Source organism: Hibiscus syriacus, unplaced genomic scaffold, assembly GCF_006381635.1.
Source record: "Hibiscus syriacus cultivar Baekdansim isolate YM2019G1 unplaced genomic scaffold, ASM638163v2 tig00111847_pilon, whole genome shotgun sequence".
NCBI classification, from domain to species: domain Eukaryota; kingdom Viridiplantae; phylum Streptophyta; class Magnoliopsida; order Malvales; family Malvaceae; genus Hibiscus; species Hibiscus syriacus.
This window is the reverse complement of record NW_024063200.1, coordinates 73,316-184,756: the sequence shown is the minus strand read 5'-3', so window position 1 is coordinate 184,756 and position 111,441 is coordinate 73,316. Positions and strand designations below refer to the sequence as shown.

The 111,441-nt window shown below is 34.4% G+C and overlaps 1 protein-coding gene and 2 pseudogenes across 2 annotated transcripts; all 3 read left to right on the top strand.

The window, feature by feature from the left end:
* The first annotated feature begins 3,172 nt into the window (after positions 1-3,172).
* On the top strand, positions 3,173-4,594 carry LOC120172200 (annotated as a pseudogene).
* Positions 4,595-65,295: 60,701 nt separating this feature from the next.
* LOC120172199 lies at positions 65,296-102,145 on the top strand (annotated as a pseudogene).
* On the top strand, positions 89,998-105,719 carry LOC120172194 (polyadenylate-binding protein 1-like). Of its 2 annotated transcripts, XM_039179725.1 has the most exons (8): positions 89,998-90,002; positions 91,051-91,059; positions 103,076-103,232; positions 103,323-103,425; positions 103,629-103,699; positions 104,681-104,872; positions 104,958-105,082; positions 105,463-105,719. In XM_039179725.1, the coding sequence occupies exons 3-8, from the start codon at positions 103,077-103,079 to the stop codon at positions 105,506-105,508; spliced, it is 693 nt and encodes a 230-aa protein (XP_039035656.1). In that variant the 5' UTR covers positions 89,998-90,002; positions 91,051-91,059; position 103,076; the 3' UTR covers positions 105,509-105,719. The 2 variants fall into 2 exon arrangements, with proteins under 2 accessions (XP_039035656.1, XP_039035657.1); XM_039179726.1 differs by lacking the exons at positions 89,998-90,002; positions 91,051-91,059 and having other exon boundaries at positions 102,975-103,232.
* Positions 105,720-111,441: the final 5,722 nt, after the last annotated feature.

The window sequence follows — 111,441 nt, the reverse complement described above, 5'->3', positions numbered from 1 at the left end:
GTCATATTCTCTTTTGACATCAACCTTAAACACTATTCCTTCAAGGCGTTTCCTTCTCCAACAGTCAATCCCCTCTTTTGCAATAAAGGAGCAATCTATAATTTACCATCCCGGGATGAAAGCAAATTAGGAAGAACCAACAACCGCATCTATACATTGTCATAATCTCTTAGATAACACCTTTGACAAAATCTTATAGAGTCCACGCACAAGGCGAATCGGTCTAAAGTCCTCGACATTTTTTAACTCAACTTTTTCGGGATAAGGGTAATGAAAGAATGATTTACCCCTTTATCCCAACTTTTCTCCTCGTAGAAATCACAAAAAAACCTCAAGATGTCATCTTTTAGGTTTGGCCAAAACTTTTTGAAAAATCACATTGCCAATCCATCTGATCCCAGAGCCTTACTGCTATCCCAAGACGATATTGCTTCCTAGACTTCTTCCACTGAGAAGGGTTTCTCCAAAAACGAATTTTGTTCCTCTAAAATCTTGGAGAAATTAAAATCCAAAGCCTCCACCTCAACTGTAGGATTCTTATTATAAGCTTCTTTGAAAAAGTAAATCACGTTTGATTTAATATCGTTAGGATCCATCGTTAGCTGACCACTCACTTTCAGCGCTTTAATAACATTCACCCTTCCTCTATTTTTAGCATACATATAAAAAATCGAGTGTTGCAATCGCCCTCCAAAAACCATTTCACTCGTGATTTCTGTAGCCACACCGTCTCTTATTTTTTTGTATAGATCCCAAAGCTTCCTTCTAGCCGTACCCAAAGATTCCATAGAAACAGAAGAGGAACCTTGTTGCATGTCAAGTTCCAAATCATGTATATATTTTTCTAGCTTTGAGATGTATCCTTGTATTTTACTAAAACTGACTTTAGACCACTCCTTGATTGTCACTTTAGAACTTTTTTATATACTGTAAACCCCTTTTCTTCTAATGACCATCCTTACCTTCTGAAATTCCTCCACCATTCTTTCCTTGAAATCCTCATCCTCCAGCACGTAATTGAACAATTTAAATGTTTTTGGCCCCAATCCAAACCTTTGCTTTCCAGACTAATTGCATTGTGGTCCGATAAGGATCTCATGAACAAACTATGATTTAGTGATGGAAACACTGACAAGAAGTTCAAATCTACCAGAAATCTGTCCAATCGGAAAAATGTAGCAATTTCCCTATTGTTACTCTAAGTGAAGTTACCACCCGACAAAGGGAGATCATTCAGGCTAGCCTTCTGCAAAAAATCATTAAAGATTCTCATCGAGAAACTTTTTTGACCTCTTCCCATTTTCTCTTCTTGTGACAGATATGCATTGAAGTCACCTCCCAAACAAATGGGACCTTCCAGTTGCAACAAAAAGGACAACAACGCCTCAAAGAAGGATTATTTTTCAGAGTCCACTGATGGCCCATACACATTAATAAACCAACATGTAACAAACAATTCTTTAAGATTACCTTTAACTGCAATAAACCTCTCCTGAACTTGTTCAGCCTTCACCTCCATTTTGTATACGTCCCATACATTATCAATCATCCTGTTGACTCAACCGCCAGAGATACCACATACTCGCTCAAAATATTCCCTCCTAACCTCATTCATAAGGAAGGATTGATATTCACCACCTTCGTTTCTTGAATAAACATCAGTGTTGGCTTATTCCATAAAATAATGTTTCTCACAACCTTATATTTTTTTCTTCTGCCCAATCCACTCACATTCCATGATAGAATACTTATACTTGACATAGAAAAAGAGGAAAAAAAAAACCCAATTCACACAAAAAATTAGATTCCACCCCTTCCTCATTTCCTCAATCACAACATGCACATTTTCCATAAAAACTTTCTTGTCTCCTCGAAAAGTTACACCTATCAAGTTGCTTACTTCCCAGCCTGTCCGAGCTTCTTTCTCCTCGTCCGAACAATGGTTTAAGGACTTTGATTGATCCTTCTTTTTCTCTCTCTAATTTCCCCTTCCCCTGCTTCTGCTATAAACTCTATTGTAGAATTTGCTCCCGGTTCTGCTGCTAGATGCACTCCTCTCTAGAGTATGACTACAGTTTGGAGGACATGTTCTCTGGGAAAAGAACCTTGACGGGGAATCTGATTCTTTGCCCCTTCTATTATATCGAGAATCCACTAAACCCCTTGTGCGATTTTCATTACTGTTTGGAGAAACCCTGGACCTGAACCTCTTGTGAAATCCAAACTAGACCGATCCTTCTTTGCTGGACCCTGAATCAACCCGCATGTTAACCTTATTTTTTCTTAGCAGAATTGGGCCTATCTGGCCCTAAATTAATTCATCCAATCCTCCCGTTATTCTCTTCATTTAATCCCGACAGATTCTGGTGCATTAGGATTGCACATTTTTCCTGCTTCTCAATATCTATCTCCACAGATTTAATGTGCTTCGAATCCATTGCCTCATTAACTCCATGAACAAAAGCCTCACGCCACCTGTCATGAGCTCTGGAATCGACGTATCCGTTCTCTCCTAGGTCATCTCTCCGACCTTTTGGACTTTCTCCTCCCTCAAGGTCCCCTCAACGTCGTACTGGTTCTCCGGTGATTCTTCCACCCATTCATCAGAAAATTCTCCATTGCTATCTCCATTCAATACCTCAAAATATCCATCACCCGACAGCTCTACTTTGACCGTTATCACATACAATCTACCATTGGTGTTTATGGAAATAGAATCCGAGAAATCAAACGGACTACCCACCCTGATAACTATATGCGCTACTCTGCAATCTAAGTTCAGCAGAGTTTCCTTCTTTATCTCCACTAACTCCCCCCACCGTGAGGCCAGGCTAGAGAAGAAGACTTCATTCCAGCAATTTAGAGGTATTCCAATTAAAGACACTTCGCAGAAAGCCAAAGGAACACCCCCTTCTGAGGAAACTGGCCTCAACCAGTCGAACCAGTAGTTAAACTCCAAAGCTTTTTCTTTCAGGACTTTCGTTTTCTCCTCTTCCGACTGAAAAGTAACTAAGCATGCGTTACTTGCATACCCCCATCTCACAACATTTGCATTTATACCTTTATTGTGCAGCGCTATCTGAATTAGTTCCACATCATACGATTGCGTATGTATACCAGTCAGCAACCTCTTTAACCAGTACATCTCCTCCACCGAGATGAAGACAATTTGATGATTGATGGTAGAAGAGTTTCGGTTAGGGTGGCGAAGTATCAGAAATCAGCAAGTGGGAAGAATCAGTTTGGTTCAGACGAGGATGAGGCTAAGAGGAAGGTGGTGATTCAAACAAAGAGCTCTGAAGAAAAAGGCATGGTGTTTAACAAGTTTCATGATGGTAGTTCTTTTCGGGATAAATTGATGGGAAAATTGAGATTACCATCACGGGCATTGAACAGGCAGACGAGTGGTGGAGGAGCTTTGAAGGACCCCTACTGACTCTTCTACTCGGATTGTCTACAAAAGCAGACCAAGAGCTCTATTAGGGAGAGAACCTTGAACTGACTTTTCGCATTCCATTTTTGAAGGAATATTTACAAAGTGCTTCTTGATATCTGCAATGACTTGGCTCACTAAAACAGGTACACTCCTCTTACTGTTTCAGGAATATTATCAATTTCAACACTCATTTAAGTGGTCGAATTATAGTCAAATATGCCAAATTTGGGGAAATCAACAGTGCTTGCGCAGTGTTCGATAGTATCTGTGGTGATAAACCCAAATCTTTTCTTTGGAATACAATGATTCGGGCAAATGCGAATGGTGGCTGCCATGTTGCAACATTGGCTTTATATTCTCTTATGCGTAAAACTCGTATTCCCCCCAATAACTACACTTTCCCATTCGTTCTCAAAGCACGCGCTTCTAAATCCATGATTATTGAAGAGAAAGTAGTTCATAGGGATGCTATAAGAACTGGGTTTGATTTGGATTTGTTTGTTGAGGCATCTTTGGTAACCATGTATGCAAAATGTGAAACTGAAGAGGGTCTTAAGGTGTTCAATAAAATGCCAATGAGGGATCTTGTTAGCTGGACTGCCATCATCACCGCCTATGAAAAGGCTGGGTAGCCCAATAAGGCACTTCTGTTGTTTGGGAAAATGCAACTTCACGGTGTTTCGGCATACATGGTGGCTACTGTGAGTGTTGGCTCTGCTATTGGTCAGTTGGGGCATACCATGGGAGCTAAAGTAGCTCATGCTTATGCCACTTGTAATGGTTTTCTAAAGGATCTCTCTCTTGGGAATGCAATTATTTCCATGTACACAAAATGTGGGAATGTGAGCTCCGCTCGTCTGGTTTTTGATTTGATGGAGGAAAGAGATGGAATTTCATGGAACTCTATGCTTTCGGGATACAGCCAAAATGATCGAGCTAGTACAGCCTTGTTACTTTTCGAGGAGATTCGGGTTGTATGCCTAATCCAGTGACTATTGTGCTTATTTGGGCTCTCAACATCTAGGAACGAAGCTCCACGAACGTGTAATCAATAAAAGGATTAAAATCAATGCAGCTCCCCGTTGTGCATTAGTGGATATGTACGGCAAATGTGGGGATTTAGACACTGCTCGATTCTGTTTCATACGTAAAATTTAAAAATTCTCGATTAATTACATAATGTTTTTTGTCGTTAACGGATTCATCCATTTCGGATGACGTGAAACCCTATAACCATGACATGTAACCCATTAAAAACATGTTTTTTTAATTTTTTTTATAAATTACACTATTCATCACTCAACTATCTTTTCACTCTTATTTAAGTAGCTAAAGTTTAAATTTTTTTAATTTAATTATTAAACTATATAATTACTCTTATTTTAATAATTCAAATTTATTTTATTAATTTTTTATGACATGACATCTATTAATAACTTAAATTTATTTTATTAATATTTTAATAACTCAAATGTATTTTATTAATATTTTAATAACTCCCCTTGGAAACGAGCATTATTCTTCGTTAAAACGCCATCGACTCTCCATCCGACTCCCCCTGGAACCTATACCTCAAATATTCAAGCCCGAATCCTCATCATTAACTTCTGGCCCTACACTGCTGAAGACCACAAACGTTTATTCTTCGTTAAAACGCCATTGACTCTCCATCCGACCCTTCCAGCATAGCATGTTCAAGCACTACTTCGTTTTCGGATCCTCGGAAGTGTAACCCCAATGCTTTGCCTAGCTCCAAAGATTTTTTTGCTTCCCTTAACAAGATCGATCTTCTAGCTAAAATGTCATAATCCAATTTCGATCTTCCTTCTAGCTCTAAGGGCTCCTCCACAATCACTTGTTTCTTCTTCTTTCTACTTACGCGAGGTATTCTTTTCCTTTGGAAAGTTGACAAATATCTTTCATGGATCACTGCCAAGGATCCATACATTTTCTGTTTTTGTAGCAGTGGTCTTGCAATTCTCGAAAACTGAAACAACTTTTGCAACCTCCTCTAGAACTGGGCTATTATTTTATTCAAATTGTTGATCAGAATAGCGCTCCGATTTGACTCCGATGAAGCTACTGTAGAGCTATTTGCTTATTGAGCCTCTGTTGCTGGTGAAGATACTTTTTTCTGGCGAGACACCATCAAACTCCCCCACCGTGGCTAGCAGGGAGGTCATTGACTCTTTGTCCTCCAATGAAGACGATTCTTCGCAAACAGAAGTTGGACTGAAACAAGGTTCAAATTCAGAAACATTTATTGTTATTATATTTATATTATAATTATTATTATTTAACAAACCACCCAATACATATATTACATGTCCAGAAAAAAATTGGACCCATTTACAAAATAAAACCAAACCCTATTACAAAGTAAGAAAACGATTTCCATAGTTTTTTATTGAGTAAGTCATTCGGGCCATAAGTAAGTCTTTCAAGCGTGATGTTTAAATCCTTCGGGTCATCTATAAGTCTTTCGGTTAAGAAGATAAGCTATTCGGGCCATCCATAAGACCTTCGGGCAGGATGTTTTCACATGATTTTCGAAAAAGAGAAAGTGTTTTCCAAATTTCTCATTTAAATCTTTCCTGAAAATTGATTTTTCATGAAAAGTAAGAAAGCAATTTCCATAGTTTTTTACTGAGTAAGTCATTCGGGCCATCAGTAAGTCTTTTGAGCATGATGTTTAAATCCTTTGGGTCATCTATAAGTCTTTTGAGAAAGATGATAAGTCCTTAGGGCCATCCATAAGACCTTCGGGCAGGATATTTTCACTTGATTTTTGAAAAATGAGAAAGCGATTTCCAAAGTTTCTTAATTAAATCTTTCCTGAAAACTTATTTTTCTGAAAAGTTTGTCCTTTTTAAGGATAGAGCGAGCCAGATGAGAAGATCTTCAAACACTCATAGAGGTGATCCAGTAAATTATAAGATGAGAGGATGATTCGATGGGAGGTCAAGGAAGAACGCTGGTGTGAGATCAAGCTTAAAGATTTGGAGATGAAGACTTAACCAAGAGAATGAAGCAAGATGAATCATTTGCAGCAAGGACTCGATGATTCCACATAAAGAGTTAGATCAACATCACCTTGGGTCAACCATCGTGTTGAGTTAATCGATTGACGGAATCGGCCAAGAGGGGGTGAATTGGCAATTAAAAATTTGGTGGAAACCTTTGCACAAAATTGAAAGTAATTGCACAGCGATTTAGAGTGGTTCGACTTTCTCAACCAAAGTCTACGTCCACTAACTTAGCTATTCACACTAAGGATTTTCAACAAATTCACTAATTTATCTTTCTTTTGAGGACAAAGAGTAACCTTACAAACCCTCAAGAATTATACCTCAAATTCTTGAGAACACTCTCTCTCAAATTGAACAATACAAATTTGCAAACTTATAAGGAAATCCTCACAAGGTAGATTGTTTGCACAATTCTAGAACAAAGAAAAGAACACTCAAGAATGAATACAATTGAGTACAAGTAGTGTTCTTGAAATCAAAATGAATATTGAATGAAAAATAGGCTTGAAATGCTCAAACTTGAGGTTTGATGCTTTCTCTTTGATTCTCTCTTGATTCTAGTTGCTTGTTGTTTCTTGTTGTTGATCAATGGCTTCTAAGCTTATTTAAATACACCTTCAAATGATTCTAAATGTTGGGGATGATTAGTGGAGTCAATAGAGCCGTTTAAGTGTGAAAACAATTAATGAAAGTGGATAGGAGCGTCTGTGCATCGATGCACACCCTAGGTGCATGGTGCATCAGTGTAAAATTCAAATATTTTGACCGTTGGACTCTCAGTGCATCGGTGCACTAAGAGTGCATCGATGCATAAAATGCATTCGATGTTTTGAAAAAGCCTGAGTGCATCATGCATGGTCTTGTGCATCGATGCATCAAATGAACTGAGTGCTTCGATGCATGGTATGTGTATCGATGCATAAAATGCATTCGATGTTCAAGAAATTAATTGATGCATCGATGCATGGATTGGTGCATCGGTGCATGCCCTTGAAAAATTAATTTTAGGCTTGATTTTGGTTCAAAATACTTTGTGAAAATTTGTTTAAAAATAGTTTAAGTATAAAACAAAAATTTGCACATTTAGTAAGGTTTAAAATTGATCTTGAAATACTTGGAGTAATAGCTTGATATTCGAGTAATTAAATCGAATATACTTTTAGAAAATTATTTGCAAAATCTTAAAATTCATTTAACTTAATTTGTTATATCGAAACATCAAAATGTATTTAACAGTCTCCCCCTTTTTGATATAACAAAACACTTGAGTAATTTTAAGATTTTATTTGAAAAACTATTTTGAAAATCAAGTTTAAAATTGCTCCCCCTTACTATAACATTTCTCCCCCTTTAAAACATTTTACACTTCTCCCCCTTTTTGTTAAATCAAAAAGATTCTAAAATAACTTTACACAAGGTTTTGAAAAACTTAGCCAATTTATATTTAGAAACTTAAAGATTAAGCTGCTAAGATCAAAGATCAAAAGAGAGATTAGCCATTAGTTTCATAATCAATATTCATAATAAAATGTGAAATGACATAATTGGTCATAATGAAACTAATATGTAAATGATGCAAGAATTAAACCAAACCAAATATTTATAATAAGTTCAAGCAACCAATCATTCAACTCCAAAAACAACAAAATGTTTAATCAATCCAAGTTTTAAGTTTAATCCCAAATACAATCAAACTAAAATAAGTCTAATCATCCATAGAAGGATCGGGAGGCGGATGAGGAAATCGAGCTTGCATCTCAAGAGAGAGAGCATCCATACGTGCAAGCATCTCCCTTTGAAACTCCATCTGATGAGCTTCCAAAGTTTCTTAGCGTTGATTTACTGCTTCATGAGTAGCAATCAAGTGGGATTTGATGGAAGCATACCGTAAATCAAATGTCTCCAAAAGCGAACGAAAATATGGAGGCATTTAATCTTCTTGTGGAGCTGGTTCCGGTGCAGGCTCGTCATCGGGTACGAGATCATCGATATCTTGCATAAGCTGTTGAAATTCAGGATCATCGTCAGAAGCCAGAGCCGGAGGAGGAGGAGGAGCACGAGAGGAGCTAGGAGCAGCTCTTGAGGAACTAGCACCCGGAGTTTGCTTACCGGGTCTAAAAACCCATTGACCGATTACCTCGTCTTGTTTCCAATCCGCTTTCTTCAAGGATGTGAGATTGATTGGGTTTTGGAGAGGAATAAGACTGTCAAGAGAGACATCCAAACCAAGTTTGATAAAGAGATTGCTAAGAAGATAACCATAAACTAATGTTTCAACATGTTTGAATGGGATAATGTTTACGGTATCGACTAGCACATTAAAGATAATCTATGGAAGATTATTTTGATCTTATTATTAATACAATACATCCACCATAAATCCCTAACACGAAGAGTGGAGTACCTACCCGCTGATGGTCGAAACCACCATGAGATCATTAAATAAAGAAAACGACCGTGATGAGATCGAAGGGTACTAACACTAGCGTTTGGGAGATATGCATAATCCACAATTTCTTTTTCTTCATAAACACCATCGTCATCTAACCCAAATTTTGAAGATATAGTTGCAGAATCAATAAGAATATATTGTCCTAAAAGATAGGACCTAATTCCTATAGTTCCACATTGAGTTTCGTTTTGAATACAGACCGCATTAGAATAGAAAATGCAGACTAATTGATGAAAGACGACAGGTCTAAGAGAGAACAATTTATCAAACTTCCATGTTCTAAGAATCAGGAGGTATTGAAATTTAAAGTCTATCATGGCTTGTAGAGATGGAATACGTTCTTCCCTAATTCTATAAGATTGGAAAGAATCCATGTACCTATGGTACAATTCTTCTCTCCGACGTTCAGGCATATTAAAGCAAGATCCTAATAGGCTATTAGGAGGTTGAGGAACGGGATTAGGAGGTTGGTTTGAACGAGAACGACTTGACGAAGTTCTAGGGCATTTGGGATTAGACATGGTTTAGGAACCAGAATAAAAAATATAACCTGCAAATTGAAACATATGTATGCAATTTAATCAACCCCAAAACTCAATTGAGTCCGCAATAATCAAGGTTCTCTAAAACAATCCTAATAGGCAAAGTTTTGAAAACTATTTGAAAATATCATTGGAAATATGGCAATACATATAGTTTTCATAAAGACAATATAATGAAGTCAAAAACATCAATGATTTTTGAAAATAATTTTTTTAATTTCGAATTTCAAAGAAAATTTTGAAAAATTATGTGTTTTTTTTGATGAAATTTATTGTAAAATCTAGTTTAGAATCATCATATAACCAATGCCCGATATAATGTTCATCCTAGAACTAATCAAAACTATCCTTAAGATCAAAATTGATAAAATAGAGTTTTTAGAAAAGTTTACCTTGAAATTTCGGATTGAGAGGGATGTAATGATGTTTTGCACGAATTAATGATTGAAGCAGGATTTGAAGTTAAAAGCTTGAAGATTCCGACCAAAAACGATGATTTTAGATCAAGAAAGGAGCTTTTTAGAGAGAGAGATATGAACAGCGGGTGTATATTTAGTTTTAGGGTTTTGAAAATAAAGGAAAAATAGGCATATAAACCCACAAACCCGACAGATGCATCGATGCATGACCCTGTGCATCGATGCACATTCAAGGCGTGCATCAGTGCATCAACATGATAAATCGATGCACATTCAAAAGGATGCATCGATGCACTGTTAAGTGCATCGATGCATGAAGCACAGAAATGTCAAAAATCCGTTTTAAACACTTAAAATGCTAAATTAATTAGATTTAGTGGTATTGGCAACTCATATATTGAAGATTAATCATGCTCAATCAATCAAATTAATCCTTTAAATTTCATTTGAACATAAAATTAATTTTCATCAAGCAACATAAACTCCCCCTAACTAATATCAATTAATGTAATAAAAAATTACTATTATATGCATTTTTCATTTATTCTTAAAAGTGCTAAAATTATTTTAAATACTAAGTGAAGATAGGTCAGTTAAACCTAATTCTCTCCTAAGTGTCCAAAATCTTTCTTTGTCTAAAGGTTTTGTAAAGATATCCACTAATTGGTGCAAAGTATCAACAAATTCTAGAACTACATCTTCCTTAGCGACATGGTCTCTAATGAAGTGATGTCTAATTTCAATATGCTTAGTTCTAGAGTGTTGGACGGGATTTTTAATGAGACAAATAACACTAGTATTGTCACACTTGATAGGAATGGTACCTACTTCAATTCCATAATCAAAAAGTTGTTGCTTCATTCATAAAACTTGTGCACAACAACTACCGGCTGAAATATATTCCGCTTCAGTGGTAGATAATGCGACACAATTTTGTTTCTTTGAAAACCAAGAAATTAGCATATTTCCAAGGAATTGGCAAGTACCGGAGGTACTTTTCCTATCTAATTTGCATCCTCCATAATCCGCATCAGAAAAGGCATGAAAGCTAAAGCTAGAGTCTTTAGGATACCAAAGTCCTAAACTAAGAGTGTTCTTAAGGTATCTAAAGATTATCTTAACAGCTAGTAAATGTGATTCCTTAGGGCATGATTGAAATCTAGAACATAAGCAAACACTAAACAGAATGTCCGGTCTACTTACAGTTAGATAAAGTAAAGATCCAATTATTGACCTATATAATTTAGCATCTACACATTTACCTCCTTCATCTAAGTCAAGCTTTGTTGAAGAGCTCATTGGAGTGTCATGAGGTTTTCCATTTTCTAGTCCAAACTTCTTGAGCATATCTTTGACGTACTTAGCTTGATTGATGAAGATGTCATCATTTCTTTTCTTGATTTGAGTCCCAAGAAAAATGAAAGTTCCCCCATCATGCTCATCTCAAACTCACTTTGCATTAGCTTAGAAAATTCTTGGCAAAGAACATTATTAGTAGAACCAAATATTATATTATCAACATAAATTTGAACTACTAATAAATCTTTACCTTTATTCTTTAAAAACAATGTAGTGTCAACCTTCCCTTTTGAAAAACCTTTTTCAATTAAAAAGTTTGACAATCTTTCATACCAAGCTCTAGGAGCTTGTTTTAAACCATAAAGCGCTTTTGTCAATTTAAGAACATGATCCGGAAATTTTGAATCTTCAAAACCTGGAGGTTGTTCCACATACACTTCTTCTTTTATAAAACCATTTAAAAATGTACTTTTAACATCCATTTGATATAATTTAAATTCATGAAAACATGCAAATGCTAATAACATTCTAATTGCTTCCATCCTAGCTACGGGAGCGTATGTTTCATCAAAGTCTATGCCCTCTTCTTGAGTATACCCTTGAGCAACAAGTCTAGCCTTGTTTCTCACTATATTACCACTCTCATCAAGCTTATTCCTAAATACCCATCTAGTACCTACAATAGATTTATTACTAGGCCTTTCAACTAATGTCCATACTTTACTTCTCTCAATTTGATTTAACTCTTCTTGCATAGCCATAATCCAATGTTCATCATTTAATGCTTCTTTAATATTCTTAGGCTCTATGCATGAGATAAATACAACATAATTACAAATATTTCTAAGAGAAGATCGAGTTGTTACCCCTTTGGATGGATCACCTATAATCTCACCATCCTTGACATAGTTGTATTCCCTTGGGTAAGAGACTTCCCTTTCTTCAATGGTTGGATTCTCGAGAGGATCGCGAGTTTCCTCATTTTTCTGTTTCTTCCTTTGATGATGGTTCTCCAACGTCATGTCTAACGTCATTTGTATTTATAACACCTACATCATCATTCACACAAGAATCCTTCCTTGGAAGGAGGTTATCATCGAAAACAACATGTATAGACTCTTCTACAACCAAAGTTCTTTTATTAAATACTCGATAAGCTTTAGAATTTAAGGAATAACCCAGAAAAATTCCTTCATCACTTTTAGCATCAAATTTGCCAAGATTGTCTTTACCGTTGTTTAAAACAAAACACTTACATCCAAAAGGATGAAAATAACTAATGTTAGGCTTTTTATTTTTGAAAAGTTCATATGGAGTTTTCTTTAAAATAAGCCTAATCATTACTCGATTAATAACATAACAAGCGGTATTTGTGGCTTCTGCCCAAAAAAATATTTTGGCAAATTGTTTTCACAAAGCATAGTTCTAGCCATTTCTTCTAAAGTTCGATTTTTCCTCTCAACAACTCCATTTTGTTGAGGGGTTCTAGGTGCTGAAAAATTATGGCTAATACCATTAGAATTACAAAAATCAGTAAATCCAAGATTTTCAAATTCAGTTCCATGTTCACTCCTCACACTAGTTATAGAGTAACCTTTTTCATTTTGGATTACTTTTGAAAATGTGATGAATTTTTCTAATGCTTCATCTTTAGTAATTAAGAATATAACCCATGTGTATCTAGAATAGTCATCTACCAAGACAAATGCATATTGTTTTCCACCTAAGCTAGTAGTCCTAGTTGGTCCAAAAAGATCTATATGGATCAATTGTAATACTCTACTAGTTGATACATCATTAATGGATTTAAAAGAAACTCGCTTTTATTTTCCTTTAGCACAAGCATCACATATTTTATCATTATCAAATTTTAGTTTAGGCAACCCTCGAACTAAATCACCTTGAATTAGCCGTTGTAAAACACTCATACTAGCATGTCCTAGTCTCCTATGCCATAACCAACTATCATGCTCATCCTTAGCAACTAGGCATAAATTAGTCACATTAATAGAATCTAAATGCACCATGTAAATGTTTCCTATTCTATGACCAACAAGCATAATCCGATTAGATGCAATGTCAATAACTTTACAACCATTAGTTTCAAACATGATATTGAATCCTTTATCACAAAATTGACTAATACTCAAAAGATTATGCTTTAATCCATTCACATATAAAACATTTTTAATTTTTATGGAAGAGGTATTACCTATTGTACCTATACCTTCAATGTGACCTTTTGAATTATCACCAAAAGTCACTTTTCCTCCATTTTTGGCGTTAAGCTCTATGAACCGATTTTTGTCCCCGGTCATGTGTCTCGAGCATCCACTATCAAGGTACCATGAATTTGAATTTGTTTCACGTGCCTTGTAGCAATGCTCCTTTCCCTACAAACATAGATTAATATTTGATTATTGGTACCCAAATTCTTTTGGGTCCATATTCACTAGTTTCCAAAATCCTAGTCCCCTTAGGTATCCATTTGTGTAGGATATATTTATCTTTAGTAGTAATGAGTTCTTTAGGAACCCACATACTTCTAACGATTTTTCCATTAGAGGTTCTTTTGGGACCTCTATGATTGTAGTTTTTAAAACTTTTTCTAACAAAGTTGGATTTTGAATTTTCTTCTTTTTCAAAACATTTTGTTCCAACTTTATCAAAGAAGTTTTAAGATAATTAATTTTCTTTTGATGATCATCATTCACCTTTGAAAGTAAAATTTTCAAATCCAAATTTTTCTTTTCAAACTCTTCTAATTTGATTTGCAAATCTTTGATTTTACTTTCAAGATCGTTCTTGGTTTTGGATATGAGTTTATTTTCATTTTTCAATTTTAAAACATCATTTTTATATTTTAAAAACAATTTCTCATAATCCGAAGCCAACCCATTATATTCCTCTAATAGCTCATCATAGGATAAATCATCAAAATCATATGAGTTAGAGGTTACCTTAGAATCTTCCCCAAATACCATTAAGCACAAGTTTGCTACTTCTTGTTCCTCTTCATCAGAACCTTCTTCATCGCTCCATGTAGCCACATGAGCCTTGTGCTTATTCTTTGATTGACCTTTTCTCTTCAATTGTGGGCAATCATATTTGACATGCCCCGACTTTTTGCATTCATAGCAAATGATCGGGTCATTCTCTTTTGGTTCATTTTTGAGACCTTCATTTCGTTTGAATTTTCTTCCTCGGTAAGGTCTCATCATTTTTCTGATCCGTTTGGCAAACAATGTCATTTCCTCGTCATCGTCATCTTTATTCGAATCACTCTCATCTTTTGTGGATTTGAGAGCAACTCCAATGTTTTTCTTCTTCTCCTTTGATGTCTCGTCAATCTTATCGAGGTCTACGTCATCTTCAAGCATCATTTCATGAGTGAGGAGGGAACCGATTAGTTCTTCAAGAGTTAAGGACGTTAGGTCCTTAGACTCGATCATTGTCGTCTTCTTTGACTGCCATGATTTTGGAAGGGAGTAAACTAACTTCCTCACAAGCTTTTCATTTGAAATGATCTCTCCATATGATTTTAGACCATTGACAATCGTTGAGAATCTATCCGTCATAGCTTTGATATCTTCATTTGGTTTCATCCTGAAATTTTCATAGTTATGCGTTAGAATACTAATTTTAGATTTTTTTACCTCATCGGTACCTTCATGAGTGACTTGAAACTTGTCCCATATTTCTTTGGCGGTTGTACAAGATGAAACTCTTCCGTATTCATCTGGTCCAAGAGCACAAAATATGATATGAATGGCTTTAGAGTTGAGCTGGAATAATCTTATCTCTCCTTCACTCTACATTCTTGGATGAGTAAGAGGCTTGATATATCCGTCTTCTACAACATTCCATGCTCCCATGTAACTTGCTTGAATAAAGTATATCATCCTATTTTTCCAATAGGCATAGTTATCCCCATTAAAGAAAGGAGGCTTGTTGACGGGCATCGAATCGAGACCGGAGTCGAAGTTTGAAGTGGAGGCCATTGATGACTTTGATTATCGATGTAACTCTTCCCGAATCGAATCAAGAGGTGATTAAACCTTCAAATGAGTTAGGCTCTGATACCAATTGTTGAGTTAATCGATTGACGGAATCGGCCAAGAGGGGGTGAATTGGCAATTAAAAATTTGGTGGAAGCTTTTGCAGAAAATTGGTAATTGCGCAGTGATTTAGAGTGGTTTGACTTTCTCAACCAAAGTCTACGTCCACTACCTTAGCTATTCACACTAAGGATTTTCCACAAATTCACTAATTTATCTTTCTTTTGAGGACAAAGAGTAACCTTACAAACCCTCAAGAATTATACCTCAAATTCTTGAGAACACTCTCTCTCAAAGAGAACAATACAAATTTGCAAACTTATAAGAAAATCCTCACAAGGTAGATTGTTTGCACAATTCTAGAACAAAGAAAAGAACACTCAAGAATGAATACAATTGAATACAAGTAGTGTTCTTGAAATCATAATGAATATTGAATGAAAAATAGGCTTGAAATGCTCAAACTTGAGGTTTGATGCTTTCTCTTTGATTTTCTCTTGATTCTAGTTGCTTGTTGTTGATCAATGGCTTCTAAGCTTGTTTAAATACACCTTCAAATGATTCTAAACATTGGGGATGATTAGTGGAGTCAATAGAGCCGTTTAAGCGTGAAAACAATTAATGAAAGTGGATGGGAGCGTCTGTGCATCGATGCATACCCTAGGTGCATCAGTGTAAAATTCAAATATTTTGACCATTGGACTCTCAGTGCATCGGTGCACTAAGAGTGCATCGATGCATAAAATGCATTCGATGTTTTGAAAAAGCCTGAGTGCATCGATGCATGGTCTTGTGCATCGATGCATCAAATGCACTGAGTGCATCGATGCATGGTATGTGCATCGATGCATAAAATGCATTCGATGTTCAAGAAATTAATAGATGCATTGATGCATGGATTGGTGCATCGGTGCATCTCCTTGAAAAATTGATTTTAGGCTTGATTTTGGTTCAAAATACTTTGTGAAAATTTGTTTAAAAATAGTTTAAGTATAAAACACAAATTTACACATTTAGTAAAGTTTAAAATTGATCTTGAAAGACTTGGAGTAATAGCTTGATATTCGAGTAATTAAATCGAATATACTTTTAGAAAATCATTTGTAAAATCTTAAAATTCATTTAACTTAATTTGTTATATCGAAACATCAAAATGTATTTAACACATCGTGTATGAGGTCAGATCAACATTATCACTCTGCTCGATTCCATCACAGAAATAGGTGAATTGACATTCCCAACGAAGAGTTCGCACCTGGACAAGAAAAGACCAATATGAAAAATGGTGCTTTGTGTGTCTTTGCTCTATTTTCGTTTCACAGCAATGGCCAAAGAGGGGTAGTTGTAATCACCATTTTTCAAATCTACGCCAATATTATTATTGTTATTATATTTATATTATAAATATTATTATTTAACAAACCACCCAATACATATATTACAAGCCCAAAAAAAGAGAAAAACTGGGCTCATTTATAAAATAAAACCAAACCTGTTATAAACCAAACCAGACCCGGATTGAACCCTAGCTCCAGTGTAGCTGCCCCAGCCACTGCCACCCAGTTGTTGCTGCTTTCTGCCCCAATGAGAACTGCTGCTCCACGCCACCGTCATATTCTGCGACCACCAAGATCAACACTCCACGCAACACAGCAAAACAACAAACAAACAAACAAAATTTGAATGATTTCTTTCCTTTTTAATGGGTATAAAACCCGAATGATATAATGTATGAGGGTCTTTTTTTAAAAAACCATGTAACAGAGGGGTTCTTCATCCCCCTTTCCTTTAGCATTCGAAGAGTAATGTAAAAGGGGACTTATCCCTTTAATCATTCGAAGCAATAAAAAGCGAAGCATTACAAAGAATTTTTTCTTCTTACTTTTTCTACCAAGCATTTTCTTTTATATTCCCATAAATATCAAATTTCATATTTTTCTGGTATAAATTTTATTTAATTTGAAAAATGTGAAAAGGAAAATGAAGGGTTTTACCTCTAGACTAAAACGGAAACCGACGTTGGGGGCCTCCATCGCTCAATTCGAATGGTGGGAACATTCAGAACACCCTCGAGAATTTCATACCTCAGATCTAGCTTGATCCAACGGCTGCCGGATTAGATCAGGACACCAAAAGTTGAAAGGTCTCAGCCTAGTTTCGTGGCGTTGGAGGTCGTTTCACGTAAAACAAGGCCTAGATCTGTGACCACCGCGACGAGATGAACGAGGCCTAAAAATTTGGTGGCCAATGGCCACCAACGACGAAGGCGGCGATTGGGCCGGTAGTCGGCGGTGGCGAAGATGGCTGACGGACCGTCGTGTTTAGAGAGAAGAGAGGGCTTCTCTCTCTACAAAAAAAAATAAAATCTGAAAAAAAGGGTGATAAGAAAGTATTTATAACCAAAGAAAACGACGTCGTTTTACCTTGATGCTACGCGTTTTGGTCCCGGTAGGATAATCACGGGCGCAGTCCCTTAATTTTACTCCCGTGTTTATTTTGGTCACGAATCCCAATATGTTTCATTTGAATATTTTTATTTTTATCATAATTTGGCTATTTTCCATTTTTATGTTTTAATACTAATTTTTGGTTTATCTCTTTTCAGGTACTTCAACATTAGCCATGTTTTTACATTTTGGTCCCTATTTTAATTCTTCGATTGCATATTTAATTTTGCATTTATTTCAATTCAGTCATTTGTTTAATTCACATAGTTATTTAATATTTAGTCTCTAAACATTCCTATAAATTTCAATTTAGTCCCTAATTCTAATTTATTGCAATTTAGTTCCTATTTTTATTTTATTTCAATTTTGTCTTTACTTTAAATCATTTTACTAACTTCTCAATTTTATTTTATTTTCAGGATGTTCAAATCAAAACCTCCGATATTATTTATTTACTTTAATTTGCTTTGCTTTTTTTATTTCCCAAGTCTTGTTTATTTTATTTATTCTTTTCCTTTAAATTATTTATTTTAATTGTTTTGATAAATATTATAATTTCTCATTTTTCTTTTTTAAGTACAGTCAGTAAGTTATATTCTTTAAATTCAATTTATTTTATTAGATTTCAAGTTCAATCCTTTACGCTTAGATTCTTCACATTTAGACTTTAAAATAGGGAAATTACAATTTGGTCCTTGACTTCTTGCTCAAGGATTCAAATTGATTTTCTGATTAAAATAATTAATTAGATTAATAACTAGAACATTATTGATTTAGGTCCTTAGACTTCTAGTCTCTTAGAACACGGTATTTTAGATCTTTGACCTTTTTAGTCCCCGAACTTTAATTAGACTTTTAAGATTGTCATAATTAAATAGGTTAAATAGAGCCTCCACTTTTATCTAGATTTCAATATAGTCCTCTTAATTTAGGGAATAATTCGAGTCAGCCATCGCTTAAATGCCAAGGGACCATCTCGGTTATTCGATTCAATAATTGGTTTAAAAATCAAATAGGGTTAATATTAGAACCTACATTTCTAGGTTTGTGCCTTTAGGTTCTTTAATTTTAATAATTCGACACTTTAAGCTAGGAAAGGCCTTAACTTACCCTTAGTTTAATTATGACGAATAAAATTTGTCTGATTGCATTTTATTTTTAAACCTAAGGCAATGTTCACTTATTAGGGAATTAATGGTATATCTCTCACAAGTATACATAGGGGGTTACTATTGGTGATTCTTGAAATAGGTCGACATCCTTTTCAAAACCGCATCATGATTTATGAAATTAAGGCAATGTCCAATTATTAGGCACAATAGCTGATCTCCCGTATTTATGCTAGGGGGAATGCTATCGGCCTTAATAAACGAATACCCTTTTCAACATTGCATCCGTAGTGATTTTTAAATTAAATAAAGTTCAAACTCAAATTTTTGACTCTAAATATAGGGTAATCAACTAGATACTAATTTTTGGGTACTTGGGGGTACTAATCCTTCCCCACTCATAAATGACTCTCAAACATGATTTTTGGATTTGTGTAGACATTAAAACCTTGTATTTTGATGTCCTAATTGCACTTCAAATGATTGGTGGTGACTCCTCACATTTCAAAATTCTTTTGAAAGAAAACCCCCCAAGTCAAATATCTATTTTTCTCTCTGCCCGTGCGAATAATGGTATCGGAAGTTTGGCAATTCCGCTAGGGATGTTTTGTTTTTAAAACAACTTGAGAGTCGAGCCAAGAGTTGGTTACCCTATATTTTGGTTATGGAAGTTATGAGTTCGATCTTATTTTAATCTACGGTTCATTATGTTATTTCAAAAGAAAAATGAGATTTTCTCTCTGGTCAATGCTTACACTTCCGTGAAATTATTTAGGACCGTTGCATATCATAGGTCTAAACCCTAGCTCAATTCAGGTTCACCTAAGTAGGGGGAAACGTCACACCTCATGAGGAGCATTGGGCTTCCTTGTGTGGGTTTGACAAAGTACCTCTGGAAAGCATCCTACGTTGCATGTCCGTATATTAGTTCAGAGGCACGCTTTTAGCGATGTGGTCCCCTAAGCTGAACCCGATTCGTAAGTCTGTAATTGACCAGAATCAGAGTCATCCTTAGTAGGATGTAAAGATGACTTGGGAACCCTTTTCTAGAACCCAACCTCATGTAGAGAATTTAGTAAACCTACCCCGCTAGAGCCTTGTGGATAACCTAGGAGAACTATAATGCAAGAAGTTAGGACTATTAATTTCCTTTGTATGATTTATTTTTCAGTATCAACTTTGAGTTGTATTTAATTATTTTTTCTAAGATTAAATTTTTTTAAATAATCATTTTAACTAACTTCAATTCTTTTTGTCTTGTTTCTACTAACATTGATTTCTTTTTGTCTAGTCTTATTTCATTTTTGCGTGAACATGACATATCTTTCAAAGGTATTGATCTCTTAAATAACTGATCTTTTAGAAAGTTCTTGAAGAACAATGCCATAGCAATGCCTTTCATTGGATTAGGTAAAATTTCGGAGATGCTATACATAGATTGAGTAGCATCAAGAGAGAGTTTACCTACTAAGGAGACGAGCCAGACATCTACCTGCTGAGGTAACAAGTTTGACTCAGGAGGATTTGACGTTGAAGCCAACATTTAAAGGTCACGAACCAGCTCGAAAAATTTTTGAAAGTAAGAAATGAAGTAAAGGATTTGAAGATGATGCAATACCCATGCGCTCGCAGGAGCTAGACAACTTGAAGATGAACCAAATTTTCACTTCCCCAGTGTATCGAGATATTGTCGGTTTCTCAAGAATTGTTCAAGGAACAATTATTTTTTGGATCAATTCCTTGTTGCATTTTCATCTCGCATTTTGTACTCTCATTTTTGCATCTTTGCATTTGCATGTACATCTTTGCATTAGCATATATATATTGTACATTACATGGTATACATTGCATCTCAACATGCGTTAATCACGAATCCTGGGAGTAACTTACGGAGAATCTTGTGATAAAAGCTTTAAGGTAAAATGAAGCCACTCAATTCGTACCTAGAAAAGAATTAAGAGCTATGGATGTGATGTTAGCACTGTCTGAAGTTCGAGGCACATCATTGATATTTGTGGGGCACTGAAGAGCAATGTCCTAAATTTAATTAACCTATGAGCATAAACCTTTAATAATGAGACATCTTGGTGCGAACCAGGAAAAATTCTTTCATCCACCGTGAAACCTTATTGCACTGGCTTTGTCCTATTTGAACGTGTTTTTGATCTTTCCTCATTTTCTCAATAAATATTTTGTTGATTGAACTTATGTCGTTTTCCAAGGTTATGATCAATAAATCAAGTTTAATATTGTAGTTATCTTAATATCAAATGAATTAAAGGTTCTTTTACTACTTCATTAATTATATATCTTTGACAAGTGGCAAGATTAAACCTTCCATACCATATCCAAAGCCGAAAGAACCATTGCTTGGTTCCTTACCTGAAATAACACATGTTTACTACCCAAGGACCGAACTCTGACATCACTTCCTCCTGAAACCATAAAGTCATGCCCTTATTCTCCATGAGGCACCAAAATCCATACGTCTACCTTCCCATACAGAAATAACCTTTCCGTAACATTACCTTTCCAGAATTATGACTTTAAAGTCATACATTTCCCTTCCTGGAAACAAGACTAGCATTCATTTCCCAACCTCAATAAAATCAGGAGGCTTAAAGTATAAGATGGTCGTGTGTATGAGAAACATTCCTGCAAGAAAGACAATATGGAGTGTTACGAATCAAGTTTTTGCAAGAGAATTCGAATAATTGGGGCATACTAGGAGCAAAGTGAAGTAGAAATAAAGGGAATCATTGAAATAATTAAATTATGCATTAATTACATTGATTTCATGTAAGTAGGTTTAATCCTGAATACTCGTCCCCTTGGGGATACCTCTTTTACAAAGACTTCCGTGTATGAGATGATGAACATTTTTGTTTCATTTATCATTTAAAATAATATATATATATATATCGCTTGTTGTGCCCATTTGAGCCAGAATTATTTCTTCTGATTAAACCTTAACCAAGGATCACCCTCCACACTGGGGGGCAAGGTGAAGGAAATCTACTCACATAAGTGAAAGCCATCAATCCAGATTTTGTTACAGAAGCAAGTCATGATGAAATAAAGTAAGAAATAACAAGATGCCACAAGGTAAACCAAATACGAAGCATTCGAAGATCAAATAAAGTTGATGACACAGAGAGAAAAAAGAGAAGATTATCAAAAAGAAGAAAAAAGAAACACAAAAAAGAGAGAAAAGAAAATAAAGCAAAAGAAAAGCACAAAAAAAGAAGAAGATGAAAGAAAAAGAAGACGAAATAAAATAGATCAAACACTTCAAGACTACTGACTCAGATCAATTCGCCAAAAAATCATGTAACACCAAAGGAAAAATATAAGAAAATAAAAGACGCACAAGCATATTCAAATAGAGTAAGACAAGATTGAAGATAGTAGAACAAATCGATCCTTGGTTGAATAACCCTTAAACACTTGTTTGGTCCTATTTATTTGTTTCTTTCATAACCGTGAACCCTAGCCTACGTTACGTTCCTAAAAACTCCATTATAATCATACATGAATTTCTAAGAGGAGAGACTATCTTTAGATTTCATTCCGCCCCTCAGGGTTAATTTTATTTGCAAAAATTAGTTTTCTAAAATCTTTAATGCATGATAGGGAAAAATAAAAAAATGAGGGTCCAAGATGTAAAATTTTAGATAACGTCTTGAAACCAAAGGATAATTCAAGTTGAAAACCTAAAAAGGCTGCTCGAATACAAAGATTATCAACCACTGCACAAAAGGCGATCTTATACATCTTGATAAAGCACTACGCAACCCAAAGACACTCATAAGGGTGGGGAACCGGTGAACATTTACGGAGGATAACCGTAACGACTGCTTCATCAGATCAATGAACACCAAAATCAAGGATGCAATAAGCCAACCCGAAACACATTACCTCTTCAAATCAAGCTGGAACACTTTACTTTCCCAAGTTAACCTAAGCCTTATATCACCCTTAATCTTTGTACTTTTCAAATATATATAATATTTAAAGGATTAAAAGAAAAATTAACTTATTTTATATTCAATGAACTCTTGTTTTATAAATTGTTTTGATTGTGAGCGGGAAGAAAATAACAATATTTTTAAAATTTATTTAACAAATATTTTCACATTTCTAAAATAAAAGAAAAAAAACATTTTCAAACAGGATAATCTCAAGTGAAAAAGGTTCATTATGCCTCTATTGGAGAAAAAAAGCAAACAATGCCAGAATAATGAAGCATTTCTTAAAAGCAAATAGTCTGGGAGATCAGAAAGACTGGATGATAGAACTTATAATATTTCCTTGTGACGTCGTCGGTAATCCATCAAGAAGCAGATGACCGCCTTAGTTGAAAGTAGCACACATCTCAGCTCACGGAAAAGATTCAAAACATTTCTGTTAGAAGAATTGATCACTTATTAAGTGTCCATCTAATTGTGGCATCATGAAGATAAGCCCTCAAGCTATTTGATAACATTGATAAGTAGTGGCACGAGAGTGAAACCATTAGATATTAAGATTTTGGCACGAAGAGAGCCATGAATGCCCACATTGAAAGCATTACTCAAAACCAGATCTCGCAGAGACAACAAGATTCAAATCAAATAGACATGGTGAATGAACATCACCACTTGGAGTGCCAAGGGAAAAGGATGAAGATAAAAAGAGCTTACCTAGAGAAACAAATCATTCATGCTTCAGTGATGGGTTTTGAGAAATAAATTCGATTGAGCGGCCGAGTCAGGGATAGAAATGGCATCAAGGACATATACTTGGTCATAACAAGAATTCGAGAGAGAAAATATTTCCTCTGAAATGAAGACAGAAAACAAAGACCACAAGATGATCAAGCTGATCCCCAGAAGATTACAAACATGAACTGGCAAGTTGTCACCTCGTTATTGAGGTAGAATCCATTCAAAGATATCAAGTGAGGGAAGACTGAGGTCTCTACTCTGATCCAGAAGAAGAATTGATAATCAACATTACATTTAGATACATATCCATTGTATTCATATTTCACGTATCAAAGCATAGTTTTACATATTGTTCAAAGAAAAGAAGAGAGCGATGAAAGAGCATAATTCAAGCCTCGAATAGAGGGGGTTTTTTTCAAGGTGGCTAAGCCTCAAGGATCGAGGAGTCCAATAAAGAAAAATCATTACCTTGATGTGGGGGCACGTTACCCAAGCGATATGATGTATTCAAATGAATTTTTAAGAAGCTAAGCCTAATTTTTAGGAGTTTCTTGATGTTTTCAAATGAGTTTTTTAGAAACTACGCATGATTTTTAGGGGTTTCTTGATTATGATTTCTAAAGAATTTTTTGAAAGAAGCTAAGCTTATTTTTTTAAGGGTTTCTTGATGTTTTCAAATGATTTTTTAAAGAAACTAAGCCTGATTTTTAGGGGTTCTTGATGATTACTTCCAATGGATTTTTAAAAAGAAGTTAAGCCTAATTTTTGGGGTTTCTTGATGATAACTGTAAATGAAACTTTCTTTTAAAGAAACTAAGCTTGATTTTCTAGGGTTTATTTATGAGTAAGTCCCTTGAGCCATTAGTAAGTCTTTCGAGCATGATGTTTAAATCCTTCGGGTTATCTATAAGTCTTTCGAGCAAGATGACAAGTACTTCGGGCCATCCATAAGACTTTTGGGTAGGATGTTTTCGCATGATTTTAAAAAATGAGAAAGTGATTTCAAAAGTTACTCATTTAAATCTTTGCTGAAAATTGATTTTTCTTCAAAAGTAGAAAAGTGATTTCCAAAGTTTCTTACTGAGTAAGTCCTTCGGGCCATTAGTAAGTCTTTCGAGCATGATGTTTAAATCATTCGGGTCATCTATAAGTCTTTCGAACAAGATGATAAGTCATTCGGGCCATCCATAAGACCTTCAGGCAGGATGTTTTCACATGATTTTCAAAAATGAGAAAGTGATTTCTAAAGTTTCTCATTTAAATCTTTTCTGAAAATTGTTTTTTCTTGAAAAGTAAGAAAGCGATTTCCAAAGTTTCTTACTAAGTAAGTCATTCGGGCCATCAATAAGTTTTTCAAGCATGATGTTTAAATCATTCGGGTCATCTATAAGTCTTTCGATCAAGGTGATAAGTCCTTCAGGCCATCCATTAGACCTTCGGGCACGATATTTTCACATGATTTTCTAAAATGAGAAAGTGTTTTCCAAAGTTTCTCATTTAAAAATTGATTTTTCTTGAAAGGTAAGAAAACAATTTCCAAAGTTTCTTACTGAGTAAGCCCTTCGGGCCATTAGTAAGTCTTTCGAGCATGATGTTTAAATCTTTCGGGTCATCTATAAGTCTTTCGAGCAAGATGATAAGTCCTTAGGGCCATCCATAAAACCTTCGGGCAAGATGTTTTCACTTAATTTTTGAAAAATGAGAAAGCGAATTCCAAAGTTTCTCATTTAAATCTTTCCTAAAAACTGATTTTTCTGAAAAGTTTATCATTTATGAGGCTAGAGAGAGCCAGATGAGAAGATCTTTAAACATTCATAAAGGCGATCCAGTAAATTATAAGATGAGAGGACGATTCGGTGGTAGGTTAACGAAGAACGTTGGTGTGAGATCAAGCTTGAAGAACTGGAGATGAAGACTCAGCCAAGAGAACGAAGCAAGATGACATCATTTACAGCAAGGACTCGATGATTCCACATAAAGAGTTAGATCAACATCACCTTAGGAAAACCATCGCGTATGAGGTCAGATCAATATTATCACTCTGCTCGATTCCATTGCAGAAATATGTGAATTGACATTCCTAGCGAAGAGTTCGCAGCTGGACAAGAAGAGACGAATATGAAAAATGGGGCTTTGTGTGTCTTTGTTTTATTCTCGTTTCACAACAATGATCAAAGAGGGGTAGTTGTAATCATCATTTTTCAAATCTACCCTTATATTATTATTTTTATTATATTTATAATATAAATATTATTATTTAACAAACCACCCAATACATATATTACAAGCCTAGAAAAAAGAAAAACCTGACCTATTTATAAAATAAAACCAAACCCTATTACAAAATAAACCAGACCCGAATTGAACCCTAGCTCTAGTGTAGCTGCCCTAGCCACTTCCACCCAACTGCTGCCATTTTCTAACCCAATGAGAACTACTGCTTCAGGCCACCGTCATATCCTGCCACCACCAAGATTAGCACTCCACGCAACACATCAAAACAACAAACAAACAAACAAAATTTGAATGATTCTTTCCTCTGTAATGGGTATTAAACCACAAACGATACAATATATGAGGGTTATTTTTGTGTGTGAAAAACCATGTAACAGAGGGGTTCTTCATCCCCCTTTCCTTTAGCATATGAAGAGCAATGTAAAAGGGGACTTATCCCCTTAATCATTCGAAGCAATAAAAAGCGAAGCATTACAAAGCATTTTTTCTTCTTTCTTTTGCTACCAAACATTTCCTTTTATATTCCCATAAATATCAAATTTCATATTTTTATGGTATAAACTTTATTTCATTTGAAAAAAGGTGAAAAGGACGATGAGGGGTTTTATCTCTTGACTAAAATGGAAACCGGCGTTAGGGGCCTCAATTGCTCAAATCAAATGGTGGGAACGTTCAGAACACCCCCGTGAATGTCATACCTCGGAGTAACTTGATCCAACGGCTGCCGGATTAGATCGGGGCACCGAAAGCTGAAAGGTCTCAGTTGGTTTCGTAGCGTTGAAGACCGTTTTGTGCAAAACATAGCCTAGATCCGTGACCATCACGACGAGACGAACGAGGTCCGAAACTTTTATGGCCAACGACCATCGAAGACGATAGAGGTTCGACGGTTGGCGACGATTGGAACTGCGATGGCGAAGATGGCCGATGGGTAGTCGTGTTTATAGAGATGATATAGCTTCTCTCTCTACATAAAACAAAAAAAAAATGAAATCTAGAAAAAAAGATGATAAGGGGGTATTTATAACCAAAGAAAATGACATCGTTTTACTTTGATGCTGCACGTTTTGGTTCCGGTGGGATAATCATTTGCGCAGTCCCTTAATTTTACTCCCGTCTTTATTTTGGTTACTGATCCCAATATGTTTCATTTGAATATTTTTAGTTTCGTCCTAATTTGGCTATTTTCCATATTTATGTTTTAATACTAATTTTTGGTTTATCTCTTTTCATATCCCTCAATATTAGTCGTGTTTTTACATTTTGGTCTCTGTTTTAATTCTTTGGTTGCATATTTAATTTTACATTCAATTCAATCATTTGTTTAATTCAAATAGTTATTTAATATTTAGTCTCTAAACATTCCTATAAATTTCAATTTGGTCCCTAATTCTAATTTATTGCAAATTTAGTTCCTGTTTTTATTTTATTTCAATTTAGTCTTTACTTTAAATCATTTACTAACTTCTCAATTTTATTTTCTTTTCAGGCCGATCAAATCAAAACCTCTAAGTTATTTATTTACTTTAATTTGCTTTGCTTTTTTTTATTTCCCAAGTCTTGTTTATTTTATTTATTCTTTTCCTTTAGATTATTTATTTTAATTGTTTTAATAAACATTCTAATTTCCCATTTTTCTTTTTTAGTTATGGACACTAAGTTATATTCTTCAAATTCAATTTATTTTATTAGATTTCAAGTTCAATCCTTTAGGCTTAGATTCTTCACATTTAGACTTTAAAATAGGGGAATTTACAATTTGGTCATTGCCTTCATGCTCAAGGATTCAAATTTATTTTATGATTAAAATAATTAATTAGATTAATAACTAGAGCATTATTGATTTAGGTCCTTAGACTTCTAGTCTCTTAGAATTCAGTATTTTAGATCTTTGACCATTTTAGTCCCCGAACTTAAATTAGACCTTAAGATCGACATAGTTAAATAGGTTAAATAGAGCCTCCACTTTTAGATAGATTTCAATATAGTCCTCTTAATTTAGGGAATAATTCGAGTCGACCCTCGCTTAAATGTTCAAAGGGACGTCTCAGTTATTCGATTTAATAATTGGTTTAAAAATCAAATAGGGTTAATATTAGAACCAACATTTATAGGTTTGTGCCTTTAGGTTCTTTAATTTTCATAATTCAACACTTTAAAATAGAAAAGGCCTTAACTTACATTTAGCTTAATTAGGACGAATAAAATTTGTCTAATTGCATTTTATTTTCAAACCTAAGGCAATGTTCACTTATTAGGGAATTAATGGTATATCTCTCGCAAGTATGCACAGGGGGTGACTACTGGTGATTCCCGAAATAGGTCGACATCTTTATAAAAACCGCATCATGATTTCTGAAATTAGGGCAATGTCCGGTTATTAGACACAATAGCTGATCTCCCACATTTATGCTAGGAGGCGAATGCTATCGTCCTTAATAAACGAATATCCTTTTCAACTTTGCATCCGTAATGATTTTTAAATTAAATAAGGTTCAAACTCAAAATTATCAATTCTAAATATAGGGTAATCAAATAGGTACCAATTTTTGGGCGCTTGTGGGGGTGCTAATCCTTCCCCACGCGTAACTGACTCCCGAACCAGATTTTTGGATTTTCTCAGACCTTAAAACTTGGTATTTTTATAAAATAAAAATGTTTTATTAAAATCACTCGTTTTCATGGTGTTCCAATCGCACCTTAAATAATTGGTGGCGACTCTCATTTCAAAATTCTTTTCAAAGAAAAACCTCCAAGTCGGTATCGGTCTTTTCCCGCCCGGGTGAAAAACGGTGTCAACAGAAATCAGTTCAAATATTTTGTGATCGAATAAAATTAAGGTTATTTGCTTGATTTACTGCAACCGGTGAGTTTGTCCATAACCAAAGGGTTTTACCAAAAAGGTAAGACTTTTGTGATATTTAGTTTCAAAAATCCATTTTGGTGACAACAGAAGAAAGAGAAATGTTCTTCGATGGGCATGGCATGGCCCTTCAATTTCGATTGGACATCATCTCTCACTTCACCTATATTTTCTCCGCTCTTCTCCTGACCGCCAAAACCTACCCGCAAAATTTCATCTGAACCAAACAAACATGGAAGTTCTATCTTCTTCTTCTTGACTACCCGTTCGTTTCGCATCCACTTTTCCCTCTTCGTTTCCATCGGAATTCATTTAGCAATGACAATTCGGTTTCTGCTTCAACTTCCTCTTGTTTTAGCCTCTCAACCTCTAGCCACGACAACTCTTTTCATGTCGAACATCCCCATTCTCGTAAAAGAAGAAAACCCATTGGAATTTCTGCAGTTCTCGAGCGTACCTTTCTCAGAGAGAAGCCAAATCTCTGGGCAAAGACATGGTTTTTACCCAACATCTTTTGCTTGGTTTGATTGGTGAGGATTGTGACCCCAATGTAAGTATCGTCGTGATCTTGCAATATCGTCATGAATTTAAATTGCGCTTTCGACCGTATTTTCAGTTATATTGAATTTGTTATGGTAATGGACAGAGTAAATATTGTTACATTCTTTACAAATATTACAGTCAATGATGCTACAGTCATATAATAATGAATTTGGATGTCATTATCATTATATAAAAACGCTATTTCAATAATGATCATTATTTAAATCATTGAATAACAGTTTCGGACGACACTATTATTATTATATAACATCATTATTTCGACTCATAATTTAAATATGTTGTCAAAGATTAAATTGCATTTCAAGTAAGGTTTTTAGTTGTGTTAGACATGACGAACATAACAAACTTTATTACAGTGATTATGGATATCATAGTCATGTAATAACAATTTCGAATATCTGTTACCGTTATATAAGGAGCGTTATTAGAGGCTCTGTTTTGAAAATCGGACCGGACCGGCCGGTTCAACCGAAAACCGTTGCTTAGTCTGGTTCAATCTAAATCGGTTGAACCGCTATTAGTGAACCGGCCAGAACCGTTGAACCGTTCGAACCGGACCGACTAAAAACCAGAAAAAACCGGGATTTTTGTTTTGTTTTTTTTAAAAATTAAACCAAACAACGTCGTTTGTTAAACGAGCCAAGTCGAACTTTAAAAGTAAGCTCAACTCAAACTCACAAGCTAAAAATTATCAAGTTCAACTCAAACTCGAAATATAATATTGAAACTTGAACTCAAAAAGGCTTGAACTGAAAAAAAAAAATAGAAGCTCGATTGAAGCCTAAAATTCGAGCTTGATTGAAGTGAAAGAATAATTATATAATTATAGTTATATAATTTTGTTATGATTTTTTTAACCCCAAATTTATTTTTTAATTATAGTTATATAATTATATTTATTATTTAATATGTTTTACCTTAAATATTATGTTGTAGTTAATTTGAATCATTTTGTTTCACTTGATTTTATGGTTTTTAACTTATATATGTTATGACTTGTGATATAAAAAATTATTTTTTATTAAATATTTTTGGTATTTTTATTTAATTTTTTAAATAATTATAACGTCGTCCGGTTCTTCCGACCGATTAGACCAATTCGACCGGTTGAACCAGTAAACAGGTAGCATGACCGGTTCGCTAACCGATCCGATTCTGAAAACTATGATTAGAGGCGAAAGTATATGGAGACTAGAGGGGGCCATGACCCCTCAAAATTTGAAAAAATATTATAAAAATCTTCAAAGTTTTAATTTTATTTATTTATTTCTTCTAAAATATTTGGAAAAAAACTATTCTCTTAAAATTGTTAAAATTTCATAATATGTATAACGGACTTGTATGCAATTATGTATAAATGAAATTAAATTAATATTCTCAAAATATAAAATTTATATATACAATTTAAATTGTCATAAATAAGAATCATATATATATATAAATTTAAATTTATTTATTAAAATACTAATTTTTATACTTCTAATAGCATAGAACTAAAACATATTGATAATATATAATTAGTATACTTATAAATTTAATATTTTTGAGTTTTTATTTTGATATTATTTCTTTATTTCTCAAATCATAGTTTTCTTCTTTTCTCTTATTTTTATATAGTATTTTAAAATAAATAAATAAGAAATATTACATTAGAGGATATCAAATTTTGACTTTTCTTATAAATTTCAATGGATAAAAATTAAAAAATTTCAATAATCTCACATGATATTTTAAACACTTTTAGGATCTTACTTTATTCTATAAATAAAAGTAAATTCTTAATAATTTTCTGAATATTTTAGATGTTCTATCTATAATTTGAATGTTAAAATTTGCTACTATAACTTCATTTTATTTTCTTTCCAAGATCTTAGTGGAGAATTTTATTAACATGGTATTTATGTTAATTAGTTAGTTATTTGGTTTAATGTTCCTGATCAATGGTTTTAAAACCGGTCCGGATCTTGAACCGGTAAAGGTACTGATTCACTGGTTCAACCAAGTTCAACCAGATTTTATATAAAATAATATTTTTGTTTAAAATTTTACATAATATTCAAAGCAATATTAATATACATATAACACTTTTTTAAAATTTACAATATTAAAAGGTATAAAAATATCACAAGTCATAACATATATAAGTTAAAAAAACATAAAATCAAGTGAAACAAAATGATTCAAATCAACTACAACATAATATTTAACGTAAAACATATTAAATAATAAATATAATTATATAACTATAATCAAAAAATAAATTTGGGGCTGAAAAAATCATAACAAACGATGTCGTTTGGTTTAATTTTTTTTAAAAACAATCTCACATGGCTAAGAAACATAGAAGAGCATCCCAAAAGTCTAAAGAGTAAAAATATGAGAACAAAACAATCTCACATGGCTAAGAAACATAGAAGAGCATCCCAACTGACTTCTATAAATACTAGAGGTAATTTGACATTCAAAATCATTGAGCCTTTTGGTGAGCACAGAGCGAACTATTCTTTCGCTTCAATTGAGCTCGAATTTCAGGCTTCAATCGAGCTTCTAAATTTTTTTTGAGTTCGAGCCTTTTCGAGTTCAAGTTTCAATATTATATTTCGAGTTCGAGTTGAACTTGATAATTTTTAGCTCGTGAGTTTTGAGTCGAGTTGAGCTTACTTTTAAAGTTTTCGAGTTCGAGTCGAGCTCAACAGTACTCGAGTTCGACTCGGCTCGTTTAACAAATGACGTCGTTTGGTTTAATTTTTTTAAAGAAAAAAAGAGAACCGACGGTTCACACCGGTTTTATCGGTTTTCAGCCGGTTCACCCCGGTTTTACCGGTTCTCAACCGGGTTATGTGCTCATCCGGTTTTGGAAGTTAATCGGACCGGACAGGCCACCGGTTCACGGTTCAACTGGTTGAACCGGTCGGTCCGGTCTGGTTTTAATAACATTGTTCTTGATAGCGTTCTTGTAACCATAACAGTTAGAATCAATGTAATCCAATATTCATTGTTCATTGTTCATTTTCTACTTTTGTTTCAATCGTTATATGGTTTCAGCTGTTTTCTTTTATCACGCTTTGTCATGACCAATACTTTGAGCGATTGTTTTGATAATGGAAGCAACCCCTACTATTTGCATCACTATGATAATCCAGGTATGGTATTGGTTACCCAGCCTTTGTCCACTGATAATTTTCATAGTTGGAAAAGGTCCATGGTGCTTGCGCTTTCTGCCAAGAACAAGTTAGGATTTGTGGATGGATCGATTATTGCTCCTGACCCTTCTTCAACGAGATGTTTCATGCTTGGACCAGGGCCAACAATCTTATGAATTATTGGATTTTGAATTCAGTTTTCAAAGTATAGCTGCCAGTTTGTGTTGGGACCCTCGGCGCAACCTATGGAGTAGCGGAAACAAAATGCGACAGTCCACTAGTGATCCAAGTACATTAAATCTGAAACCGGGAGGAAAGGATACAATTACTTACATTGGGTTTCTTGTAAATCAGTAAAGACAACATCGACTATTGATGATCACGAACGGTTCGAATCCTGGCCTCCATGAAAAATGTCTCGGCCTCTACTTAGTTCAGCGATTGAGAACAAAATTTAACTTTTCCCAAAAACGGTTTTGAGAAAACGACTGAAGATTAAGTGAGGCTGCTAGACCTCACTTATCTTTAAATATCCGAGTTAACCTAACATATTAGGGTTTTGTTATTTCGAATTAATTAAACTCTTATTTAATTAATTCAAATTATATATCCAATAAAGACTTATAATCTGAATTACACTCTTTAATGTTCATTTAAACCTTTATTTAGTTATTTCGAATTAAATATCCATTAAAAGAGTTGTAATCATAATTACATTCTTTTAATGTTTACTTACTATATTTGGTATAATTAAAATCACATGTATATCAAATATACATATATTAACTCCATATATATATTTTAGTAACCTACAACAAATTGTGCATCTTTGCTCATTTCAACCTTAGGGTGTGACCCTGTAGGATCTTGTAACGTTAGTAGTAATTTATTAGAACAATTCTAATATTACAAACAATGAGTGACATTTAGCAATATATCATTGTCACCTAAGTTACAATAAATTATGATTCGACATATCATCTTCGTGATTAACTCTTTTATGTATTATATCTTTTTGTCTTTTATATCTAGAATAGACACAAGTTTTGGAATAGTCACACTTGTATAACCCATCTATTGTTTCTTGATATTTAGAGTAGACTATAATTAACTAATAATTTGTGATATCTCATATCAACTTATTCGAGCTTAGCCATGCATTTATAGTCTCACTCAATCAAGTGACAATGTGATATATTTCCTATTATGTAGGAAGGACAAATCCTATCTTAATCATATACACCCCACTACATATATAGAGATCTATTTAATAACAGTCTTTATAGTGCAACTAGTTACAAAACATATTTAACTACATCAAAACAGACAACAATATATGTTGAGATAGTAATGATCTCAAGTATGAAGATCATATATATAGTCATCACCATGAGCAATGTTGTGACCGTCACATAATAATCCAAGACATATAATCAATACATTGTTCTCTAACAATATTATCATGTATCAATTCTGACATCTCTATGTCAATGACAACTCATTGTCATAAATCAATAACATGTTAGTCTTAAGCGTATTATTATTGTCCATGCCCATAATAATATTTGACTAAGGATCTTTTAATAATAATAATTACATTATTATATGGACTTTATTATCTTTCAGTTTATGTTAAACACATATATATAACTGAAAATAATAGTGACAATGCCTTTATTCAATAAAATCGATAAATAAAATGTATCATTACAATCATCATATGATTGATCTTTGGGCATACTATAACAGTTTGCTCTATCACACTACCGCAACTGAGATGTGTAAGGACCTTGTTGATCAGTTCAACAATCAAATGATCCCAAATTGTTTCAGTTAAAGAAACGCTTCAACGATTTGGTGCAAGGCCAATTGACTGTAAGTACTTACTAGACTCAATTGAAGATCGTTTGGAATGAGTTTTTTCTATCAAGCAAGTTTGTGCTTGTTTGACTTGTAATTGTGGGGGACTGCATCGAATGCTCAATGAAAAACAACAAGAACAATTTATTCAGTTCTTGATGGGATTAAATGATTCTTACTCTCACATTAGAGGGCAAATTCTTTTGATGGATCCTTTGCCATCAATTTCGAGGGTGTTTTCTTTAATTCTTCAAGAAGAGAATCAACGAATGGTTAGAGGTGTTACTCTTGTTAATAAGAATGTTTTTGTTGTTAAGACTGCTCATGGTACTCACATGAATCGTCCATAGTGTACTTACTGCAATCTTTTGGGTCATACTAGAGATAAATGCTACAAGTTGCATGGTTATCCCCTAGGATATGCTTTCAAGAATGGGTTTTCTAACTCATCGAATGCCAAGATTGGTCAATCTATTCATACAAATTTAGTTACTGCTTCCACTGAAATCTCTCATAAAAAAGATCCTTCAACTAATGAAGCCTTTACTCCTAAGCACTACTAGAAGTTCATTTCCATGCTCACTTCTCAACTATAGTCTGCATCATCCTGTGACATTCCCTTATTTTCAATAAACACAACTATGTTGGGTGAAATTTATCCCATATAAATAACTTCACTTTTGAGAAATCAAACTATTGGATTTTGGATTCTGGTGTGTCCAAGCACATTTGTTTTTCACGATCACTTTTTGAATCCATAGATCCCATCTTAGGAGGTTCTGTAATTTTGCCAGACAAATCGGTCACCAGAGTTGGTTTTGTTGGAACAATTAGATTTTCTTCTGACTTTGTGCTACATGACGTTTTATTTCTGCTATAATTTCATTTCAACTTGTTATCTGTTAGTGCTTTGACATGTAGTTCTGATCTTAATGTACTATTTTCCAAAACAAAATGCTTTATTTAAGATCGTGTGATTGGGAAGAGTGAGCTGCGTCAAGGGATTTATCTACTGCAGTTGTTTCCTTTTTTGCTAATGTTTCTTGTAATAGCATTTCTAGCAATATTTCAGCTTCTTGGTATAATAAACTAGGGCACCCTAGTTCCAGTGTACTTCACCTTTTTAAAGATGCTATGTCTTTAAAGGATATTAATGAAATGAGTTTTTTTTTTTTCAGATTTGTCCATTGGCTAAGAAACAATGGTTACCATCTCCTACTTCTCATACTCAAACCAAGCAGCCTTTCGAGCTTGTTCATTGTGATATATGAGGTTCTTGCAAACATGCTGCTTATTCTAAGCAAACTTCTTTTTTAACTTTGGTCGGTAACTTCTCTAGAGCTACTTGGACTTATCTACTTCAACAAAAATCTGACGTTGGTTCTATTATTCCAGCTTTTCTTGCTACGGTAAAACAACAGTTTGATTTTGATGTTAAGTGTTTCAGGTTTGACAATTCGCCTGAACTAAAGTTCATTTATTTGTTTGCTAGCTTGGGAATATTATACCAGTTTTTCTTGTGTTGAGACACCTTAAAATAATTCAATTGTTGAGTAAAAACATCAACATTTGCTTTTAGTGGCTCGAGCATTGTTTTTCCAATCGAGGGTTCCTATTCAGTTTTGGGGCGATTGTCTTCTCACTGCATCTTTTTTGATCAACAAGCTTCCTTCACCTAAATTGGGAAATAAGTCACCATATGAGATTTTACACGGCCATTCACCTGATTATAGCTATCTAAGAACGTTTGGTTGTCCTTTATTTTGTTTCTACATTAAAGTCTCAACGAGACAAATTTTCTGCTCGCGCCTTACTTGCTGTGCTCTTGGGGTATCCATCTGGTATGAAAGGCTACAAGGTGTATGTCTTGCAATCGCAGAAGTTTGTGATTTCTTGGGATGTGATTTTTCATGAGGGTATTTTTACTTTTCACATCATTCATACACAAGCCTATTCATTAGATCCTTTCAAAGAATTTTCTTTGCCACATGCTTTTCATGATCCAGTTGATATTTCTTTTCAACATTCCTTGCGAGAACCTGATTTGGTTGATGGTACTGTGGATTGCTCTTTTGATTCTGAGCAGACTGGTTCGTTGGTTGCTTAACAACAACCTACTACATCTCATGTCGATGATTTGGTGCCTGAGGTGCATGTTCATGTTGAATTCGTTGTTCCTGAGACTGATCTTCCTATAAAACAAGTTGTTCAAATGCCATCTTGACGATCTATTCGTGTGTCCCGGAAACCTTCTTGCCTACAACAATATTATTGTAACAATGCTTATTCTGCTTGTTTTTATTCTATTTAAAATCATCACTCTTCAGCAAAGTTATCTCATGAGTACAATGGGTATATAGCTAATGTTTTCTCCCATGTTAAACCTTCTTTTTACCATCAGGCAGTAAAATCTTCTACCTGGAGAGAAGCAATGAATGAAGAACTTTGAGAGATGGAGTCTTTAGATACCTTGTCTATAGTTCTTCTACCTGAAGGAAAGAATCTTACTGATAGTAGATGGGTTTATCATATTAAGTACAAGATTGATGGTATGGTTGATCGTTACAAGGCGAGGTTAGTGGTTCTATAGTTCTATAACCGTACCAAATCAGTAATATTGATAGTCTAGTGGCATGTACAACTTTTTAACATAAAAAATCTTCGATTTAGGCCGAGAATCGACTAAACATCTAGATCTGATATCAATAAATGTAACACCCTTAACTCGTATACTAAGATTCTATAAGTTGGAAGGTAACTTTGGAAAATTGTCATAGATTCTAAAGAAAATATTAGAAGATGATTCTTAGACTATTGGATTTGTATATGTCTAGTTTTGTGTAAAATAAGAGGAAGTTGATTTCGAACTATATATTAAAAGGTATGAAATTTTAACCGATGATAGGTCAGAAATTGGAATAGCAAATTCTACTCTAAGCAGATTTTGTAGACTGGATTAGAAAATCCGCCATAAATTGTACAAGTTGAATTAGAAAGAGTGCTTTATATAGGTACACTCGTATTCAAGTCTAATTTTTAATGGAACATATTGAATAATTTTTTAGTACATAAATTGATACATAATATTATTTCTTTACAAGTAGTGCAAACTACCAGAATAAGGAAATTGTGGTAAATCATGCAAGGATTATATGTCTAATAGCGACACATTTTATAATGGTCTAATATGCGTATTAAGGCAAGAAGTAAAAGTTTTAGCTTATGTTTTGAGAAGCTTAAAGTTTATGAAAGGAAAACTTTCTGAATCATGATCAAGAGTTGACAGTTATTGTGCTTACTTGAAGATTTAGTAGCATTGCGGAAGCGTAGTGAGTGATGATATTATAATACTAATCATAAAGAAATGAAAGTTTAAAGTATTGATTAAATCAAAAGAATTTGATTTTGAGATAAAGGAGAAGAATTGGATTTCTTAAAGATTATAAGATAGTTATCAACTATCGTTTGTGAAAGACTAGTGTGGAAGTTAATACAATATGCCGAAAGACTTTTCTGCATTGAATGTTTTGGAAATGCTAGATGGTCAATAAAAGAACACGGCGTATTAAATAGAAGTAAAGTTAAAGCCTACTTTGTTAGATCAAATAAAGGATTGTCAAAGAAAGATGAGAAGTGCATAATAAGAATGCATCAAGGAAACAAAGATGAAATTAAAGATTTTAAAGTTAAGTAGAGGAGTTGTTTAAATCATAAAGGTAAAGTATATACGAGATAATAAGGAATTGAATAAAGAATTCCTCTCCAAGGTGTATGAAAATATTTCGACTATATGCCCTAAAGGAATTAAGATGTATATGGAATAAAAGAGTTGGTATAGATGGTTAAACACAACAAAAGTTATAATTAGGTTTGGTTTTATAAGCATGTTATGACAACAAGTTGAAACAAGGTATAAAATGTCCTCAGGATTTTGGAAATTGATTTTCATACCTTGGTGGAAATGGAAAAAAATTAGTAAGAACATTATTACAAGATTGGGCACTCAACAAGAAGGATTCGATCTAAGTGATGTGGTTAAAGTAAGTCTAAGCACTTTATCTCAGTTTGAGTTGATTGTTTTATCAATAAGTATAATAAATGGTATAGTCAGTTATTCGATTATGAATTATTTATCTCGATAGTATTTGATAAATGCAAGGTTTACTAAGAGAAATTTTGGAAGTATTTGTATTATGTCTTGAGGATTTTAAAGTTAACGTTGTATTTCATTATTAGACGAATTCATAGGATGTATAAAAGTGTATGATGTTGGATTCAAAATAACAAGTGAAAGGTATTTGTCTTTAAGGAAGTTTGTATATAAGGATAGTTATTATCTATGAAGTTCATATGGATAGAAATGACGAATGTTATGAAATTTTTATATATATCCAAGGATTAACATATAAGAGTTTTGAGATAGAAACGAAGTTGAAAATAAGGTAGATATTATTTGGAAGAATCGTAGGATGGCTATCAATCAATAGAAATTTTAAATGGACATGAAAAGGAAAAGAGAATAAATATCAAGTTAAGGATAAAGTATTTTTCAAAGTATTGTTAAAGGGAAAGATATTATGCTTTAAAGAACAATGGAAGTTAAGTTGAGAGATTATTAGTCTGTATGAGGTTATTAAAAGAATCGGCTTAATAGCTTATTGATTAGTTTTATTTTGGAAAGGAACGAGAATTTATGTATTGACATTTCAAAAGTATGGTTTTGATTCTTCGCGTGCTGTCATATTGAAAATTTTGAGATTCAAATGGATTTCACTATAAAGAATAATTGATAAGGATGTTAAAGTAAGAAGTTAAAGTATTGAGAAAACAAGTGATGTTATCGGTTAAAGTTCTTTGAAGGAAGCATAAGGTTAAGAAAGTTAGACATGAATGTGAAAGATAAATGAAATGTGATACTCTTATTGGTTGAATCAAGTACGTGTTGAAAATTTGAGGATGAATTTTCTTAAGGGGAGAATTGTAATATATCAAATTTTGGTTAGTGACTAAAATGTAAATTTCAAAAGCTTAGTTGCCAAAGTGTAAAATTTGGAGAAGCTTAAGGAATAAAGTGGTAATTTTTCTGAAAATAAATTTTTATCATGTAAATGAATAGTTTTTTAATAAATTGACATTTTTGTGGGAATTTGAATTTTGATTCAAGATTTGTATTTAAAGCTATAAAGTAGTAAAGTATGATAAGAAATCGGATAATCCAATCAAATCAAAATTTTATGAAAACTTGAAGGATTATAGAAAAAGGTTAGAAATATTATTTCCATAATTTAGAACAGTGAAATTTAACATGGATCAGTGGAATTAAGATTAGTTTTCCATGTTGAGCCAAAATTCTAAAATTAGGTGACTAAATTGCAATTTTAAAAATTTACATCGGAAAAGGTAGAAAGTCAATTTTTATTGGTTCATCTTTGACTTTGTAATATTAAATTGGAAGATATTGCAATGGAATGGTTGAAATTATCAAGTTTTATTAATGACAAAAATAGTAAACTAGTTTTAAATGAATTTTAAATTTATTTAATTATTATAAAGTCAATGTATTATGGAAATTTTATATAAAATTTAAGAAAATCATAATATTCATCCTCCCACTACCATGACCACCATTGAAGAGTAAGCAAGTTTTTTTATTTTCCATTCTTTAAGTAATTTTTAATTGGTTTTTGGATTAAGCTATTAGATAGAGAGTTAATCTACTTGAAATTCTCTATCATTTGGTATAAATATTTCATGGAAAACATGCTTAGATGATGAAATTCATGATTAGGGTTTATGAAGATCATGTTGAATTTTGAAAAATAATAAAGGATGGTTTTTATGCTATTAGTGTTGTAAATTAATTTTCAAGCATGTGTGATGATTAAAATCATCTAGAATTGCATATACCCAATTCGACCAAGCTAGGATTTTATGAGAAATTGGTTGAATATAAATTGAATTTGATATGAGAAGGATTGGAATTGCATGAATTTGATCATAGAAACTCGAATTCATTCTTTAAATTGAATGAAATCCAAACCCTAATATACTAAGTAAGGTTCAGCCATGGGGGATTAAATTAGGGAAAATGTTCAAAAATTTTCTATGGTCTATAATTGATATTAGATGAGTTCTACATGTTTTAGAAGTTGATTTGGATAAATTTGGAACCTTGAGAGTTAGTAAAGGACTATTTTGCAAGTTTTGGGAATTATGAGACATTGAAGTGAAATTGTTCAATTATGAGTATTCAATGTTGAAATTTAATATTTGGGTACTGAATTTTAAGTTAGAATATTGATTTGGGACCAAATTGTAAATTTGGTAAAGTGTGATGGTTGAATTCAAATAGATTAGGAAATAAGGGATTGAATTGCAATTATACAAATGTGAAGGTATTGAATTGAATATACTTTACAATGCTGGAATTTTAGTGATTGACTTGAAATAAGTAAAAATGATGAAGGATCATTTTGAGTTAATTAGAAAGGTTGATGTAAATTCTAAAAAGAATTCATAAATGGTGACTTAAATGCAAAGTTTATGAAAGTTGAGTGGTTAGTGATGCAAATGAATGATTAAGGGATTTAATGGGTTATTTTGGAAGGATTGAAGTTTGTTATGGATTTGTGATTTGTTTTTTTATATCAATTAAGTATCGATTATATTTTATATTTTTTTATTATTGGGTTTCTATTATGTTAGTACATTACTAACATATATTTTGAACATTGTGTTATTTATTTAATGTCGTCCAGACCATGACAAACTTTGTGATCCGAGTGATTTGAAAGAGAAGGAAAAAGCACAGGAATTAAGGATATCGTTATAAAAGGTTTTAGTAAGACAAATGTGAGTGCATTTTATTTGTTTAATTATAATTGATTGAGGACGACTTGCTATAAGTCAACCTCGTATGATTTTTTTTAAAAATGATTTGAATTAAACTATGAAACATTTCCATAATGTTTACTGAAATGATTTATGATTTTAATTAGGGTATGAATTGCCCAAAATATTGTTTTCTGATAAATGATATATGAATATGCTACTGAATGGAAATGATGGATTTATAATGATATGATTTTGTAGGAAAGTCCATTGTATGTTTCATTAAGAGCCGCAAGTACAATTGACATGTCATGAGGTGGAGTGATCTATGTTTATTGATGTTGATATTGTACATTCATGTACATTATATGTAGTACTATTGGTGCAAATGATAGAGACGCTTGGAGTGCATATTTCTATTTTCTGATGATAGCACCTGGAGTGCTTATTTTGCACACTCGTCTGACTCACGTACCTTGCATTATCTTAAATATACATTGGCCTATGAGAATGAAATGTGAAACACTGAAATGTGATCAAATGGAAAAGAATATTAAATGATTATTGTGATTGATATTGATTATCATGATTTTTATGAAATCATGAGATGATAATTTTCAGGTTCCTGATGTGGAAAAATGGCTTAAATAAGTTGGTTTTGAAATTCAATTATTCTATTTGAATTAAATTTTATTGTTTTGAAATGTTATGATATTTGTATATTCAATCTCACCTTAATTTTTTATATCGACTCACTAAGTTTTACTTAACGCGTGATGATTTTCACGCATAGGTTCTGATAAGAAAAATGACGTGAAGTGAGGAGCCTCTCGAACATGTTTTTGGAGATCATACCTACCTACAATATTAGTAAGACATCTATGATGTTTTTTACTTTTAGTGGCATATATATTATGATTGTTTGGTTGCTCTTATATATTAGTTAGAATGATCTATAATAGTAAATTAGATATGCTTTATTTTGGTTAGTATTAATTATGTCTGATAGTATAAATGAATAGTATGTTATATATAAAATATTATATTTTAAAAGGTAACTTCTTGGTTTTTAAACCAGGCAGTGTTTAGGAAGTTTTATATAGGTTATGAAACAGTATCAAAATGCCTAGTTTAAACCTTAAATCATATTTAAATTTGATGATAAAAATATTATTTTAAAATTTTACATGATTAATTAAATTAATTTTAATCGTTAAATTGAAATTTTAAAATGGAACAAAGTTTTACGGATTTTTATGTAAGAAATGTCAAAGTGAATAGTATAACATCTTTGACTCGTATTTTAGGACATATACGAGTTAAGGGTGTACAAGGTACTTGTGCCTATTTCTTTTAATTTTGTCTTTAGTAAAAAGTGGGATTTCTTTTAATCATCCTTTTATGTCTTTAGCTATGATATTCTACTGATTTTTCAATGTGCCTTTAGCTCTATATTTTAAATTTAAATATTTTATATATTTCTTCTTTAGAAATATGATTTTCTTTATTTTTTCTATCATATCATCATATAGATCTTTCTCTTATCTAATAATACTACCTAACTTTTTTGCTTCTTGTTCATTATTAGGCATTTATTTTAACTGGTTATTAGAACTACTACCTAGCATAAATATGAACTCATCATCATCACTATCAAATTATGTTTATGATATTAATTCATATAATATTTCATCAGGGTTTATTTCCTCTTCTGAACAAATTTTTAATTCTTGTTCTTCAAGTCTTTTAATTATCTTTTTAGCATTATTGTCTTTGTTAGGTCAATTTGTTGCTATATGACCTCCTTTATCACATATAAAAAATTACAATTTAATTTTTTATTCTTTAAATTTTTAGAAGTTTTTCTTCTAATAAATTCTTCTTCAATTATTATTTGGATACCTATATTGTTTCCAAGGATTCCATTTAACAAACTTGTATTTTTTTATTTTTCTTTTTAGTTCTTTTATTTGAACGTATTTGTTTACATCCAAATTCCTATTCATTTTCTAAAAATTTTGTGTAGTGTCTACTACTTAATTGATTTTTTACTTGGTTAGTGGCTTTAATTTATAGACAATATTTAGTAATTCTTTCTCTAGAAAAATTAATTCTATTTTCTTATATAATCTATTCCTCTAATTTCAACACCCGATAATCTACTATGTTTTTCAATATAAGATTTGTGTTTGTTTATACAAAGCTCATCTCATAGTGATGGTAATTTATGAAAATATTTGAGTTCGTTTAGTTCTAGAAAATGTTTCTTATTTTTATTATTTGTTTTTGTTTTCAGAAAATAGTTTTCATTTTTAATTTTTTGAAAATTAGAAAACATGATTAGTAGTTAATATAAATGAAAACTTGAATTTAAAACTAAACTAAAAAAAATGTATGTGGTATCTAACTTTTTAGAATAGAAATAAACAAAAAAGTTACTAAAAATTAAATTAAAATGTAATTATTAAAAAAAATTCATTACATTAATTTAACATGTTAATTATGTAAATATAAAACAATAAAATAGATAAGAAATTCCATAATACAAAATTTATTTTAGTTTATAATAAGAATATAATATTAATGCATACTGGACATCAATTAAATTTAAAAAATAAAAAAATATTGTTATAAGCAATAGCACAAAAGTGTCATTAACATAAAAATATGTTTAATGGTAATTGAGACTCTCAAACTTTTGAGAAAAAATAATTAGTGTAGTCCCCGAACATTTTTTTGTACCAAATATGATCCTTAAAATTAGAAAAAAATTAATCTAACCCTTTAAATAGCGAAATCAAACGTTGACTGTCACGACGCTTATATGACAGTTCACAAACGTACATGGCAATCTATAATATTGATGTGGTAGTTCACGATACTATTGTGGCAGTACTCGATGAACATTGATGTGGTAAATGGACTTAATTGATTATTTTAGAAAGTTTGAGGACTTATTTAATTTTTAAAAAAGTAAAAAATTATTTATATTAAAAATATAAAAATATTACTACGATATTCAAAACATTAAATAAAAAAATACTACAATATTAAATTATTAAAAAATTATTTTAAAGAGTACATTGAGTGTAAAAAAAGTTTAGGGACCATATTGATTTTTTTACAAAAGTTTGAGGATTTCAAATATCATTAAATCAAAAAATTATTGTTAGAATGATTTAAACTTATTCGATTTAAGTTAAAAATCTCGATATCATACTTCCTTATTTTTCAAATTTTCAAAATAATTTAATGAGAAATATTAAAAACATCTTTTTATATTTTTATATTTTCACTTATTTTTGTTTTAATTTTTCAGAAATTATTTTCCAATTTTTCAACCAAACACATTTTCTTCAACTTTTCTATTTTCTAAGAAAATAAAAATAACTTATATTTTCTAAAACCAAACAAACCCTTAATTTTTCAAAAATTTTATTTTTTTCATTTATTTATTTATTATTATTATTGTTGTTGTTGTTAACAATTAAAAGGCTAAAACTTAGCAGTGGAGAGAGTGACTACTTCCAATATGCTTATCAGACTGGATTAACTGTTGGATAGCACCAGGTGGTCGCTGCAGTTCATATAACCCTGCAGGCTTTGTGAATCCACTCCGAGCAAGCGCATCCGCTACTCAGTTAGCTTCCCGACAGATTAAGGACAACTCAATCTCCCAATTCCTTCCAAGGAATTCGTAACTTAGATTAGAAGATGAGAGCATACAAACTACTTCGACATTATCCATCTCAATCGTCATACGACTGACTTCAAGCTTCCATGCGACATGTAAACCATCCAAGAGTCCAAAGTTCCGCGTGAAGAACTAAACAATGCCCAATATTACGGTTGTATCCCATTATCCAGTCCCCGTTATGATTGCGGATAACACCTCATCCTGCTGCTTCCCTCAAACTTTGGTTTACCTCGCCATCGGAATTAAGCTTTACCTCTCTGAAGTTAGGTGGTTTCCACGTTTGGATCCTGCGAGACGAACAGAATTGTTGATGGCCCTCCTCCGGTCTAGCGTATATAGACTTTGCCCAAGACCGTGCTGCTTGAATCATTTCCATCGGTGCCCAGTTCATGCCTTTGAAGATAAAAGAGCGACGTTGATTCCACAACCTCCAAATTAAAATACCGAACAGGTGTCTTCACCAGTAGGTTCCATTTACAGCACCTGTATTAACACTTAGGTTAAATTTCAGCCAATCAAAAAGAGTTAGGGAATAAAAACTCCCTGTATTGTGTCCAGATGATCTGCGACCAGACATTTCTAGCATTGGTGCAGTCACGAATGATATGAGGTATGGTCTCTTCATTTGCTCTACAGATCGGACATCCGATAAACGCCACTATACCCCATCTCGGTCTTTCCACATTGGTGAGAAGTAGATTGCGTAATATGACCCATATAAAATTTCTAACTCTCTGAGGACTATCGAAGCTCCATGCCAAGTCCCAAGTGTCATCTTCTTCATTCCATTGAGCACGATGGAGTTCCGGATAAGCTGTCTTGATAGTACATTTACCTGACGATTCCAAACGCAAATTAGAATGATCGGCGCCAGCTTCGCTGGTAGGAGGAGGTATGACTATAATGTCAGAAATAGCATCCATATCCAAATAGGGGCGCATTTTAGTTAAATCTCATTGCCCTGCGTGATTAATGAAATCACTAACCGTCGCCTCTGAATCTCAAGCACAAGCATCATTGGCTCGTTCAACAAGCGGACCTTTCCGGAGAATCCAACTGTCGAACCAAAATCCCGTGTCAAGGCCATTACCTATAGACCAACAAACGTTCTCACATATAAAACACCACACCTTAGAAAGAGATCGCCACACAAAAGAACAATTACCGGAGATGATTTGAGCTGGCATACGAATACTAATTTTGTACTTGGATCGGCAAAGCATAACCCAAAGAGTGACTAGTTTCATTAAGAAATTATACCCAAGCTTTATTAGTAAAGCTTCATTTTTGGGTCGGATAGCGCGTAAGCCTAGACCACCACAGATTGTGGGTTGGCAACAATTCTCCCATTTAACCGGGATTATTTTCAGGTGATCATCAGTTCCACCCCAGATTCAATGACAGACAATAGATTCAATTCTCTCACACAACCCTTTAGGAATTGTCACCATCTGCATAAAATAGTTGGGGATGGCCAGAAAAGTCGACTTGACTAAGGTGATGTGACCGACAAGAGAAAGCTTCGACGCCGTCCAATTATTAAGTTTCGTCCGAACTTTGTCAACAATAAACTGAAAAGTACTCTTAGTTATCCGACTATGAAAGAGTAACATACCCAAATAGGACCCCAAATTGTGAGATCGTTGGAATCCCAAAAGCATAGCAAATATCAATAGCGAGATTTTCGGGCACGTTGTTGGAGAAGAAGACTTTGGTTTTGCTAGAATTCACCTTATGCCCCGAGAACCTACTGAACTGGTCGGGAATAGCGTGGGTGAAGAGCGCTTGATTGGTAGTTACCTTACTAAACAAAAGCAAATCATCCGCAAAAAACATATGGGTTAGCTGGGGTCCTTCTCGAGACAAAACCATAGGCTCCCACAGATCCAAACTCTGAGCATAAAGGATGCTTTGACCAAACCACTCCATGTAGAGCACAAATAAATACGGAGAAAGAGGTCAACCTTGCCGTATACCCCTGGTGAGTTTAAAGACAATAGGCAATGAACCATTCCAGAGAATCTGTAAACTTGACGAAGTGACCGAATGCATGACGAGACAATGGAGATAGGGCGGGCACCTCATATCCGTAACCGTGTCAGAGAAGAAATCCCAAGAGACCCAGTCATACGCTTTATCCAAATCAACTTTAATAGCCATCCAGTGCGTTTTACCCTTCTTCTTTCTCATCGAATGAATGACTTCCTGGTCAACTAGGATATTATCATTGATGCTCCGACCAGTACTGAAACTAGCTTGATTAGACGCGATGATCTTCAGGAAAATGGTTTTGCAATGACCTTCATCACAAGTTTGTACAAAACGGTATACAGACTAATTGGCTAGAAGTCAGCAGATGATTCAGGATTCTTGACCTTGAGAATAAGAACAATCATGGCCTTATTAATTTCTGGATCAATTGGTCTTCCGTTAAGAATGTCCATAACCCAAGCACACACAGACGATTCAACGGTATTCCATTGATTCTGAAAGAATAAGGCATTCATACCATCCACCCCAGGAGATTTGATTGGACTCATCTCGAAAAGAGCTTTGCGGATTTCCTCAGAGATGGCTGAAGTGTTCAGATAGCGAATGTCACTATCCAAAAGATGCGGAAAAGCCTTCTTAATCGGAAAGGTGCCCGAACGACCACCCTTGTCCTGATAAAGATTAGAGTAAAATTTAGTAGCTTCTTCCCAGAGAGTAGCCTCGTCATAGCACCAGTCCCCATCACTAAGATGAAGAGCCTGGATTCTGTTTGCCTTATGGTGAGTGAGGGCACGACTATGAAATTATTTCGTATTTCGATCCCCCTCTATAAGCCACGTATCACAAGCTTTCTGTTTTCACATAATTTCTTCCTGTTGAATCAAAATAGAGTAAGATCGAGGAGAAGAAAAACTCTCTTTAGAATAATCTCACAAAATTGCAAAAAGGAAGAACTCTTAAGAAAACTTTCAAATGCTTATAATTAAGATTTGATTGTTAGATGATAAAACTCAAATACAAATAGGGTATTTATAGGTTACAAGAAATAATTTAAACCACTCATTAAAATAATCACTAAATAATATAAATTATTGAAATTAAAACATGAGAAAAATATTTAATTTTCACCTAACTAAATTGATCTAAGCAATGATATCAAAACTAAATTGATGTAAGCAATGATATCAAATTAATTTAACTATAAACTTATTTAGACTAATATTGAATTTTTAACATTTTCTCTTCTAATTTAGTACAGATTCTCAACTCTTCATCGTGGAGCTGCGGGGGGGGGGCCCATATTTATCCATAGACGCTTGAATAGAGCCCAATTGTTTCTTGAGTTTACGTTTTTCCTGTATGATATGACCAAACACGTTGTTATTCCAAACTTTAAGAGATTCATTAATATTACTCACCGATCGATGGGTGTTCCCATCGAAATTCCAATTATCTCGAATAAACTTGTTGAAGTTTGGATGTTTAGTCCATCCTGCCATGAATCTAAAAGGTTTACTGGTTGTTTAGGGTCGGCTTTTCAAAGTCCTGATAATAATGGGTATGTGATCCGATTTGATACGGGTGAGGTGATACACCGAAGAATTAGGGGCAATAGTACTCCAACTATCGTTCACCACCATCCGGTCAAGGCGCTCAGACACATCACCCGACTCCATGTGAACTGCAGACCTTTGAAGCCAAGATTGATAAGCTTATGGTAATCCATGAAATTTTGGAACAAACTGCAACCAACACCTTTCCGCAAGCCCCCTCTTCTCTGCACAATGAAGCAAAGCATTAAAATCACCTGCTAAGAGTCACACGCCACTATTAATGTTGAGACTGCTCAGATCTCTCCATAGGGCGTTTCTCTTACTGTCATTAGGATTACCATAGACGGCAGTAAACAAAAAAAGGTACGGAATAGAACTCCCTGAAATGTTAACATGGATATCTTGGGGGTGGGTGGTAACAATCTTCACCGATATTGACGAATTCCATACAAGCCAAATCTCGCCAGAGAAGCCTGTTGCCTCAACTCTGAAAGATTTTTCAAATCTGAGTTACTTGATTACACAACCCGCAGTAACCCCACTGATTTGGGGTTCAAGAAGATCAATCATACTCGGCTTATGGTCCTGCACATATTCTTTTATAATTTTCGGGAATTTGATTCCCCCACACCCTTGACAGTTCGAGCTAATTAAAGTAAAATCCAATTAAATAAGAAGATAGAATACCTCTACTGTTTATCTACAGTACTATTACCGTCCAGTTCACTAGTGGGGTGCTGGGAAGGAATTTGATTTTGAATATTCTTCAGAACTCCCTGCATCGCATCATGTACACGAAATCGAGCGCCCGAACTAGCTTTACCTCTGAGACTCTTATTACGAATCACATAAGGTGCGCTTCCTCCCTTGGTGGCCATGTTACGTTTACTAGAATTCTATTCGTTGTTATTCTGTTGTTCATCGGTAGGATAGCTGTTCTCTCCAACGAAGTTAATCGCCAAATGCAATTTGGGATTCAGGGATGTCGCCATTGGTATCCCATTTAAACCTAGTGAATTATCAAAAATGGGATTAGCACTTGAATTGAAACAATCACCGATAAGGCTTACCTGTGTCGAGGCTTTAGCGTGATTTTATGCTCGAGTTCTAGCTGCGTGGGAATACTACCATGTGCCAAAGAGACCTGTTTGGTGGCGGTTGGATTGAGAATTAGTGGCTGAATTACGGGGCCCACCTTTATAGGTGACTGCTTTTTAAAAATTAAAATCTTAGTCCCTTTCGACAATTGGGTTTTGGATTTCTGTGCATTGTTGCGCGTTTTAGACGAATCTGGTACTTAACTTTTGCCCTTATCAAGGGTCATTGATTTTCATGAAGAAAATTTTTGCCCTTACCATGGTGGTGTATGGTTCATTTTTTTAATTTTTGATATTCATGAAGAAAATTCTTCTAAATATTTATATCATATAATTTTATTTTTGATAAAATATAGCTAGTTTAACTGTCTTGATATTGTTTGTCAGTATATCCACAATTTTGTATTTATTTAGAATTTGTGTTAATCATTTTAAAACATCTTTAGGTGTTTGAATTTGATTAATTAATCTCCCTTATTTCTCTATACTTATTGTTGATTCTTTCCATCTACGAAGAAATCGTAAAACATTACCTTGAAAGGATTTTTCTTATGTCCAATTATTGTTGTTTACAACAATTGTCATAGACTGTGTCCAATCATCTATGGTTTTTTTCATAGTCTGATATAGGATCATTTGTTAAGTTTGAATATACTTTTCGTTGTACAACATTTCTTTTATTAAGATTTTCTATACTATAAAGGATTGCTCGTGGAACTTCTACTGTTTGTTCAGTTTTAACATGTTGTTCATCAATTATTCTAATACTATTATGATCTTGTTTGTTATTTCAATTAAAAGATATTAAATAATAATCCTAAAAAAGATCAGGATAAAATTTTATTTTTCCATTTGGATCTTGATCTCGTTGATCAGTTTTCATAGTGTTGAATCATGCTTTATAATATTTTGATATAACAAATTAAGGAAAAATGTTTTTTGGACTTGAATTGAATTTATTCAAAGTTTTCAAAAATAATTCAAAGTTCATTAAAAGTGAATTTGAGCACAAAACTGATTTTCACGTACAAAGTATTGATACTATTCTTACAGTATCGATACTATATGAATAGTACTGATACTATTCATCTAGTACCGATACCCTAAGTAAGAGAAGTATTGATACTCTTAAGGTAGTACTGATACTATCAGCTTGCTCAAATTACAGAATGCAAAATAGGTATCGATACCTAAAGGGGTACCGATACTACTTTACATAGTAGTATCGATACCATGAAGGATAGTATCGATACCATCAGACCCAACGACTAGTTTTATTTAAATATTACAAAGGTAGTATCGTACTCCCTGTAGGAGTACCGATACCCTCTGTAGGAGTACTGATACCCTCTGTTCTGGGAAGCTTTATTTTGTAGAGAAAACATCCCCAAACGGCTAGAAATCATCTCCAATGGCTAGTGTTGTGTATTGTGAGTACTATAAAATTATACGCAAATATTGTGCTAGTATACACAATTGCTCAAGTAATAAAGTGATGAGTGAGTATCGTCTCCACAGGGATTGGAAAGATCTTGAGTAAAGTTTATGCACTATTCTAAAGTAATTAATTATAGCTAATGGTATTCACAAATGATTATGCCGAGGCAAATGAAATGTGTATGAGTAACAAAGGAAATGTTATGGCAAAGGAAAATGGTAAAGATAACAAATAAATGAAATAACTTGATAATCCTTACACAAGAAACTACTTCGGGAATGAGTAATGGGGAATGATTTAAGAATACTAAAACTGATCTCTCTAGCAGATTTAATATATCTAACTTCACTTGCTCGACGGAGTTTGCTGAAAGTACTCCTGCTATCTCTAGTCAAAGGAACCAAATAGGACAGAATGCAATGGCATCTCCTCTCAGTCTCAGCTATGGAAGCCTACACTATTGATAAAAACTACCCCACTTAGTCATTGAAATCCTATCTTAGTCTCTCTCAAGCACTAAGGGATTAGGATATAGTATCACTAAGCCGGTTCAAAGCTTCTGAAGATACTATAGCCCATTACTTATGTGGATATTTTCTTGTGTTTCTCTCGAATACTACAAGTATTATTAGCTAAGTTTCTCTCGAACACCTAGCCTTCATCTAAGAAATGGACACTCTCATGACTCTTACAAACTTGGATGATGAAGCATTCATAAGCAAAGCAAGCAAATATAAAAGATAAATATTAATCTACCTTTAAAATAAAGTTAAACATTCATAAAACAACCCCACCAAATAAGGTTAGTTCATGGTGGGGTTCAAATATTCCATGAAATAAAACATGAAAATCATTTGTTCCAAATAACCCAACTAAAATAAATGAAAGAAAATAGCAAAGGGATGGAGAAAAAAGCCTTCGACGTGCACTATCGGAGCTCCCCTCGGCCACCACAAACTTCCTTAGCTCGTTAGCTCCTCTGGGACGCCTAGCTTGCCACTCCCTCGAGCTTCACCAATGGAGGAACACTAAGAAAAATAGAGGAAGAAAAACGGTGGAGAAGATGATAATTTTCTGGGTTGGTAACCTCTTTTCTTCCCCCCCCCCCAACTCTCTCTTGTGAGGTGTAATATATAATAAAAATATCTAAGGGTAATGATGAGGTTGTTTCTCTCAAAATACCCCTCATACCTTTAGGGTCATTCCTTGTGCGTGAACCTTATCCTCCAGGTGACAGTGGTCCCCCAGCAGGCGGTTACAAGCAACAAACACGTGATTTGACAGTTGTCCTTTTATGAAAATATCTTTTTGTCCTTCTCTGTGCCAGAAATGCCAAGGCATTTCAATATGCTTTAGCAATGTGTGATGTCACGAGATTCCTTTGCAGCTCGCCCTTTTTTCTTGTTATTTCCTGCACATCACTAAAAACCATACCTTTCTCCTCATATAGCACCTTAATAAAATAAAATAACACAACCACCACAAATGCAAAATAACCTATATGTACCCTTAAACAAACAATAACTTAAGTCAAAAAGGCCTTAAAAGTAGTCTTTTTACGGAGTTATAATATCCCTAAACTTAAGCTATTACTTGTCCTCAAGCAATGAATACCAATTAACACAATCAAAATGTCATGGCAATTTTCATCAATAAGACAACAAGACAAAAAATGAATTTCAACCCTCAGAAAAATTAGCTTCAACATGCTAGACATATCAAGAATTCAAGTACTCTTCCCTAGGTCAAGATTCTTTATGGTGTTGTGTGTGCGTGATTGTATCTAATCTATACTTAACGAATTTAGGCAATTTCTAATTGAGTTCCCTAGTTTTACCACGACATTAACTCATTCATTAAGCATATTTATAATCCCTTTTCACTTGCTACACAGTTTTTTCTTTCTTTCTTTTTTTCACTTTTTTTCACTGCTACGAAGGGAGTCAGCTCATAACACCTACTATCCCACACTCTAGGTGAAAGGGAGCATACCTTCCACCCCAAGCTAGTCAGGTAGAGTCATCCCGTTACTACTTTCATTCACTCGTATGCATGTGACTTCCATTTATTAAAGAGAGTTTCAGGCAATGCCACTGCAAAGAGGAGTGTCCCTTTACAGCTATAACTAAGCATTTATTCATGATTAAACAAAATTCAGAAATAAGGGAGTTCTTAAACAGTGATTTATCATTTAAGCATAATACCATATTTTAATGCCAAGGCTAACCAGAGTTCTTTCATAAAAACTTCCTAAGTTTCTTAAGTATAGAGAACATACAAAATGTGTAAGAATAATTCACAAAGAATCAAGCCCTAGAGTCAGTTCTATCATTCTCAACAGTCATTTACATTCAATTTCTAGCCTCAAAAGTTCATCATCATCAGGTATCATCAAAACATTTCATCTAAATTTCTTACCATTTACTGATGCCATGGCATAACGTTATGCTAATACTATCATGCACATGTTCAACAAAGAACACTATCTCCCCCAAACTTGAGAGAATCGACGTCCTTAATGTTGAATAAAAAATAAGTTAAAACTATACTACATACTATGCGATGCAATGCAAGGTACCTTGTCTTTTTAAGATGGTGGTAGAGTCACTCTAGTAGTGCTAGTAGTACTCCACCTGGTGCACTTTCTCAGTGGGGTAGGGCTTGAGTCAGGGTCAGAATTGGGTTCAACATGTGGTGTGCCAGGGCCTTCAGTATTCTTGGATGTTGGGGTCTCCACACGCCCTACATATGACTTTAGACATCATCTAGTCCTGTGTGGCAAAGGTTGCAGCAACATTTCTGTTTGCCTGGGAATCTTACTTGAGGGCTCATCATGAGTCTCATTGACTTTTCAGGCTTAGTTTAGGATTAAGGATGAGACTTAGGTACTTGCTCGGGCACCATACCGTGTTGATTGAGTTAGCATCCTTTGGCTTGGGTGTACTGTCTTGCTGAGTGACATTTTAAAATGTCATGGCATCCTCAAATACTGGCAAGATCGCATCCAGGATGACTGAAAGATTATGAGCCAAATGTGGGAGCATCTCCTTATGAACAGGTGCCACAATTAATCCTTGTTTAATCCCTCGTATGCTTTATTGATTCTTCGATTGCATCTAGCTTTGTCTTGGCATATTGGTTTGCAACAACATGTGAAGTTCCCTCGTCCTTGTCCTTGGCTTTATCCTTGTTTAATCCCAATATCACGACCAGCTTTGCATTAGTATTGCCTTTCAACCCATGTGAGATTTCATCATATTCATCCTCCAAAACACCCTTTGTCCTAAAAAGAACTAATATTAAAAATAAAAATAAAGAAATAAAACAAAGAAAAACAAACAAACAAACACTCACTCACTCACTACAAAACAAAACTTCTAAAACATAAATTAAAGAGGGTTGAAGGGATACAAACTCCAAAACATCATGATTTGTTATGATATTTTTGTCGCGTTCGATTGGAGCACCAGTATAGACCAAAATGCTCCACACATATAACAACGCCATCTTTAGTGTAAGCCGATTGAACCCGATTTGTAGGACCTTTGCAGTAGTCATCTCTCCTCTTGAGTGTTCTCTATATAAAGCTAATTGATAGTGGATAGGATCTCTTTTCGCTCCCTGTTGCCGTGGCATCTTGTAATTGCTTGGGCACCAAAGTCTTTGAAGAAGTAGGGGTCATCCTAGTGACAGTAGTAAACATCTTGCATCAACTTGTTCTTGCCATGGCTATTAAAGTACGGAAGCAAAACACCACTAACGAGAAAATTAACAATGTCAGCATACCACGACAATGCCGTGGCAAATAATAATTTCTCATCAAGGAATTGTTTCTCCATTTTATCCCTTAGTGCTTTAACAATTTCTAGCATAGAAAAATGGGCAGCTAATTGGGGGTTTAGGATGAGTAAATTCAATGAAATCCACAGGTTCAGATTTCGTACCTGGTCTAGTTATGAGTAAGCTAGACTGACCCCTCTTCTTTGAAATATCCTTAAACTCATCTTTGTCTTCTTCATTGAGCTTCATGTACTCACCAGTGCCTAAAGAATTATCGTGGCAGAATTCTGCAGTTTCCCTTTGGTCATCAACTTCTGCTAGTGGGGTTTTTCTTTTTCCCTGGCATTATTTTGCCTGTCATCATTGGGTTTACTCATTGAACCTTCAGCTTTGTTCTCTAGTGAATACGCGTCCTCTTGCAAAGAGATTCTTTATGCACAATCTCACAACTAGGTTCTTCGAGTATCCCCCCCAAACTTAGCATCTTTGTAGATTTGGGTATCACTCCCTAAGGTGAATGTACTAAATTGCTCACTGTCTTTAGCCTTAGTGACTTCAGTATCACTAGGTAATATGTCTGATTCATATTCTTGTAATGTCGTGGCAATTTGACCCACTTGCATTTCCAAAGCTCTCAAGGACAAATTATGACTTTATAACAATGCCCCTTGGCTTTGTAATAATTCTTCTTGACTCTTAATAGATGTGGCGTGATATTGTAATAGAGCCTTTGTAGTTGTCGTAAAGTCTTGCATAGTGGCCTCTAAAGAACTTGTATTAAGTGAAATGTTGTCCCCTTATTATTTTGTGGCATATTCATTTGAAAGGTTGGGGGCTCATCCATATATTGCTGCTGAGCGAGATGACATACATTACGAGCTCCTTGATTTTCCCATGAGAAATTGGTATGTTGACTCCATCCTTGATTGTAGGTGTTGGAGTAAGGGTCATTATTACGTCCATTGAAGCTTCCTACATAGTTGATAGACTCATGGTTGGTCGGGCATTCACTCTCATGATGATTGTCTTGGCATAACAAACATGCCAAACTAGAAACCTTTACTTCTTTCATCTCATTAGAACATTGCAAATTCTTCAACATATTGGTGATGGTAGAGAGTTGAGCTAACACTGAATCTTTAACTTCCAACTTGAATGGAACAAATGTCTTCCTTATAGTTTCAAACCTTGAAGATGAAAATTGGTAATCATGGTTAGCAGTTCGATCAAGAATGTCAAAAGCCTCTTCAGGTGATTTGTCAAGCAAAAATCCATTTGTCAAGGCATCTAGCATCATCCTCGTGGGTGCATTGACTCTATTGTAGAACATCACGACTTGAGTCCAGTCATGGAATCCATGGTTGGTATATTTGTGAAGCAATTCTTTATAACGATCCCAACACTCATACATTGACTCGTCATCAGCTTGATTAAAAGATGCTATGGCATTCCTAAGATGGCTATTCATATTGGGCGGATTATGCCGTAGCGAAAAGTTTTTGCACAATTTAACCCAAGACTTCATCGATCCGGAAGGTAGTCCATTGGACCATACCCTGGCATGATCTTTCAAAGAATATGGAAACAACTTCAATTTCAACACTTCTTCATGCAAACCTTGTTATTGAAAAGAATCAAAAACCTCCAAAAAATCTCGAACATGTTGCATTGCATCCTTATGAGGAGTACCACCAAACTTTTCAATCAAGTCAACATGTCGAACATAAATAGTTTGAGCTCGAAGAGGGTTACCTGAATCTTGGGAGCTACAATAGTAGGTTTTAGGTCATCCAAGGTGGGAGCTAAGTGATCTCTAATAGTTCATGGTTGAGCAGCATTCCCAGCATTTGGAATTGTCGTTGCATTTAGAATTACAAGATCCTTCACTTGATTTTGAACAACATGAGTCTCAGGTTCAATATGAAATAATGGTTCTTTGGGTCTTTTACGGGTCGTACAACAACATAACACCTGAAAAAGGTAAACACAAAAACAAGTAACTATGCACAGAGAGAAGAAATAAAATGGTGCAACAACACACAATCGCTCAAGTAATAAAGTGATGAGTGAGTATCATCTCCACAGGAATTGGAAGGATCTTGAGTAAAGTTTATGCACTATTCTAAAGTAATTAATTATAGCTAATGGTATTCACAAATGATTATGCCGAGGCAAATAAAATGTGTATGAGTAACAAAGGAAATGTTATGGCAAAGGAAAATGGTAAAGATAACTAATAAATGAAATAACTTGATAATCCTTACACGAGAAACTACTTCGGGAATGAGTAATGGGGAATGATTTAAGAATACTAAAACTGATCTCTCTAGCAGATTTAATCTATCTAACTTCACTTGCTCGACGGAGTTTGCTGAAAGTACTCCCGCTATCTCTAGTCAAATGAACTAAATAGGATAGAATTCCATGGCATCTCCTCTCAGTCTCAGCTATGGAAGCCTACACTATTGATAAAAACTACCCCACTTAGTCATTGAAATCCTATCTTAGTCTCTCTCAAGCACTAAGGGATTATGATATAGTATCACTAGGCCGGTTCAAAGCTTATGAAGATACTATAGCCCATTACTTATGTGGATATTTTCTTGTGTTTCTCTCAAATACTACAAGTATTATTAGCTAAGTTTCTCTCAAACACCTAGCCTTCATCTAAGAAATGGACACTCTCATGCCTCTTACAAACTTAGATGATGAAGCATTCATAAGCAAATCAAGCAAATATAAAAGATAAATATTAATATACCTTTAAAATAAAGTTAAACATCCATAAAACAACCCCACCAAATAAGGTTAGTTCATGGTGGGGTTCGAATATTCCATGAAATAAAACATGAAAATCATTCGTTGTAAATAACCCAACTAAAATAAAAAAAGAAAACAACAAAGGGATGGAGGAAAAAGCCTTCGAGGCACGTTATCAGAGCTTCACTCAGTCACCATGAACCGCCTTAGCTCGCTCCTCTCAGATGCCTAGCTCGCCACTCCCTCGAGCTTCACCAATTGAAGAACACCAAGAAAAATGAAGGAAGAAAACCGGTAGAGAATATGATAATTTTATGGGTTGGTAACCTCTTTTCTTCCCCCTCATACTCTCTTGTGTGATGTAATATATAATAAAAATATCTAAGGGTAATAATGAGGTTGTTGCTCTCAAAATACCCCTCATACCCCTAGGGTCATTCCTTGTGCGTGAACCTTATCCTCTAGGTGGCAGTGGTCCCGCTGCAGGCGGTTATAAGCAGCAGACACTTGATTTGACAGCTGTCTTTTTATGAAAATATCTTTTTGTCCTTTTCTGTTCCAGAAATGCCAAGGCATTTCAATCAACTTCAGCGATGTGTGATATCATGACATTCCGTCATAGCTCGCCCTTTTTGCTTGTTATTTCCTACACATCACTAAAAACCATATATTCCTCCTCGTATAGAACCTTAATAAAATAAAATAACATAACCACCACAAATGCATTTATATGCAGCTACATACATCTAAAATGACCTATATGTACCTTTAAATAAACAATAACTTAAGTAAAAAATGTCTTAAAAGTAGTCTTTTTACGGAGTTATCAGCTAGAAACAACAACAACCTCATTCCAACTTATAAATACAAGTTCAAGACACTTGAAGAAGGGTTACAAAACCTATCCAATCAATCAAACACAAGAGAGGAGTTTTTCATTCCTATTTTACTTTCTCTTGTAAATATTTTGTTCTTGTGAGCTATAAGTTGTAAACACCCTACCTTGTAGTAGTTTTATTGCTTACTTATTTTATCTTTTGTAAAGGGGTTTTGGTTCTAGCTAAGCCTTTGAAAAACTAGGGAGTTTGTAAAGGTTATCTCTTTGTCCTTAAAAAAGAGAGAACAAATTAGTGGATTTGGTGGAAAATCCTAAGTGGGGAGCTTAGGTAGTGGATGTAGACTTTGGTTAAGAAAGATGAACCACTATAAATCCTTGTGCAACAATTTTGTATCACTTTAATTATCCTTACTCCCTAAAATTCTTAAAAAGCCAATTCACCCCCTTTTGGCAAACGTTTTTAGTTGTCATTGAGTGTTAACAAATCCTAACAATTGGTATCAGAGTTTAACTCATTAGAATGTTTAACAACCTTGAGATGATCCTCGAAGAAGCTCTATCGATTCCCGACGCAACCGACAAGAAGATGGTTTCGACCTCTGGCTCTTACTATATTGAAGACTCTCAACCGGTCAACAAGCCACCTTACTTCAATGGAACAAAATATGCCTATTGAAAGAATATGATGATTTTCTTCATTCAAGCCAATGATCTAGGAGGTTAGAACTCAATCATGAAAGGATACTCCATTCCACCCGGTGAGATGGATGATTGGAGTGATGGAGAGAAGAAGAAGTTCCAATTCAATGTTAAGACTATACACATTCTATTTTGTGTATTAGGCTCGAATGAATATGGAAGAGTCTCCTCTTGTTCTAATGTCAATGAGATATGGGTCAAGCTCTAAGTCACTCATGAATGAACCAATGAAGTGAGGGAAACCAAGATAAGTCTTCTCAACCATAGTTACGAAAATTTCAAGATAAAACTAAATAAAGACATCAAAGCTATAACAGATAGATTTTTCATGATTTTCAATGGTCTCAATGGATTTGGAGAAGTAATCCCTAATGAGAAGATTGTGAGGAAGATGATCTACTCTCTTCCTAAGTCTTGGCAATCAAAGAAGATAGTGATCATTGAAGCTAAGAACATAAAGTCTCTCACTCTTGATGAGCTTATTGGTTCTATTCTCACTCATGAGTTGATGGTGAAGGAAAAAGAAGATGATGAAAAGAAGAACAAGAAGAAGGGGGCAGGCATTGCCTTCAAATCCACCAGTGAGGGCGATCAATATTCAAATAAAGAGGTGGATAAAGATGATGATGAAGAAGAAGAGACGACCAAGCTCTTCAAAAGATTTAAGAGATTCATGACTTCCAAGGAAGTGAAGCATGAATCAAGCAAAAAGAAGAGTTCCTCGGTGTGCTTTAAATGTCAGAGAACGAGGCATGTCAAATATGATTGCCCTTTCTAAAGAAGAAGATATCAAGCAAGAATAAGACATTTGTGGAAGCTTGGAGTGATGAAGATGACTCCAATGATGAAAATGAAGTAGTCAATCTATGTCTCATGGCCATCAATGAAGATTCAATGGTAACTTCTAACTCTAGTGAATTAGATTCTTATTATTTTGATGAGTTACAAGTTGCTTATAATGAGTCGTATTTGGAATTTGAGACCATGAATTCCAAGTATAAGAAATTAATTTCAAAACTTAAAGTTGAAAATGATTTGGTTTTGAAAGCAAAAGTTGATTTTGAAAAACAAAATGAAAGTTTTGAAAAATGATTTAGAGCTTTCAAAAGTCAAAATAAATTATTTATAAAAATAAAATTTTGATTTGAAAGTTAAGCTTGAAAGCTTAACAAAAGAAAAATAATTAATTTCTAAAAACAACTCATTGTGTTTAAAAATGACAAAATTCTCACATTGCCATTTTCATGGTCATTTGGAACATACTTGTCCCATAAAGAAAAGAAAATCTTTTAAAATTAGACAAGTATGAGTTCCTAAGGCACAAGGGGCATTGAAAATAATGTCCAAGGATTCAAAGCAATTTGGATACCAAAATCTACTTAAATGCCTTTTATAGGTGTGTGGGAGCAATGGTGATGAAGGTAGAGATACTCAAATGCTCTAGCCACACTTGAAAAGTAATGGGTAACCTCTAAGCTTAATGTTATTATTTTGATTAATTGGTTTCTCATTTAGGTTTAAGTATGCATGAGCTTTGATTTTAATAATTTTATATTTTTTATCTCATGTATGTTGAAAATATGTTATGATGAACATTTTAAAGCTTTGATGATTTTTCATAATTTTTAGTTCATCATAATAAATTTTGGTCAAAATTGGTTTTAAATGCAAATGATATCTCTCTAAGAATTGATATCAATTTTTCAAATGCTTTGATTTTACAAATTTTAATTTTTGACCTAAATTTAAATGCTTATGCAAGTAATTAATTGCAAATGATATCTCTCTAACAATTGATATCAATTTTTTTAAATGCATAACATTTTTGGAAAGTTTTATGCACATGCACTTAAATTCAACATTTGGTATTGCATCAAGTATTTTAGACTTGGATATATTGAATTTCTTGTACTACTAACATGTTTGTTAATCTTTGTAGAAATTCAATGTCTTTTAAGTGTCAAGCCCTTTAAAGTCATTTTGTTTGGAATGTTATTATTGAGGGGGAACTGTTGATTTTCCAAATGATTTTATGATAAAATTTACCACTTACTCTCTATTGTTATTTTTGAACTTTAAAGATGAATTAGTTTTATATAACAAAAAAGGGGGAGAAGTATGGGTTTGAAAAATTCAATTTCTCAATGAAAAAGGGGGAGCTTTAACATTTTCTAAAATATATCTATTTTCATTAAATATTTTATTAAGGGGGAGTTTTGCCAAAACAAATTTCTCAAATGTTTTACTATATCAAAAAAGGGGAGATTGTTGAACTATGTTTTATAATATTTTTGATATAACAAATTAAGCCAAAATATTTTTGGATTTGAATTGAATTTATTCAAAGTTTTCAAAAATAATTCAAAGTCCATTAAAAGTGAATTTGAGCACAAAGTTGATTTTCATGTACAAAGTACCGATATTGTTCTTACAATATCGATACTATATGAACAATCCCCATACTGTTTGTAACACCTAAAATTCCGGGTCAGTGATTGAAAAGTAAAGATTTAAATTTGGTAGTTTAATTTTGATAAATTGAAAAGTTCAATGACTGATTTGGGAAATTGTTGTCCAGGATTTATTATCAAAGATGGAAAGATGGAATGGCATTATGGACTTTTAGTAGGAAAATAATTTAAAATTCTTTTTAAAGGTATTTAACATGTGGGAAAAAGAGAGATAAGGAAAAATAAATATCTGGAAGCACTTGGTCATCTTCTCTTCTTCTTTCTTCTACCGTGACCCTTCCCTTTTGCTAAGATAAGTGATTGAAGTGGGTTAATTCTTTTATCTTTGATTTGGTTTTGGTTCTATGAGTGATATAGAAGTTTAATAAAGATTGAAGATGAGAAGAAACCAAGAGATTAAGGATTTAATGGTGACTTAGTAAAATGGGTTTTTAAGAGAATTGATTGAAATTTATTGTATTTGGATTTTTAAAGACATATTTGACTTGTCAAGGGTTTAATTAAGGGATTAGAAGTGTTAGGAAGGATTAAAAACATGTTTGAAAAATTGATATGATTTTTAGTCACCAGAGTTCTATGGAAGATTTTTTTTTTTATGTAAAAGGGGTTTTAATGGAGATAAGTTAGTGGGAATAAGTGTAAATGAGTTTAACGGTATAAATAGAGTTAAGGGTAAGAGATTTAATTGAAATTTGGGTAATTTTCGAAGTGAAATAGGTGATTTCTGGGTAAGGGTATTGGTACTAGAAGAACAATATCGATACTATAAGGTTAACTGGGATGAAATTATATGAATCAGATGAACATTATCGATACTAAATAGTAGTAGTATTAATACTGGTAAGGGTATCGATACCAATAGTAAGGTATCGATACTATAAATAAAGATAAAATTACAGAATGTCAAAATGGTATCGGTACTGAAGTGGGTATTGGTACCATAGAAGAGAAGTATCAGTATTGTGGGTATAGTACCAATACTATCCAACCGTAAATTGTTAATTAGGTGTTTCAATTCGTTTAAGTAAAAATTATGTGGTTAAATGTTATTTGAGAACTGATATTTATATTGATTATGTAATGTGTAGATTCAATAAAAAAGTAAATTCTGAACAAAGTGAAAAAAATAGTTGCTTAGGGCTTAAGTGAGGCAAAAGGTGAGTGCAACTTACTTAGATATATATATATGATTGGAGGGTGGCTTGCGATAAGCCAACTTCAAATGTTTATGAATTAATGATTTGTATTATGTTATAAAATATATTTTTATAACTTGATTTATTAAATGATTTTGTTATAATTTTTGGGTACGAATTACCCAAACTATTTGTACATAATAATTTGAATAGTTCTATGGTATATGCAATGAGTAAATGTTCTATGTGAGATGATTTATATGAATAAATGCTAAGTGAATATGTGCTAAGAGATTTTAGTTATGTGGAACTATTATACCCGAAATGTGATCTATATGAATAAAAGACCTCTTGAATGATAAATGTGATCTAATTATATGGAATAAGCCCAAGGTATATGTATGAGAATTGGAGGTATAGTTGGCATGCCAATAGTCGAGGGTTCTATGTGGTCCTTCGGGATAAAACTATGTGGTCATTCTGGACAAATATGTGGCACTTTGGTGCAAATTATGTGAGTTGTGGTGACATCATTAGTGTACAAACTCAATGTACTCAAATACCTAGAGTTCTCAGTAGTATGCATTGGGCTAAAACAAAGTTATAAACCGAACAAGTTATAAAAGTATACATTCTTATTATGAAATGAGAATTGAATCTTTTATGAAATTTGTTCTACGAAAAAGAATAAGAAATTATTTTATAATGTTTTATCTTGCTCGTATTTGCCTCACTAAGTCATAGACTTAGCGTGTGATTGTTTCACACGTAGGTGCAAAAAGCTTCGAGGAGTAAGTCGAATATGCAAGGGAATGACAGCATACCTGTGAAGACTATTAGATCAGTGAAATGCAAATTGTATATGTTTTGTTCTTTGAAATGTTGTTGGCATGTACTATAAATGTTTAAATTGTAGATGCTCTGGTATGTTTTATATAAATGTTTTCATTTGTCCAATAAAAGTCAAATTTTAGTCAAATTTTCAGAGAGTCAAAGAGTTGGAAGTCAATGTGACACCTCAGAGTCGTATCCGGGTCGGGTACAGGTCGGGGTTATTACATTGTTCATGTGGTACCGATACCCTAGGTAAGAGAAGTATCAATAAACTCAAGGTAGTACTGATACTATAAGCTTGCTCAAATTCCAGAATGAAAAATAGGTACCGATACCCAAAGGGGTACTGATACTACTTTACATAGTAGTATTGATACCATGAAGGATAATATTGATACCGTCAGACCTAACGGCTAGTAACAGCTAGTTTTATTTAAATATTACAAAGGTAGTACTAATAATCCCTGTAGGAGTACCGATACCATCTGTTTTTGGCAGCTTTATTTTGTAGAGAAAACATCCCCAAACGGCTAGAAATCATCCCCAATGGCTAGGGAATGACCACAACCTCAAACATATAAATACAAGTTCAAGACACTTAAAGAAGGGTTAGAACACCTATCCAAGCAATCAAACACATAAGAAGAGTTTTTAATTCCTATTTTACTTTCTCTTGTAAATATTTTGTTCTTGTGAGCTATAATTTGTAAACACCATAACTTGTAGAGTTTTTATTGTTTATTTCTTTTATCTTTTGTAAAAGGGTTTTGGTTCTAGCTAAGCCTTTGAAAAGCTAGGGAGTTTGTAAAAGTTATCTCTTTGTCCTTGAAAAAGAAATAACAAATTAGTGAATTTGTTGGAAAATCCTAAGTGAGGAGTTTAGGTAGTGGATGTAGACTTTGGTTAAGAAAGTCGAACCATTATAAATCCTTGTGCAACAATTTTCTATCCCTTTAATTCTTCTTACTCCCTAAAATTCTCAAAAAGCCAATTCACTCTCTTTGGCAAACTTTTTCAGTTGTCATTTAAACTTCAACAAATCCTAACTCATAAGATCTAATATATTAATATTTTCTTCTGTTGAAGAGTTTTTCTCTTCATCAACTGAATCTAAAGTACTTATACCTTCTATTTCTTCTTACTTATTTTCAGAATTGCTACTATTGTCTGTAGTATCATAATTTAACATATAATGATAATTTAAATAAAACAAATAATTCTTTATGTTATTTATAAAGTTTTTTTTATTAATTTTAAATATTTAACTTTTTTATTTTTATCTTTGGTTATTTTAATTTCCAATGTTCCATAAATTTTTTATAAGATTAAAAATTATATTTTTGTTGACGTGTAAACCTCTTTTATTTTTTTTATTATGTCTATCCTTTTTTGGTGAACTTTCAGATAAATTTTGTTTTCATCTGATAAAATTAGTATGGTATTTCCATTTCCATAATATAAAGGACCAACGACTATTTCATCTTCTTGTTTAAAAGATATTACTACACGATCTGACTTATTATTAATATCATATAATAATATAATAACATTTTAGATTCACTTTTAGATATATTTCAGTTACCTATCCTAGGATGCTAATTTGTTGTTCTATTTTAATAACTTTATTATACATTTTATTAAAATATATAGACGTCATATCTACTAAATTATTAAAACCTTTACTAATATATGTAATATTATTTTTGTTAGAGTCTATATGCATAGTATGATTGCAATTTTTATCTTTAAGCAAGCAGTCTGTCTCTTTCATGATTTTATTTTTGATACTTAAAACCTTCTGTTATATGTGAAAATGACTCGCTTTACAACAACAAAGTCTATATGTCACTCTTAAGATTAAGGTAGTAGATCAAAATAACATATATTAGAGTTTTAAGATAAAATATTGAAATAGACAGAATACAAGATAAAAGATAGAACTTACAATAATACTTGTATTTCTACAGAAATTTTTTCTATGATTATAAATTTATGATTATTACTAATATGAAAGATTGGTATAACTTTGCAACGGCTTTAGAGGGTGCTTTGAAAGTAAAAGAGGTTTCTCTTATGTATAGCGAAGGAATGCTTGCAGGTGAAATGAAACATAGCCCTTTGACAAACCTTACGAGCAGCAAGCTTGTAGTTCTTAGCCTCCAAATAAGCCAACATAAGTTAGCAACAGTGGGGGTTTCAAGTGCCTCGTGTGTTTGCTTTTCTCAGCTTTACAAACACGTCTGAATAATATGCTTTGATGTAGTGCAATAATCACGAGTTCGAGCATAGCTTTCAAAAGCATCCCACAATGCACCGAGAGTAGAGTAAAAGTCTCCAAAATCATTGTATCCCATTCTTATACTTTCTTTAATTAAATTCGATTGAAAAATAAAAAATAAAAAATAAAGTTATCATAATAGACAACTTGAAAAAAAGAATATATTGAATTAGCTTGTAATTGTATGCATGGAGTTCGCTTTCTAGCTTTTCTTTCATATGTTCAGCTTTTCGCTTCATCTTAGAGCACCATGCAACATCTATTTCATAGTTGGGACTCAAAACAGAAGACTTTTCTCGTGCGAAGAAGAATAAACACGACTTGTTTTGAGAGGTAAATTGAATCATCCATCAAAATCATTGTGCTTTGACGTCACTTGTTATGGTAATGGCCAAACCTTCAACCGCCACAGTTCTCGCCGCCATCATGCAAGAACCACTTCAATCACCGTCCTCCTTCCCTTCCCCGACACCGTTTCGGCCACCGTTTGCCACCAATCACTTCAATCGCTGCCCTCCCTCTCGTCCCCGACACCCATTCCCCCACCGTTAGTCACCGTCAAAACAGAACCATATCAGCCCGAACAACAGAAACCACAAGAAGAACCCACATTCTTCAAATCCATCGACGACCAAGCCTCCCACGCCTTCGCCATCCTCGCTTTCAAAAGTAAATTCGACGAACTAACGAAACACCTCGACTTCATCCACAAGGCCATCTACTCCAAGTTCAACGAGCCGCAGCAAGATTAGCAACACCCAAAAAATTGAACCAAAAACTTGTCTCAAATCAACGAAAAATAAAGCTAAAACGGTACAAAAGGACCCAAAACAGCTCCTCCTCCGAAATCCTCGTGTAACGGAATCCGAAGCCATTGCAGGAGTATGCGCGGTAAATCGGTCCGTAGATGCATTATGAAACGCTTATCGAAACTCCCGATGCTTCGAGAAGAAGTCCCTGCTGCTCTAAAGCTTGCCCTAGAACCAGCCAAATTGGTTTTAGATGGCACTGGGAAGAGTTTTTTAGCGGAGAATAGAGCTGTTGCATGGAGAAAGAGATTGAATAACGAGGGTGGTTTGTGCAAAGCCGATGCAGCTGATGCAAGGGGTTTGCTGCTTTACGTTGCTTGTTTTGGGATTCCCAAAGCGTTCTCCAATTACGATTTGAAGATTTTGTTTAAGTTGAGTGATCTCAGAGGCATGTCGGATGCTGTAAAGGCCTCTCCTTGGCTTCCTGGGGAAATGCCAGGTATTTTCATCTCGGTTCCATTGATTGTATGAGTTTTCTTATATGTTTATGATTTTCTTGGATGCTATCAATGTCATTATTGTCGTAACTGGTTTTTGTCCGGGCACGAAATTTTTACTTGGCGGGAAAAGTAATGTGAATAAATGTTTTTTTTTAAAATGTTTTGGGAGTCGCCATCGGTCTTTTGGGTCAGGTAGGTCGAATACCTTAAAATTATCTTTTAAAATGGTTTTTAAGAAAACATCAGTTAAAAGATAAACTGGTCTGCGTTTTAACCAAAAATTCGTTCTTTTTAATAATAAAAAGGGATTCGTGGTCGATTACGTTTAGGGAAGAATTAGCACCCCTACAACGCCCAAAATTGGTACTTATTAATTATAAATTGTCTCTATTATTAGAAATTTAAAAATTCAAAAATATACATTTAATTTATAATCTTGTTATTTTACATTTATTACTATAATTAAAAAAATCTATTAATATATAAATAAGATATTTATTTATTTAGAAATATCAGAAAAGAGCTTCTAGGTGCTTTAAGACAACTATTTTTTTAATATAAAAAATAAATAAATATTAAAAAAAATAGATTTATATATAATTTATAAAAGTAAAATATTTATTTATTTAAAAATATCATAAAATGGACATACAGTTGCTTTAAGACTGCCCTTTCTTAATATTGAAAAAATAAAAAATAATTAAAATATCAGTATATAAAATGTTAAAATTTACAGCACTTATTCGAATTATTAGGAAAATATAATTACTAATAGTGTAATTAACCCTAATTATTAATCGATGATTAAAATAAAAATAAATAAAATTATGAGGGACTAGATATATTATTTATACTAAATATATATATACATATAATGACTAAAATAAAATTAAATAAAATTACGAAATTAAATTAAAATAATCAAAAGTTGTTTTTAGTGACTAAATTACAAACTTTCAAAACAACATGTATTGCGGAAAAGGTTTTACCCTTGATGGTAATTACAAAAATACCCCCTCCCCAAAACGACGTCGTTCGGGGAGGGGTTTATAAACCCAAAAACCGGCTCCCCTATAAGCCATTTTCCTCATTTCTTTTTTCTGGTTCTCTCTCTTCACAGAGAGAACTCTCCCTTCTCTCTAAATACATTCATCGGGGAAGAGAGCTGGCCACTCGTCGGCCGCCATGCTCCGACAATAATGGTCGCTGCCGGCCACTGTCGATGGTGGCCGAAATTTCCCAAATTATTCAAAATCGTAGATTCGATGGTCGTAAGGCCGATTCCGACCTCCGTTTCCACTAAAAAAACCCTAGATTTTTGTAGATCTAAAATTATACCTTAGGGTTTTCGAGTTTTTTGAAAGCTTGTAGAGGCTCTGATGGTCGTGTTCTTTCCTCGGTAAGTGCTTCTCTTCTCTAGGTTTATTTTTCGGTTGTTGATGTATGTTGTTGGTTGCTTGTTGGTAGTTCTCTCTGTTGCTCTCTCTGTTCCTTGCTCTCTGTGTCTCTCTTTTTTTTCTTGCAGGTGACCGATGGCTTTATAGCCACCACCGAGTCTCGTTTTGGACCAATCACAAGGGTAAAGCTCGGTGAGTCACCATATCTATGGTGGTGACTCACCTTAGAGCATGACGTGGGCAGCTGTGTGACACTTCTGGAAACTTCTAGAGAAGCGTCGTGGCAGTGAGGTATCAACGTGGGGTGGCTGATCGTCGGCAGTGGCTGGTTGTAGCACTTAGCAGCAGCTGGACGATACACCTGGCAGAGGCAGCTGCGGCGCTAGGGTTTCTGGAAGTTTGAGGCGGCGGCTGGGGCTAGGGTTAGAAACCCTAGCTGAAATGTTATAAACACTAAAGGGTTTGGATCTTCTATTGGGCTATCCGGGTTAGGCTTGAATTGGGCTTGTTTTGTATTTGTAATAAAATAATAATAATAATAATAATATTTTAATAATAATAATAATAATAATAATCAAGAATAATTTTAATGAAATTGAAAAATTAGTGTCTATAGCTGCCCCTATTTGCTCATTCTTGTGTTAACAAGAATGGAGCAAAGACGGAAAAGAAAATAATTTTTCATTTGACTTCTTTTGAGTAGGATGGAAATGTTGAAAACATTCTGTCCAGAAGTCCTATCATCTTGCACTGTAGGTCTTATAGATGACAGTGAGGCTTTAAAATCAAAAAGCTCCCGAAGGCTTTTTGAAAACATCATGCAGTGTAAGTCTTACAGATGACCCTGAGGCTTTAAGATCAAAAAGCTCCCGAAGGCTTTTTGAAAACATCATGCACTGTAGGTCTTACAGATGACTTTGAGGCTTTAAAATCAAAAATCTACCGAAGGCTTTTTGGAAAACATCATCCACTGTTGGTCTTACAGATGACCCTGAGGCTTTAAGATCAAAAAGCTCCCGAAGGCTTTTTGAAAACATCATGCACTGTAGGTCTTATAGATGACCCTGAGGCTTTAAGATCAAAAAGCTCCCGAAGGCTTTTTGAAAACATCATGCACTGTAGGTCTTACAGATAACCCTTAGGCTTTAAAATCAAAAAGCTCCTGAAGGCTTTTTGAAAACATCATGCACTGTAGGTCTTACAGATGACCCTGAGGCTTTAAGATCAAAAAGCTCCCGAAGGCTTTTTGAAAACATCATGCACTGTAGGTCTTACAGATGTTGGAAATAGTTTACTAAGTAAAAAAATTATATAAATTTTTTTCTTAATTTTCAACAATTTCTTTTTTAGAAAAGATTAAATGAGAAACTTTGGAAAGCGTTTTTCTCATTGAAATAACTTGTTGATTGGGTAACATGCCCCAAAATAATACTTTTTTGTGTGGATTGAGTCCATCTATTCTTCAGATATTTGCGTGATTCTCGTATTTGAGGTTTTAAATTCTACCTTCTTCTTGTAAGGTATTGTTCATCATGAATCTTCTTTTTCATACGAAAATCTGCAAAACCTTATGTTTGAATGCAATTAAATGTAGCAATGTAATGCATTTTCTATTATGCAAATGAAGTTCTTATGAATGCATGAATGTTTATGCAATCTTCATTTGACTTCAAAGTGGTGAACTTGGTCTTTTTTCACTTGATCATTTATTTCCAGGGTTACCTTTGGATATCAGTGTAGCAACCTATGCCATAAAGCTGAAGAACCATCTGATCAATTTTGTATCTTTGTATCTTCTTGGCTTGCATTAAAATCTCAGAAGAAATGTTTCATTTATGGAATTCTTGCCGTAATCAGAATTATGAACTTGATGCCGCATTTTTGTCTTTGATAACATCGGCTTTCTTTGCTTGGACTTGTGTAAAAATCCAATAAAGAGGTCATATTTGAAAAGAGAATCTATCATCTTTGAAGAGAAAATCTATCATCTTTGAAGAGTGTAGATATAGATATGCCTGACTCAGCAGAGATTAATTAGGAGATCAGCTTCTGTTCTGATTTGACTTTTGAAACACATCGCAAGGAGGATTTATCCTAATTCATTTCATGTCTCTACCTCTAATTGGATATCGAACAAGTCATCTTAGACCATATCATGTCGAGATGTTTAACAACAACATGTCGTTCAACCATAGTTGACTTCACTAGTTTCTTGTGTTAAAATTTCTTCTCCCTTTCTCATGGAAAAGAATCTTCATCATATCTAACTTCTGACCTTGGGGTTGAAGAAGATAGACTTTATTTTGAATCAAAAATGGAAACCATATGATCACAACATTGGTTCAACATCAGAATAACTAGTTCGTAAAACATTTGACAACACATTCATCTTTTCTTGTGGCTTCTGCACAGATTTTTGGGCAGGGAAGCTCTTTCATAGTGTTCAGAACTTTTTGTATGATGTCACAAGACCACTTGATAACAAAACTCAATGGGAATATAAGTGAAATGTTGGTATAACCAAAAAGATGGTCAAATTCACGAAATATAGTAGTGTTGAATTAAATAAGAGATACCAACTGATCTTGATATCATCTTGGGCAAGGGAAAAGTGATACGGATCACGTTTTCTTCCGTAATGAGCATTGTAGGAAGTAGAAACACATCCGCTATAGGAGCCATGTACGGAACGATATCCATGGAATTCTTGCCGCCGGGGATGAAACGTACATGATAAACCAAATAGATGAAAACTCAGTTCACCATGGCTGGCAATGATAACCCCAGTAACATCGGGAAAGTGCAATATACGTAAGCCGAGCCTCTTTATTCAATGTCATCAAGTAAACAAAAACTGATGTGAAAAACAGCTTCGTAACCCCAACAATATGATTGAAACTAACTGCCAGGAATTTCAAAGACATATTTTCAATCATCACCGATACAGAGAATGCAAAATTCAAAGCCAAGATTTTGAAGAACTGAATCCTGGATCGAATAATCTGCATGGGGACCATCTTTATCCATGTAACCGTAATGTAGCTTAACAAAGAACATGATGTCATGTGACACATGGTTAAGAAGATTGGGTATTTGAAACCATACTTGCTGAGTAGATATTTGTTCAATAACAGGACCCTAATGAAACTGCATCATAAATGAAGCAATTATGTACAGTCAGCTTGACTATCACTGTTTCACTATTTTCATTCTTCATTCTTTCTGTCTCATTGGAAATATTTGCTCAAGTCAATGATCTTTCTGCAAGATGATATGGGTTTTCAGCATGCCCTAACATTTGCTGATACAGGCGTTCAAAATACATCAACATTTCTGATTCTGACTAAAAGGGGCTTTCAGTATGCCCCATCATTTGCTTCTTCTTAATATGAGCCTTCAAAATGTCCAACATGGATATGTCTGAAGTAACCTTTAAAATGCCCCAACAATTTGTTGATACAGATGTTAAAAGTATGCTCAACATTACTTCTTGCTGAAATGAGCCTCCAAAATGCCCCACATGGATCTGTCTGAATTGGGCCTTCAAAATACCCTCGTTCTTCTAAATGGTAAGGTCTACTCTCAACGTCTATTTGACTTGAATATCATGATCCCCACAAGGTTCAATTTTAACGATGCACTATGGTGGGTACTTGTGGCTTTATTCGTGCCCCAAATCTGTTTTCTCATTATGGTGTCACTAAACAACATTTGTCATGTAACCTGAGGAATTCTCTTCATGTTGTCATGAACTTAATAAGTAATCAATCATTCTGACAGAAATACCTGAGATATGTGCCTTTTCTAAATAAAGTGCTCATTCTTTGGATCTGGAGGGATCTAATCGGATAGAATGGTGTAAATCGCTTGGTAATTCATTTCAGGCTGACACAGTGAACCTTGCTTTCAGTGAAGGCTCTTGAAAAGTCAGCACACATGCAACATGTTGATTCTGATAACTACTTATCTGATTATGAAGCGATCTTTCAGGATAATTTCACAGATATTGAGAGTTTTTCTGATATCGAGGAAATCCTGAATTCTGAATCTGATGAGGAGAATAAACTGTTATACTTGAAAAAAATGGGGTACTCAGAGGCTGAGGTTTCAATAGCCATGGAGAGATGTGGTCTGGATTCATCAATTGTAGAGTTGACAGATTTTATATGTGCTGCTCAATGGCTAAAGCTGCTGACACACTTCTTCCGGTAGAAGATAGGAAACCATTATGCAATGACCCCAATTACAAGCAAAGGCAAAACTCGGGCTATGATTTTTGGAAAAGGGATAAGCAGAAGAAGCTTGAAAAGAAGCTTCTCAATGAAGACGATCAGGCAGTTCATCTTCTAAATATAATGATTGGTTTTAGGGTTTTTACTGAACCAGATCAGATAACTCAAAGAACACTTTCACAAGATGCTATTGGGCCTCCTTATTTCTACTACGAGAACGTGGCACTTGCTCCAGTTGGTGTTTGGACCAAAATGTCACGGTACTTATATGAGGTAGAGCCAAAATTTGTAGATTCAAATTATTTTTGTGTTGTTGCACGAAAAAGGGGTTATATTCATAATCTGCCAATTGAGAACAGATTTCCTCTTATTCTGCTTTCTCCACGCACCATACATGATGTTTATCCATTGAAAACAAAATGGTGGCATTCCTGGGATCCAAGAACAAAGTTGAAATGTTTACAAACATGTACAATAAGTGCTAAATTGACAGAAAGGATCCGTAAGGCTCTTGAAGCTTATGATGATGAGCCACCTTCAAGAGTCCAGAAGTATGTTCTTGATGAGTACCGAAAATGGAATATGGTATGGGTCGGAAGGAATAAAGTTGTTCTACTTGAACCCGATGATGTGAAAATGCTTCTAGGTTTCCCTAAAAACCATACACGAGGAGGATCTGCTAGAGATATGTTCCCTGGTAGTATCAATGTCCTGTCTCTTTTCTCTGGGATCAGTGATATAGAGGTTTCATTCTCTTGTATTGGCATACCTTTGAAAACAGATGTGCAAGAACTGAATGGTGATTGATTGGAGCAATTGATGAGTAGATTTGGCAGATTCGACCTTTTTGTCGGTGACATCCAGTGTAACAACCTTACTAGAAGAAATAAACATCATCAGGATGAACTAGAAGATTTTTGTTGGTGCATTTTCTTGCAATGGCTGCCATAACAACTTTCTCTTTTGTAACCCCAAGATACACACTACCATATCTCACTCTTCCCAAACCATAGAAAGGTTTAGTTGATAGTAAAACTGGTTATCTCTACTTTTGGAATCTTATAACCAATGTTACCTAATATGAAAGGCATACAAGTGTAGAATCTGTTCCAATGTCTTATTCTGTGTCATAAGTCCTTAATTTCAAGTTCAACAATCTTCTGAAGGACATAAGGGATATAATCCTGACAAGGAAAATAATCGGCATGGAAGAGGCAGCAATGATGCATCAAGACTTGAACCAGTATCATAGTATAACCAGAGTGCAGTTGTTGACTTGTTCATTCCCATAATACACCTTAATGGGACTTATAGCTCTGTGATTGAAGGATGAATTGATGACTGGGGAAAATAATTTGTCTGGTGATGCTTATTGCCCTCAACATGAGATAAGTGATAATCTTTCTTGATGGATTGCTAATGATGTCACAGAAGAACGTCACAAGTTCAATTCTCTAGATTTTTTGGACTCTCAGACTCATTTCTTTCAAGAATGTGAAATGCTTCATCTTTTTGGCATCACTTTCTTTTTCTACAATAAAAGTAGAATAAACAGCAACTTGCTTCAAGGACCTTCTTCATTTGAGACTGTCCTGTTTGAAAATGTTTTTTCTCCTTTCTTTATCGAAGAATAACACAATTTTGTGAAGTATTGCCTATTTCAGGTTCACAATAGAATCAAATAATAAGCATGAATTCAAAGAATATCAAAAGAATTAATAACTCTTTAAAATTTAAGAATTATAGCTCTTTGACAAGTATCAAAATTTGGGTTAGTTTCAGGATGGCCTTCCTATTTTCTATGGTTACATCTATTTAAGATGTCACTCCTCTCTCTCTTTGTGAACTTTTTCACATGCCTCACTTTAAGGACTTGGTATTTTAATAGGATGCATACAAAATGACGCAGCTAAGATTGCCAATTACTAGACCTTCTAGAGCCCTTCCATTTCAATTCTCTGGAATCTTTCATTTAGACTCATCTAATCAAAGTAGTGAAAAAATATTGGTCTAAAAATGAATTTCTGAGTGCTTGTGTGAAGTTGACTATAACAGGTGTTTCGCAACTCCTTTAGTCCATTTGTTAACACATTTGCCATTTTGGCTAGCTGAATTCAGCTTTATTGTATATAATAATATAATCACCTTTATCAGGCTAATTGAAACTTATCCATAAAGATGGGGTGATTAACCAATTGCTCTAGAGGGACAGTTTTATTGCATATAATAGTATAATAGGTTAGCTGAATATTATCCATAAAGCCAGGGCTATTAACCATTTGCTCTAGAGGGACAACTCGAGCTTAACAATCTAACTGAATATTATCCATAAAGCCGGGGCTATTAACCAATTGCTTTAGGGGGATAACTCAAGCGTTATTGTATATATAATAATATATCATGGGTATCCAAATCCAATTTCTTAAGCTTGTTAAGAAGAACCTGTTATAGTCTAAGTGTTTTGGTGGAATTCAAAAAATCTCTTTGTTAGAGTTCAATTCTCAAGCTACTGACTTAAACTAGATTTATCTATTTGTAAAAATTATATTCATCATCGAATGTTATCAATAGAAAAATATTCTAGTCGGTTTTGTAATGTAATACACCAACAATGCCCCATATTGTACGCTCCTATATATAAATACCAAACCTTTTTGTAATTCCTTTCAATAGGAGAAGGCTATCTCATATTCGTAATAGGATAGTGTTTGGGTGTATTTCTTCTGAAGTAAAGTCAAGGGTCCTTGTTTTTCTGGTTTTCAATCTTGATATTTTGTCAAAGATTATAACTCTAATCATGCAGAGTTTTTTAATCCAGTTGATATTAAAAGAACTGCAAGATTGCAAAATTGATTCAATGCTCATAACCATAAAAGCAACACAAATTTATTTATTGCACAAAAGGCAGAGAAAGGAACAAAAAACATGTTCAAACAAGATGTTGAAAATAAAAAGGTACTACAGTGGTAGATAACACTTCCACTTGTTTATGCATCATTACTTCTCTAATGTTGGGTGTGTGCTTGTCTCAGGATTTTCATCTTTATTTGCCCCCCATTTCTTGATCATTTCTTGTGTCAAGACTACTTTATCAACAAGCATCTCTATTTCTTTTAACAGTTGCCTACAATTGCCCGTGGAATGTCCAAATACCCCTAAGTGAAAATCACAAACACTACCTTGATCATAGTTATGAGCAGAAGGGTTTGGTGGCATTTTCATTGGTCTTGGTGTGATGTATTGACCCTTAATCAAATGAGGGTATAAGTTTGAAATAGAAGTTTGAAATACCTCTAAAGTATTTCTTGATCACGTGACTTTCTTTGGTCGATCCGAACAACTACTTGCTCTTTTTCTTTTGCAATTACGGGGACTATAGATGCTATATTCATTCATATCATCATCTTTCACTTTCTGATCCTTCGGGCTCTTGGATGTGACTTTTGAGTTTTCTTCGCTGATTACATTCTCAATTAATTCTCCACTCGTCACAAGATTCTCGAATTCCTTCGTCGGATTTGCCTACATTAACTCGAAGAAAGGAGCGGGAAGGGAATCACGAAACATATGTGATATCTCTTCTTCTAACATGGGAGGTTGAACTTGTGCTGCTACTCCTCTCCATCTTAATGCATACTCTTGAAATCTTTCATTGGTTTTCTTCTTTACTCTTCGAAGATCCATACGTGTTGGAGCTAATCCTTTAACATACCGATATTTTCCCAAAAATGCATCAGCTAGATCAACCCATCTCTTGATTTGTTCTTGGGTCAACCGATTATACCAGACTACTGCTAGTCCAATGAGGCTATAATGGAAGAAGTGAATTAACAAATTATCAAAATTCAAATACCCTTCCATTTTTCTGCAAAATATTCTCAGGTGGATTAGAGGACAACTGGTGCCGTTATATTTCTCAAAATCTGGCATTTTGAATTCATGGAGAATAACCAAATCCGGAACCAAGCTGAGCTCTCTTGCTTCTAGTTCTTTGTGGGAAGCATTAACACTTTTCATATTTCTGATTGCTTCATCTGCCCTCTTGAGTCTCTCTTCATATTGTGAATAATTAACGAGGCTATTCTTTGGGTTCGAGTGGGATACCCCAGGGTTTGTTATCATTCTCGACTCCTTAATCTGACAGCATGGTTGTTCTTTATCAGTTATATCTTCTTTATCATATGTCATCCACTGAATAATTTGATTTAATCCATCTGGTACTAAATCTGATACTTCTTTTATTGTATCCTGAGGTAACCCTGTCAATTGTTCTGACCACTGATCTTGTAGACCCTCACAAGATTGCTCCATTGTTTTCATGATGATGATTCAGTAATATAAATGAATGATCTTGATTTTACTGTTACAAAAATCTTTCATGAATTATTTACATGTTTTTATGATTAATAAATAAAAACAATGTAATGTAAATGCAAAAATGCAAAAATGTAAAAATAATAATGCAAACTGTGCAATGTAAAGATGTAAACATAAAAGTATGAATACAAAATGAAAATGCAAAGATGTGAAATACAAATGCATGTATGAAAAGGTATTACTCAAGAGTAATCATCTTAGAACAAATTTCATTGAACACAAAAGTTTCCGTGCATCAAACAAAACTTTTACATGTAGGGGATAACTTTCACTCCTAATTTCTCTATTTCTTTTAAAATCCAAATTAACTTCCACTCATGTTCAGGTGTGGAGTTATCTATCTGCTTTAATTCTCTCTTGAAGCCAGCTAAGTCCACCAACTTATGAGCCACATTGTTTGCTTGAGCAGCAGCTTCCTTCATGATATTGTCTTTTTCCTTCATCTTTTATGTCAATTCTCGGAATTGTAAACAATGATGTTAATTTTTTCTTGTGAGAGACTCTTTTTGTTCAAGAAGTTCTCGTACAAGATCTCCATAATCATCTAAATATTTCTTCAATATCTTGTTCTTGGCTCTAGTGGCTTTAGTATCGATATGATGTTGATGGATCTGATATGATGCTTCCATGTTGGTCATAGCACTATTTAACATTTGATTTTTAGCTTGACAATTTCCCAATTCCAAGACAGATGTATTGCGTCTTTCTTCTGCAACTCGTAAATCATGAGAAAACTTCTTGGCTCGTCCTTCATTTATGTTGCAGTTCTTTTTCAGTTTGGTGACCCCTGTTATCCACTCTTCTGGGGTGTTTCCTATGCCAACATTTTGAAAGGCTTGACTGACCTTCTGGAAATATTCCTGCATAATTTCCATTTTGGTGCTCAATTTATCGTTTTCAATCTTTAAGTGATGTATTTGAGCCTCAGACCTCAACAAATCTTCTTTTTTCTGGGTGCCCCTAATGATATTCTTACCTTTGAATACTTTTGGTATTAAACTAGCAGGACCTTCAGTTACCAAACTAGGTTGATCATTTGTCATAAATTGTAAGGTTCCATGATCCAAAAGACTTTGGACTCGACGTTTGAAGGCAAGACAATTCTTAATGGTATGTCCTTGAGCTCCAGCATGATATTCACAATAAATGTTGATGTCATACCAATTCGGATATGGAGGTTGGAACGGTTTTATGTAGTACGGAGACACTTCTCGTGCTTCAAGTATCTTCTCATACAACTCTTTATATGAGATAGGAATAGCATCAAAATGAGAACCACCTTTTATCTTGGATTGAATCTGAGTTTTAGATATCAGGAGCAGACTAAACCTCGACGATTTCAGATCACATGATTTCTTCTAATCTCTGGGAGCTTTTAACAGTTGTTACCATTTCTTTGGTATCTCCAGACGACTTATGAATACGAATGATGAGTGTCTGTAATTTGTCAAATTGGTTAGGATCATAAGTCCCTTGCATATATGAAATTGCAAGATTATGTTCATTGATCTCTATTTGTGGAGGGATCTCTTTTCCTTTGGCCAAAACAAATATTCTACCCATCATCTTGGACATCTGCTCTCTTATTTATCGTATCTCTTTTTGCTTCTCAATAGGCATACTCTCTTTGGGTGCATAACTCTCCTCTATCCTCGGAGTTCCCTCAGGATGCCTTTCCTTGGCTGCGTCATATTTTGGTCGATCATAAAACTTTTTGTCCATTTACGATTTCTTTCCAATTTGATGAACAGTCTTTCAAGCCAACACCTTTTGGTTATGCCATGATCATGCAATGCAAACAAAAGAAATCCATGTAAAAAAGTTAAAGCAAAACAAAAAAATAAAAATGAGAAAGGAAAAAATAATTTGGTTAGTACCAATTAATGGAAAGAAAAAGATCCTATCTATCAAGGTATAAATCCTAACCTCATGCTTTCTAGTTCCATGCTTTGTTTGGAAAAATTAACCTAACTGTATGATTTCTAGTTCGTAGGCATTTATTCAGAAAAAGAAAAAATCAAATAAATTAAAAATACAAAAAGTTAGAACTTATTTCTCCTCTCTGTACACCTACGGACAGAGGTTCAGTATGCAAGGTTTTGGTTCTATGAGTAAAGGTACTCGAATTGTCCTTATTGATGCCCCCTTGGGCTACCAAACCCTCAATCCTAGTCCATCACAGACTTTAAGCGGACTGAGTTCAATTCGAGGGGACACATTTCTCTATGCCTGACACGGAGAATAAATTCCCACGAAGACATAGAGCATATGAACCCCGAAAGCTACTTGCTAGGTCTGACACGGAGAATAAATTCTCACGAAGACGTCGCTTTCACTCCCACTTAAAAGGGACAAGCTTGATTAAAAAGCTTATGTTATGCAATATACGTTGTGCGTGAGGAGAAATGTTCAAACCTCTGACAGACAAATAAATAATGAAATTTAATACATTAAAAAATAAAACATTAATAAAATAATATATATAAATATTATGAAAATAATAAGTATATATAAAAATTTTGAAAAGAAAGAATTATAAATTAAAATATATGAATTTTTAATTTCTAATTAATAGAGACAATTTGTAATTGATTTTAAAGTTTGGCCAGTCCTCAGCAGAGTTGCCAAACTATCGTAACCGGTTTTTGTCCGGGCACGAAATTTTTACTTGGCGGGAAAAGTGATGTGAATAAATGTTTTTTTTAAATGTTTTGGGAGTCGCCATCGGCCTTTTGGGTCAGGTAGGTCGAATACCTAAAAATTATCTTTCAAAATAGTTTTTAAGAAAACATCAATTAAAAGATAAATTGATCTGCGTTTTAACCAAAAATTCGTTCTTTTTAATAATAAAAAGGGATTCGTGGTTGATTACGTTTGGGAAATGATTAGCACCCCCACAACGCCCAAAATTGGTACTTATTAATTATAAATTGTCTCTATTATTAGAAATTTAAAAATTCGAAGATATATATTTAATTTATAATCTTGTTATTTTACATTTATTACTATAATTAAAAAAATCTATTAATATATAAATAAGAATCTATTAATATATAAATAAGATATTTATTTATTTAGAAATATCAGAAAAGAGCTTCTATGTGCTTTAAGACAGCTCTTTTCTTAATATAAAAAATATTAAAAAATAGATTTATATATAATTTATAAAAGTAAAATATTTATTTATTTAAAAATATCAGAAAATGGACATCCAGTTGCTTTAAGACTGTCCTTTCTTAATATTGAAAAATAAATATATATTTAAAATATATTTATATAAATGAATAAATAATATTTAAAATATTAAATTAAATATATTGAAAAACATAATAAAAATAAATTGCAATTAACTAATGACTAAAACAAACAATTAAAGCTATAAGATTATCATACAAAATATAAAAATATAAAAATTAATAGTCAAAAAATAAAAAATAATTAAAATATCAATATATAAAATGTTAAAATTTACAACACTTATTCGAATTATTAGGAAAATATAATTACTAATAGTGTAATTAACCCTAATTATTAATCGGTGATTAAAATAAATAAAAAATAAAATTATGAGGGACTAGATATATTATTTATCCTAAATATATATATACATATAATGACTAAAATAAAATTAAATAAAATTACGAAATTAAATTAAAATAATCAAAAGTTGCTTTTAGTGACTAAATTGCAAACTTACAGAACAACATGTATTGCGGAAAGGGTTTTACCCTCGATGGTAATTACAAAAATACCCCCTCCCCAAAATGACGTCGTTCGGGGAAGGGTTTATAAACCCAAAAACTGGCTCCCCTATAAGCCATTTTCCTCATTTCTTTTTTCTGGTTCTCTCTCTTCAGAGAGAGAACTCTCCCTTCTCTCTAAATACATTCATCGGGGAAGAGAGCTCGCCACTCGTCGGCCGCCATGCTCCGACAATAATGGTCGTCGCCGGCCACCGTCGATGGTGGCCGAAATTTCCCAAATTATTCAAATCGTAGATCCGATGGTCGTAAGGCCGATTCCGACCTCCGTTTCCTCTAAAAAAACCCTAGATTTTCGTAGATCTAAAATTATACCTTAGGGTTTTCGAGTATTTTGAAAGCTTGTAGAGGCTCTGATGGTCGTGTTCTTTCCTCGGTAATCGCTTCTCTTCTTTAGGTTTATTTTTCAGTTGTTGATGTATATTGTTGGTTGCTTGTTGGTAGTTCTCTCTGTTGCTCTCTGTGTCTCTCTTTTTTTTCTTGCAGGTGACCGATGGCTTTATAGCCACCACCGAGTCTCGTTTTGGACCGGTCACAAGGGTAAAGCTCGGTGAGTCACCATAGCTATGGTGGTGACTCACTATAGAGCACGACGTGGGCGGCTTTATGGCACTCCTGGAAACTTCTGGAGAAGCGTCGTGGCAGTGAGGTATCGACGTGGGGCGGCTGACCATCGGCAGTGGCCGATTGGAGCACTTGGCAGCAGTTGGACGATGCACCTGACAGAGGCGGCTGCGGTGCTAGGGTTTATGGAAGTTTGAGGCGGCGGTTGAGGCTAGGGTTAGAAACCCCTAGCTGAAATGTTACAAACCCTAAAGGGTTTGGATCTTCTATTGGGTCGTCCGGGTTGGGCTTGAATTGGGCCTGTTTTGTATTTGTAATATAATAATAATAATAATAATAATAATAATAATAATAATAATAATAATAATAATAATAATAATATAATAATAATAATAATAATCAAGAATAATTTTAATGAAATTGAAAAATTAGTGTCTACAATAATCATTATGAGTGCAATTGTTCTTCTGTAGTAGTTTAAACGGTGTTTATATTTGACTTGTTTACTGCTTGAATCTAGTATTAAGATAATCGAACTCGGCTCGCTCCATAGAGCTCTAGCTTGGCTTGAGAATGACCGAATCAGATTCAAGTTTTTTCCAAGCTGAACTCGAATAGCTTACGAACACAAGTGTCTCATTTACACCACTATTGTAGATCCTGCAAATTGATTTCCGAGATTAAAAGGTCGGGAAACTTAAAATTTTCCCATAGTTTTTATTCTTCCTCAAATGCAAACTATCGTTGTCATGATAATTGGTCTCATTTTCTTTTTGATAAAATCAAAGTCGAATTGCTTACGAGCAGAAGTCTCTTTTACACCATCAGTGTAGATGCCTGCAAATTGATTTCCAAGACAATAGGGTTGAGGAACTTGAAGTTCCCCATAGTTTTTATTCTTGCTCGAAATTGTGTAGCCTAGTTTCAAATGCTAACTATACTTTTCATGATGATTACTCTCGTTTTCTTTTTGGTTAAATTCAGTTTAGGTAAGATCATAACTATATTAGTTTTACAAACTTCACAAATGAATCTAGAATTATATTGCTGCTGTAGACACCCGTTTTTGTCCGGGTTTTTTTATTATTATTAATTATTATTAACTATTATTATTATTATTATTTTTAATTTTACATATTACACTTTTGCAGGCTTTGAAGCCCAATTCAAATTACAAAGGCCCAATCCCGGAGCTCAACATTCAACAGACCCCTCAGCCACACCTGAACCGGTCCAGGCCCAACACCCAAACCCGCTAGGGTTTTATCATTTTCAGCTTCCAGCCGCCCAAATCCCAGCCGTTGGATCTAGACCCAAATCAACGGTCTAGATCAGAAGCCATTTAGGGTTTCTAAAAACCCTAACCGTTCAGTAGCCGTCGCCCTCAACAGAGGAAATGTCGTGTCGCCGCCGCAAGTTCCGGCCCACTCCGATGATCTAGTCACTGTTACCACACCACCATCGTCATCAACAGTGAAACATATCACCAAATCAGTATATATTTCATCTACAGTAGCCTAGATACGAGAACCCATTTAAAAACAAATTAAATCCCGAAAAATCGGGATGTAATCATGCAAAGTCAGTGAGACCCATCCCCTATTTTTTCTAGATATCATCATCTCATCCCAAAAGGAGAGGATAAAAAAAATCAACAGGCAATGAGAGAGGGAGGCATTCGAAACAGAAAAAAAAGGAGAAGAAAGAAAAGTTTTACCTTCTCGAACCACCACCGTGAATCTCGCTGTGACCTTCTCCGATCCCAGCTAGCCCCGTATCTGAAGGTAAAGCCTTTGTTTTTCTGGTTTTGGGGTTGGTTTCGGGTAGTATAAGTTGTGGGTTTGGGTTCTAGAGATTGGGTTTCAAAGGAAAGGTTGTTCGTGAGGGAGGGTTGATCGGTTTAGGTTTCGTGGCCACCGATTAGCGGTTGCATGAGTCTTGGTCGCCTCCCACGGCGGTGAGCCAAGGGAGAGTTCTCTCCCACGGGTTGGATTCTGCTGCTGAGAAAGGAAAAAATGAGAATGGTTAGGTTTCTAAACCCTTAAAGTGGTTTATAACCACCGAATGAAACGCACCGTTTCGGTCCCTCCCCCATTTCCGTGTTTTTACTTTAAGGTTTAATAGTTGTTTTAGTCCCTGTATGTTGTAATCCTACCCTTATATGTCATCGGGTTCAGGGGCAAATAGCAGGTTTAGTCCCCCACTCTTTGTAATCATTTTGCTTAGTCATCGAATGAAACTTTTAATATTCTGATTTGGGCACTTGTTTCTTTCCATTATTATTTAAGTCACCAGGTTATGCATTATGTCTTTATTTCAATTATTTGACTTTGGTCCCCATGATTATGAATGTTTCATTTTAGTTACTAATTTAATATCGTGAATATTTTCCTTGGTGTTCAAATTTGGCCATGGAATTTGTAAATTTATTATTTTAGTCACTGATTTTAAATGTCGTATATTCATGCTGTTAGCCCTTGATCTGTTATTTTATTTAATTGTTGTCCTTCATGTACCAGTTTGTAAATTTATGTATTTTTATGTTTTGGTTGTTATGTTTAGCCTGGTATTTATTTTAGTCATTGTTGCTGAATTATTATTTAATGTTAAGGATTTATTCCTATTTGATTCTGGTTGTTTCTTTCTCTTAGTTTTTGGTCCTTGAATATATTACTATGAATTGTGATATTTTATTTTATTCTCACTTTATATAGTCATACATAGTTACATATTATTTATCAACGAAATTCCTAATATATGGGTATTAAACATATTAATAAAATGAGTTCATTCGAGTTTTCCATGTATATATGTTTATTTGAATGTATATGATTGCACCCTATATGTGTATTATTGTTTCATGTATTCTTTGTATGGTAGATATTTTCTTTATATTTTAATATGGTATATTTATTAAGTATTATTATGTTTCTTTTATGAATAAGTATATATATAAACAAGATAAATGTTGGTCATATTGATATTAAATACATGTTCTTGTTTAATTTGTTACTACGTGTATGTACACGTTATTCATTAAATACATTTTAATTAATATATATATATATATATATATATATATATATATATATATATATATATATATATATATATATATGGTATTCTTTTATTTGTTAGTGTCAATCGAATATTTCAAGGGCATTATTTGTGGAACGGGCGTGGAAAGTATCACTTGATCGAAGTGATGCAATCCTATACGACGTTCAAACAGAATATGATAAATATAAAAAAGAATGCAAATTCTTCCTTTTACGAGCTTATAGAAATTATTTTTATTGTTATTCTATTTTTTGTTATTTTATTTGATGTTCATATTGTTTAATATTTAAATTTTAATCTTTATTATTATTTCTTCATTAAATCTTAATATGAGTGATGTATGTTTTGGAAAAATAAAATATGATGTATTTTTTGTCAATTTTCGATATTATATTTTTTAAAAGAGAAAATATTCTTTACAAGTATGAAATAGACGAGGTAGCTTTCCCGACGGAGGATTGCAAATCTCGGGATTTCTTGTCGAGAAAAGGGTTTTTTTCTTTTATTTTAACTAATATTCAATAAATAAATCATAATTTATTTATTATTCTATTTTTATAATTTTATTGTGTTAATGGTTTTTATGTTAATATTAACTATACATGTTTTAGATAAATTAAGCATATTTTATTTTCTACTCATGTCGATATTATTTGGTGGTAATTCAAAGATAGAATATACTTTATAGATGAGAAATAGATGAGATAGCTTTCTCGTTGGAGGATTGCAAATCTTGAGATTTCTTACCAAGTGAAGTATTTCTATTATTTTAACAAATATTCAATAAATAGATCATATTTTTTCTTCTGATTCAAACTTTAAGTTCTACCATTTATGACGATATATAAGCGACTAAGTACCGATTTTGGGCGTTGTGGATGTTTATCTTTTCCACAGACGTAACCGACTTCCGAACCCCTAAATTTTCTTCTGATAACGCAGACTTGTATTCTTATAAAAAATGATTTTCTTTAAAATTGTTTTTTAAATTAAAAACATGTTATTAGGTATTCGACTTACCTAACTCAAAGGTCGATGGCGACTCCTTTCAATTTAATTCTAATTAATCCAAAATCACCTAATTTATCCAAATTAACGTCATAATCATTTAAAAAAATAATATTTAATTGTTTTACCTAATAAAAATGGTTATGACATCTTGGCGACTCCGCTGGGGACAACTAGAGAGTCAGGCTGTCGGTCGCTTATATATGGTCGTTATGGTGGAAATTATAAGTTCGAATCTTTAGTAAAACTATGATCTATGTATTGAATTTTTTTTTATTATTTTATATCTTTATTTTTATATACTAACATTTTAATTGTTTTCATTTTTTTTTTAGATATTTCTTAGTTCTCGTTGAGTGTTATTTTTTTTTATTTTCCCTGTTTTTGAGTCAAAGGTTTGTTTGTTTCTCCTCACACACATTACTTTCATTAGCATAACATGAGCTCTAGACATGAGCTTCGATCCAAATTAGTTAGGGTGATTGCTTTACTCTCGTAAGAATTTATTCTTCGTATGAGTTTTAGCAAATAACCCATGGGATACATACCTTATACCTTCATAGGAATTTATTCCTCGTATGGGTATAAGGCAGTGAATCCCCTCGAATTGAACTCGGTCCGTTTGAAACCTGTAATGGGTGAGGATTGAGGGTTTGGTAGCCCAAGGGGGCACCGACATTAAGGACAATTCGAGTTCCTTTTTCCGGATAAGAGCTGAAACCATGCATATAATGAACCATAGAACGGTCACACTAGGTAGAGTCATACTGAACCTCTGTCCGTCAATAGGTACCCAAAATAGGCGTACACAATGGAGAAACCTACTCTAACCTTTTTATTTTTATTTTATTTATTTATTTTTGAGTGTGTAGAATAGATTTATTCTTTTAAAGCATGTGAAATAGAATTTAGGTGCAGTTAGAATTTAATTAAATAAATTTAGGATGGTAGAAAGCATGTTTGGGTAGGCCCCTTTTTGAGGAATATTATTCGGGTAGATAATACATAAATGGAGTAGATTTATTTCCCGTTTTACATATCTTTTTAGGTTAAATTTATACAATTGTTTTGACTAACTGTTTTGTTTGTTTTGTTTGTTTTTTTTTCATACTGCATAGACATATCATTAGAAAAGGCGATTGATCTATGAGTATCGATAAAGTGGAAAGACTTTCACGATGGAAAGGAGTTTCCTAAACAAAGAAGTGAATCCAGCAGATGTAAGGAACTGGTCCGAAGCCAAGCAGAAAGAGCAGGGAGATAGTCTATCAGGGAACTACGTTTCGGATCTGTCTGATTATACACCAGCTTCTTTAAAACAGAATGAGCTTCAGGGATTGAAAACAATTTGGGAAAGTTGGAATCTTATTGAGAGGCAAGCTTTTCAGCAGACTTATGGAGATATATTTCATCTGATATACGTGAAGGTAGATCCGGTTCTCATGCGAAGCATAATACAGTTTTGGAATCCGGCCTATAGTTGTTTCACATTCAACCGAGAGGACATGACTCCAACCCTCGAGGAATACCAATTTCTGTTGAATTTGCCAAGCGTTAAAGTGGACAAAGTTTACTCCCGACCGATAAAAAGGCCTTCTTTTAAGTCAAAGCTTGCAAAGATCTCGGGCACAAGCGACAAATGGGTAAATGATCGCTTGCAACGCAAGGGAGAAAGTGAGGGAGTGTCGTGGTCTCACTTACAAAAGATAGCTGAAGCACACGTAGATGAAAACATGCGTAGAGATGTATTTGCTTTGGGTATATATGGTTTGGTAATCTTTCCAAAATGTTTGGGGCTGATCGAGCTAACAGTAGTCGATTTGGTTGAGAAGTTAGGAAGAGAGGTGAATCCAGTCCATGCGATTCTTGCTGAAACTTTCCGATCTTTGAATATATGTAGAAGGTTGGGGGGAGGTCGTTTTATGGGCTGTGCTCAATTGCTTACTGTGTGGATCAGAAGCCATTTCTGGAAGGAGGAAAAGGTCAACTATAATCGTTTTTTGAAAGATTATTCTCCTGTTGCTGAGTACCTTACGAAGGAGTGGCCTGAAGTATCTCAGAAAGATCAATGGATTGATTTCTTCCGGAATCTACAGAGTCAAAACATAGCATGGCGAACACCGTGGCTGATGCATACACAAATCTTGTTCAAGTGTGGAGATTTGGACTGGATTATATTACTGGGACTATGGGGAGGAGTGGGATACGCTCCTTTGTTGATATTGAGACAGTACGGTGCCCGACAGTTTGTTCCTGTGACTCATGGGTTGACTGGCGCTGAATTTGATTATAAAGAAGGCAATTATAGAAAGAAAATCAAAGATGTGGCTGATTCCTGGAGGATGACTTTTAGGACTAAAGTAATTGGAGCGGATGTTATCTTGACGCCTGATTATGAAGCCTGGAGAATCAGGAGGGTAAATGATAAGATACCTTTAACATCTGGAGAGGGATCAAGGTCGATAGAAGAACAAATCAGAAATATCCCTTTGAATTTGGAAATCCAAAGAATTGAGTTTGAATTGGAAAAGGCTAAAGATTCCAAGAAAATAGAAGAGATGGAGAGAGAAAACTTCATGTTGACTATCGAGGCTGAATTTCATGCCAGACAGTTTATAATGATGAGAGAACGGAAAGAGGAGGTGGAAGCTGATTTAGAAGACTTAAAAAAGGATTATCAAATGGTGCAACAAGTGAGAAAGAGACTTGGATCCAGAGAATTAGCAGCTGCAAGACGGCGAATCAAAAGTCTGGAAATTGAGAACAAGTGTCAGATCAAGAAGATAGAAGCTGGAAAAGCAAAAGTATGCGAGCTAGAGGCCGATAAAAAGGAATTGATCAAGCAATATAAAGCTGAGGCTCGTAGAGCTCAAAAACTCCAGGAAGAAAAAGAAGTCAGCTTGAAAGAATTAGAAGAAGAAAAGAATCAAGTCCAGGGGTTAAAAACTGAGATGAACAGTATAATTGAGGACTTTGAGGACAAAGATCGAAGAATTTTAGAGCTCGAAGAAGAAAGAAAGCAAAAGAAAGAAGAGATGTGGTCTGAGAGATAGGGATGGAATCGAATCCTCGATAGAAAGCAGGCAGAGATTGGATCGTGGATGCAGAGATTCTCTACAAAAAGTCAGCAAGTAGATGAGCTCACGGGAGAAATGGGAGAATTACAGATGAGATTCGAACAGGAGATGAACCAATCTCGAGCTATGAATGATGAGCTCAAAAGTCATGTATCGAACCTTGAGCAATCCCTTCTGCAAGTGCAAGTTCCTCCCGCTTCAGTGGACCTAAGAGCTGCTCTCGAAGAAAACAAATCCTTCCAGAAGGAAATCAGAGAATTGAAAGGTGAACTCCAGAAATGTCGAATTCATATTACCAATCTAGAAAAAGAAATCAAACGCATCAATAAGGGATGGGAAAATACATATGAGCATTATCGATCCTTGGTAGAAGTACGCGAGCGCATGATGGGGGAAGCTATTGCTCAAATGGGTGAAGTGGCTCGGTACATGAGCGAATTAGCCAATAGAGCGGAGATCATCCAACTGCGCACAAATCCGGTTTCTGAATATACAAGGGAGATCATCGCCATTATGAATGAAATTGTAGAGCTGAGTCTGAGGGCTAGGCCTTATATGTAATAGAACTCCTTTGTAATGAGTGAAACTTTTTATCCAATGAAAGTATTTCCGAATGGTTACTGCTTGGGTCAACGCCTTTTATTTGCATTTCATACTTGCATCATTCATTATGCATAAGTAAATTCATCATTTATAATGTATCACCAATAAAATGTATCATTTATAGCACATTACCAATAATATGCATTCGAATTTAAAAGAACAATAAAATTAATTTCCGAAGGGTTATGTGACAGACGATTCTGGCAAGTAAAAACTCCAATCCTTATCCCACGCGAAGTAGAGCCATGGACGCCAAGCTTGATCAATTAAAGAAAGAAATGCAAGAAGATTTACTAAGAATACAACAAGAATGGCAGGCAAAGATGGATCAGTCACAAAAGTCAATTATAGATCAAATCATGCAAAGCCAGGCTAATATGATGAATGAGATGATGACCAAGATCTCTGGGTTACGTACTGAAACAGTTAAAGAACCAAGCACTGCCCCTGTTGAAGTTTCTAGGCAGGAGTCTACCCCGAGACTAGTTATCTCACCTGAAAAGCTAGTTGAGCATCCTGCAGGGTCTTCAGCGGTAAAGGTTCAAATGGCCACGACTAACCCTCAAAACAGTCCTTATGAGTATATTGATGTAGATCCTGAGGAAATGGAGAAACCTAAAACGGAAGTACCAGAGCATTTAAAGGACTGGTGCAAAGGGTTTTTTAAAGAAATGGGAAAGCAGGGTTCTCAAGACGGAATGAATGCAGAGGAATTGAGTCTTGTGCCAGATCTAGTATTACCACCAAAGTTCAAAATGCCGGAATTTGAAAAGTATGATGGAAAAACTTGTCCTGTTGCTCACTTGACCATGTTTTGTCGAAGAATGACAGGATTTGTAAAGGATGATGGGCTATTAATTCACTGTTTCCAGGCCAGCTTGACGGGGTCAGCTGTCAGATGGTATAACCAATTAACCCGAGCTAAAATAGGGTCTTGGAAGGATTTGGCCAATGCGTTTAAAGAACAATATCAACACGTTACCGACATGATGCTTGATCGTGTTACTCTCCAAAATATGGAGATGAAGCATAATGAGACCTTCCGACAATACGCTCAGCGCTGGAGGGATATTGCTGCTCAAGTGCACCCACCACTTATTGAGAGGGAGTTTATAACCATGTTTATAGATACGTTAAAATCTCCTTATATTGATCATATGTTAGGAGTGGCAACTAAGAGCTTCTCTGATATCGTGATGTGCGGAGAGATGATCGAGAGAGCATTAAAGAAGGGGCAGATTGTCGGTAGCCAAACTCCTGCAAAGAAACCCTATGTGAAAAGGAAAGAAGGAGAGGTGAATAATGTAAATTTCTCTGTAAGTAAGCCGAAGATGGGAAATTCTTCTTCATCCCAAGGAGAGACTAAGCGTGAGCATAACAATGAAAGGATGACGTTCACTCCCATACCAATGACTTACAGTGAGCTCTTCCATGGATTAGTCCAAGCTCACGTAGTGTCACCAAAATTCATTGATCCAATTAAACCACCTTATCCAAAATGGTTCAACGAAAATGAGACATGCGAATATCATGCAAATCTCAGAGGGCATAACATTGAAAAGTGTCTCGCTTTCAAAAGAGTGGTTGAAGATCTGATCAAGAGAAAGGTGGTGTCCTTTAATGATTCTGAAGCACCTTGTGTTGCTGCAAACCCGCTTCCAAATCATCAGAATCAGGGAGTGAACGCTATTGAGAAAAATCAGAAAATTAAAAGGAGAATTGAAGAAATAAGAACACCACTGAAATGGGTATATGCTCAAATAAAGGAGAGAGGGTTGTTGAGCCCTAGAAATGAATGCTCAATGGAAAAGACAGAGAACTTTTGTGAATACCATGGTGAAAATGGTCATCAAATTCAGGACTGTCAAGAATTTAGGCAAATAGTCCAAGAATTAATGAACAAGCAGGAGTTGCAGTTCTATGAAGAAAGAATGAGTGAGAATGAACGATATATCTGCGCTTCTGAAGAAAATTCAAGGGAAGCTGAAAAGAATTTAAAAAAGCCTGTCCTGGTCATATCGAAACCAAATTACGAGGCCAGCAGTGGAAGTATAACATCTAGGGTGGTAATCAAAACCCATGCGCCTTTTGCCTACAAGAGTAACAAGAGTGTTCCCTGGGACTATACATGCCAAATTAATACTCCTGAGAGTAAGGAGGAAGAGGTTGCTGAAGTTGGATTTTTCACCAGGAGTGGAAGATGCTATGCTCCTGGAAAGGCTGATAAAGCAAGAGATGTGGTTATTAAAGATCCTGATGATAAATTGAATGAGCCTGTTAAGATTGAGGAGGCTCAGGAATTTTTAAAGTTTTTGAAACACAGCGAGTATAACATCGTGGAACAACTTCATAAGACCCCAGCACGAATTTCAATGTTATCTCTACTGTTGCATTCGGAAGTACATCGAAATACTCTGATCAAAGTGCTGAATGAAACTTTTGTAGGGAAGGATATACCAGTGGAACGTGTGGACAGGATGGTAAACCATATTAATGCAGATAATTTCATTTATTTTTATGATGAGGAAATACCTGAAGAAGGAAAAGGTAGGGGCAAGGCATTACACATTACGGCTCATTGCAAAGGATTCATCGTCTCAGGGGTGTTAATTGATAACGGATCGGCCTTGAATGTTATGCCATTCGCCACTCTAAATAGACTTCCTGTGGATGTATCACAAATGAGGGTGTGTGGCAATGCTGTGAGGGCATTTGATGGGACAGAACGTAAAATAATGGGGAAGATGATTATCCCTCTCAGAATTGGCCCTACAACATTTGAAGTAGATTTTGTTGTCATGGATATCCATCCGAGTTATAGTTGCTTGCTGGGGAGACCCTGGATTCACATGGCTGGGGCAGTTCCTTCCTCCCTTCACCAAAAGCTCCGATTCATTGTTGATGGGACTCTGGTGACCATCAAAGCGGAAGAAGACATCATTGCCTCTATCACTATAGAGGCACCATATGTAGGGGTAGATGAAAATGCACTAGAGTCCTCTTTCCAGTCCTTGGAATTTGTTAATGCTACTTTTATCTCTGAAGGAAAAAGAATTCCCATTCCTCATCTTTCAAAAAATACAAAGATGCAATTAAAGGAGACATTAGCTAGAGGAGCAAAGGTAGGGAAAGGCTTGGGAAAGAAACTGCAAGGCATCACTGAAGGGCTGGCTCCAGTTCCTAAAAGAAATTATTTTGGTCTCGGATACAAACCAACATACCATGATAAAGTCAAAGATGCACAAAAGCTTAAGGAAAGGAGGAATGCAAGAGTAAAGGGAGAAGACCTTGTTTGGGGACCCATGGTCATTCCGCCTCTCTCCAAATCTTTTGTGTCTAGAGGATTTGCGATTGACACGCTGAAACAGTCATGGGATATTGAAGATACAGAATTTGTTGAAGATTTATTGGGAAGCCTGAGCATCAACGTTATCACAGATGATTCTACTGGAGAATGCTCATTGGCATCAATCCGTCCGTGTCCTCCTGGCTATGTTTTGAACAATTACACTGTTGAAGAACTCCTTGTGTTCTATAAGCACTTTTCAAAGTAATGCATAATAACAAATCTGTCTCCTTTTGACCCAAATATAATAGGGCTTTTGTAAAAGGACAAATTGTTATTTGTCATTGCTTTAATGAAACAGTGTTCTTCTTTCATTCTAATCTTAGCAAGTATTTTATTCATCTATTGAGTATTCTTTATTCTTTATTGATAATTATTCTCTTGGTAAATATTAGATAAAATTCTTGTCCACAGCCAAATGTACTCCTTTTTGATTTGCAGGTCTTCAGATATCAACTGTTCGAGTAACGGTACTTTTGAACCACAAATTGATTTTGAAAATGACATGTGTCTCGAAGAATCTGAGGGTTATAAAGATGAAGAGGAATATGAGTTAAACTCTAAGCTTGTTAGAATGATGGAGCAAGAAGATAGAGAAATATTGCCCCACAAAGAGACAACTGAAACAATAAATTTGGGAACAGAAGAGGATATAAAGGAAGTTAAAATTGACACTTCACTCTCGCCAAAAATAAGAGATGGTCTTATAAGCCTTCTTCGGGAATATAGGGATGTGTTTTCTTGGTCTTATCAAGATATGCCGGGGTTGGAGACTGACATTGTGATGCACAAGCTACCAATAAAGCCGGAATGCAAGCCTGTTCAGCAAAAACTTCGAAGAATGAGACCAGATATGCTATTAAAAATCAAGGAAGAAGTGAAGAAACAATTCGATGCTGGATTTTTACAAGTGGCCAAGTACCCTGAATGGGTAGCAAACATAGTGCCAGTTCCAAAGAAAGATGGCAAAGTTCGGATGTGTGTTGACTACCGGGATCTCAATCGAGCGAGCCCCAAAGATAATTTTCCACTCCCACATATCGATACTTTGGTTGACAATACGGCTGGTCATGCTCTTTTCTCTTTCATGGATGGTTTCTCAGGTTACAATCAAATTAAGATGGACCCAGAAGACATGGAAAAGACAACTTTTGTGACAATGTGGAGTACATTTTGTTACAAGGTGATGCCCTTCGGACTTAAGAACGCCGGGGCAACATATCAAAGAGCAATGGTTACGTTGTTCCACGATATGATGCACAAGGAGATAGAAGTGTACGTGGATGATATGATTGCTAAATCACAAACCGAATAAGAACATGTAAAAGTCTTAAGGAAGCTGTTTTTAAGACTAAGAAAATACCAGCTCAAGCTTAACCCAACCAAGTGCACATTTGGAGCTACTTCAGGGAAGTTATTGGGATTTGTAGTCAGTGAGAATGGGATAGAAATAGATCCTGATAAAGTCAAAGCAATTTTGGAATTACCTCCCCCTAGGACGCAAAAAGAAGTACGAGGTTTTCTGGGGAGGTTAAATTATATTGCCAGATTCATCTCTCAGTTGACTGAGAAATGTGATCCAATATTTCGATTACTGAGAAAGCGAAACCCAGGAGAATGGGATGATAGTTGCCAAGAATGCTTCGATAGAATTAAGGGTTACTTAATTAATGCTCCTGTCTTGATGCCACCAATCCCAAACAAACCCTTGATTTTATATTTGACTGTCTTTGAGAAGTCAATGGGATGTGTGTTGGCTCAACATGCCGAAACTGGAAGAAGAGAACGAGCTATTTACTATCTCAGTAAGAAATTCACTGACTGTGAGACTCGATACTCCTCTATCGAAAAGCTGTGTTGCTTTAGTATGGACTACTAAGAGATTGAGACAGTATTGTTGTATCATACTACCTGGTTGATATCAAGACTGGATCCGTTAAAGTACCTGATGGAATCAACGGCCCTAACTGGAAGGATGGCGAGATGGAAAATGTTGTTATCCTATAGTCTATATGAACCAGAAATCAGTTAAAGGAAGTGCTATTGCAGATTTCCTGGCAAGCAGAGCATTAGATGACTATGAGCCAGTAAAATTTGATTTTTCGAATGAGGATTTGATGAGTATATTTGTTACTGAAGAAGATACTCCGAAAAATGAAGCATGGAAAATGAACTTCGATGGCGCTTCTAATGCTGTGGGACATGGAATTGGGGCAATACTAGTTTCACCTGAGGGAGATCATTATCCTTGTACTAGTAGGCTCGCCTTTGAATGCACTAACAATATGGCAGAATATGAAGCATGTATCTTAGGTATTCAAGCTGCAATTGAGCGCAAAGTTAAAAGCCTGGAAGTATTCGGCGATTCTGCTCTGGTTATTTATCAGCTTCGCGGGGAATGGATGACTCGAGACTCCAAGTTGATAGAATACAAGAACTTGGTGATGGAGTTGATCAAAGAGTTTGAAGAAATTTCTTTTGCTTATCTTCCTCGTGAAGAAAATCAAATGGCAGATGCCTTGGCTACGTTGGCAGCTATGTTTAAGGCCGATGATCAATCTCGAATGATGCCTATTCGGATGAGTATAAGAGAAATGCCAGCTCATTGTTTCAACATAGAGGAAGAAGAGGATGATAGTCTCCCATGGTATTATGATATTCTCCAGTATGTGAAGTATCGGGCTTACCCAGCGGAGGCAACTGAGAATGATAAACGGACCTTAAGAAGATTAGCAACGAGGTATGTCCTTGATGGAGATATATTGTATAAAAAGGGCAAGGATCAGGTGCTTTTGAGATGTGTGGATAGAATTGAGGCCAAGAAAATACTTGAGGAAGTCCATGAAGGAGTTTGTGGAACGCATGCTAATGGATTCACAATGGTTAGAAAAATCATGAGGTTTGGGTACTATTGGTCCACTATGGAAGGAGATTGTATCAGATTTGCTCGAAGATGTCATAAATGCCAGATTCATGATAACCAAATACATGTTCCTCCTTCACCACTCCATGTAATGAACGCACCTTGGCCATTTTCAATGTGGGGCATCGATGTCATTGGGGCAATTTCACCGAAGGCCTCAAATGGACATCGTTTTATCTTAGTGGCTATAGATTACTTCACCAAATGGGTTGAAGCTGCCTCTTATGCTAATGTCACAAAAGGAGCAGTATGCAGATTTCTAAAAAGAGAAATCATTTGTAGATATGGAACACCTGAAAGGATCATCACAGATAATGCATTGAATTTGAACAACGATTTAATGAAGGAAGTTTGCACAAAGTTAAAGATCAAACATCACAATTCGGCTCCTTATCGCCCAAAAATGAATGGGGCAGTAGAGGCAGCAAATAAAAACATCAAGAAGATCATCACAAAAGCAACTGAAACATATAGAGACTGGCATGAGAAATTACCTTTTGCGTTGCTTGCTTATCGTACGTCTGTTCGTACATCTACTGGGGCAACACCATTCTCTTTGGTATATGGGATGGAAGCAGTTTTACCTGTTGAGGTGGAAATACCTTCTTTGAGAGTATTGATGGAGTTGAAACTGGACGAGGCTGATTGGGTACAAAGTAGGTTTGATCAATTAAATTTGATTGAGGAGAAAAGGCTGAGAGCTATCTGCCATGGCCAAATGTACCAGAAAAGGATGATACGAGCATATGACAAGAAAGTCAGACCTCGAGAATTTCGTGAAGGCGATATGGTGCTAAAAAAGATCCTACCTATGCAAAAAGACTTTCGAGGGAAGTGGATGCCGAACTGGGAAGGTCCCTATGTTGTAAAAAAGGCATTCTCAGGAGGAGCTTTGGTGTTAACAGAAATGGATGGAGAAGATTTGCCTAATCCCGTGAATTCCGATTCGGTCAAACGATATTACACTTAAAAAAAAATCAAAAGAAAATCAAAAAAAAAATTAAATAAAGGAGGGTTCAAGATGAAAACCCAAAATGGGCGTCTTGAAACCAAAGGAGGATTCGAGTTGAAAATCCGTAATGGACGGCTCGAATAGCCAGAAGTTGAAATGGCGGATTCCCTCGGAAGCCTGACAGTTCAGGGAAAGACTCTCATGCTCACACATCTTTTGTACGATCTGAATCTTCGAAACACATGTCAACTTTCAAGAAAGATTTGGGGTGAAGAAGTAAAAGGATTCAGCATTTGATATTCACTATATTTGTCCTTTGATCTTCCTTTGTACTTACTTGTTTCTTGTCCCCAAAAGATTATAATTTTTCATTGCCTCTTTTCCATGAAACTTGTCAAATTTGATTCATTGTCCTTGTATATATTCACCAAATTATTGATTATTATGCCTTACTCTGAAAAGTGTCAGAGTATGGGGATTTTGAAACAGGTGTTCGCCAGAGAACACATACAAAGACACGCTCCCATAAATCATTAAGCAAACCATTGAAAAAAGGGTTCAGATTAAAGAAATCAGTTTCAACATAATCATACTTTTCTCAAGCAAAGAAGTCCCAATTTAAAGGCATGCAACAAGGAGAGGCCATATTGAATGAATTTTCTCTGAAAAATCAATCAATGACCAAAGAATCAAAGAGGCAAGATAAACTCTCTCGGGGTAGATCAGAGGGACAAAGTCAAAGAATATTTAATGAGAGGTCAAGAAAGTAACCAGGCATGGATAAACGCATAAATATCGCATATTCCGATCAAAGAGCATGAGAGATTCCCAAAGCCAGGATCGAACTGAGCATAACCCTTTAAACATGCATTTAGATCATTCTTAGAGCATATTGACAACATGAAATCATGTTATATGACCATTTTTTTTAACAGGGTTTTCAAGATCTATTTTATTAGCAAAGCAATGAATCAGTCAACATCAGCTGACCAGATCTCCTCATCACGTAGGAGCAACGTCAACATTAGATAACCAGCCGTCCTCATTACGTAGGAACTATGTTATCACTATAAAATGGCCAAGAACTCTTCATCACGTAGGAGCAGTGTCATCCCCTGACTAGATCTCCTCATCACGTAGGAGTCGTGTCACCCTTAGATAACCAGCCGTCCTCATCGCGTAGGAACCGAGTTATCACCCTTCCTAAAGATGGCCAAGAACTCTTCATCACGTATGAGTCGTGTCATCCTTCGACCAGATTTCCTCATCACGTATGAACCGTGTCACCCTTAGACGACCCGAACTCTTCTTCACGTATGAGCAGTGTCGTCCCCAACAACCAACATTATTCAATTTCTAAGTTTGAAAGGGAGAACCAGACAAAAACGTGTTGTCTTGTCGTCTTTGCCCTATTCTTGTTAACACAAGTATGTGCAAAGAGGGGCAGCTGTAGACACCCATTTTTGTCCGGGTTTTTTTTATATTATTATTAATTATTATTAACTATTATTATTATTATTATTTTTAATTTTACATATTACACTTTTGCAGGCTTTGAAGCCCAATTCAAATTACAAAGGCCCAATCCCGGAGCCCAACATTCAACAGACCCCTCAGCCACACCTGAACCGGTCCAGGCCCAACACCCAAACCCGCTAGGGTTTTATCATTTTCAGCTTCCAGCCGCCCAAATCCCAGCCGTTGGATCTAGACCCAAATCAACGGTCTAGATCAGAAGCCATTTAGGGTTTCTTAAAACCCTAACCGTTCAGTAGCCGTCGCCCTCAACAGAGGAAATGTCGCGTCGCCGCCGCAAGTTCCGGCCCACTCAGATGATCTAGTCACTGTTACCACACCACCATCGTCATCAACAGTGAAACATATCACCAAATCAGTATATATTTCATCTACAGTAGCCTAGATACGAGAACCCATTTAAAAACAAATTAAATCCCGAAAAATCGGGATGTAATCATGCAAAGTCAGTGAGACCCATCCCCTATTTTTTCTAGATATCATCATCTCATCCCAAAAGGAGAGGATAAAAAAAATCAACCGACAATGAGAGAGGGAGGCATTCGAAACAGAAAAAAAAAAAGGAGAAGAAAGAAAAGTTTTACCTTCTCGAACCACCACCGTGAATCTCGCTGTGACCTTCTCCGATCCCAGCTAGCCCCGTATCTGAAGGTAAAGCCTTTGTTTTTCTGGTTTTGGGGTTGGTTTCGGGTAGTATAAGTTGTGGGTTTGGGTTCTAGAGATTGGGTTTCAAAGGAAAGGTTGTTCGTGAGGGAGGGTTGATCGGTTTAGGTTTCGTGGCCACCGATTAGCGGTTGCATGAGTCTTGGTCACCTCCCACGGCGGTGAGCCAAGGGAGAGTTCTCTCCCACGGGTTGGATTCTGCTGCTGAGAAAGGAAAAAATGAGAATGGTTAGGTTTCTAAACCCTTAAAGTGGTTTATAACCACCGAATGAAACGCACCGTTTCGGTCCCTCCCCCCATTTTCGTGTTTTTACTTTAAGGTTTAATAGTTGTTTTAGTCCCTGTATGTTGTAATCCTACCCTTATATGTCATCGGGTTCAGGGGCAAATAGCAGGTTTAGTCCCCCACTCTTTGTAATCATTTTGCTTAGTCATCGAATGAAACTTTTAATATTCTGATTTGGGCACTTGTTTCTTTCCATTATTATTTAAGTCACCAGGTTATGCATTATGTCTTTATTTCAATTATTTGACTTTGGTCCCCATGATTATGAATGTTTCATTTTAGTTACTAATTTAATATCGTGAATATTTTCCTTGGTGTTCAAATTTGGCCATGGAATTTGTAAATTTATTATTTTAGTCACTGATTTTAAATGTCGTATATTCATGCTGTTAGCCCTTGATCTGTTATTTTATTTAATTGTTGTCCTTCATGTACCAGTTTGTAAATTTATGTATTTTTATGTTTTGGTTGTTATGTTTAGCCTGTTATTTATTTTAGTCATTGTTGCTGAATTATTATTTAATGTTAAGGATTTATTCCTATTTGATTCTGGTTGTTTCTTTCTCTTAGTTTTTGGTCCTTGAATATATTACTATGAATTGTGATATTTTATTTTATTCTCACTTTATATAGTCATACATAGTTACATATTATTATTTATCAACGAAATTCCTAATATATGGGTATTAAACATATTAATAAAATGAGTTCATTCGAGTTTTCCATGTATATATGTTTATTTGAATGTATATGATTGCACCCTATATGTGTATTATTGTTTCATGTATTCTTTGTATGGTAGATATTTTCTTTATATTTTAATATGGTATATTTATTAAGTATTATTATGTTTCTTTTATGAATAAGTATATATATAAACAAGATAAATGTTGGTCATATTGATATTAAATACATGTTCTTGTTTAATTTGTTACTACGTGTATGTACACGTTATTCATTAAATACATTTTAATTAATATATATATATATGGTATTCTTTTATTTGTTAGTGTCAATCGAATATTTTCAAGGGCATTATTTGTGGAACGGGCGTGGAAAGTATCACTTGATCGAAGTGATGCAATCCTATACGACGTTCAAACAGAATATGATAAATATAAAAAAGAATGCAAATTCTTCCTTTTACGAGCTTATAGAAATTATTTTTATTGTTATTCTATTTTTTGTTATTTTATTTGATGTTCATATTGTTTAATATTTAAATTTTAATCTTTATTATTATTTCTTCATTAAATCTTAATATGAGTGATGTATGTTTTGGAAAAATAAAATATGATGTATTTTTTGTCAATTTTCGATATTATTTTTTTTAAAAGAGAAAATATTCTTTACAAGTAAGAAATAGACGAGGTAGCTTTCCCGACGGAGGATTGCAAATCTCGGGATTTCTTGTCGAGAAAAGGGTTTTTTTCTTTTATTTTAACTAATATTCAATAAATAAATCATAATTTATTTATTATTCTATTTTTATAATTTTTATTGTGTTAATGGTTTTTATGTTAATATTAACTATACATGTTTTAGATAAATTAAGCATATTTTATTTTCTACTCATGTCGATATTATTTGGTGGTAATTCAAAGATAGAATATACTTTATAGATGAGAAATAGATGCGATAGCTTTCTCGTTGGAGGATTGCAAATCTTGAGATTTCTTACCAAGTGAAGTATTTCTATTATTTTAACAAATATTCAATAAATAGATCATATTTTTACTTCTGATTCAAACTTTAAGTTCTACCATTTATGACGATATATAAGCGACTAAGTACCGATTTTGGGCGTTGTGGATGTTTATCTTTTCCACAGACGTAACCGACTTCCGAACCCCTAAATTTTCTTCTGATAACGCAGACTTGTATTCTTATAAAAAATGATTTTCTTTAAAATTGTTTTTTAAATTAAAAACATGTTATTAGGTATTCTACTTACCTAACTCAAAGGTCGATGGCGACTCCTTTCAATTTAATTCTAATTAATCCAAAATCACCTAATTTATCCAAATTAACGTCATAATCATTTAAAAAAATAATATTTAATTGTTTTACCTAAAAAAAATGGTTATGACAGCTGCTATTGTAACTACAGATTGGGAAATCAATTTGGGTAGTTCATTTACCATGTAACCTTACTGCCCTAGAAAAGGTGGTTTATTAGTAACAAGAACCGCAGAAAAATGAAGCATAGCCTTTCCTGGTGTTCTTTAGAATCTGTTTTTGTCTGTTAGGCGGCTCTGAGTTACCCGTCGTTCATGTTATATTTCTTCCTGGAGATAAGTATTATGGTCTTGCTTATTTCAATCTCCTTGATTTTAGGAGAGTTCCACAAGATCGAGGGACGCACGGGCTTCTGTGTCCAATGGCAGTTTCTAGTAGGTAGCTGCATTATAGTCTTAGGGGAAGTAGAAAAAAGAGTCACAAAGTCTTGTAAAAACCCTTCAAAAAGGTTGTTTCTGCGTTGCTTTGTAAGCGTACATGACGAAAATTTTCACAGAAATCAGACATCTATTAATGATGTACGAAATATGCTTGCATCTGACTTACATTAATACTTTATTATGGGTAGAGAGTCGGGTGGTTAGATTTAGATTTCGATTTTCTTTCACTGTTTTAATTCTTGAGACTAATGTAAAATACTTTTGTTTGCTACAGATATAATAGATAGTATGGTGGAGAATGGAATGCATTCTAAAGTTGTGGAGGTTGCTTCTATCTTTGGGCTTGAGGATAAATTCTCCCCTAAGACAATTTTGACTTCATTCTTGCAAGATTCTATTGAAGCAATCAAGAGGGGAAAACGGGAAGCACATAATTCACCCGAGTTGCTGGTATGATCCTTTTTTAATCTCTTGTCACACAAACGATCTTACATGTTTTCTCATCCTTCAACGTTGTATTTATTGTGTTATGGCCTTTTGCAGGGAAAGGCTAATGAAAAGCTATTACGTAGTCTAAGATTGATAGTCCATTCTTTTGAAGATCGTGGTATTGATGCAACGGAGCTTCTTGGTTCATACCTTGTCAAAGAGAAGATAGTGAAGTTGGAAGAAGAAATTGCTGCTGAGCTAGATATGACGATTGCGAAGAAAAACGAGAAGCCGAAGAGAAAACTGGATGAAATGGGATCATCAAGTACGGTTAGGAGCAAAGAAATGAAGTGTTCACGGATTGATACCAAAGGGTTCCCTTTGCCAAAATCTCATGTAAATCAGTTGCATGAGCAACCGACTGCTATTATGACCAAAGGCGATGGTTTGTTCCCTAATTCTTGTAATGCCAACAATGATCCTGTTGCCCCTTCTTCTGCACCACATGGATCAACTTGTTCCCTTCCTGGAAATGAGACAGGCCAGATGGGAGGAACCATTGGTGTTGAAAGCAGCAATATCGGTGTCGTCCCAGCAAGTCCTTATTCCAGGGCTGATGGGGCGATTGAAGTTGGTAAAGATGACCAAATAATAAGTGACAGTGGTCTGCCATGTGGATGTCGACATGCCTGCGTTATGGAATCTGCATCCATGTAGTTTGTTGGTTTATTTGGGTCATCACTGTCTATAGAAGGCTTTGTTGGTCTGCCGGATAATTCTGTTAGGACATCGGCGGATCTATACCGGTTTGCGGATACATTAGGGTAAAGTATTTATTTGGGTTTGTTAGTCGTTTCTCGATATATATTTGGGTTCTAGTCATTTTATTGTTTTTACTCTTCTTACAAAGGAAAATAGTTCATATGCAAACATGAAGAATTGCAGTGAAGAATACATAAATCTCTTCCCCCATTTCTCTTTCAGCAGCTCAAGCCTTTGCTTTTTCGAGCCCGTCGTTAACTGCTTCCCATGATCCGAGCTTCTCCATGTATATTGATATGTAATGCTAAAATAATACCTCAAAGTTTTTATTAAAAATATCATTTTAATTTTAGGGGTGGATGTAAATAATTAGTCAACAAACAATTAATTACTTAACGTTGTTGATTTAATGGACAATAATTTGTAAAAAATTAAAATTAATTTTATACAAGTCATCATATGATTAGTGTAAGAATATGAACAAAGAAGTTAAAGTTTGAGCTTACCAAGGATTGAACTTTAGTCTAGCGGTTGAAGGACCAACCTATGACTGTGTTACGTTTTTGCAAGAAATATTATTTATGTTATATATTATTTTAAAAGTGAAATATTATTTTCCTAAATAAGCCTCTAAAAAAGTGTCGGAGATAATGTTGGGCCTAGGCCTGAATCTAAAGCCTCCTTTTGAGCAGAACACGAAAGATCAGAAGTACCCTCAAGGGTTAGTGATAAATACAAATTTAACCTTCTTCCGCCCATATCATGATCATTCATCCATCAAAGGCAGAGGCCGCCGAATCTCAGCCTCACCGTTTGTTTTCTTTCATTCCATTTAATTCTATTCGAAACCCTAATTTGATAAATTTCACTCTCATCTCTCAATAGAATGAGGCAACTCGATGAGCGGGAGCACGAGGTGTACGGAGGGGAGATTCCCGATGAGGAAGGAGAGATGGACTTTGGCGTGGATATGTCTGGTGGAGCCGAAGATTACCGAGGCAATGACCGTGATCTTCAACGTGATCCTAATTCCAACTCCAAGGTTGTCCTCTTCTTTATTCTAGCCTTTTCCCCTTAGCATTTTGTCTGATGAATATATATATATATATATATATATATATATATATGAAAGGATTTGGAGGACGTGAAAAAGAGACTTACGGAGATCGAGGGTGAGGCTGGAGCTTTACGTGAAATGCAAGCTAAAGTCGAGAAGGATATGGGCGCCGTCCCAGGTTTTTTTTAATTATTTGTAATCAGAATTTTTATTTGGCTATTTTTTTATTTGGACAATTTTGACTTCAATTTGGATTTAATTATATTAAATTACTTTATTATCGATTTGAATATTCATTTACGAATTATGGAATGTTGTGTGTGAATCATATTTCTGGGAAACTGATTTGGTTTTATTTTCTCTTCCTGGATGGCTATGAAGATTCAGCAGGTGCTTCTGCCACCCAAACCGAAAAGGAGGAAGCTGATTCCCGCTCGATTTATGTTGGTAATGTGAGGTTTATCAACCCTTTCCAATGCCCTTTATGAACCATCTTTATATGTTTATTTGGCTAGATTGCTGCTTACATTGTCTACAGTCAGTTTATATCTAGATGATAAGAAGAGTTCTACCAGTTTGTGCCTTTCAACCTAAATCTGATTTATGCTTGAGCATATTGAGTGGCTTGAAAATGCCTTTTTGTGCTATACTTCTTTGACTATTCATTTTCTTCAAAGTACCTGTATCTGAGCGGCCAACTCATGGATACGGGGATATGACCTCTAAGGGTCCTCCAAATACATGGAAAACCTAGAAAAAACTAATCATACATGTCAGAAACATATCCTTATCTGATAGTCTCATGCGAGTCTCAGTCAAGTTGTTATGAGCATCTTCATGGACAATACATGACATGTTCCTTGTTATTTAAACAAGCTTGACTCATAAGAACTTATTATTAGGAAATACACTCTTTATTATGTAGATGATAAGAAGTGTTTTTACCAGTTTGATCCTTGCAACCTAATTCTGATTTATACTTGTGCATATTGAGTGGCTTGAAAATACCTTTTTATGCTATATTTTTTCGACTTCATTTTTTAAAAAGTACCTGTATCTAATAAGCTGCCGATACGTGGATATGGGAATATGACCTCTAAGGGTCCTCCAAATACATGGAAAACCTAGAAGAATCTAATCATACCCATGTCAGACACACATCCTTATCTGATAGTCGCATGCTTGTTTCAATTACATAGTTGTTATGTGCATCTTCAAGGACAATACATGACATGTTCCTTGTTATTTAAACAAGCTTGACCCATAAGAACTTATTATGAGGAAATACACTCTTTATTATGTTGTTTCATTTTGTCCGGTTTCTTTAGGTAATTTCTAGGTTGTTGAGGTGTACAATTAAAATGATCTCGATGTAATGTAGTGTAACTCAATGTGGGCTAACCCTTTGTTTCCTTTTGTCTTTGTAAAAACAGGTAGACTACACATGTACACCAGAGGAAGTTCAACAGCATTTCCAATCCTGCGGAACGGTTAACAGAGCGACAATTTTGACTGACAAGTTTGGTCAACCTAAAGGATTTGCCTATGTTGAATTTGTTGAAACTGATGCTGTTCAAAATGCCTTGCTTTTAAATGAATCGGAATTGCATGGTCGTCAATTGAAGGTTTATATACTTGATTTGTTTGTGGATTATTACTACACTAACGTGAACTGCATGATGATAAAAAGTGTGTTTTGCTTACTCAAAGGTCTCTGCAAAACGAACAAATGTTCCTGGAATGAAACAGTACCGAGGAAGGCAACCCAACCCATACTTCCGCTTCCGAAGGCCTTTTATTCCGGGTCCTGTTTTCTATCCTCCATATAGCTATGGGTAAGCATGAAAACATGTTTTCTTTGTTTGGTTGTTGCATAGTAAAAACGATAACGTGGCATTTGATTTCTTTGCGTGTATTTGGGGCCGAGATTGATTTTTCTGTAATGCTATCTGTTTCATTTGCATTAGATGCACGGAAGTGAAAGGATTTGATTTTTCTGCAATGCTATCTGTTTCATTCGGCTTCCCTATTATGATCTCTGCTATGCCTACAGGGTTTAAGCTTTTTTTTCTTTTCTTTTTTGGCTATCTGCATTAGCTGCTTGGTGTCAACTACTTTTTAGTCTTTTATCTGATTTTATTATCTGTTAAGACTTTAACGAATCGAATGTGATATTTTTTCCCACTTGATAAGCTTGTTATCGAATGATTTTCAGGAGGGTTCCAAGGTTCAGGAAGCCAACCAGATACAGGCCATATTAGGATGGATCTCACGTTGTCAAAAGAAGCAGATTTTGGGAAGGCCGTTACTAATGGTTTATCATTATTTTATAACGTATAATGATTATTTTATATTATTTTAGTGAATTTGAATTATTACTTTAAAATTTTTAAAGTGTTAGTGACTAAAATACGCAATTAGTTGTAGGTGGAATTTTCATTAAACCTCGTAGGGTCAGTGTATTTTTCCCTAATATTTATTGCCTTATATTTTAAAGGTAAAAAAGTTGAACCTACCATTGCTGATTATGGTTGTAGTTTTCCCTTGAAAGCAATTGTATTTTAATAAAGTAGTTAAAAATTTGTATTTTAATGTCTATTTTGTTTAGAGAAGGAAATTGGATGAGAGGGGTATGAAAATGTTCTTATATTTATTCGTTACAAATTTGTATTCTTATCTTGTCTTGCGATTTATTATAAATACGGAACTTAAAATCATCACATTCAATATTCTATAAAATTAAAATTATCATGATAGGTGGAACAGATACTAAAATTGAATTGAGGAAGGTTATCAGACGTGAGGTACGTCTGATGGATGTATGACGCAATTTTTTCAAAAAGGTTGGAGAGGACGTGAGGAAGGCGATCTTGTATTAATTCAGTACACTAGAGCCATCGAGGAGTTTAATGCTACTACGATCACACTATTGTCTCAAAGAATACTAGTCCTAGCAATGTTAAGGATTTCATGCCTACATCTTGTTGTCAGGTGTTGTATAAATGTATTACAAAGATTAAGGTTGCATGTATGACTAGTTGGATGCCCAAGATTATTTATAATGCCCCGAATAGTTACAGGTTGACCCAAGTGAGTTATGAATGATTATAGTATGTCATCTTGAAGTTTCGGCTTGGTTGGACTAGGCTTTGGAACCATATATGCATAAAAAGGTTAATTTTTAATTTGTATCAAAGGAAGAATGAACAAGGAAGTAATTAAATCATAGTTTGGAATTAAAGTTGAATCCTATTTATTTTGAATGGGGTCACATTTGGGGAAAATTATGTTCACCTTTACTTTTTCCTCTTCTCTTTCTTTCGTAAGTCCATCAAAGGTGACAACTTGGTTATTCCATATTCTTAATCTAGAATTGTAAAAATATGAACTATAATCTCCTCCCCTAAAGTTTTCTTTCAAACCCATGAAATTTGGGTTTATTGCGATTTCAATGCTCCTATTTTATGATACTTGCATTTTTGTCACGATTTTTGCCATATTTTGTTGATTTGCTTGTAAAGTTACTGTGTTTTTTTAGTTTAATTACTTAACCACTTAGATTGTTTAACTTTTTTTACTTCACATCTTAACTCATCATGTTTGTAAGTTGGCATTTAGACCCTAATGTTCATGAATATATATGATAATTTGTGATATGTTCTAAATAAGTGCTATGATTTTAAGTATTTTTTGTGTGATAAATGTTTTTTTATATTAAATATGTCTTTTATTTTTCGGTATGTATGTGTATTTATCTAATATTTTTTAAATTCTTAGATACTTAGGCAGGTATATTTTAACTATTACAAAATGTTGATTTTATTTGCAAATATCTTTTAATGTCTTTCACTTGTATATTTTCATCAACATCTATAGTAGAATGGACGTGAAAAGTACTATTTAATAGAAGTAGTGCAATTCGATACGAAATTTGAACAAAAAACAAACTTGAAATAAATTGATTCTATTTTTGTGCAATTGTATGACTCAAAATAATTAATCAATGTTCGATACAAAAGATCACATTTTAATTTTTACTCAAATCTATAGTTCTTGAAATGGCTAACATATAAGCAATTAGGTATTAATTTTGGGCATTGTGGGGGTGCTTATTCTTCCCACGCGTAATCGGCTCCCGAACTCTACAAAATGAATTCCTGATAAGACAAACTAATTTTTGTCTTAAAAACTATTTTTCTTAAAATTGTTTTAAAAGATATTTTTTAGGTATTCGACTTACTAACTCAAAGGTCGATGACAACTCCAAATTTCAAATTAACCAAATAAATCTAAATTTCTCAAAATAAAATCATAATTATTTTAAAATCAATTTTTCAAAAATGATTGACACCACTAGTAAATCATTGTATGTGCTTGCTTTGCTTGTATGTGTATGAGTGCATGGAGCATTACAATATCCCATTGTCTTTTATTACCGTGAACTTTAAAATGAGAATTTTCGAAATGCAATGGCACATCCTCCCAACAAGGTTTGGCTCTATTATTTCCTGATGGTCCTGTTGTCTCCGTGGTCACTAAATGAAATATGTGTTATTATATTATATCAGTATGAAATCATGTTCACTTTTGGAATGTCTTTTCACTTTTGTACCTAAAATTTATAGGAAGTGGCACATAGGCAACAATTCTTGTTTTGGAAGAACTATCGGAACAATTGGTTGAAGTTCATTTTGCCTAAGCCTCCTCCTGAAGAAGTTCCTACACCTGCACCCCTGCCTCCGGCTGCTGCTCCACCTCAACCACCCTTGTCAACTAGTGTAATCACCATTTTTACCTCCAAGCCTCCACAACAGCAAACCCGAAACAGCTGTCCCTCCACGTCGACTAGCTCCACCTATGGCTTCCAGCAGCTTCTAGTAGGAGCCAGCTGCCCTTCCCCACTCCACACAGCAGCTGCCAGCGCTGGCAGCTCCACCCGTGGATTTCCTTGCTCAACGTCCCCGCTCCAACAGCTGTCCCTCCACGTCCCGATTACAGCTGTCCCTCCACGTCCCGATTACAGCTTACAATCAAAACAAACAACAATCATCATTTTTAAGCATGTAAATGGGTTAATATATAACGCATAAAATTACATTGTAAAAAACGGGAGTAGATTGTAAAGAAAAAAAAGAAAAACAACATATTGGAAATAAAAAACAGCAATGGTTGTTCTCTTCCACTTTTTTATTCGTTTATTTTTTAATATTATATTTTATTTTATTTTTTAGAAACAGCAAAGCAAGTTAATAATTAAAAAAAGTAAAGAGGAATGATTTTACCTCGCTGTTGGTTCTTCGTCGGAATATAGGTCATTGGTTAAACATAGGTTGAAGCGTCGGGGAAGAAAGGCTTGAATTTTCTTTAGTCTCGAATTTGGTGGTTTAGTCCCTAATCGGGACTTAGAGTTTATTTAAGCAGGTTTTAGGTTTGGGTTTTGTGTGGGGTGGTCGAAAGAATGTTTGGCAATTGATTTACGGTGGCCGGCTGCGAGATGTTGTTCTTCGTGGCTAGGTTAGTCTAACAAGATGGAATATATATATATATATAGCTTAGGTTTTGCGTAAATCATTCATCGGTCCTTAAAATTTACCCGTATTTTTATATTTTAGCCACTAGTTTCAGGGTTATATCACGTTTAAGTCCCTATGTTTGTTGTGTTTTTTGGTCGCTGGGGGTTTAATTTCTTTTTTGGGGTAAATCACGATAAGGTCCCTGAACTTTTAGCATGTTTTTACAATTAAGTCACTAGTTCGTGGGTTAATCACCCATAAGTCCTCCTAGTTTGACGTATTTTTACAATTTGGTCACCGATCTCCTTTCTTTATTTTTATTTTGATTTTTGCACGCTAATTTCTATTTTGTTTCATTTTAGTCACTAATTAATTCTGTTTTTTATTTTATTTATGAATATGATGCTATAGTTTCAATTTTTTATTTTGGTCATTGTTTAATTACAATTTTTTTTTTATTTCTATCCTTTATTTTTCAATACTTCAAATTTAATACTTTAATTATTGCTCTTTATTTTATGTTCATTTCATTTTAGTTCCATGAATATATATGAAAACCTAATAAGCATAACTCGACCGATTTCATAATTGGACTAAAGGCAATATTTATTTATTTTAAAAATATTAAGAAAAGACCGTCTTAAAGTAACTAGATGTCATATTCCGATATTTTAAAATAAGTAAATACCCTACTAGGAGAACCTAAAAAAAATCGAATATGCCTACTTTAGTTTTATTCATTTTTGTTGAATCAAATTATTTTAATATCGAGTTCTTGGAAGGAATTATCATATTCTTATTATTTCAGTTGGAAAGAGAAATATTCATCCTAAAGTATTTTAGTAATTACTTTCTCTTCAATTGGAAATATTGGAATATTTTCTACTTCTCCTTAGAATTTTTCGTTACATAAAAATTATGCGATTGAATTTGGAATAATATGATCATAACTTAAATTTATATTCGAATTCTTAGATTTCCACTACTAGAGACAATTTATAATTGATGGGGTACCAATTTTGGAAGTTTTGTGGGTGCTTATCATTCCCACGTGTAATCGACCCCAAACCCCTTTTTATTATTAAAAAAGAAATGAATGTCTGGTTACACGTAGACTGGTTTATCTTTTAAAATGTTGCTTTATTAAAAACTCTTTTAAAAGGCGATTTTCAGGTATTCGACCTACCTAACCCAAAAAGGTCGATGGTGACTCCCATTTTTTTTCATTAAACCCCATTTATTTATTTGTTTTTCCCAAGAAACGTTGTATTGCTTAAAATCAATTAAGACAACTTGGCGACTCTGCTGGGGATTTTGTTGATCAAACCCTAAATCGATTATATATTGTCTCTATAGTTGGAAATGGATAATTCAGTTTTATCTAATTTATGATTCTTTTGATTTCTTTCAATTTTTTAATTTTATATCCTTGTATATTAATGTTTGTATTTGATTGATTTTCATATGCTAAAACTGCTTTAATTTGATTTTTATGTGGTTGTTTGTCAAAGGTTTGAGAATTTTTCCTCATACACGACACTTGCATTGCATAACATAAGCTTTATACTCGAGCTCTTTCCCTTTTAAGTGGGAGTAAAAGCGAAGTCTTCGTGAGAATTTATTCTCAGTGTCAGACCTAGCAAGTAGCTTCCGAGGTTCATATACCCTATGTCTTCGTGAGGATTTATTCTCTGTGTCAGACATTGGGAAATGTGCCCTCTCAAATTAAACTAGATTCGCTTAAGCCTTAGGTGAGGATTGAGGGTCTGGCTCACCAAAGGGGGCACCGACAAGGACAATTCGAGTACCTTTTCTCCTAGAAATTAAACCCTGCATATAATAAATTCTAAAAACCCACCTGATCTAAAACCATACCGAAATTCTGTCCATAAGTACCCAAATAAGTGTACGCAAAGGAGAAATGAACTCTAACCTTCGTCGTTTAATTTATTTGATTTTTTATGAATAAATGCATGTGAGTTAGAAATTATGAAGTTTATGGATTATCATATTATTTAAAGTATGTGGTTTAGAAAACATGTTTGGGTAGGATTTCTATTTTAAAAAAATGTTTGGGGTAGACAACATCATGAGATAGGTTTTTAATTCTATTAATTACCTCATTACCTGAACCAACTCGTTTCATTTTAATGATTTTTCTTTTATTTTTGCTATTTGCATTACATCATTCAAGGTTTAAGGAATTGATCTTCGAGTTAATAATCTAATTGGAAAGCTTTCATAATGGAAGAAAAATATTTGAATCAAGTAATTCAAAACTCGGAGGTACAAAAGTGGTCTGAATCATTGCAAAGATAGGATTGGGCAGTTTGCAAACTGATTACTCATCAGATTTAACAGGTTATGCTCCAGTTTCTCTCAAAAGAAACAATATTCAACACTTGCTAGACATTTGGGAAAAATGGGATTTGAGTAAGAATTTGCAGTTTTACTATAGTCATGGAGACATTTCGTATCTGTTGTATGTTGACGTAGATGATGAGCTGCTCCGAGCCTTGATTCAATTATAGAATCCAGGATACAATTGCTTCACTTTCAATCAAGAAGGCATGGTTCCTACCATTGAAGAATATGTAGCCTTGTTGCATATAGAAGGTGTAATATCCCAACATCGGGTCAGTGACTATAGTGTAAGAATTAAAATATGGTGGTTTAATTTG

Coding starts and splice junctions, on each gene's coding strand:
- LOC120172194 (XM_039179725.1), top strand. CDS start 103,077: ATGAGGCAACTCGATGAGCGGGAGCACGAGGTGTACGGAGGGGAGATT. Junction 103,233..103,322: donor ATCCTAATTCCAACTCCAAG/GTTGTCCTCTTC, acceptor TATATATGAAAG/GATTTGGAGGACGTGAAAAA. Junction 104,873..104,957: donor TGCATGGTCGTCAATTGAAG/GTTTATATACTT, acceptor GCTTACTCAAAG/GTCTCTGCAAAACGAACAAA.